General features: G+C 47.6%; 3 protein-coding genes across 9 annotated transcripts; all 3 read left to right on the forward strand.

Moving 5' to 3' along the window:
• Positions 1–4,630: 4,630 nt before the first annotated feature.
• Positions 4,631–27,872, forward strand: UBA1 (ubiquitin like modifier activating enzyme 1). 2 transcript variants are annotated; one of them, XM_030305239.2, is made up of 26 exons: positions 4,631–4,728; positions 12,959–13,075; positions 13,207–13,265; positions 13,366–13,534; positions 13,623–13,757; positions 14,775–14,881; positions 15,144–15,234; positions 15,342–15,474; positions 15,964–16,061; positions 16,143–16,289; positions 16,447–16,623; positions 16,748–16,852; positions 16,959–17,039; positions 17,397–17,552; positions 19,205–19,370; positions 19,503–19,699; positions 21,804–21,868; positions 22,092–22,287; positions 22,995–23,069; positions 23,195–23,384; positions 25,266–25,354; positions 25,636–25,728; positions 25,869–26,060; positions 27,200–27,301; positions 27,407–27,507; positions 27,635–27,872. In XM_030305239.2, exons 2-26 carry the CDS (start codon positions 12,959–12,961, stop codon positions 27,768–27,770), a joined length of 3,177 nt encoding a protein of 1,058 aa, XP_030161099.1. In that variant the 5' UTR covers positions 4,631–4,728; the 3' UTR covers positions 27,771–27,872. The 2 variants fall into 2 exon arrangements, with proteins under 2 accessions (XP_030161099.1, XP_030161098.1); XM_030305238.1 differs by lacking the exon at positions 4,631–4,728 and adding an exon at positions 8,275–8,412.
• A 3,811-nt stretch (positions 27,873–31,683) lies between these two features.
• CDK16 (cyclin dependent kinase 16) lies at positions 31,684–42,988 on the forward strand. Of its 3 annotated transcripts, none has more exons than XM_030305254.1 (16): positions 31,684–32,042; positions 36,466–36,673; positions 37,274–37,407; positions 37,509–37,634; positions 37,732–37,788; positions 37,880–37,994; positions 38,682–38,776; positions 38,873–38,935; positions 39,189–39,312; positions 39,510–39,630; positions 39,739–39,836; positions 39,920–40,025; positions 40,115–40,157; positions 40,325–40,415; positions 41,855–41,932; positions 42,018–42,988. In XM_030305254.1, the coding sequence occupies exons 2-16, from the start codon at positions 36,472–36,474 to the stop codon at positions 42,053–42,055; spliced, it is 1,491 nt and encodes a 496-aa protein (XP_030161114.1). In that variant the 5' UTR covers positions 31,684–32,042; positions 36,466–36,471; the 3' UTR covers positions 42,056–42,988. The 3 variants fall into 3 exon arrangements, with proteins under 3 accessions (XP_030161114.1, XP_030161111.1, XP_030161115.1); XM_030305251.2 differs by lacking the exon at positions 31,684–32,042 and adding an exon at positions 32,336–35,287; XM_030305255.1 differs by lacking the exon at positions 31,684–32,042 and adding an exon at positions 35,994–36,224.
• A 3,342-nt stretch (positions 42,989–46,330) lies between these two features.
• On the forward strand, positions 46,331–62,199 carry USP11 (ubiquitin specific peptidase 11). Of its 4 annotated transcripts, none has more exons than XM_030305248.1 (21): positions 46,331–46,531; positions 53,764–53,873; positions 54,077–54,207; positions 54,527–54,644; positions 55,033–55,178; positions 55,300–55,361; positions 55,487–55,586; positions 55,963–56,136; positions 56,228–56,386; positions 56,719–56,943; positions 57,081–57,164; positions 57,271–57,365; positions 58,321–58,527; positions 59,052–59,104; positions 59,274–59,531; positions 59,606–59,676; positions 59,871–59,983; positions 60,977–61,126; positions 61,225–61,340; positions 61,491–61,579; positions 61,678–62,199. In XM_030305248.1, exons 1-21 carry the CDS (start codon positions 46,386–46,388, stop codon positions 61,813–61,815), a joined length of 2,745 nt encoding a protein of 914 aa, XP_030161108.1. In that variant the 5' UTR covers positions 46,331–46,385; the 3' UTR covers positions 61,816–62,199. The 4 variants fall into 4 exon arrangements, with proteins under 4 accessions (XP_030161108.1, XP_030161110.1, XP_032448164.1 ...); XM_030305250.1 differs by having other exon boundaries at positions 46,332–46,531; positions 59,274–59,516; XM_032592273.1 differs by lacking the exon at positions 46,331–46,531 and adding an exon at positions 46,956–47,181.
• The last annotated feature ends 78,836 nt before the right edge of the window (positions 62,200–141,035 follow it).

Consider the following 141,035-nt stretch of genomic DNA (forward strand, 5'->3'; position numbering starts at 1 on the left):
AACCTAGATGAAATGAATACATTCCTAGAAAAATATAATATGCCAAAACCATTCCATGAACAGATCAATTTAGTAGAGCAAAAATTAGTGGATTAAAACAGTAGTCAAAAGCTTTCCTCTCCCCACCCAAAAAAGGGCCCAAATGGGGTTTTTTTGTGTGTGTTTTTTTTTTTAAGTTTATTTATTTTGAGAGAGAAAAATGAGCAGGGAAGGGGCAGAGAGAGAGAGAGAGAGAGACAGAATCCCAAGCAGGCTTCAGGCTCTGAGCTCGTCATGGGGCTCGAACCCACAAACCGTTGGGATCATGGCCTGAGCCGAAATCAAGAGTCAGACGCCTAACTGACTGAGCTACCCAGGCATCCCCCAGAAACAGATGAGACAGTACATGAACACTTCAAGCCCATTTCACTTATATCTGTAGATGTCAAAATCCTTAACAAAATCTTAGCTAAATGAATTCATTAGTACATTTAGCAAACCTGTTTTGATCAAATAGAATTTTTTTTTAACGTTTTTTATTTATTTTTGAGACAGAGAGAGACAGAGCATGAACGGGGGAGGGGCAGAGAGAGAGGGAGACATAGAATCGGAAGCAGGCTCCAGGCTCTGAGCCATCAGCCCAGAGCCCGACGCGGGGCTCGAACCCACAGACCGCGAGATCGTGACCTGAGCCGAAGTCGGCCGCTTAACCGACTGAGCCACCCAGGCGCCCCTTGATCAAATAGAATTTATCCCAGGAATTCAAAAATTGAGTCTGTGTCAGAAAAGCTATAAATGTAGTTCTCTACATTAACGGACCCAAAGTAAACAAACATAGTAATCTGAACCACAGAAAAAGCACTTGATAAAGGTTCAAGAAACCATGAATGAATGCCTATATAAATGAATAGGTGAAAGAGTAAATAAATAGAGAAAGGAAATATTTTTACAGGAGAATGTCAACTGATAATACTAATAATTGTCAGCAATGATGGAATTAGAAAATATATACATGCTAAATTAAAACTAGCATTGACACTAGCAGTCGGTGGGTCAGGTCGGTTACACTTTGATGAGGAACAGGATATTTACATAGATTCAAAGTATCTCTCCACGAAATGCATGTGAGTTCATTCCAAAGGGAAAAGGAACAAAGCAACCATTATCAGTATTAAAATTACGAGCCAAATGATAGCATGAAGTAAGGAGTCCGGGTCGCTTCTGTGATATTTCCTCCCTGAGTGCAGAACCGGAATCCAACCATGAGGAAACATCAGACAAAACCAAACTGAGAGGCATGCAACAAAATTCCTGGCTTGTCATCTTCAAAAGCATCAAGGTCATGAAGGTCAAGGGAAGACTGAAGAACTGTTCCAGACTGCAAGAGACATGCTATTTGAAAGTTCAAATGTCACCTCCTTAATGAGGCCTGTCCTGGCTACCCTGTTTAAAATTCCAAACCCTCCCCCGCCAAACTCCCTGTGCCTCCCTCCTTGCATTACTTTTCTCCGTAACACTTCTCAGCTTCTAACATCCTCTAGATTTTCCTCCTTTTCGATATTGTTTGTCTCCTTTACTGGAACGAAATCACCACGAAGGAAGAGAATTTTGCCTTGCTCACCGCTGTGTCCCTAGTGCCTAGAACAGGGCTTGGCATGTACCAGAGCTGGGAAGCATGAGTAAATACGCACATCACAACTGTTCAAATCACTCTCACTTAAAAAGAGAAAACAAAAAACCAAAAAAAGCTAGAGGCGCCTGGGTGGCTCAGTTGGTTAAGCGTCCGACTCTTGGTTTCAGCTTAGGTTATGCATGATCTCACAGTTTGGGAGTTCAAGCCCTGTGTCAGGCTGTGCGCTGCCTGTGTGGAGCCTGCCTGGGATTCTCTGTCTCCCTGTCTGCTCAAGCTACTCCCTCCAACTGGAATGATTGCTCTTCCCTCTTGCTTGGGAAAGTGCAAATCCCGCCTCAATCACTCCCACTGATCCAGATCCGTTTGAGGGCAGTCAATTCTTCAGAGAAGAACTCGGCCACACTCATGGCTTCAGCTGTCACCTCTGATGGTCCACAAACCTGTATCTACTGTCCCAGGCCTCCCTCCAACCCCTGAATTTCGCACCTGGTCCCCGACCGTCTCACTCAACCAACACATACCACAACTCGGATGTCCACCATGCATCTCAAATGTAACATATCCAGAAACAAACTCCCGATCTTGCCCCACACCTGATTTCCCATGTCAGTTGATAACAACTCCATCCATCCTTCCAGCTCCTCAGGCTAATAACCTGGGGGTCTAGCCTGGACTCCTTTCTACTTTTCATGTCCTTTGTTTATATTTGATCTCTTGGCAAATCCTGGAGCCTTTACCTTCACAATCAATCCAAAATCAAATCCCTCCTCACCACTTCCACTTTTACCATCTCTTTTTAAAAGTTTGTTTAGTTTTGAGAGAGAGAAAACACAAGTGGGGGAGGGGCAGAGAGAGAGAGACACACAGAATCCGAAGCAGGCTCCAGGCTCTGAGCTGTCAGCACAGAGCACAACGCAGGGCTCAAACTCACTGTGAGATCATGACCTGAGCTGAAGTCAGACGCTTAGCTGACTGAGCCACCCAGGTGCCCCTTACCATCTCAGTCTGATCCTCTCTCACGACTTCCTGGACTCTTGCAGTGGTCTCTCTGCTGGTTTTTCTGCTCCCGTCTTTTCCTTCATAGTTCTCTCTCCCCACACACACAGCAGCCAGCTTGTTTATTCTAAAACATAACTTAGGTATGCCTGGGTGGCTCAGTCAGTTAAACTTTGGACTTTGGCTCAGGTCATGATCTCATGGTTTGTAAGTTCGAGCCCCGCATAGGGCTCTCTGCTGTTAGCACAGAGTCCCCTCGGGATCCTCTGTCCCCTCTCTCTCTGCCCTGCTCCTCCCCCACTTCTGCTCTCTGTCTCTCTCTCTCCCTCAAAAATAAATAATCTTTAAGATAGATAAAGACAAAAAATAAAATGTAATTTATATAATGTGACCCCTCTGCTTAAAATCCTTTTACAGCTCCCCACAAATCTTAGAACAAAAACCAAACATCTCAGCCTGGCTTATAATACCCTACTTGACATGGCCTCTGATCTCATCACCCAGTGTTCTCCCTTCCTCACCCCTCTCTGACTACACAGCCTTCTGCTCTTCCTCAAACAAGAACCTCCAACCTCAAGGCTTTGCACCTAATGTTCCCTCTGTCAGGAATGCTTTCTTTCCCCCATGTGACACATGGCCTGCTTCCTCACTTTTCACATGCCACTTCCTCAGGGAGGCAGTCCCTTAACTACTTTGCATGGGGTTATCAGGGGAGGTCTCTCTGAAGTGAGGCAAAAGATAAATAAGAAGGAAAATATCTGGGACACCCGGATGGCTCAGTCAGTCAAGCATCCAAGTGCGGCTCAAGTTATGATCTGGTGGTTTGTTAGTTCAAGCCCTGCATTGAGCTCTGTGCTGACAGCTCAGAGCCTGGACCCTGCTTCGGATTCTGTGTTTCCCTCTCTCCCTGCCCCTCCCCTGCTCGTGTTCTCTCTCCCTCAAAAATAAATAAAATTTAAAAAAAAAAAGGGAAAAGATCTGATGGGAGAGTGTTCTGGACTACTGCAAGGGCAGTCTCCTCCATATGTTCTTTGCTATGTTCTCTCAGTGCCCTGCACTTAGTAGGCACTCAAGAAGTCTTTTTCAAATGAATAAATTTGGAGGTTGTTGACAGGATATGAGATCCAGAATTGGGGATGAGGTGATAAAAGAATTTTGTGGTAAACACAAACATTCAAGCATCACCTTCTCTGCAAAGCTTTCTTTGACCACACTAAAAATGCAACCTAACCCCACAGATTTCCCCTTACCTTGTTCTATCTCTCTCCATAGCATTTGGCAGTTATCACACACATATATACAACACACGTATATATTTAATTATATATTCACATATGAATATAGAATAGACACAACGTATTCAAGACATTTATTATATGTATGTAAAGGTAAATTAGTTACATATTAACACTAGTTATCATGTTATGTACACTAAGTAGTATTTATATGTCTATTTTATTACATATAATTTGTATTATACAGTCATATATATCTGTTACAATAAATATATGCAAAACAATAATTTTTACTTATTTGTTATATGTATGGTCTATCTCTCTCGCTAGAATGTCAGCTCCGTGAGGGCAAAGGGAAGAATCCCTAGCGCCTGGCCTACAGCCTGAGCTCCATAAATGTCAAATGAATGAACTCATTTGGCCATCTGAGCCTCAGCCTTCCCATCTGTAGGATGGGTGTGCCTTTCCATCTGGAGGCACCCCATATTCCACTCCCCCTTCTCATCCCCCGGAGCCTATAGCTCCTGCAATTCCACAGCCCAGGTTTACATTTTCCCATACTCTGGGAGCTGTAGCCCACCACGTGCACCAGGCACTGGCCAGACAGGACTACCACCCCCAGCATGCCTCGCGCGTTTAGGAAGTACCACAACCCGTAGGGGTGTCTGGGTCTGACACGGGCGCCGACGGCGCGGGAGCAGGGGCCAGCTTCCCTCTTGCTAAGCATCTGTGGTACGTCCCAAACCGGGCGCCCTCCAAGGCCCCGCGCTTCCGAGCTCCGCGCAAACTCTGGCTCTTGTACGACGGAGGTGGTTTGCTCTTCCGTTGCCCCGTGGCTTCGGCTCATCTCCAGCAGGAAGGCGAGGCTTCCGCCCGGCGCAGGGGGTGAGCTGGAGCACGGTGCCCCCAAACCCTGGACAGCATTTGGGGGAGGGGGCTCTACTGGGGGGATCCCCTAATGGGCACATTGGGAGGCTCTGGGCCCGGGGTGGCGCTTAGGGGTGGCTGTTTTCGAGGGGTCCCTTAGGAAGTGGCGTTTGGGGACGCCCGGGTGGGATTTTTGAGTCTGTTTTTGGGAGTATCACCGGGCGGCAGGGTTTTTATACCCCTCGGAGACAGGGTTTAAGGGGATGTTTGAGGAGACCCTTAAGGTCCGTGTATTAGTACTCTGTCCATGGGGCAGGGTTTCGGGGTGCTCCCCAAAGAGAGAGGCGAAGTTTGAGCATCCCGAAGTCAGGGCGGAATTTGGGGAGAGCTTGTTTCAGGAAAGGTCTTGGTGACAGTGAGAACGTTCGGGACCGACGTGGCATTGTGGATGTATCTGTGGCCTTTGTGACCTCAGGCTGTATGATGAGGTCCCCCCGCACTTGGGTACTCGGGGCGAGGAGAGTGGACACGTCGCGGTCCATATGCTTTTAAGGAGAGGAGCCCCCAGCCCAGGCTGTGGAAGGGACACTGGAACCCAGTGTGCCAGGCTCTTCCCGAGGGGACAGCGTGCTGCCGGGCCTTCGTTGGCCGCGGCTTTTTTCATTATTCATGAGGAGGTGGGGCTGTTGAGGAAGCCTATTTTTACCTCCTTCGCACCTGGTCCGCGGGAAGTATCGGCTTGTGAATTATTCACGAGAGGGCGGATCAGCGTGCTGGAGGGGTGTGCTGAAGGGGCGTTCTGCCGTCTGCCGGGCAAACTAGAACTCATTGATTAATCGTAAAGGTGAGTAGCGCCCCCCCTCCCCCCGTTTTCCGTGGCTTTTCTAGGGGCGTTGCGCATAATTCATGAGGGGCGTAGCTCTTACGGTCTCATCTGCATGACCGGCTGTTAGCTTTCCCTTTACGGGTTCCAGATTTAAGCCTTAAATCTAAGCAAAGGAACGAGGCCTCCTGCATTGTTCATTCCTCATAGCTCAGTAATTCCAGATTATCAACAAAGGCTCTAGACTCCAATCTCATCCATCCTTGTCAGCTGTGTGGTCTTTGGCAAATCTTTCTGTGAGCCTGAAAATGGGTATGGGCATGATGATGGTCAGGTCATTTCACACTTTATTAGCCCATTTAATCCCCACAACAATCCTAGGAGGTAGGTTATTATTATCCCATTTTATAGATGAGGAAACTGGGACACCGGGAGGCTAATTTGCCTAAAGTTACTTACAGTCAGTGAGTGGCTGAGCCAGGATTCAAACCCAGTTAATCTAGTTCCAGAGTCTGTAGTCTTAATCAGATGCCATAATGTGTCCCCACCACCACCAGTTTAGTGGCAGGTACTAATAATGTTGGTCACACAGCACTTTGTGCCAGGCACTGTTCTAAGCCCTTTCTGCCTATTTACTCATTTAAACTCCATCTCAAGGTAGGTTACTATTGTTCTCATTTTATGGCGGGGGTGGGGGGTAGCAGGAAACAGTAGCCCAGAGAAGTGAAGTGTCTGGCCCCAGGTCACACAGCTAGTCATCGGTGGGTAGAAATGATTTTTGTGAGGGTTCAAGAGCTCTCTAAGGAGGTCACCTTCGAGCTAAGACCTGAAGGCCAGGAAGGAACCGATTTCCTGCTCTGCATTCCTGAGACCAGTGACACAATGCATGGAAAGGACCCATCACCATAATATGCCGCCTGTTAATGTGATCTGTTATTATTTGAGAGAAATGTCTCTCGGGTGCTTATTGTGTATCCGACAGTTGTATCTCTGGTGACCTGTTACTCTATCCTACCTATTCAGTGGACATTGTGGTGGCTTTAGCATTCTGTTTTCCAGTGTCCTTCTGGACGGTTGTCTCAAGGCATTGTGTTTTGTGTTTTTTTTAATTAAAAAATTTTTTTAATGTTTATTTATTTTTGAGAGAGACAGAGACAGAATGCGAGTGGGTTGGGGCAGAGAGAGAGGGAGGCACAGAATCTGAAGCAGGCTCCAGGCTCCAAGCTGTCAGCACAGAGCCTGACACGGGGCTTGAACTCACAAGCTGTCAGATCATGACCTGAGCTGAAGTCGGACGCTCAACCGACTGAGCCACCCAGGCGCCCCAATTTTTTATTATTTAAAAAAAATTTTATTTTTGTGTAATCTCTACACCCAACATGGGGCTCGAACTCACAACCCCGAGATCCAGAGTCGTGCACTCCGCCGACTGAGCCAGCTAGGGGCCCCAAGGCATTGTTTTTTAAATAATGCCCCACGTTGGAAGTTTCTCTCGCAACTGGGTATACCGTCACCCATAACTAATTTTATGTTATTTTATGTTATTTTGGGTTTTTTTTTTACTAATTTTATATTCATAGAGGTAGATATTTACATAGTTCTTTTATGTTAATATATAATACTTAAATTTAATAGTGCCCTGTGTCAGCGCTGCTCCGAGCTCACACTGTAATCCATATTCTCTCATTTTCCTAATAGCACATTTTGCCTTTATGAGGTAGATGGGTTCTGTTACTATCCCCATGTTACAGTTGTGGCAGCTGATGCACCTGCCAAAGGCATATAATGAGTCTAGATTTGGTTGGCCCAAGGCAGCCCTGGTTCCTGTTCAGTTAAGTCAGGGGTGGGGAGGAGGCAGCTGCACTTCCCCTGGGTTTCCCCTTTGGTTGTGCAGCATCACCTTTCATTATTCATGAACAGGAAGGTGTGGCTGTGTTGCCTTGGCTGGAGTACCACAATCCCTACTAGCTGGGCAGGGCTGTCTTGAGTGTTTCCGTTCATCCAGCCTCATACATAATTCATAAGTAACTAGGTGGGGCCTTTCTTGACCCCTCTGAGTTTCCAGGTTGAGCTGCTGCAGCATCATCATTCATTATTCATGAGCCGGGGCGGGGGGGCGGGGGGAGGAGTGTGTTTTCCCTTTGGTAGCCCTACTTCCTTACTTGTGCTTATGGGGTATTAGATGCAGCAATAGGCGGACCGGTACCTTTTGTTCCAGCCCACCGCGCCTCATGCATTATTCATGATAAGATGTGGCCTTGGTCTCCTTGGCTTCCGGGCTGCTGTAAGGTCGTTAATTATTCATGAGCTACGGGGGCGTGGCTTCCATGTTTAACATTGGCTTTCTGGTTGCGGGGTGTTAGTCCACCAGCCACCAGGCCTCATGCATAATTCATGATTGGGAAGTGTGGCCTTGAGGTCCTTCTTTTCCTTAGCCTCCTGGCTGCAACAATGTATTCATTATTCACAGTTCCATGGGGCGTAGCCTTTATGTTGTTTTACCTGTTTTCCCAGTTACTTCCACCTTCACCACCAGGTGGAGCTCTTCCTCTTCGAATGAGTCAGGGACCACCATACATGATTCATGAAATGGGCGCGGCCTGCCTGCATCCGGGTTCCTGGGGGGTGGGGCTCAAGGTTTTGTTCCGGCCTCAGACTCCGCAGCCGCCATCTTGTGTCGGCGGCGGAGGCGAAGGAGGTGGCCGCGGCAAGCGCAACCACTACGGCCGGGGGAGGAGAAGGCGGCCCAGGCGGAGGCGATTCTAGGCGGCCCAGGCGGCGGGGAGGAGGAGGAGGAGAAGGAGGAGGAGGGTGGCGGCCGGGCTTGGCTTCGGCTCCTAGAGGAGTTGGCGGCGGCGCGACCCGGGGAACCGGCATTGGTAACAAACGGCCTTTCTCAGCGCCTTGGCCGGGGCAGGGGTTTCGGGAGGCATTGGAGGGGCCTGGGTCGGCGCTGGGCCAGGCTGGTGTCGGGATTGGTGGTGGTGACTTGGCGGTGGTGATTCGGATGCTAGGGATCTGTGGGGAGGGGGGGTACAGATCTTGGGGCGGGGTCCACATTTCCCATCCTGGACCAGCCCAGTCCCTCGGGCTCTGAAATCTGACCTTGGGGTCAGGACCCCCCCCCCCCCCCCGCCCCCAGGATCTGCTTTTAGAGACTCAGGCTCAATATCCTTAGTCAGGGTTCGGGACCCTGTCCCGAACCTTGTATCGCAGGTCAGAACGCCCCCCAGTAACCAATAGAGACTTACGGGATTGACATTCCTGGTCGAAGCCCCCCCACACAATGCAAGCCATTAAAGACCTACCCCAGAATCTTCTTTCAGATACTTCTAGTTTCTCAGTATTTCCTCTTGCATCTTCCAAGAGGGGCTAGACCGCCGGGAATGTCCTTCATTTCTGAAAATCTTCCCTAGCATCTTCCTTCAGGCCACCCCCCCTCCCCCAACTCACACACGCATTATCTGCCCTCAGAGCTTCCAGGGAGACTAGACCCTGTGAAAGACGATTTGGGCCTGGCCTCCATGTCAGAGACCCATTCACGTCTTCAACCCCAACCTGGCCCTAACGTCTTCCATCAGAAAGCCCAGCATTTCTAATCCGAAGTTCTCAACATTTACCTTTAGAGGCTCCTCTAATTCCTGGTATCTGCCTTTAGAGACTTTCTGTACTTTAAGAGAATGCTTTCTTTTTCATGCTCAGTATTCTTTTTAGAGACTGCCTCTTGCGGGTCTCGGCATATCCCTGATCATAGGTTCCTAACTCCCAGGATGTTCCCTCAGAGTCTCCCAGAGGACCAGAAGCCAGGGCAGAACTGTTTGGACACACAATTTGTCCATCACAGATCCACCTGCCTTGGCAGACCCTATTGCCTCCTGGCCGGTCCATCAGACTCCTCTCAAACCCCACCCTTCACTCAACCTCTGCCTTCAAAAGCCAACCAGGGTTCCAGCTTCTCTCACAGCTCCCTTAACCTCACATCAAGCCTCAGGATCTAACCTCAAGTCTTTGAAGGTTCCCAGCATCAGTCAGAGGCCCCCGGCTTCTGTTTTCAGGTTCATAGGACCCCAACATCGTTGTCAGATGTCCCTTTCCCCAACAGGCCCAGTTGTCTGTCCTCAGTCAGAGTAGAAAACCCCCTTCTCAGCATCTATTCGCAGAGCCTCCATGGGATTCCACATAATTGGTCAGAGAAACCCAACCCTGCTTGGAGACCTAGTCAGTATCTGCTTACTGAACTTTTTAGGGCCAGACCTGTCTGGGCTCAGCTTCCCCTCTCCTCGCTGTCAGAGCAGTTGCTGTACTTAGCATGTATCAATCAGAGATAAGACCAAGCCTTTGTGCTCCATTAGAAATCCCTCCCCAACCCTACCTGAGGACTTACATTCACCTCCGTAGCCTCCTGGGACTCTGATGTTGATGTCAGAGATCTCTCTTCCTACAAGTCCCTGTTATTTTTGGTCAAAGATTTTTCTGTGCCACCAGCATCTGCCCGATGAGACCCCTAGGTCCCCAGCATCCTCCTGATGGAGAGCACACCTCCCCCCAGACCCCAGCATCTTCCTACAGCCTCCTTGGGCCGCAGAATCCCCCACCCATTCCCTGTGCCACTTCCAGGGGACCTGGCTACTGCCCTCCTCCTTGCAGCCTCTGGGACCTCTAGTGTAATTTCCTGGTCCTTCTCTGAAAGATCCTTTCCAAAGACCCGGATATGAGTCTTAACAGCCTGGCCTGGCTCTGCTCTGCCTGCCCCCTAGGGCTTCTAATCCCCTATCCCATTTCCCTCTGAGCCTCTATGGGCTCAGACAGCCACCTCTTGACTCCTCTCTTTTATGTTCCCAGGGACTTCTCAGTTAATCCCTCCCAGGAGGTTTGACAGGCCCCAGCATCCTGTGCCCTAGCTTCCCCATCCTGATAACCTGACCCTGTGCCTGCCCCCTCTCAAACCTGCTCCAGGACTCCTACCTCAAACCTTCTTCTCTGGTTTGGGTGGTAGAGAATGCTCAGGCTTCACAATCACCAGTTTGGAGACCTCAGGCAAGTTCTGAAACTCTCTAAGCCCCAGTTCAGCTTTGCTGAACAATGGATAGTACATGCGTCCTAATTGGGGCCTGAGCATATGTTGAGGGAGAAAAGGTATCAATTTTGTACTGGGGGTGGGGAATCTTTATCTCCTCTCTGGGGTTTCTGCCCCAGAATCCCTCTGCTTGCCTTGACACTGGTCTGTTCCAAGTCTTAGCACTGGGCTGTTCCAAGTCTTAGCAATGGACATCCTCTCTGGAACAATCACCCAAAGCCTGATTAGACCCTTGCTGGCGGCAACAGGAATCCAGAGGTAAAAAGTGCACATATTAAAGATCTCTCTGGTTCTGGATCTTCTCTCAGATTTAGGAAGCAAGGGAGATGGTGTGTCCCAGACAAGGAAATGGGTGACAAGGCAAGGAGATAACTAAGTAATGGAGGCCACTGCAGGTGCCCAGGGAGGAGCTTAGTTATGTCTTCAAGTTGCTGAGTTCTGACCACAGGAGTAGACATTTTTAACCTCAGCAGCCCCTTGAGGACAGTCCCATTTGTCCCTACTTTTGGAGAAAATGGGGCTCAGAGTAAATGAGATCCCTTCCCCAGGTCAGAGGGTCTGTAAATGGAAAAATATGGTTTACTTTGCATACTAATTCACTAACTTTTTCTTGTCTAGGTTGGTGCTTTGCATTCCAAGTAATTAGGTTGGTTGGCTCCAGGGCCCTAGCCAGCCTCCTGCCTTCTGGGTCCTCCTCCCTCACGGCTCATCCCTTAGCCCTGTGGGCTGGGCCCTGAGCTTGGTCCTGACTCTCTTCTTCCAGGGGGCGTTTGGCAAACAGGCCTGCACCAGTTGCCTGACTGTGGGCTAGTGATTGGAGTTCTCTGAGCCTTTGTTTTCTTCTGTGTGATGTGGGAATGAGGTTATCTGGTTCGTGGGCATTGTTAGGATTAGACAAAGCCCTGTGATTGACAGGCGGTAAGCTTCTGGTAGATGGTAGGGAGCTCCTGTCCACTTGCTTAGTGTCAGAGTATGACAGGTGCCAAGATGAAATCTTAGGTACAGTGGGGGTGCTCGGTATGATGGTGGGGGGAGGCAGAAATGGCTCATTGGAGGAGAACAGGGGCTTAGAAGAGCACTGTGGGGTGAGGGGAAATGATTCAGGGTCCTGTTGTCTCCAGCATCTGGATCCAGCCACACGCAGCGTTCACTCCCACAGCAGGCTGTATTGTTCTGTCTCTGAGACCTGGTGTGTGATGCTTGGCAAGTTAATTTGACCTCGTGAGCTCAGGTTTTCTCATTTGTCTGGCAAGGACACTCAACCCTGCCTTGCAGGGTCAGGACCATTGAGGGGATGAAATGTGAGAACACCGGGCGGCCGCCTGGACTTCAGGGTCAGCAGATCTGTTCTGGGCCCCGCTTGGCCACTGTGTTTGTGGGAACCTCAGTCAGGTCGCCAGATGTCCCCGAGTGAGTTTTTTTTGCCTCCTCTGTTAGTTGAGAGATGTCGCCAATAGTAGCCCAAACCCTATGGGGGTGCCCTAAGGACAAAGTGAGGCAAGGCTGATGAAGTGCTCAGTGTGACATCTGGCGCAAAGAAGATCTCTAATAAATATTCATTCACTGTAATTGTCCACCTGTGTGAGGGGCTCCGTATGCAGACAGGGCTTGGGAAGCATGTGTTTTATCTCTCACCGTGACCTCTTTTGTTGGCCTGGGCCTTTCCCCTCCCGGAGCTGGGGGGAGGGGTGGAGTGGGCTTTGTAAAACTCTGCCTCCCAAGCCCTTCTGGGGGGACTGGGTTTTCGGCAAGGTGTCTCCTGCCATCACGTTCCCCTGATGGAAGTCTAAGCCATGTTTCCCTCCTGCGCCCCTGTCGCCGGGGTTAAGGGTGAGAACAGCTGCTTGTTGTTGTGTGCCCGCTCTATGCCAGGCTCTGTGGTCTGGGCTCTATTTCATCACTTCAGCAACTCCGTGGGGTAGGTAAGTTGCATTGTCAGCCCTGTCGCACAGGTGAGGGACCTGAGCCTACAGGGGTTAAATGATGCCTGTCAAGGAGCGGCAGGGTCTCTGAGCCTACACCCTCCTCTGACTTTCCCACAAGGACATTCTTCTTGTCACTCCTCTCACCCTGCAGGACTGGAGTCTCTCCCTCATGCTGGGCTGGGGAGAAAGGCGAATGGCCTAGTGGTCAGCAACATGGATTGCAAGCCAGACCACCTGGGTTCAGATCTTAGCTCTGACAGCTGTGTGACCCTGGGCAAGTCACCTCACCTCTCTGTACCCGCCTCCTCTTCTGTAAAATGGAGACACTAGCCCTTAAGTCTTCCCTTCCCCCGCAGTCACCGCTAACCAACTGAAACGCCCATGTGCCCCAGGCTCACCTCTGACCCTCCTTTTCCCTTCCAGATGTCCAGCTCGCCGCTGTCCAAGAAACGTCGCGTGTCCGGGCCTGATCCAAAGCCGGGTTCTAACTGTTCCCCTGCCCACTCCGTATTATCCGAAGTGCCCTCGGTGCCAACCAACGTAAGTGTCTTCTCCTTGGACCCTGGCAGGCAGGGTGGTGGCGGTGGTGGGTGGGAGAGCCTTCTGTATCACTGTGCATCTGTCCACGCCCTCCTCCATTTCTCCCCCAACCTGTTCTTCTCTGTCCCTAGGGAATGGCAAAGAACGGCAGTGAAGCAGATATAGATGAGGGCCTTTACTCCCGGCAGCTGTAAGTGGGGCCTAAGTTGGGCCGAGTGGTGGGAGGGGCGCCAGGAGGATAGGGTCAGGAGGGCCAGGCCTTGACCTGGAATTACCCCCTGACCTGGCAGGTATGTGTTGGGCCATGAGGCAATGAAGCGGCTCCAGACATCAAGCGTCCTGGTGTCAGGCCTGCGGGGCCTAGGTGTGGAGATCGCCAAGAACATCATCCTTGGTGGGGTTAAGGCTGTCACCCTACATGACCAGGGCACCGCCCAGTGGGCTGACCTCTCCTCCCAGGTATCTCTCCCTGGCCCTTCTTCCCTGCTGACGTGCCGGTCCCCCGGGCTCCGCCGCCACTCCCTCCTTCCCTGGCTCCCTTTTGCAGTTCTACCTGCGGGAAGAGGACATCGGGAAAAACCGGGCTGAAGTCTCACAGCCCCGCCTCGCTGAGCTCAACAGCTATGTGCCTGTCAGTGCCTACACTGGGCCCCTGGTCGAGGACTTCCTTAGTGGCTTTCAGGTACCTGGGGTTGGGGGTGCAGGGGGTGCTACCCAGCCTCCTTCCCAGTTTTCTCAGAGTACATCTCTGCTTTGTTCGTTAGTTCTCTATTAAGTGGGCTGGGCTGTGTGCCAGGTTTCATGCTAGGGATGCAGGTGGGATTTGGACCCTGGGCCTGCCTTTTTGGGGAGCGGGGCGTGTGAATGGGCAAGACCTGTGGAGTAATGGTTGTGAGCACGGGCTGGCACCATGCTGCTGTGGTATGCGCCTCTAGTCTACTAGTGTGGCCTCAAGCAGGTCACTTCATCTCGGCTTTACTTTTTTTCATTTGTGGACCTGGGACCGATAGTAGTACCTACTTCGTAGAGTTTTTGTGAGGGCTAAGGGCTTAGAATAGCAGCTGGCACATGATAAAGGCCATCTGGTTATTCGTTAAATAAAAACTCTGAGCCGGAAAGAGGAGCTATGGGAGCGGAGATTTGTGCCCTGGGTGTCCCCGTGGGCCAGGGCACTGCCGCTGAGCCTGAGGCGGTCGTAGGAGCTCGCCCTGGCGGGGAAGGGCGGGCGGGCTTTTGGGCAGAAAGCAAAGTCCCAAGGAACACGGCTGAGCGGGCATTGTCTCGAAAACTGGGAGCACGTGGGTGTGGTAGGAGTGAGCTCAGACTTTGGCTGCGGAGGGCGTTTTACTGCTGTGTCTCCCGGGCCAAGGCAGGGTTGTGGGCAGGCAGCAGTGGGCGTTGGTGTGTAAATGAGTCAGCTGTTCTCCGCACTCCATCCTCCTGGCCGCCTCATCACCTTGCCTGCTACCTTGCCCGCCCTGCCGTAAGGATTGGCATTTCTCTTCGCTGGGTTTCACCCTGGCTGCATCTGCTACATCGTAGATACTTTGAAAGGGAGTTGAACAGGCAGAGCTTTAAGGATCCTTCTCTCTGAGCCGCCACCACCACCCCCCCCACCCCTGGCACCAGCCTTCCTCCATTATTCTCTCTTCTCTGCCCCAGTCCTGGGCCCTTTCCCTGAGCTTCCACCTCTCCACAGGTGGTGGTCCTCACCAACACCCCCCTGGAGGACCAGCTGCGGGTGGGTGAGTTCTGTCACAGCCGTGGCATCAAGCTGGTGGTGGCAGACACGCGGGGCCTATTCGGGTGAGTGCCCCCGGCCTTGTCCCCCGACCTCTGCCAGGTCCAGGTCAAGACCCCCAAGCTCTCACTGCCCTCAGCACCCCGCTCAGCCGCCCAGGTTTTGGATTCTGTGTGTCCAACTCCCCCCACGTGGCATGGGCACTGTGCAATTCCCAGCAGCTATGGGCTGAATTTGCTCAGCAAGTATTCGCTGCACCTTGAGGGACGCACAGGTCCCCGTGAACGTGGGACTCTCGAGCATTAGCCCTGTTGCCTCCCTCTACAGGCAGCTCTTCTGTGACTTTGGAGAGGAAATGATCCTCACAGATTCCAACGGGGAGCAGCCACTCAGCGCTATGGTTTCTATGGTCACCAAGGTGAGATCAGCCTCGGGGGCCCTGGCAGGCAGGTGGGCAGCAGCAGGCCTTCCGTCTGCTCCTGGTACCCTGAGCCTGCCTCTGAGGCTCACTCTGCCTTTAACCAGGACAGCCCCGGTGTGGTCACCTGCCTGGATGAGGCCCGCCATGGATTTGAGAGTGGCGACTTTGTCTCCTTTTCAGAAGTACAGGGCATGGTTGAACTCAACGGAAGTCAGCCCATGGAGATCAAAGTCTTGGGTGAGCTAGGGCCTTGGAGGAATCAGGGAAGATAGGAGATATGTCCCTGGGCTCTGAGTGAGGGGAGACCCATCCTGGGTGTCAGAGGTAAACCGGAGATAGAGTCCCCTGCTGGTGGGCATGGGGTAGAGGCGCTATCTCATGTTTGAGCTGTTCCTAGAATAGGTCCCTAGTATCTGTGTGGAGGGGGAGAAGTTCTCTGGTGTTTGAACAGAGCAGATCAGAGGATCCACTTGTGTCTGAGCCGATTTGGACAAGGAGCAGAAAATGTCTTCTAGTATGGACTTGGGTCCAAGGACACAGGCTCTCGTGGGCTCTGAGCCTGGGTCTTGGGGAGAGGAGAGATAATTTCTAACGTCCAAGTAGAATCCGGGGTGGAGAGATGGCTCCTGATGACTGAGCTGGATCGGGGATGGATTTTCCCTTATCTTGGGGGTGTTGTGGGTTTTAGGGAGGGCGGGTAGCCTGACAGTTTCCCCGTCTACCTAGGTCCTTACACCTTTAGCATCTGTGACACCTCCAACTTCTCCGATTATATCCGTGGAGGCATTGTCAGTCAGGTCAAAGTACCTAAGAAGATCAGCTTTGTGAGTGTGGGGGGTAGTGAGTGGGCTGTGGGGGGTGGTTCTGGGTATTTCTAGGCTCTGATGATGCCCTGCCCCCCACAGAAATCCTTGCTGGCCTCACTGGCAGAGCCTGACTTTGTGATGACGGACTTCGCCAAGTATTCCCGCCCTGCCCAGCTGCACATTGGCTTCCAGGCCCTACACCAGTTCTGTGCTCAGCATGGCCGGCCCCCTCGGCCCCGTAATGAGGTGGGTGACTCAGTGGGCCAACCAGGGCAGATGACCTCGGCACTGAGGGCGCACCGTGCCTCTACCGGTCTACTCTTCCCCGTCCCCTTCCTCCCTCCCCATCCCTCTTCCACCAGTGGCCTGACAGGTGCCTTTTTGGTTCCTTCTGCCTCACCAGGAAGATGCAACAGAGCTGGTGACCCTAGCGCAGGCCGTGAATGCTCGAGCCCTGCGAGCAGTGCAGCAGGACAGCCTGGATGAGGACCTCATCCGGAAGCTGGCATATGTGGCTGCTGGGGATCTGGCGCCTATAAACGCTTTCATTGGGGGCCTGGCTGCCCAGGAGGTCATGAAGGTCAGGATGGGTAGAGAGGGGCAGGGGCAGGCCAGGCACCTCCCTGAGTCCCATCATTTATTGTCCATCTGTGTCAGTCCCCAAGTAACCACTGACCACTTTCCCTCCCCTCCCCAATCCCCAGGCCTGCTCTGGGAAGTTTATGCCCATCATGCAGTGGTTGTACTTTGATGCCCTGGAGTGTCTCCCTGAGGACAAAGAGGCCCTCACGGAGGACAAGTGCCACCCGGTATGTGTGTGTGGCCCATGGTGGGGGGCCCATGGGGAAGACATCATTGGGGGCATTTCTGGCGAGGCTCCCTCTGACCTGGCCCTCGTCCCTTCGTGTTCCTCAGCGCCAGAACCGTTACGATGGGCAGGTGGCCGTGTTTGGCTCAGACCTGCAAGAGAAGTTGGGCAAGCAGAAGTACTTTCTAGTGAGTAATCCCCTTAGACGCCTGGAACCTTCACCTCCCTGGGCCTTCGGCTATCTCTTCTAGAGTCTCCCACCTCTCAAGGGAGAGTCTTGCGGTTCTTGTACCTCTGTCGCGTGCCTTTTGCCATGTTCTTTATCTCGAGGGAAAGCCTGGCGTGTCCTTCTGTTTCCCCCCACCCTGGCTCTGCCTTTCCTCAGACGGCTATGGGTTTTTTTTTCTGGCCCTGAGACTTGAGGATGTGGCCCCTAGACCCGCTTCACCTCTCCTGCTGTCTTTGGGGAGAGTGAGGAGTAATATGTGGTGTCACGCTCACCTGTGCCACCCTAACCAGCCTGTCTCTCCTCAACTGCCTCCTAGGTGGGTGCAGGAGCCATCGGCTGTGAGCTGCTCAAAAACTTCGCCATGATTGGGCTGGGCTGTGGAGAAGGTGGAGAGATTGTGGTCACAGACATGGACACTATCGAGAAGTCAAATCTGAACCGACAGTTTCTGTTCCGGCCCTGGGACGTCACGGTGAGTGGGCTGGGGAGAGGGGGTGAGATTTTGTCATCTCCCTTTTCCTCCTGTCTTTCGCTTCCATTCTTTCTGGAAAGGAGGCCTTTCCACCTTTTTCATTCAGTTCTTTCCCTCAGCTTCTCTGTGTCTCTCGTTCAGCATTTATCGAGTACCCTTCCATCGGATCTGCCGTGTTTCATCTTTTTTTATTTTTTATGTTTTCTTTTTCCTTGATCTCTTATCAGTGCTGGTTGGGATAGTGTGTAGGGGTCCCCCAAACCACACCCGGGTCCGATGCTGGACTAGAAGGACTCAGGACAGCTTGTGGCCATTTTCACGGCTATGATTTCTTCCAGCAAAAGGATGCAGAGCAAAATCAGCAAAGGGAAAAGGCACCCGGGGCGAAGTCTAGGGGAGACCAGACACAAGCTTCCGAGACTCCTCTCCCAGTGGAGTCGCACGGGACACCCTTACTTCCCCCACTAGCAAGTTGTGACCACACGTGAAATGTTGCCAACCAGGGAAGCTCACTAGAGCCCCAGCACCTAGGGTTTGTACTATGGGCTGGTCACATAGGCACCGTCTGCTGGGCACATACCCAAATTCCAGCCTCCTAGAAGGAAAGCAGGAGTTCGGCACACATCACACTGTTTGCATAAGCAGTCTAGGCACAGTGAGCCACCCTAATCAGATAAGGAATGGTGAGAACCGTCCTGAAATCCAGGTTCCTAGACCGGCCAACCAAGGGCCGACCTTGCCAGCAAGCCTTCCCTTAGGAGAACATCTGTGCTACATTCACACTTTTCTGCCAGATGGAGCCCGGGCTGTTCAGGGATCGAGCTGGGAAGCCTTCTGTAAGGGACAGTGCCATGTTTGCCTGCCCAGGATCTGTTCCCCTTCCATTTATTGACTTCGTCACTAGGTAGTCGTGGGCGTAGGTGCTGCTCTTGCACTTGGGATACGCCAAGGAGACAAAGGCTCTGGAGAGGGAGGACAGGCCATAAGCAATCAACACAGCAAAACGGTGCAGTTTGTAGTTAATGTTGGTAAGTGCTGTGCAAAGGAAACAACGAAAGCAAGCTAAGGGAAGTCAGGCGTGCCCAGGAGATGGGTTGGCAGTTTTGCATTACAACGGCTGAGGAAGGATTTGTTTCTGCAGACCTGGAGGGTAGAAGGGAGTAGGGCCCCTTTTTCTGGGTAAGAGCATTCCAGGCCAGGATCTTGATGGTGTGGCGGTGGGTAGGAGATGAGCTAGAGGAAGTGGGGGCCAATTCATTTTCCCCTCAGTGGAGGAGGGACATGACCTGACCCGGGCTTTGAAAGGATCCTGTTTCGTTGGAGAGAATGTGCCCCAGCCCTGGGTGCCGTTCCCTGAAAGAGCGGTAGGTATTGGGTAGGCATAAACACAGATGCCTGGCCTCTTGTCTCCAGTCTGCATTTATCCAACTGCTTCTCTTTCCACTGAGCCCCTGCCATCTCTGTTCCAGCCCTAGCCGTGTGGCACTATCACAGACTGCCTCCTTCTAAATCGGGGAGCTTTCTGAACTCGGGGCCTGGTTCTTCCCAGGCATTAAATAAATCTACTTTTAGGAAGACAGCCCTATCGAGGTTTGTTGGATGAGTGCGTGAATAACTGAGCTCGTTTTCCCGTCCCACCCTCGGCCCCCTAGAAGTTAAAGTCTGACACGGCCGCTGCGGCTGTACGCCAGATGAATCCGCACATCCGGGTGACGAGCCATCAGAACCGTGTGGGCCCTGACACGGAGCGCATCTATGACGACGATTTTTTCCAAAACCTGGATGGTGTGGCCAATGCCCTGGACAACGTGGATGCCCGTGAGTTTGGAGGCGGGTGAGGTGGTCAGGGCAAAGGCGTGCGCGCGTGCGTGTCAGGGGGGCCTGTCTTCCCGTTCTCTGTTGACATTCCTTTCCTGGCACTCCTGTTGTCTCCCCGCCTCCCCCCCATAGGCATGTACATGGACCGCCGTTGCGTGTACTACCGTAAGCCGCTGCTGGAGTCTGGCACGCTGGGCACCAAAGGCAACGTGCAGGTGGTGATCCCCTTCCTGACAGAGTCCTACAGCTCTAGCCAGGATCCGCCTGAAAAGTCCATCCCCATCTGCACGCTGAAGAACTTCCCCAACGCCATTGAGCACACCCTGCAGGTGATCAGCTTTGTGGGGAGAGGGGAGGGAGCAGCCACTGGGCCCCCTCAGGGGTCCCAAGCCTCCTAAGCTCAAGATGTGCTTTTTCTCTACACTGGCCTCCCTCACTTCCCATCCAGCAACCTGGGTTTTTAGAGCGATTCATTCGTTCTTTTTCTTTTATTTTGAAAAGTTTTCAACGCGTAGAGAACCGCAGAGAGTGGCATGACGAATACTCAAATATTGTTCCTCGCCTAGATGTAATAGTAACTGTTAAAGTTAGGACCCTTTTTTTAAGTGCATTTTCTTCTTCGTTTCCTGTATTTTTCCTTGTTTGGGCTGGACTGTTATCACGGACCGCACAGCACTTCACTCCTTCATACCTCTAGTATGTTCTGCATAACACGGTCTCTCAGCCTTGGCATTGCTGACACGTGGGGCCACATATTTCTTTGTCAGGGTTGCGGGGACATCCTCTGCACTGTCCAGCGCTTGGCAGCATCCCTGGCTTCTGCCCACTAGATGCCACTAGCATCCTTTTGCAGTTGCGACAACTCAGGATGTCTGCACACATTGCCACACGCCCCCCCCCCCCCCCCGCCAACTTCGGGGGACAAAAGCGCTCCCAAGTGACAACTCCTATCCAGCCAAAACCCCACTTTCACGCAGAACAATTAACAGTATTTTCTTACTGCCTCCTCCAGTTATTTGTCTCTAATGCTTAGTCCCTATTCAGGTGTCCCCAGCTGTAGCTCAGAGTGGCTTTAACAGCAAGTTTCTCAGGATGATTCTGTTTGTGTGATGCATGTGCGAATAGAATACGGCACAGTGAGCCTATCACCAGGCTGAGTTATGACAAAGTGAACACACCTGGGTGACCGGCCCTGGGGCCACAAACCAGAGCCGAACGGCAACCCGAGGATAACCGTTGTGCAATCAGAATGGCCCTGTGGTCTTTGAGAGCAAACCATTCAGGATGTTTAGTTAGGGGTGTGGGGCGAGACCGGGAATAGGGAAATAGAGAAAAACTGGTTTCCTCGGCCACCTTCCCTTCTGACCTGTAGTTCAAGTGGGGGTGTTCATATTTGAGCACCCACCTCGGGCTCACTAAGCCACGTGTGACTTTGGACTCCGCCTCTCTGTGCCGGATTCCTCTTCTGTGAAATGGGGCTGACTGTGTGTCTGCTTCACAGTTGTAAAGCCCTTAGTGTTTACTGTGTATCTGGTGCTGTTTTAGGAAACTCGGTATATACACACTTGCTCGTTTTTTCTTTGCAACCTCACCACACAGGTATTATTGTTACAGCATCTGTTCTAGAAAGGAGGGTGTAAAGGTAAGTGTTACTATATGCTCCTGAAGTCACAAAACCATATACTAGGTAGCGGAGCTGGGGTTTGAACCTAGATGTCTTACCCTCCAAACCCCCTCGCCAGTGAGTGCGTTTATTGTCCTAGGAATTTTCACCGTGCTGAGTGGCTGTCTTGTTTGCTGCCAAGCCCCTGGGTCCTGTATAGCGACCGTTTAGGTTTGGGTCTGAAGTTTTGGTTTTTTCTTTCTTTTTTTAAATTGTGGTAAAGAATACATGACTGAATTGTTTTGTTTTTTTAATCAAGATGTAACGTATCTCTAATAAGGTACACAGATCCTTAAGAATGACTTTGTTTTCACACGAACACTAGCATAGCCGCTGGTCAGTTCAAGTTCATTGGTTTTTAAATTGAGGGGCCGTGGGGGGGGGTGGAAGGTTGGGGACCCGTGGTGGGGGGCTTCTCTTTTCCCAGAGCAGCTGTGTTTCTTCCAATTGGATTTGTTCACTTTCTTTTTTAAACTTGTTTCTTTCTTAATGTTTATCTTAGAGAGGGAGAGAGGGAGAGACAGTGTGAGTGGGGGAGGGGCAGAGAGAGAGAGGGAGACAGAGAATCCAGAGCAGGCTCCAGGCTCCAACTGTCAGCACAGAGCCCAACGTGGGGCTCGAACCCACAGACCACGAGATCATGACTTGAGCCGAAGTCGGATGCTTAACCGACTGAGCCGCCCAGGAGCCCCTCAACTGATGGTCTTTCTAATGACGTACACCCATTTGTCAACCATCACTCCATGTAGTCCATTTGGTCTGTCTTGCAGTGGGCTCGGGACGAGTTTGAAGGCCTCTTCAAGCAGCCGGCAGAAAATGTCAACCAGTACCTCACGTAAGTACCCAAACGCCGCCCCCGTGCCACCCCTGCCTGCCAGCCAAGGCGTCCCGTCTGCTTTCCTCACCAGTAACACCCAGCACCAGGCACACTTGTCAAATGAATCCATGAATCCTGGGGGTCAGGACTAGCTTCCCGTGGAGAAAGTGGGGTTGCCCTGGAGCCCACTCCTGGGGCCGCTGTGTAATCCTGCCCCTTTGACCCCTCCAATTCCTGATAGAGACCCCAAGTTTGTGGAGCGGACCCTGCGGCTGGCGGGCACCCAACCCCTGGAGGTGCTGGAGGCCGTGCAGCGCAGCCTGGTGCTGCAGCGGCCACAGACCTGGGCCGACTGTGTGACCTGGGCCTGCCACCACTGGCACACCCAGTACTCTAACAACATCCGGCAGCTGCTGCATAACTTCCCTCCCGACCAGGTAATGCCCGCTTGCCAGGTCCGTTTGGCGCAGTGCGTTTTCCCGAGATAGGAACCTGCTGTGGGCTCTCCACGTGCTCTTCCCAGTCACCAGTCCAGCTGTGGCAGGCGCCCCGAGGCACGGGGATCTCAGAAGAATGATTAAGTCTGACCTGTTTGTCCCGTCGTATTGCCTTTGAGCCAGAGACTTCGTTTCTGTCTCCTTTACCTGTGGCATTCTGAGTCACACTCGATTCCCAAGGCTATACGATTATGGGGGAGAAGTTTTGTAGTTGAGAGCATGGGAATCCATATGGGTTCGAATCCCAGCTCCATTTGCACTTGGGGGAGTCACATAAGTTCTCCCTGCACCTCAGTTTCCTCTTGTGTGAAGTAGACCTGGTAGTAATTTACCTCGTGGGGGTTTTTGTGACGATTCGTTGGTACTTACTAATAGTAAGTTAGTACGGTGCCTGGCCGTCTGTAAGAGTTGGTGAAATGGCTGTGTATCTTGCACAAAGTGAGCGCCCGCCTCAGTGAGGTCCCTGGTTCAACCTGGCATCAGAGCTTCCACCTCCAGGACCCTGCAGTCGGGGTCTTGCGTGACTGACTCCAGCGCCCTATGTGTGCCCAGCGAGTCAGGGCACGTCTGGGGCCAGTGCGAGGAGGCAGGCCTGTTAGGCCTCTCCTCTCAGGTCCTGCCCCTCAAAAATCTCTTTACTCCTCTAGCTCACAAGCTCGGGAGCTCCATTCTGGTCTGGGCCCAAGCGCTGTCCACACCCGCTTACCTTTGATGTCAGCAATGTAAGTCTCCTCCCTGGGGTCTCCTCAGGTCGGGTGGGGGGGTGGGGGGGGTGGGAGGGAAGGAGGCTGAGGCACATCAGGTGAGAGCTGATGGGTTCACCCTTCCGGGCCCTGCCTTCTCACAGCCCCTGCATCTGGACTATGTGGTGGCTGCCGCCAACCTGTTTGCCCAGACCTACGGGCTGACAGGCTCTCAGGACCGAGCTGCCGTCGCCACACTCCTACGGTCTGTGCAAGTCCCCGAGTTTACCCCCAAGTCTGGCGTCAAGATCCACGTCTCTGACCAGGAGCTGCAGAGCGCCAATGCCTCAGTTGGTAAGGGTGTTTGGCCAGTCGGCCCGGAGTCCCCACCTACCTTGTGCCTGGCCTGGGCCAGCCTCCCCACCGGTCCTCGGCCCCTGGCTCTGCTCTGCGACCCCAGGCCTGAGGCTTCCCCACACCTTCCTTTGATCCTTCCTCTGAAATGATGAAGTTCATTTGGGCAAATTCTCTCTCTCTCTCTCTCTCTCTCTCTCTCTCACTCTCTCTCACTCTCTCTCCCTCCTTCCTTCTCCTCCCCGATGTTTTGCCTTTAAGAGAACTAGCTGTTTGTTTCTCGTGCTCCGTGTGTATTTGCCTTGGAAAGAAAAACTTTTCTGTTTCTTTTTTATGTTTCTCTGGGGGGTATGAACTCCACCAATGGTCTCTTTCCCTGATATCTGCCCCCCGTGTTCCTCTGTGTCTTCATCTTAGTATTGCCCTCCATATATCTTTCCTCGTCCCCCTCAGCACTCCCCCCCCCTCCACCGTCTCCCTCTCCATATCTCTTCCCCTCAACTCCCCGTCTCTCTCCATCTCTTTTCCTCCAGCTCATGCCGAATATCAGGTGAAGGGCCAGATAAGAACTCTTAGGCTTTACAGGCCACATAGTGTCTGTGGCTAATCACCTGTCACAGTTGAAGCACGAAAGCAGCCATACACAACATGTAAATGAATGAGTGTGGATGTTTTCCAGGAAAATTTTACACATACAACAGGTGGCAGGCTGAATTTGGTTCAGGGGCTATAGTTTGCTGACCCCTGGTTTCTATGTATTTTATCTCTTTCCTTCTGTACCTGTCCCCGTCCATAGAATAGATACTGCGTCTATAGCTTTGTGACCCGCCCCCCCGCATTTACCATCACCACCCCCCCATCTTCTTCTCCACAGATCTCCCTTCTCCTGTCATCTCCCCATCTCCTTTCCCACATATCTACCCCCTTATATTCCTCTCTGTATGTTTATTCTCATCTTTTCTTCCATATCTCCTTTCGTCTTATCCCTGTATTTGCTCCATTTTTCTCCTCATACACATATGTAGGTATGTACGTATAGTTGTGTAAGTGGACACAAGATGTAATAGTGCATGTTACACCTGTATAATGTACATATGGTATACGTAAAGTGTATATAAGCAATATGTAAGGCGTGTATGAAATATACAACATACAGGGGCACCTGGGTGGCTCAGTCGGTTGAGCGACCGACTTCGGCTCAGGTCATGATCTCACAGTCTGTGAGTTCGAGCCCCGCGTCAGGCTCTGTGCTGACAGCTCAGAGCCTGGAGCCTGCTTTGGATTCTGTGTCTCCCTCTCTCTCTCTGCCCCTCCCCCACTCATGCTCTTTCTCTCTCCGTCTCAGAAATAAACATTAAAAAAAATAAAGAAATATACAACATACATAAAATTTCCTACTTGTCAAATGCCCCCAATTTTCCCCTTTTTATATCTTCTGCTCCTCTGCCATATCTTTTTTCTATCTCCATGTCTGCATGTGCCCCCCAGTATTCCCTCTGTATATCTTTGTCGCCCCCCTGTCCCCTCCCCATAGTCTTATCCATGTCTCCCCACTTCTTTTGTAACATTCTCCCCAAGACGTATAGCTCTCCCATCTGGCTCTGTCCACGTCCACTTCCTCCTGATGTCTTGCTTAGTGTCTCTGGAGATCTCCCTCTTGATATACCCATTCCCCTTTCTGTCTCCTTCAGGTTTATGCTCTCTTGCCCTGCCCTACCTCTTCCGCTTGCACCTCCTCTCTCCCAGGATAGTTTTCCTTTTCACATCTTTTCTCTACCTGAACATATTTTGCCACCCCTGCCCCCCACCCTGGGCTCCTGTTTCCCCCTCAGACGCTGGCCTGGGATCTAAATGGCTGATGGTATCCCTTTCTTCCTGCAGATGACAGCCGTCTAGAGGAGCTCAAGGCCACACTGCCCAGCCCAGAAAAGCTCCCTGGATTCAAGATGTACCCCATCGACTTTGAGAAGGTGCTGGGTGGGGGCCCTGGGCAGGCAGGGGGATGGGCTAGACAGAACAGGTCTGTGGGGATCTGGAGGCAGCCCCAGGCCTTTATGGGGATTGGATCATGGGCCTGCCACAGGCCCTGAAAGAAAAGACGTTCCTAGCCATGCGTTTGTGATCTGAGAGAGCCCAGCAGGTAATTGCAGTGGAGGATACTTGTGTCCCTAAAGTCCAGGAATCCTCTTTCTCCTCTGATCCTGTCATCATCTCCCCACCCTTCCCCTTCTCCGTCCCCCCATCGTAAAAGGATGATGACAGCAATTTCCATATGGATTTCATTGTGGCTGCATCCAACCTCCGGGCAGAGAACTATGACATTCCCCCTGCGGACCGGCACAAGGTGAGGGGAGTCTGGACCTGATTTCCTGCCTCCCCCGCTAAACCTCCCAGACTTGAGTTCTCCACATCCCATTCACTGTGTGTGGGCTCTGAGCTTCTTCTACCTTGACTGCCACCTTTCTTGATCCTTCTGCCTCACAGAGCAAGCTGATTGCAGGGAAGATCATCCCAGCCATCGCCACGACCACGGCGGCTGTGGTTGGCCTTGTGTGTCTGGAGTTGTATAAGGTGGTGCAGGGGCACCAACAACTTGACTCCTACAAGAATGGTTTCCTCAACTTGGCCCTGCCCTTCTTTGGCTTCTCTGAACCCCTTGCCGCACCCCGTCACCAGGTGAGGGCCTACATCAGGGCAGGTGGGTTTGTGAGTGGGGTATTTCTCTGTAGAGCTTGCTTTAGTTTGCTTCATAGCTTGTCACCAGGTGAGAGTTTCTGTCAGTGTGTACCTTCTTTTGTGCACCCGTATTCATTTATTCACTTACCATATTTTGTGCTAAGTATTGGTCTGAATCTGCCAATGGAAGCCCTTAGAAAAGATGGGATTTTTTTTTAAATTTTTTTTAATGTTTTTATTTATTTTTGAAGGAGAGAGAGAGCTTGAGTGGGGGAGGAGCAGAGAGAGGGAGACATGGAATTTGAAGCAGGCTCCAGGCTCTAAGCTGTCAGCATAGAGCCTGATGCAGGGCTCGAACTCACGAGCTGTGAGATCGTGACCTGAGCCGAAATCGGACGCTTAACGGACTGAGCCACCCAGGTGCCCCAATGGGATATTTTAATTGTACCCAAGGAGGTTATTAATGACACAAAAAGAGCAACCAACGTCCATTGGGTGCTTATTCTAATTACTTTTACATGTTTCATTCATTAATTCACTTCAAAGTTTAATTGAGCACCTGTGTGCCAGGTACTCTTAATAGGTGTCAAGAAACTCTATTGTGAAATAGAGTGTATAAATGACATGATAAGTGGTTTTAGAACCCCCAAAAAAGGGCAGGGTAAGGAGGACTTGAGTACCAGGTGACAAGGGGATGGGTCGGGGATTTTAAATGTGAGATGGTCAGGAAAGGCCTTGCTGGACAGATGACATTTGAGCCCAGACTTGGAGGAGAGGAGACCAGGCAGGCTCCTGGGGGGAGGGCATTCCAGGCAGTGGGATCAGTCTCCAAGGGTTCTGAGGTAGGAGCATGCCTGGCACGGTTGAGGAAGACTAAGTCGTTAGAGCAGGAGTGAGAGGTTGAGGGGGTAGAAGATGAGAACAGAACAGGATCCCAGTGATTAGGCCATGTGGGTCATAGGTCATCGGAGGGTTTCCGTGCTTAACTCGGGGTTTGACGGAAGCCACTCGTTTTTGACAAAAGAAGCTTGCAGTCTGACTTAGCGTGTTAGCATGAGCGGTGGTGAGTGGGGCAGAGGCCGAAGATAGGACTGACCCTTTGGTGGCCCCATCCCATGGGACCGCTCCTTGTCCCACAGTACTATAACCAGGAGTGGACGTTGTGGGATCGCTTTGAGGTACAAGGACTGCAGCCTAACGGGGAGGAGATGACGCTCAAACAGTTCCTCGACTACTTTAAGGTGAGGTCCCTCCTGCACTCTCCCCCGACCTGCTGGCAGCGCGTGCAGGTGACTCACTGGTCTGTCAATCCCCATGAAACTGCTGTCCCCTTCTCCCTCCTCCAGACAGAGCATAAGTTGGAGATCACCATGCTGTCTCAGGGCGTGTCCATGCTCTACTCCTTCTTCATGCCAGCCGCCAAGCTCAAGGAACGGTTGGATCAGCCGTGAGTTGGATGGCGGGGGGCCTCCACTTGCAGCTACTCCACCCCTGTTCACCACCCTCCGCTTCTGCCTCCCTGCCCCCCCTCCTTGCCTTTTGCCTCTCTGACCTGCCCCTCCCCCCGCGCCCAGGATGACTGAGATCGTGAGCCGCGTGTCGAAGCGAAAGCTGGGCCGCCACGTGCGGGCGCTGGTGCTTGAGCTGTGCTGCAACGACGAGAGCGGCGAGGACGTCGAGGTCCCCTACGTCCGATACGCCATCCGCTGACCCTGTCCATGCCCGTAGACTGGCCCCAGCCCCACCCCCTCCAGCCCAGGGGCTCCCATTTGGCCTCTGGCAGTGGCCCAGCTAGCCACACTTGGTGTTCCCTCTTCATCCCCCTACCTGCACCCCTCTTGCCGCTGCTTTCTACCTTGTTTGGAACCTGAATCCTAATAAAGAATTAACCCAGATGTGGCATGCCCTGCTGGTTCCAGGGAAGGAAGAGACTTCCTGGAGCTGTCTGGTTCAGGTGGTAGCCCAAAGGGCTCAGCGCCCGCCCCCCGCCCCCCCCCCCCCCAGCTGCCAGTTGCCTGGGCAGAGAAAACGTGGCAATTGCCACCTCTTCCTCCTGCCCTCCCTGCTTAGGAAGAAATTAGAATGCGGGTACCTAGGCCCATGTGACTATATTTGAGCGGGGGTTCAGATTTCATCTGCTCCAGCTCCTAACTCCCTGCCATGTTGATTTTGAGAGGTAGTATAGAGTAGTGTTTGAGCAAGTCCTGTGACTTCTCTAACCTTGTTCCCCCTCTGTGAAGAGGAAAGTTACTGCGACTGGTCGGCCAGGGCTTGGTCAACGTGGCTAATGTCCTTGGGGCTGATCCCTTCCCACCTGGTTCAAAGCCCCAAGACCCTGGACAAGTCTTTACCGTCATGGTTCCCAGTGCCAGGAATGCCTGTGGTGCCCTGGTTGAACTTCCCAGCTGCACGAGGGCCTAAACAACTCTGTTGGACTGAGGAATGCCCATGACTGTGGAGACTTTGCAGTTTTCATGCAAATAGTTGGCTTAGAACATCTGTGGAGGAAAAGCCCCTTTCCCATTCCACCCTGCTCTCCCTTGGGCCTGGTCTGCTTGTCAGGAGGCCTCCTACCTTACAGAAGAGAGCCAGCTGTGGGTTGTTGGTTACAGCAGGCTCACCACAGGCCCTACCAGGACCACAAAGCTCCCCACACTCATCCGTGGCTCATGGCTGAGCGCTGTAGACAATTGAAAGCACTGATCGGACAGGCAGACTGGCCACCTGGTGTGTGAGGATGCCACTCCCGCCTCTCCGTCACCCAACCAGAAGGCCAGCTTCTCTCTCCCTCTTAGAAACAGACCCCTCATTCCTTCACTCAACCCTGGGTATTGGGAATAGCGCAACCTATCCCTGAACCGGACCTGACACTCCTCACAGCGTGTCCTGACATCTGCTGCCCTTCCTGGGCCAGCTCCAGACCCCAGGCACAGTGTATGCCCTTGTCCACCCCGTCTCGTGACTCTTTCTTGGCCTGCTCTTCTTGGGTGACCTCATCCTTCCATGCTTCCTTTTTATCTCCCTCCAGGACATTAGGGACTGAGTGTTTTACCTGTGGCATCTATTTAATGGTGATGCTACCTGTTTTAGGTCAAGCAGAGAGGTTTTCTCACCAGGGATACTTTTTCCATTATTGCTGCTCAAGAGTACATTCAACACCATACCTCCTGTCCACTGTTGCTATGATGTTACAGCATCTGAGACTTAAACACAAACTTCCTCTGCCCCCTTTCTCCACTGTCCCAGCTCTTTGTTTGCTATCTCCCCCATTATAGCTCCTGAGTCTGGACACTTCTGTCTCTTTCTTCCCCACCCATCCCAGATCCCTTACTACCTTAATTTGCCCCTGCAACACTTCATCAAGAACCCATGAGTCTTGGTTGCATCCTCGTTTCCCCAAATGCTATTTTACTTTTGTCATGTTTGTCTACCTTTATAATACCAAGACAGAAGACCAGGGTTCAGTGGGCAGGGTTTGGGTCACTTCATCGAGTCCCCTGCACCCAGCAGGCACCATGTAGTGGTACATGGTTGTCCCTTGTCTCAGCCTAGAGCTTTGCCATCAAACATTTGCCACATTTGTTGAGTGCTTACTGTGTGCCAGGCACTATTGTAGGCATTGGAGACAGCAATGGATCAAAAAGTCCCTGTCTTGGGGCACCTGGGTGGCTTAGTTAAGCGACCAACTCTTGGTATGGCTCAGGTCATGATCTCATCGGGCTCTGTGTTGACAGTGTGGAGCCTGCTTGGGATTCTCTCAACTCCCTACCCCTCCCCTGCTCGCTCGCTCTCTCTGTCAAACTAAATAAAGTTTAAGAAATTAAAAATTCCTGTCTTGAGGGGTGTGGGTATGTGCGTGGGGGGGAGGGGTTCTGTTCTGCTCGGGTGAGACACAGAATAGACCAACAAGTAGATTGTAAGAGGTTGACCGGTGCCATTAAAAAGGTCCGTACAGCCAGGTCTGGGGATCTAGAAAGATGGGGGTGCAGGTAGGCATTTGTAAATAGGGTAGTCAGGGAAGGCTTCATGAAGGTGACATTGAAGCAAGGACTTGGAAGGAATTAAGGGATGAAACGTGGATATCTAGAAGAATATTCCAGGCAAAGGAAACAAGTGCAAAGTCCCTGAGGCTGGATTATGCCTGCTTTATTCAGAAACAGAAGGAAAGAAATACATCTGGAGTGGAGTGCGAGGAAGAAGGGTAGATGAGGATGAGGTCAGAGAAGTGAGGGACCTGATCCTATAGCCCGAGGTGCACTTTTGCCTCTCTCAAGTATTTCTACTCCCATCATGCTCTTGTAAATTCTCGCTAGTATGAAACTTACTGAAAACTCTAACCAGTGTGACCAAGGCTGCTATAAAAGGAAGCCCAGAAGAGGCGGGGAAGCTGGCTTTGGGCTGGGGTGCAGTGTAAAGATATCCCAGAAAGGCCTGCCAAAAGCTGCCGCCATTTGAGCTGGGCTAGGTGATAGTGTAGGAGTTTTTCAGGCATAGAGGAATTGAGGGATTAGTTTTGTTGGCAGTGCTTGACACACAACAGACGCCCAATAAATAAAACAAAACCGCAGACCTGGGGAGAGCCACGGGCGGGGCTCTGGCAGGCAAGAGGTAGTTGAGAGGTGGCAAGAAAGAAAACCCAATCCAGGGTGCATACGCAAATGCTCGCGTGAGGCGGCAAAGAGATCTTCTTCGACCCAAAGTCCCAAGCATGCGCAGTAATGCACCCTTCCCTCTAAAGGTCCGCCTTTCTTTTCTCAGCCTAGGCTCCACCTCCGTGAGTCTTGCTGAGGGAGATGGGAGGGGCTAGAGGCGGGACGAGGGCGATTGAACATTCCTTTGACCAATCACCTTGCGGAATATTCGGCCTATAGTGAGAGAGGAACTCAGAACAAAAAGAAGTGCCCGCCCCCCCGAGGTGAAAACCAATGAACACCGGGCAGAGGCGTGGTAGGATAACAGTGAAATCACGCCTCTTCAGTTCGGCCACGCCCTTCATTCTTGCTCAGCCTCACCCCAGGGGGCAAATCTGATTGGCTGGGCGACAACCTCAAAGGGCGGGGCCGCACACGTTCACACTGAGAATGAGCTAGCGGAGGGAGCGGGGAGGTGGGGGAGCACATCTGGGCGGGGCTAGACTGTGTCCTATCTAAGGTGGTAAAAGGCCAATGATTCTCCAGGCCGCCTCTCCTAGAAAAGTCATCTTCTCGCGAGCATTTAAAATTCCTGCCTGCGGAGGCACCTCAAGGGACTCAGACTGCCTCATCTGTCTTTTTCTTCCTTGCAAAAGTCCCGTTTGCCACCATGGGGATGTACCAAATGAGACCAAGTAGGGGGACCAAGTGGTGATCGGCACGCTGGTTACTGAATGCTGCCCACTTCGGCGCTAGCAAACTTCTAGCAAGATCGGAACTGAGTACTAAACAACCTCTACACGTCCCCCTGGCGCCGTTCCAGGGCTGGCGCCACATTCCCCGGTGGGCGCGCAATGGCTGCGCCCCCTCCCGCTGCGGACGGGTCTTTTGGTACAGGCAGTCCGAGGTGAGTCCCCTCCTTCCCACTTCAGCCTTTGCTGCGCGTGCGTGCGCATGCGCGGAGCGCGGCGCGCGCGGCGGTTGGGCCATTGGGCGTTCGGCCCTGGGATCCGCCGCGTCTCCGCAAGCGGTCGGCTCTGAGCCGCGAGCCGCCGTGAGCTCTCGGATTCGAGCCGGCACCAGCGAGCCCGGGGGCATCGCCCGCAGCGGCCAAGCTCATGGCCGGCTGAGCGGGACGCCGCCTCCGCCTCAGCCACCGCCGCCGCCGCCGCCGCCTCCTCCTCCTCAGCCGGCGGCGGCCCGGGCCCAGCAGCCATGGCCGAAGACTACTGGGACGGGCGCCTGCGGCGAACAGGAGGAGAAGGAGGTCGCGCGGCCTCAGCCCGGGCCGCCGCCCCAGGCGCCGCCGCGCCGGCCCCGCGGCGCTGAGGTTGCTCGCGCGCCCCCGCCGGTGAGCGCGTTTCCGAGACACGGGGTGGGGGCTGCCCTTTTCCTGCAGAACCAACTCAGACCCCGGGCGGTGCCTAGGGGTCTGGTCTGCACCGCTGGCATGTGCCCCCTCCCCCAGCGAATTTCCCAGAGTGCACCGGGGCGGGGGGTCATTCTGGGCCTCCCTGACCTTGGCCCCGCCCTGGGCCCGGTCTGGGAGCTGGGGATGGGCAGTCCTGTGGGTGCTAATTGGGAGCAGGGTGATCAAGGGACCAGAGAGTGTGGAAATGGGTGGTGAAAGGCTCGAGGTTTGCTAGTGGCCTGAGCTGTGGAGGGGTCGGAGCATGTGATAATAAGTCTTAACCGCTGTGTAGGGCTTGAGGCCCAGCGTGTGCTAATGGGGTGTGTGTGTGTGTGTGTGTGTAGGACCCCAAGGGTGTGTGATAGGGGAGAGCATGCCAGAGGAATGCTGAGGTGTGCAAACGGGGTTATAGGTGTGGAGAGACCCCGTGTGTGTTAATGGGGGATAGGGTGGTAGAGATAGCAGGAGGTGTGCCCATAGGACCAGGGCTCTGAAGTCCTGTGTGTGGTAATGAGCGTCAGGGTGGTGGTAATTCTGTGTATTTGTCCATGAGGGACTGCGGTGTGTGAGGGTCCAGAGAGCGCTCGTGGAGGTCAGGATAGTGGAAGAAGTCCAGTGTTGAGAACGTGCTAATGGGAATCATAGCCGTAGAGGGTACATGCATGTGGTAATAAAGGTCTGGGTAGGATGAGGCCCAGTATATGCTAATGGGGACAGAGTGGTGGAAGACCCGAATCTGTGCTACTGGGTATCAGAAGTTGTGGATATATGTGGGGTGGGAGGGCACGGTGGTGAGGGAAGTGCCTTAGCACTGTGAGAGGTCCAGTATATTAAGGATCAAGATGGTGTGAGATCAGTGTGTGTGGGTGTGTGTGTGTGTCCATGTCCGTGAGGACAGGGGATGTAAGACTACTGGATGCGCTCAGGGACAGGTATATATGAAATTCTAGTGACCGTTAAAATGGGCTTAGAGCCTTGGAGGCGCTTAAACGTGTGCCACTGGGGGGAAGAGCCGGGGCAGTACGGGGTCCGGAAAATGCTGGTGAGCATCAGAACCTTGTGAAGACAGTGTGTGCTTGTGTCCACAGGGGACTGGGGTGTGTTGAGGGTCCGTGGGGTGCAATGAGGAGGATCAGGGAAGGTTGTGAAGGGATTCAAGTGTGAACCAACAGGCATTATAGCTGTGCGGGAGTTCAAGCAAAGAGAAATAAATGAGTAGGGATATGTGATGGTCTAGGTGTGCTGAAGTGGATTAGAACCATGTAGGGCTGCTGTGTCCTAATGAGGCTCCAGGCTGAATGAAGACCTGTGTGCACTAATGAGGGTCAGGCCATTATAGAGCAGTGTGTTTGTGTATCCCTGGAGAATGGGGCTGAGTGAGGGTTTAGGGTGTGCTAATGGGGACACACAGTGTGTGAGGCTCAGTGCGTGCTAATAGAGGTCAGGGTGAAGTGAACGTCCAGCTTGTGCTGATGGGAGGTGGTGGGCACAGGGTAGTGGGAGGACAAGAATGTGTGTTTAATGATGGTTCTAGCTGTGGAGGGGTCTGAGTGTGGGCAAAAACAGGTCAGGGATTGGCAAGTTTCACTTTGTGTTAATGAGATTCAGGGCAGTGTGAAAGTCCAGTGAGTGCTAATGTGGGTCAGCCACAGAGGGTCCCAAGTGCATGTTAATAGGGGTCAGAATCATGCACGGGGAATGGTGTGTTAATGGGGGTGAGTGCTTTGGAGAAGCTAACAGGCAGCTGGACCTGGGAGGCGCCCAAGAATGTGGCAGTAAGAGTTAACTTAGAGGGGTCCGAGCGTATGCTAAGAGTTTTGTTCTCTGTTGGGGCTTCGTATGCTGATGGGGGTTAGAAATAAGTGGGGAAATTGCAGGTGCTGATAGTTAAAATGCTGAGAGGCCTACTTGAGGGTCCAGTGTGTGCTTATGGGGGTCTGAACCAGATGAGGATGGTGTGTTTCCGTGGGAGTTAGAGTGTAATGACTGTGTCCTCAGTGGTCAGTGTGGTGTGCGCTGATGAGTGTCCTTGGGTGTGAAAGTATTCCGAGGATGGGTGTGTGACCTCGGAGGTCAGGAAGGACAAAATGCCCTTTTTTGAGTGGACTTGTGTGTCTAGTTTCTCGCTCCATCCCTCACTCTTCTGGGATCTGAAAAGCTCAGAAAATGGAAATAATAATCTTTAAAAGTTTTACTGTATATTAACGTTCAAGTGTCTCTGTTCACAAAGGTCTGCCCAGGGCACCCCTGATGGGAATATTGCATGATACACAGATTTTGTGTTCCGTCTTCCTCAAATCCTCAAAACAACTGAACTCTGGAACATGTCCAGCCCTTGGAGTTTCCAGTTAGAGGTCATGGACCCATGGCTCCTTGTGGCTCCCTCTTCATCTTCCGTCCAGTCCTGCTTACCCCTGCCCCTAGATCCCCCATTTCCTGCCACAACAGGCAAAGCAACTGGGTATTTGTACCATGGAGGCGAGACTGCCTTTGGGGGCTGGCCATGCTTCTTCTTCAGCTTCAGGTCCAGTGTTTGGCCTACTGGTTCAGGATTTTTGTTGTTATCTTGGGTTCTCTGAACGGACCTCATCCTCTTTACTGGGGTCTTTCTGCTACACTGGTTCCTCTTCCCCTCCTGGGGGTGGTGGTGAGGTCAGGCAGGTGGAAGTAAGGTATAGGGACCACTGGGGTAAGCACCTGATTTCAAGGTAACAGATGACCCACTTCTCTCCTCGAATCCAGCCCCAGCCTCATCCTCCCACCTCCTATCTAGCTCCACTTCCCTTGGGCCCAGGGCCATCTTAGGCCCTGCTGCGAGTCCAGATGGTTCCTAGGCCAGGTCTTTCCCCCACCTTGCTGGCCTAGAGCCCAGGAGGAAGCAGAAGAAGGCCAGCTTAAGCGTTTTGGTGGCCCTGTTCCCTCCAGCAGCCCCATCTAGGTCATCTTGCCGATGCCAGCGTCCCTGGGCCACCTTTTCTGGAGTTATTCACGAATAGCAGAGACTTACCCTGCCCATCCTGGTAGAGATTGGTCTTAGGCCCTCAGCCCCCCATTCATTAATATCTGCCATAAGCACTTTTTGAGCATCTACTCTGTGTCAGTCACTGTTCCAGGTCCTCAGGATCTAGCCGTGACCTAAACAGACAGAAATCTACCCTGGCGGAGCTGATCTTCTAGTTATGGCGGTGAGGAGACAGACAGTTAAGAATAAAGAAACCAATAAGTAGATGGTGTCATTTCTGAGGAGGTGATAGTGCTGGGGGGATGATTTGACAAAGTGAGGGAGCTCGCTATGGTTGAGATTTTAAATAGGGTTATTTGTGGAGGGTTATCCATGAAAAAGGTGATATTGGAGCAATGGTCTGAAGAGGGTGAGGGAATGACCTATTTTGAAGGGTTTTCCAGGTACCAGGAAAAACAGCCTGTGCAATGGCCCTGAGGTGGGACTGCTGGGTGTGGTTGCAGAACAGCAACTAGCAATGATTGAAGGGGAGATGAGGCCAGAGAGATAATAGGGATGAATAGGGTAAGACTTTATGGGCCACCCTTGAGGACTGGGACATTTATTCAGGGTGATAAGGGAGATGAACACTCTCAACTAGAGGAGAAATGAGACCTGGCTTGTAAAAATGTGGGTGGGACCCATAGGGTCCCAACCTGATCGAACCTTGCGAGCAGTCCTCAGGACAGCTGGTGTGCATTGAGCCCCCCCCCCCCCAAACCCTAGCCAGTGGTTGGGTCTGGGTAGGACTCCCTTCTCCTGCACCCCTCACTTGGGGAGACCAGTGGGGTGGTCCACCAATCACCGTGACGATGGTTGCTGGGCACGCCGCGAAGGTCCTTGTGGCTGTGGGGAGCATTCTGCCTAGGCAGTTGGGGGTTATGTGGGGCTGGTGCCGGCGGAATATGCCATTCTATGGGCGTGCCCGGGGCCGTATCAGTAGCCCCGCGGTCCTGGGCGAGCCCCGAGCCCCATCTACAGATGGGTACATCTCTGTCGCCGCACCTGAAAATGCCTGCTGTGGAGGCCTCTGCTCCCACAGTGAGGCTGCCCCCATATGGGCCAGCACTTCACCAGTTGGTCCCTTACCCTCAGCCAGCCACCCAGGCCTCAATACCCAGGTGTGCTACTTAGGAAGAGGGTACCCAGGGGCTGGCTGTAGGTGGGCAAGCACTGACAAAGGTCCGTATCTATGCCAGGTTTACAGGAATCCTGAGTGGTTCCAGGGCTCCACAGTGGTTGGGTGGATACTGACACAAGTTCATGTCAGTATACCTCAGTAAACCTTGGGTTTTAGGGAGCCTGTGGTGGTCAGGCCAAGTGCTAATGTGGGATCCATTGCCATCTATACCCCGTGCTCAGGTCGCCATGGATCGGATGAAGAAGATCAAGCGGCAGCTGTCAATGACACTCCGAGGGGGCCGAGGTGTGGACAAGACCAATGGTGCCCCTGAACAGATAGGCCTGGATGAGAGTGGGGGTGGTGGCGGCAATGACCTCGGAGAGGTACCCACTCGTGCCGCTCCTGGGGAACCTCGCTCTGGACGGGGCCCTCTCAGTTCTGCACCAGGTGGGTCCACTGACCACTTCTGCCCCCAGACTGGTCCCCAGGTGCCACCTCCCAGCCGAGTTCCCCTTAGATTTGTGTTATTTCCATTTTCCTTTCTCCCGTTTTCTCCCCCTTCCCTGCTATCCTCTCCGCACATGCTCTCTCTATCTGTGCCCCTTTCCTTGGCTTTGTGCCCAGGCCTCGGGGAGGAAGAGTGCCCTGCCTGCTGCAGCTGCCCCCAACCTTCCCTTTGCCCTTCTCCTGCGCTCTGCTATGGCCCCCCTCAGGCCTACTGGTGCCTGCCTACCCTGGGCCTGCCTTCTCAGGGCCTTTGGCTACTGTGCCGCTGCCTGCCTCCTGGTCCTGGGCCATCCCCAGTCTCAGCTCACCCCTGAAACAGGGTGCTCCACTGGGTGACTATTGCCCCCCCCATCCCCCGTTCAACCTGTCCTGACCTGTCTGAACCTCCCTGGGCCTTGCCACCCTCTCCCTGAGGGACTCTAGGCTGTTCTGGGGGTTTGTGCGTACGTGTGTGATCAGGGGATTGTGTTACGTTGAGGAGGGGGTGTCCTGGGGCTTCAGCCCTCAACTGGTCTGCCCTCCCCCTGTCCTCACTACCAGAAATTGTACACGAGGACTTGAAGATGGGGTCTGATGGGGAAAGTGACCAGGCTTCAGCCACGTCCTCCGATGAGGTGCAGTCGCCAGTGAGGGTGCGCATGCGCAACCATCCCCCACGCAAGATCTCCACTGAGGTGCTTAACTCCCTATCTGGCTGGTGGTGGGGCTAGAAAAGAGGGTTAAATGTGGGGAAGTGGAGCTCATGGTCCCGTTTCTCACTCATCTTGCCTGTTAGGACATCAACAAGCGCCTATCACTACCAGCCGACATCCGGCTGCCTGAGGGCTACCTTGAGAAGCTGACCCTCAATAGCCCCATCTTTGACAAGCCCCTCAGCCGCCGCCTCCGCCGTGTCAGCCTGGTGAGTGTCTTCTGTGCCTGTCCTGTCCTCCTTTCACTGCCCACCCGCCTCTGTCCCCTCCTATGAGCCTTCTTCAACCTGCCCCTTTACCCCACAGTCTGAGATTGGCTTTGGGAAACTGGAGACCTACATCAAGCTAGACAAGCTGGGAGAGGTGAGAGACCATCGTCAGGCACATGGTGGGGATGGGGGTCAGTGAGAACTTCCTGCAGCTTCCTCTCCTGTCACTCGTCCTCACACACCAGGGTACCTATGCCACCGTCTACAAAGGCAAAAGCAAGCTCACGGACAACCTTGTGGCACTCAAGGAGATCAGACTGGAACACGAAGAAGGGGCACCCTGCACCGCCATCCGGGAAGGTACAGACACACAGGAAGGCTGTCCCAGGCTTCCCAGGCTCACCTCTTGACACATACACACACACCCTGTAGTAGGAACAGGGACTGGGGGTTGGGGCATTCCCTCCTGACACTCTGGGCTTCACGCGAAAGTGCCCATCATGCACATATCTAGATGATAATCAAGGTAACCAGGAATCTGTTCCCGTTTGGAGAAAAGACCAAGAATTATACAGCAGGGTGTTCGCTTTGGGTCTGAGAGCACCCGTGAAAGTGCTCACCGGTTTACTTGACAACAATTTCTAGTCAGAATATCACGCGGGATGAATTTGAATTGTGTAGAAGTTATGTGTGCAAAGTGAATTTCGCACCAAGTTGCAGGCCTCTGTACTGAGGGTTGACGCAAAACCCCTTTCCAGAAAGCAAAAACAGGTTGTGAAGATCTAGTGTCCTGTAAGCCTGGGGTGGCAATCCCAGGTCCTTGCTCCATACTCTTCTCTGAGCCTTAGTGTCCACATCCGGAACATAGAGCCACCCCTTCCTGGCATTGGGTGGGATAGAGCCAGTGGCTATGAGCCACCACCTCAGGCTGCACAGGGAAAGAAGGAAACCCTGGGCTTGTCCCTGTCTGGTCCTCCTCGCCTCTACCCTGAGGGTGGGTGGGGCCCTGACTCTTCCCCCATCCCCTCCTCCCCATGCTCCTTGCAGTGTCCCTGCTCAAGGACCTCAAACATGCCAACATCGTCACGCTACATGACATTATCCACACGGAGAAGTCCCTCACCCTTGTCTTTGAGTACCTGGTAAGGTTGGGGGGCAGTGGGGGTGGGGAGTGGGGAGATGGCCAGGAGCCACGGGATGTGGCCCTCTTTTCCTCCCGTCTCCTCTTCTGTCCTCAGGACAAGGACCTGAAGCAGTACCTGGATGACTGTGGGAACGTCATCAACATGCACAACGTGAAAGTGGGTGTGGGGCAGGAAGCAGGGGCACAAGGGGGCCCCCACTCACCCACTCCACCCCACAAATCTCCCTGAAACAGACTTTTCCCGTTTGGCTTTTTTGCTGGGAGCCCTTGGAGGGCATTGGGACCTTGTCCTCTTTTGTGAGATAAAGCTCTGGGCTCAGTGTCTGTGTTTGGGAGGGGGAACAGTGTCTGCTGGGGGGTCAGGCTGCTGGATGCTCTCTGACATCTGCCTGCCTTTCCTGGGTCCCCAGCTGTTCCTGTTCCAGCTGCTTCGTGGCCTGGCCTACTGCCACCGGCAGAAGGTGCTACACCGAGACCTCAAGCCCCAAAACCTGCTCATCAACGAGAGAGGAGAGCTCAAGCTGGCCGACTTTGGTACCCTGGCCTCCCCCTTCTTCCCAGTGATCGCCCCGCCTTACCCTCTCAGACTCCCCCTTCCTCATGACTGCCTTATCTCAGTCCCCTTCAGCTTCTCCAGGCTTTGCTTAGGACACCCTCAGTCCCAGCTGTGCTCTCCCCGAGGCTGCCCGGGACCTCCTCAATTCCAGCTGCCCCTTCTCTCAACCTACCAGGCCTGGCCCGGGCCAAGTCAATTCCAACGAAGACCTACTCCAATGAGGTGGTGACACTGTGGTACCGGCCCCCCGACATCCTGCTTGGGTCCACGGACTACTCTACCCAGATTGACATGTGGTGAGGACAGGTGGAAGTGTGGCAGGAGCCATGTGGTGAAGCGGGTGGCTTGGTCACAATGGCCAACCAGCCAACTGCCTCTCTGTTCACTGTGCCCTCCCTGCCTAGGGGTGTGGGCTGCATCTTCTATGAGATGGCCACAGGCCGGCCCCTCTTCCCAGGCTCCACGGTGGAGGAACAGCTGCATTTCATCTTCCGTATCTTAGGTGAGGAGGAACGAGCCCTAGGAACTGTGGGGACATTTAGGGATGCCCTGTGGATGCTTAGGGTAATTCTCCTTCCCTGCCAGGAACCCCAACTGAGGAGACGTGGCCAGGCATTCTGTCCAACGAAGAATTTAAGACATACAACTACCCCAAGTATCGAGCCGAGGCCCTTTTGAGCCATGCACCCCGGTGAGGCTGGTGGGTGGGAGGGTAGGTGGGTGTTAGGGGCTGGAGTGCCCAAACTCAACTTAAAGCAGATCCTCTTGTCCTTGCGGTAGACTTGACAGCGATGGGGCTGACCTCCTCACTAAGCTGCTGCAGGTGAGACCACCCTCCCGGACCAGCCTTGGGGGCTAGGGGATTCTAGGTGTAGGGGGACAGGGAGCTCCCGGGGTACGGTCTGGGATGGGGCAAAAGAGAGGTCTACTTGTTGAAGGGGTCAATACACCCCCCCCACCCCCCCGACCCCTGCCTGTCCTCCCACTCAGTTTGAAGGTCGCAATCGGATCTCCGCAGAGGATGCCATGAAACATCCATTCTTCCTCAGTCTGGGGGAGCGGATCCACAAACTTCCTGACAGTGAGTGCAGCTGGCGGGACCTGTGGGGAACAGGATGCTGGGTGGGCTGTGCGGGGCACACCCTTGATCACACATATGACATGTTATGTGTATTACAAGTTATTTAGTTTTCAGTTCCTTTTTACCTTTCACGGGAATTTTCTAACATACGTGAAAATAGACATAACATCATTTTCCTCTTTTTTTTTTTTTTTTAAAGCAAACGTTTCCTTGTAAAATATATACCGAGAAACGCACAGGTCATGAGTATACGGCACAGTGAATTTTTAGAAACTAACCACACCCATGTAACTGGCATACAGGTCAAGAAATAGGATGAGAGAAGCTCCCCCGAAGTGCCCTCTTATTTCCTTTAGTTATTCCCAGCCCCTTGCCAAGGGTTACTACTAGTTTGACTTCTCACAGCATAGGTAAGTCTTCCCCATCCTTGTACTGTACAGAAACAGAGTCACACGTGGTGTTCTCCTTTTATACCTGATTAAAAAACTTTTTCATATGGACACTTTAAAATTATATATGTTTAGGGGCGCCTGGCTGGCTCAGTCGGTGGAGCATGGGACTCTTGATCTTGGCGTTTGTGAGTTTGAGTCCCATGTTGGGTGTAGAGGTTACTTTAAAAAATAAATACATAGGGGCACCTCAGTGGCCCAGGGATTGTCTCCCTCCTTCTCTCTCTGCCCCTTCCTCCACTTGGTCATGCGCGCTGTCAATAATAAGTAATTATTAAATAAATAAAATTAGACCCAATAACAAGTCCCCAAGCACTCTAGCAGGTCACCAACTCGTGGCCAATCTGGTTTTGTTTTGTTTTTTAATGCTTATTTATTTTTGAGAGAGAGCGCGCAAGCAGGGCAGGGGCACAGAGAGAGGGACAGAGGATCCGAAGTGGGCTCTGTGCTGACAGCAGCGAGCCTGATGGGGGGCTCGAACTCACGAACCGTGCAATCATGACCTGAACCAAAGTCGGACACTCGACTGAGTGAGTCACCTGGGCCAATCTGATTTTATCTGTATTCCCTCTGATTATTTTGAATCAAATCCTGGATATATCATTCACCTATAAATTTCAGCATGTATCTTTAAGAGGTTTTTTAATAACTATCATTATCCTACCTTCAAAATGTTGGCCCACTTCCTGAATCTCCCCACTGGATTAATCTAAATCAAATCCCAAACACCATCCATCATCTAGACTCAACAGATGGTAATTGCAATACCATTATCACACTTGACAGAATTACTGACTTCTTCGTGTAATAGCCCATATTCCATTTTCTCTAGTTGTAGCTGGTTTGTGTATAAGGATTATATGACAGATGAAAAAGTCAAACTTCTCAAAGACAAGACAGCTTTTTGTAATTCCCCCAATGGGGCCATGTGGGAGGTGGTCCTTGGCTGGCCCCATGGGTCATTTCCCACTGTCTGTCCTCCACCCACAGCTACTTCCATATTTGCACTAAAGGAGATCCAGCTACAAAAGGAGGCCAGCCTTCGGTCTTCGTCAATGCCTGACTCAGGTAGGTGTGGCCCTTGCCCTCTTCCCCGCCCTGGCCACCTACCTGCTTACCCACCAACAGCCATCCGCTCTGCTTTCCCCTGCAGGCAGGCCAGCTTTCCGCGTGGTGGACACCGAGTTCTAAGCCAGAGACCGAGGCCCCAGCAGGCAGCAGCTGGAGGGATGCCACTCCCCCTCACAGGGCAGCCCCCAACTGTATCCTCCTTGCTTGCTGCCTGCCTACCTGCCTGACTCATGCTCGCCTGCCCACATGTCCCCTGCTGCCTGTCCAAACACCCGACCATTGGCCTGTCAACCCACCCATTGGCCTGTCTGCTGGGTGCTAACAAAGCTCTCATCGCTCCTTCGCCTGGTTTGTCTGTCTGTCTGTATGTCTGTCTCTCTCTGTCTCGGTAGTTGCCGGCGGACAGCATGGCCGTGTCAGCCTCCCACACTGAGGCCAGGCCTATCCCCCTTCCCATCATCCCCTCCCCCAGGACCACTACCCCATGGCCAGCCAGGGGTCCGGAGCTAGCCCAGGCTGGGGATCTCGACTCAGACAAGACGTGACAATGCCTTGGGTCTGAGGCTTCCCCTGCCTGCTTTCCTGCCTGCCCCACCTGCCTCATGTTGTGTGGGCCTTTTTTTGTTTGTTTCATTCATTGTTGTTTTTTAATTATTTTAAATGAGGTTTTCATTTTTTAAATGCAATATCTCTGTATACAGAATGGCTGGGCCCCACCCCCTGCGTGTGGCCCTCCCACAGTATTTTGTGCAATGAAGCCCCGCTCCCAGCCTTTCCAAGGCAGGGACACAGCCCCTATTTGGAACCCTGACCATCACCAGACCCTGGGGTCGGCTAAGGGAAAGCATGCCTCGACCATTCGCCTTCCTACCCCCCGCCTGCCATCCTCAGCTGCAGGGGGACCTGGGGACTACTGGAGACTCTCTGGGAGGTGGACGAGGTGGGGGGGCCCCCACTCTTTCCTCCTACAGTCCCATAGCTGGGGCCTCCTTCCTTCTCAGGGTCTCCCTAGCCCAACCTTCCTGCCCCCATCCCACTCGGTGCTGTTGAGTAGGGGCCCTGCCAGGAACTGACCAACTCTTCAAGGAGCCATAGTGTATATATGTGCACAAGCAGGGGCAGAGGGGCGCATGGGGGTCTGTGCCCAAGCATTAGCCCCTAACCCCTGGGGAGGGTGAGGCAGGGCAGGGGCAGTCTCTGGGGTCAGTCTCAGATGGGTGGTTACCTCCCCGTCCTCCACTCTAAACCCTGGGGCCCTCAAATGGGGTGGGAGGGCTGGGGTGGGGGCCCTCCTAGTGGGGTTTGGAGGGTTGGGTTCCTGAATGCACCATAATCGCTGTATGAAATATTAAAAAGTCTAAAGTGAAAAACCTGATTGCAAGTCCCTGCAAGGGTGGGGGTGGGCTCAGTCCAAGGTGAGTCCTGGGACTTTGGAGAATTCATACCTGGCCAGGGACATGTCACGACTATGGAAGGCATTGGAGGGGCTGCACATGCAATAGTAGAACGTCAAGTTGAAACAGGGCCGGCTGAATAGAGGGTGAACTAAGAAGCAGAGGGAAGAGTGAGATTTACTCAAGAATATGAGGAAGCCAGATAGATGGGAGACAGGTGTATGTAGAGAGGCTGTTTGAAAGACACTTGCAAGGCCCCATACAACCAGGAGGTGGGGAGGTGAGACAGGCCCAGTATGACCACCATGCGTCAGACCTGGACACCATGAGGCAGGCCAATTGGAGAGGGAATATGAGAGGAGGGTAGATTTTGGATTGCTGAGTAGGTCGGGGGATCTTAATACATGGATCAAAGTCAGGATTGGGGCCATCGGTGGATGGATGGAGCTGGAAGTTTGGATTGTTGGTGTCCAGGAAGTAACAAACCATGGGCATGGGTGAGAGAACCCCGAGAAGGATGCAATGGCTTGTGAGATACCAGAGGTCAAATGGCACCGTGGGACTTGGCCTCAAGTGTGAGGATAGTTGTGGCTTTGATTTTCTCCATCCTTGGAGCTCCAGCCTCTGTCCCAACCTTTGGGCACAGCCAAGGATAGATTGCAAGCAGAAGAGAGGAGCATGGGCAGGGCCAGGCAAATACTGCAGAGAATAAGCCTAACTAAGGCTGGTTACTGAGGTTCAGCAGTGGTGGCCCAAGGATCATTCCACTGTGTCCCTGTAAGCACTTTGGTGAGCTCTCCGCTTGCAGCCTTACAACTGTAAGGGTTCTCCATGTTCCCAGAGATGGGGAAGCAAGCAAGGAAAACAGGACACCCTCCCTGTTTCCTTGTAACAGAGCTGAACCTTCCACAAGCCCCTCAGCAGGCTTCCTGTGCCATTCTGTGGCTAGAATAAGATGATATGGTCACCTCTGGCAACAAGGGAGGCTGGGAATATGAGGGCCTTGCAAAAGGAGACAGGATTGCCAGGCCAGACTTAGAAGGACTAGAATTCACCCAACTGCTCTGGGAAGTGGTAGGGGCATTGGTGTGTGCAGAGGTGGTTGGCCTTTGGAAACCAAACGGTCTAGGCCTGGGGAGGGAGGCCTCTTGTTGGATTGTAGGAAGGGCAGGCTACCTGGTAAGTGGGGTGGGGTGGTCTGTAGAGGGGCAACGAGGAGAGGAGAGGCAGTTCAGAGAATCTGACAAGATTCAGCTAGGCTTGAAGAGCAGCTACTTGCCAAGTGCCAGACCCAACTCCATGCCACTTTAGAGACACCCCCCACCCCCAGGTGAAAGGGTTGCTCCCTTTTCTCCCTCAGTTTGCACAACTGAGTTGCAAACCCTCATCTGTGCCAGGTCTGGGCTAGGGGCTGGAATCACAGTAATAAAGACACATCCCTGCCCTGTAGAGGTTAACCGACAATAGAGGTGAATTATGTGTATGGGTGGGTGGGGGTTGCAATTGTGCAGGAAGAGGGTGTTCTGGACATGCCAGACCCAGTGAGCTATGTGCAGCAACCTAGAGGTGGGGGGAGGCGAGCTGTGGTCTTGGTTGTGGGAATGAATGATAATAAGGAAGTCGCTGAACCAGAGCCAGAATCATGAGCCTGTCTTGGGGAGTTTGTGGGATGGCCAGGTGGAGACAGCCAACAGGCAGGCAGATGCAGGGAGCCAGAGAGTGAAATATTAAAGTTATCTAGTGGTAGGGCTGGGAGCCCTAGCAGATGCCAGAGCCTAGTGCAGTGGTTCTCAACCAGAGATCATCTCCACCCCCCAGGGAACACTGGCAATCTCTGGAGACACTTTTGGCGATGAGACAAATTAGGGGAATATACTGCTATCCAGTGGGTAGAGGGCAAGGATGCAACTAATGCTTCCTTGTACAATGCTTCCTACAACAGAGAAATGTCAATAGTGCCTAGATCGAGAAGTCCCTGGCCTGGTGCAAAGGTTCTAAACTTTGCGGTCACGATTCCTTTATAGCCTTAAAAACTGAAGACCTCTAAAGAGCTTTTGCTTATGTAGCCTCTCAGGATATTCCACCGCACACGCAAGAGAGAACAACAATGAAGTACTGTGAAAATAGTTTTGACTTTGTGAACCCCCTGAGAAGGTCTCCGGAACCAGCAGGAAGCCTAGAACCACAGGTTGAGAATCTCTGGCCTGGTGCTTAAGATCATAGCTGAGTTTGAACTACAGCTCAGCAGTTTACTACCTGGGGCAAAATGAATTAACGTTTCCAGTCCTCAGCTTGACCCATTGATGCCCGTAGGGGACAGTGATATTTATCTGTTGCCTAACGCTACTATTTACCGTGCAATAAAGCACTTAAACAGGGCCAACTATCATTAGTTATCATTGCCATAACGCCAACAAATACACTGAGCCTGAGGCTGACTTGCCTTCAACACGTTTGTCTAGAGAATAAATCTAGTTCAGGCAGGGAAGCGGCCCTCAGGCCTGGGTGGTGACCTTTTTTTTGCATTAGGTGGCCCGCAGGCCTGGGTGGTGACCTTTTTTTGCATTAGGTTTTGATGGACGGGAAGAGTAGTGCAATGAAAGAAGGGCATTCTGGTCAGGATAAAAAAACTCTCAGGGTAGGGGCCGCGGTCCCCAGCAGAGCACGGGACCGAGAAAGCCTGGAACCTTTGCGCCCCTAAGTACTCCCCAAAATGTCCTCGTTCATATCGGGGACCTCTGCCTCCACCTTTCCACACAACCTTTTGCCCCGACTCAACATGGCGTTAGAGTCCTACAAGACACCTTTGTCTTTATCAGTTCCCAACTGGAGGTTTTACCCCGCCTATTGGCCGCAGAGGTCACCGCCCACTCAGTCCCGATGCCCGCCTAGCCACTCCACGCGTCCGAGCGCGGGGTCCCTTTCCAAGATGGCAGTAGACCCCCGGCTATTTGGGGGGCTCTGTTTCCGTTTCCGGGACCAGAATCCGGAAGTGGCAGTTGAGGGGCCTCTTCCTATCTCCAGCTGCGGTGGTTGGGAGAGGAGGGCGAGCGGTGATGGCGGCGGTCGCAGCGAACGTAGCGGCTGCGGCCGAGGACCAAGAGCCACAACACGAAGCGGTGCCGGGCCTGGAGAGCCAGTGGCTCCAGATCGAGAATAAGGAGAGTGGGCGAGATCGTCCACTGCGGGCCGGGGAAAGCTGGTGAGGCAGGGCTGCAAGCAGAGCCTCCGCAGAAGGGACGGTGGGGGGCGTTGGTGGCGGTGGGGGACGTGGCGAATAATTGCCATGGGGGCGGGGAAGTGCCTGAGAGTGGATCGCCTTGTCTGGGAAAGAGGCGGGGCCTGCACGGTGGCGCCTGAGGCCTGAGAACAGGAGAGGGTTTGTTGTGGGGAGGCAGGGGAGGGGCCTGAGAGGAAACGGCCATGGGGGTGGAGCCGGGCCTGCGAGGTGGAACTCGGAACCTGGGAAGGGGGCGGTGTTGGCGGCGGGGGCTTGGGGGGTGTGGTCTCCGTTGCTTAAAGTAGCTTCTGGCGGCTGGGGCGGCCTGCGGTTTTTTGGCGGCGTCTGAGAGCTAGGCAGAGCGGGTGACGTCAGGCAGGAGAGCGGAATCCAAACCTTAGGGCTGTGGGCGGGGGGAAGAAAGTCGGAGCCTGCGCGGTGAGGGAGCTGGCGCCTGGGAACGAGGCTTGTGACGTGGGCCGAGGGGCGTGTCCTGAGGCCGAGGAAAGACTGCAGAGGGGAGGTGGTGCCTGTGAAGCAGAAAATGGCGCCTGCGAATGAGCAAAGTTTGTGACGCGGCGAGGTTTTTGCCTCTGGCCGAGGCCCTCTTCCCAGGACGGGAGAAAGTGCAGGTGATTGGCACGGGAGGGGCCTTCGATGTTACATTTGTTTTCTGTCTTAGTACTGTCTTGTTTTTGTAATCCGGAGAAATAGCTATTTAGAAAAATGTCTATGCGTATCTTGATAAATCGGTTTGTTTTATTGATTTCTTGGCTAACCAGTGCATGTAATGTACTGTTTCTGGGTTTAATTTCTTGCTCGCCGAGTTGCATCTCATTTGTTAAATTGTGAAATACGTAAGACCTAAAACAGTTGCAGAAAGCGTTTACGTAGCCCAGATTGATGGACATTCTGTAAAAGTAAACGGCCTGTGGTCCTAAAAAATTTCAAGGTCGTGAAAGACAAAGGATGAAGAACTGTTCCAGACTGAAGGAATTAATGGGATTTAAAGAGTCATGATAACTAAATGAAAGTGTGATCCTGGATTGGATCCCGGAGCAGAAAAAATAAATTACTCAGAAATCAGGGGGTTTTTTCCCCATAAAATTAATTTTCTCTTTTTTACTGTAAAAGATGTTAATGGGAAAATTGGCGAAATTTGACTGAGGTTTGCAGATTAGCTATTAGTACTGATCATTTCTTGCTTTGGATGACTGTATTGTGGTTATGAAAGGGAGTATCTTTTTTTTTTTTTTAAGGGCATACGTATCGAAATATTTACGGATAATGAACCATCGTGTAAGCCGTTTACTCGCAGAGGCTGGGAAAAAACTAGTGTATGTAAAGATGTATTTAAAGAAACAATGATTGGGCAAATGGTGAAAATGTTACATTTGGGGAATCTGGATGAAGGGCATATGGGAATTCTCTATAAAAACTGTTTTTGCATTTTTTTTCCTCAAGTCTGTTTCAAAGTAAAAAAAAAATAGAGAATAATAAAACAAAAATTTGTGAATTCACTATTCAGATTAAGATTCAGACCGTTACCTTAAGAAATCCTGTGCCCTTCCCAGATGAAAATCCCCCTTCCTGTGTGCCACGGGAAACTATTACCGTGAATTTTTAAATTTGTCAACGTTTTCCACTTCTGTATGCACTCCTAAATCGTATTTGTGGTCTGAGCTTTTATTTTAGGAGGATATATATGAAATCGTACTGGATGCGTACCTTGTGCCCTTCGCATCATATCAGGTGGTATATGGTATCCACATGACGTCATTGGTGACGTTAGCCTTGATCATTCGGTGAAGGTGGTATCTGCCTTGTTTGTTCGCTGTGAAGGAACTATTTTTCTCTTCCCGTACACAGTAATTCTTTTAAAAACCTATTTATGCCCATCTATTCCTCAAAAACGTTTCAGTAGCTTCCCCTCTCCTGCAGTGTAAATGCAGAAATTCTTACAGTGACTTGCAGCGAGGCTGGTCCCCAGCTCTGATTGCTTTTCTGATTTCGCTTCTGATTCCTGCCCCCCACCCCCTCACTCTCTCCATCCGGCCATATTGGATATTCCTCAAACATCGCAAGCATGGTCACACCTGAGGGTTTTTCTAAGTGAGGTTTGCTCATTTTGCAGAGTTCTTTAATCACAGTGCTAGTGAATGTATATCCCTGTTGCTGGAGAGTACAGAGACAAGTTGAGATTCCCCAAATAGAGAATACGAAATCTTTTTTTTCTTAACCCTTACGCTATAGCTCTCCAGCAAGGAAAAGCCTCATTTCATCCTGAGAATAAACAATAACTGGAATGTTTTTTATAGTTCATTTGGATGTGTTCAGAAAGGCGTGGGGACTTTGGTTCCTGCTGCATCCTGCCTTTACAGCCTCCTTCTGACAGTACCCTTTAAATTCCACACCCCCCCCATGTGTGGGTTTCCTTTTGGGGTGTTGAAAATGTTTTGGAACTAGGTAGAGGTGTGGCTGGACAATAGTGTGTATGTACTAAATGCCACTAAACTGATCACTTGAAAATGGTTAATTTTATGTGGATTTTAAAAATTACATCCTGTCCATAAAAAAAAAAAATTACCCCCCACCAAGTGGTGGTTCAGTATTGAAGCCAGTTTATCTCTGCTATTGTGGCTGATATCATGAAGGATTTTTCCTTAACTCCATTTTTTAAATGTTTATCTACTTAGGTAAGAGCAAAGCATCTCAAAGTTCTTTAATGTGCCGTTCATTTTACAGAGATTTGCTGTAGTGGTCAGGAAATTTATGTGTAAAGCATTTCAGAGTCATGGAATAATCCCCAAATCATATATCTAATACCATTATTAATATTTTGTGCCTTTTTGTCAGCTGGCAGATCTGGGCAAGGGCAATTAATTAATTTGGCTATCTGAACCGATTTGATTTCTCCATAGAAACTTATATTCTAAGAGTAAATTCAAATTTATGATAGTATAGCTTCCTTGGCAAATTCCAACTTTTCTTTTTGAAGACGAACCATCTGCAAACATAATTAAATCAGGGAGAGCTGAGAGAGTCTCTAGAAGGTCTGCAGGGTGTGGGTAGTCTAACAGTTAAGCAGGCAAGGAATGGGCTCTTTGTTCAGGTAAAGGAAGGAGTGTGGCTGGGTTGAGTGTTGCGGAATGGATAGTGATGTGTGAAGGGCAAGTAATAGTGTTCTGTTAGAGGTTAAGGACTTAGCCTAGAAATGTTGAGGGTTTTCTGTCAATGGACAAGTCTGCACGGCCCAAGGGACCATTAAGTTTAATGAAGACCCTCGAACTCTAGATCAGTGCTTCTTCACACGTTTGGTTGGTGATTGCTGCTGTAGCTCTTAAACAATGTGGCTGTGCCTTGACTTCTGGAGCTAATGAAAGACTGAAATAAACAATAGACCTCTGGTAATTCCCTTTTCATTGAGTCCGTGCCTCTAGTACTTGTTCAGACTTTTCATGAACCAGGGGGAAAGGGTTTGTGCATTTACAATCCTGGAGTGACGAATCTTTTGGTAGACACTTACTGTACCAGTCTTTGTTGCTTGAACAGGAGGAGTATGCTTTTTAGCTTGAAAAGTATGCAGTTATCAAAAGATATGTATATTAGCGTGCCTAACTATAATTAACATAATTATAAGCTAGGAAGATATATTTTTCGATTTGTCGTTTTTAAAAATACTCTTTGCTGAAGAGTGCACTTATCATGAGCACTGAGTCGTATAGAATTGTTGAATCACCGTATTGTACACCTGAAACTTATATAATGCTGTATGTTAACGACACTAGAATTAAAATAACAAACTTAATAAAATTTAAAAAATACTAAGTTTGGAAAATGAAAGAACTTTTATAAAAATGTTAGGGTCATTGAAACTTGGAGAATTTTAATTAAACCTAATTATACCTGTTGTCATTCCTTTCATAGGGCAAAGGAGCAAATCTTTGTGTGTTATGTCCCAGAGACAGTTTAGCCATAAAAGAACATTTTAACAACATTATTATTCTGAATTTGGCAAAGACAAATCAAGAATAGTTGTTAGAAAAGAAAAGATATAAATTGAAGTAAGGACAAAAAAAATACTTAGAGTCAACTTTGTAAAAACTGCAGTGATAAGTAACAAAGATTATTAGAAGCTTAACGTTTTTTTAAGTAAGGGATCTCTTCTAAAAATGAGCTAAAGTATTTTTTAAATGAGTTAAGACAATGTCAGAATACACCAAGAGTTAATAATTTGGTGATACAAAAGGAACTTCTAATCTGGGCATAAAATAATGTCATTTTACAGGGGTGCCTGGGTGGCTCAGTCAGTTAAGCACCTGACTCTTGGTTTCGGCTCAGGTCATGATCTCACGGTTCATAAGTTTGAGCCCCACATCGGACTCTGCGTTGCCATTGCAGAGCCTGCGTGGGAGTCTCTGCCCCTCCCCCCCAGGATAGATAAAATAAAAGTTTTAATTTAAAAAAATGTCATTTTACAGAAAAGGCCCAAATTCTAATTTTTCTCCTTTGGTATGTCATTCATGTAACAGCGTGTGGTTAAAGGATTAATTTATATGCCTTTATGTACATCTATTTAGGCTTGCACAGATACATAAATAATAAACTTAGAACAACATAGTATTACATTTCCCATCTGCATAAGAAAGCTTTTAATAAACAAGTAGGAAATCCTCTCTTAATTTATATCCATATTTTTTTGAGAGAGAGCACAAGCAGGGGAGAGGGAGGGGGAGAGAGAGAATCTTAAGCAGGCTCCATGCTCAGGGCAAAGCCCGACTTTGGGTTCCATCTCACAACCCAGAGATTGCCACCTGAGCCGAAATCAAGAGTCTGACGCTTAACCGACAGAGCCACCCAGGCGTCCCTCTCTGTGTAATTATTGTATCTAGTGTAATTAACCTGTTAGGTAAATTGCTATCTTAACCAAAATGACTAATTTCCTTTTCTCCAGACACGAGAAAACCAGAGGACAGAAAATATTGTTTCGTAACTAAATTTTTTCCCATAAGCATCTATTTCATAATCACTTCAAAAAATTTGAGGAAACACAAATAAATGTGACTTTAGCAAGATGGGTTGTATTTCTAGATACTAGCAGCAAGAAATTAGAGAATTGAAATTTCCAACACGTATAGCATCCTCCTGAATCCACTACCTAGGGGTGAATATAACATTGTGGGTGCCTTCCCATCAGACAGTGGCAGCTCTGTCATGACTGCCATCTGGGCTGACAGATTATGAGGCATCCCAGTTTCAGAGATGTTAAACATTTGTAAAGTGTCCTTGAATTGAAGAAGCGAGATAGTCTTATTTTGTTAAAATTGGCATAAAGCTTCGGTCTTCTGTGAAACCTTTAGAAATCTAGGATGTTGTCAGGTATGGGGGTTTTGCTTACCACTGCAGAGTGATTTTTTTTAATAGAAGTATAGTTGATACACAGTGTTATGTTAGTTTCAGGTGTATGCACAGAGCGATTTTAATGTTAATTCTCCTTAAAGAGCTCTTAAAGAACAGTCAAGATCCCTTTGCATGGATCTTTTCCAAAGAAATTAACCTCATAGACCGTCTGTGGAGGCAGTGAAAGCCACGGGGGTTGGGGGGCGGCGGGTTTACAGGTGTGAGTGGTGGAGGGGTAGGGCCAGTGATGGGGTTTCCAGAATAGCAGTGGGAGGTTTGTGGCATGAGCCACTGGGGCGGGGGTGGGGGGTGCGCGTTCCTGGCATGAGTGAGATGTGCAGGTCTGTGGGGGTCGGTGTAGCAAAAACAATGAAATCGCACAGAAACGTGTGCCTATTCAGGTGACTTGTGACTATTGCAAGGTTTTGCTAGCCCTCCATTTTCCCACCTCCCTCATCCTTTCATAAGCGCAGGAAAGTTGCCATTTTAAAGAATCCCGTGTATAGGGTTAAACTGGTGGAAAACGAATCAATACAGTGTTAGATGTTTTTCATCAATTTTGTAATATTTTAAAAAGTGCCTATTTGAGACAGCCTTTTTATGTGTCAAAAATCCCATAGCAGCGTGGGTTTGTGGGTGAGTGTGGGACCAGGGTTGTGTGTCCATGCATGTAAGCTTTGAGGTCCAAGCCCTGGGGTCGGAACAGTTAACTGCTAAACATTCAGTTAGCATTTACTCTAGGTTGTCTTTTCCAGACTTGAGAATCGCTCATGACATTTTACACAGGCAGGCTTCAGCAGTCCTAAATGTTTATCATAGGTGTAGTGATAGAACAGTTTCTCTTTTAAAAAGAGAGCTGGCCCAGCTGTACACTTACCACAATTTTTAAAAAAGGACGAGCTAGTCACTATAAGCTTAGAAATCTATTACAGGGGTGCCTGGGTGGCTCGGTCAGTTAAGTACCTGACTTTGGCTCAGGTCATGATCTTGCAGTTTGTGAGTTCAAGCCCCACTTTGGACTCTACTGTCAGTGCTGCGCCCGCTTTGGATCCTCTGTTCCCCCCCCCCGCCCCTCCCCTGCTTGTGCACTCGCTCTCGCTCTCTCTCTCAAAAATAAATAAACGTTAAAACAAAGAAATCTATTATAAAGCCAAAATAAATCCTAAACACAAAAATGATGAAAAATGGTGATATGTAGTTTTTGAAGGAAAACCTGATTCTTTTAGCATTTTAGATTCTTCTTAATTTCTGAGCAGGTTTCCAGAATTTAGTGATTATTTCTTATCCTCTATTTATCTGTCCTTTACAAACATTCCACACTTAATGAATGGTTAAAGCCTTATAAAATTAGCTGTAAATAACATAATTTTCAGCCTAATTATTCTATAATAAAACCTCATATTTCCTGGCACTGAGTATGGATTTGTGGTTTGTTTTGGGTTTTGCCCTTTTCTGTTTTTTTTTTAATTAATTAATTAATTTATTTATTTATTTTTGCCCTTTTCTGTTTTTAATGGAATCTTTTAGTATCCTAAGCAGGTAGGTAATCTATCCAAATCTGGGTTTCACTGAATAAATTTTGCTTCTAATTATTTTTATATGATGGTGAAACTTTTATCTTTCATGTTGAATTCTGGGAGGAATTTCCTTTTTCTGTTGAGATAGAATCAACACACGACGTATCAGTTGTAGGTGTACGTGAAACTTGGCATCTTGACTTCCGATGTGTTGATCTTTCTGGTCTAATATCCATGGGACCTGGTACCGCTAAGCCCGGGTAAACGTGCATCACTCGTGTTCCGTGTCTTGTGCAGGTTCCTCGTGGAGCAGCACTGGTACAAGCAGTGGGAAGTGTATGTGCAGGGAGGAGACAAGGACTCCACCACCTTCCCTGGCTGCATCAATAATGCTGACCTCTTTGAAGGTACCAGGCCCCTCCCTCCTCCCTCCCCCCTGCAGCCCAGCCCTGGGCTGGGAAACAAGAGTTTCTTGTCCCCTCTGTCCCTGCCAATAATCAGAAAACTCTCCGTCCGAGGGACGTCATTGGTGAGATGGCCAGAGTGACTTACCACTTTCCTTCCCTGATTCTTCCTTTGCCGCCTCCCCCTGACACCCCGCCCCCTGCAGACCAGGTAAACTGGCGCCTCAAGAGGGGACTAGTGGAAAGTGAGGACTATGTGCTGCTCCCAGCGGCTGCTTGGCATTGCCTGGTCAACTGGTATGGTCTAGAGCATGGCCAGCCCCCCATTGAACGCAAGGTATGGCGGATGGGGAGGTGCTCAGGGGAGATTCTTGGGGGTCAGGGTAGGAGAAAGTCCTTGTAGACCCAAGAGGGGTCTAGACCCGTGTGTGTGTGTGTGTGTGTGTGTGTGTGTGTGTGCGCGCGTGTGCATGTGCGCGTGCACGCGCTGTGTGGATGCACCTTGTCTGCACTCCTCTGCCCTCAGGTATCTCGGTGTGTCCCGAGTGTGCACTCGTCTGTTGGGCGCGCTCCTCCCATCTCCGAGGTCACCGTGCCTGTGTCTGTGTGTGTGTGCTGTGTGGGGACACCTGTGTCTGCACCTTTCCACCTTCCAGGTCGTGGAGCTGCTCGGCGTCCAGAAGATCGAGGTGTATCCAGTAGAACTGCTGCTTGTCCGGCACAGTGATATGGACACACCTTACACGGCTCAATTCAGCCATACAGATTCCGTTGGTGAGTCTGAGGGCTGCGGCGTGAGTGGGCGTGCCCACAGGTCAGGGATCTAAGAATGCATGGGGTTTGGCTGTGACAGACTGAGAAGGCATTGGTCAGACTTCGGAGGACCAAGAAGGTATCCGTCAAGTTGGGCACAGGCCCTGAGCGAGTGCCCTGGAGTCCTCAGGATATGCGAGCCGCGTCCCAGTGACTTAGATGGTACGCCAGACGATACTGGCTGGGGGTCTCAAGTCCTGAGTGTGGATCGGTCATTTGGAGACCCCCTCGAGGACACAAGGTATTGACCGAGTGTGCAGGGTCTGTGAGGAGGAGTCAGGGTGTGATGCTGAGATGGGTTATTCGGGGTTCCAGGAAGACCTCGAACGTGCTCCATTACCCTCCACAGACCTAGTTTTGCGCACCGCCCGAGAGCAATTTCTGGTGAATCCCCAGGAAGAGACAAGGCTGTGGATCAAGAACGCGGAGGGCTCTTTTGAGAGGTTGTGCAACACCCGCGTCACACTGCTCGAGGCTGCCCTCCAGACTGGGCAGGTAAGGGTGGGGAGGGCCTTTCTGCTCACGGGCAGTGCTCGGGTTGGGTCAAGTGAGGGCTCGGTACCCACAGGCCCTCCGTGAAGGCCTGTCCTGCTTTTCTTTCTCTTTCTCAACCCAGTTGATCATCATGGAGACCCGAAACAAGGACGGCACTTGGCCCAGTGCCCAGCAACAGGCCGTGTAAGCCCAGCGGGGGGTCTGGCCCGGGGTGGGGTCCCACGGCAGGTAGAATGGCTGAGCTCATGAGCCCGTTTCACCTGCACGTCATTGGCCCTCGGCTGATAAGAGATTCTCACCCACCCCAGGAGCACTGCATCGGAGGAGGATGAAGAATTCCAGGGCCAGCCAGGCATCTGTGGTCTCACCAACCTGGGCAACACATGCTTCATGAACTCGGCCCTGCAGGTTGGGCGATTAGGCCTGTGTCTGGCAGAGCCACAGGGGTGGGCTGCAAGTGACCAGGATTTGGCGGGCGGGGGGGTGGGGGGCAGGCTGCAGGGCAACAGGACAGGTTGCAAGCTGGGGCCCCACAAGTCTGACTTGACGTGCCCACAGTCCTCCCCCAAGCATTAGTACCCTCTCCCTCCGCTGGCCCCTACTTTGCTGGATCTTCCCTCCTTTGTCGCCATATTCTTCCCTCTCTTGAAATGCTGCTACCTTCTCTTCCCCACCTCCCTGGCCCTTCTCTCTCCTTCCTCCTCTCTTCCTTCTCTCTGTCTCCACCGTGGTCACTCCTCCCTCCTTTCCTCTGCCTCCTTCTCCCGGGCCCTGTGTCCTACAGTGCCTCAGCAACGTGCCGCAGCTCACCGACTACTTCCTCAAAAACCGCTACCTGGAGGAACTCAACTTCTGCAACCCACTGGGCATGAAGGGGGAGATCGCAGAGGCCTACGCAGACCTGGTGAAGCAGGCCTGGTCCGGCCACCACCGGTCCATCGTGCCCCATGTGTTCAAGGTGTGACTCGGCCCCAGGCTGCCCCTGCCCGCCCCCCCAACCCCCGCTCCTGACTCCCTCTCGCTCTGACGGCCCTGCCCCATCTTCTCAGACCAAGGTCGGCCACTTCGCATCCCAGTTTCTGGGCTACCAGCAGCATGACTCACAGGAGCTGCTGTCATTCCTCCTGGATGGGCTGCATGAGGACCTCAATCGTGTCAAGAAGAAGGAATATGTGGAGCTGTGCGACGCGGCTGGCCGGCCAGATCAGGTAGGCAGTCGTCAGAGACCCCCATCCTGAGAGCCCCGTTAAAACCTCCAGGGCCTCTGCTTCAGGGATTCTCTGGCCTCCCTGGGGTATCCCACCCCCCGCCTGACCACCTCTCCAAGCCCAGTCCCAGCCTTGGCTCCGGCCCAGAGTTAAATAAGCCTATATAAGCCGCAGCCTTACTGGGCACAGCCTCCAGATAGCTCTAGCTGTAACTCTGTCTCTGGACTTCGCCATGGCGCTAACCTTGACCTCACCCGCATGCACATCCACCCCAAACTATGGTTTCCCCTGCCCCGGGCAAGCCTTGCCACCCTCCATGACACTGTCAACAGGAGGTGGCTCAGGAGGCCTGGCAGAACCACAAACGGCGGAACGATTCTGTGATTGTGGACACCTTCCACGGTCTCTTCAAGTCCACGCTGGTGTGCCCCGATTGTGGCAATGTGTCTGTGACCTTCGACCCCTTCTGCTACCTCAGTGTCCCTCTGCCTGTCAGCCACAAGAGGGTCATGGAGGTCTTCTTTGTCTCCATGGACCCTCGCCGCAAGCCAGAGCAGGTACGGGGTAATGGTGACGCGGGGACATAACGGGCCGAGTAGCCAGTTTGTTTGATGACCCCGCCACACCTTGACGCTGCCCTCACTAACTCCCCACACGCCCTTCTGCTCTTTTGTGGGTACCGTTTCTCCCTCAGCACCGGCTCGTGGTCCCCAAGAAAGGCAAGATCTCAGATCTGTGTGTGGCTCTGGCGAAACACACCGGCGTGTCGCCAGAAAGGGTGAGGCTCTGCAGGCGCAGGGAGGGTGGGATTTAGGGGCAGGGAGGTGAGGGCCTGGGATGACCTTGTCGGCTGCCCGGCCTCCTGTCTGCATTTCCATTCCCAGATGATGGTGGCCGATGTCTTCAGTCACCGTTTCTATAAGATCTACCAGCTGGAGGAGTCTCTGAGCAGCATCTTGGACCGAGATGATATCTTCATGTGAGTGAGGGCACCAGGGGAGCTAGGGTTTCCCCAGGAATCTCCTCTTTAACCAACTTCCCTGTCCCCCATTGGCCTGACTTGCAGGGCACCTGCCTTGTGCAGGGCTTTGGCCACGTGCCTTAGCAGGCCGGGAGGCTTGGGCCGTCAGCAGGGTGAACGACAGGTCCTTATCCGGGTTGTTCTTGGGTATTTTCTTCCTTGTGATGTGATGGAGGTTCCTGTTTCTTCTTTATTCTGTGTTCTGTTCAGCAGTCACTGAGTAGTACCTCACGCTTGATCTGCGTTTGTTACACTGCAGTCACATTGCGGTCCTCGGAAGCCACAAGCGATGCTTGAAACAGGGAGCACCTAAGACACTTTCTGAGCATAAGAGCACTCAGAGCAAATCTGAAATCTCTGGGTCACTGAAATAGAAAGGGGGTCATGAGTAGAAAAGGTCTTTTTTAACCAAGGAGTGTTTGCCAACAAAAGAAAACGGTTTTAGATCCCTTCGTTACTAAAATTTTGTTAGCCTCCTCAGCACTTTCATAACACCAGAGTGCTTTATAAACCGTCTCACCAACAAAGTGCTGTGTCATCTAACAGTTTGTAAAGCACAAAACACTGAGTGGCTCTTTAAAAAATATTTTCAGGCTATTAGGGGTGAGTGGTGGGAGCACCTGGGGCAGAGTCCCCAGGCCCCTCTTTTTTTTTTTTAATGTTTATTTTTGAGAGAGAGTGAGCACACATGAATGCAGGGGAGGGGCAGAGAGAGAGGGAGACACAGAAGCTGAAACAGGCTCCAGGCTCCAAGCTGTCAGCCCAGAGCCCACCGCAGGGCTTGAACCCACGAACCATGAGGTCATGACCTGGGCTGAAGTCAGACGCTCAACCACCTGAGCCACCCAGGCACCCCCACGGGCCCCTCTTGAGTGTCCTGATCAGATGTGGCCTCATGTTCACCCCCCGACAGATACGAGGTGTCGGGCAGGTCTGCTATTGGTGACAACTCGAGAGAGGACGTGGTACTCCCCATCTACCTGCGGGAGCGCACGCCAGCCCGGGATTACAACAACTCCTACTACGGCCTGATGCTCTTCGGGCACCCGCTCCTGGTGTCGGTGCCCCGTGACCGGCTCTCCTGGGATGCCCTGTATCACATCCTACTGTACCGCCTCTCGTGAGTCTGCCTTTTGGGGGGCAGGGGGAAGGTGGGGTCTGAACTCAGAACCGGGTGTCGAGCTGTTCAGAGTTGCCAGCCCCTTGCCACTTGCAGGAGACAGCTAAGTTTAACATGGCCAGAGAGCAACTCTTAGGTTTTTTTCTTTTCCTCTTCGTCTAAACCTCTGGCTCTGCCACAGTCTCTCCTGGGTGTTGGAGATAACGGGGGTCAACAAAACGGACAAAATACACACAATTTTGGTACTTCATTACTCTCTCCTTGGAGAGGCATGGTGATTTGTGTCCTCACTGGTAGATTTCCATAGTGCCTAAAATCTAGAGTCCTTAGGCAGGCAACCACCTTGTCGAGCCGCCTCTTCGGGCGTTTCTGTATCCTCTCCTGAGCCCATCTGGGCTCGCCACGAACAACTGCTTGTGTGTGGGCCTGCCGGTGGTTTCCCATCATAAGCGAAGTGGAATCCTGGGCCCTGGCCGGCCTGCCTTCGTGCCCTTCCTCCAGAGTCTCCTCTGCTCTCTTGGCAGGCGCTACGTGACCAGACCCAGCTCGGATGACGAAGACGACGGGGACGAGAAAGGTGAGGAAGAGGCAGGAGAGAGGATCGACAAGGGTGAGGGTCTGTACAAGCCGGGCACGAGGGAGGGTCAGCGGCTCGGGGGTCTGGGGTATTTCCGTCTGGATGCGCCTTACCGCTCTGGCACCCGGGCTCACACGGACCCGTCTGCTGCCCTACCCCGTCCTGGCAGATGTGGAGGACAAGGACAGCATCCCCAAGCCCGGACGTGTGGCTGGGGGCAGCTCCCAGGATTCCGGGCCGGAGCAGGCAGGGCCTAGCTCTGGAGTGGCAGGCGGGAGCCGCGCCCCTGTGGACAACTCCCCTGGACCATCTCACTGGCCCCAGAGGGCACGGCGCAAGCACCTGTTCACCCTGCAGACGGTGAACTCCAACGGGACCAGCGACCGCTCAACCTTCAACGAGGATACCCATGGTGTCTCCTTCAGCTGTGAGCCAGGGTGGGGGATGCGGGAGGGGGTTTCCTTGGCAGCAGGGCCCATGACCACCTCCCCTCGCCCCCAGCCCAGCCGTACATCGCCATCGACTGGGAGCCAGAGATGAAGAAGCGTTACTATGACGAGGTGGAAGCCGAGGTAAACGAGATCCCGGGGGTGGGAGGGGCCACTTTCCGCTTGCGCCCCCGCAACCCTTCACACCCACGCCTCCCCCCCACCAAATTCCTCCAAGTCGTGACCACAGAGCTCCCAGGGCCTCAGAGTCCATGCCCTTAGCCACGGGCACGTGTCTTCCACCTCCCCTTCACCCGTCGCCCACTCCCCTGGCCCAGGGCTACGTGAAGCACGACTGCGTGGGGTACGTGCTGAAGAAGGCACCGGTGCGGCTGCAGGAGTGCATTGAGCTGTTCACCACCGTGGAGACTCTGGAGAAGGAAAACCCCTGGTGAGCGGCCAGAACGGGGCCTCTGGGGACGTAGTGGGGAGGTGTGACCTGCCCAGATGCCTCCTACCTGTAAATGTTCATCCTTCGCCCCTCACTCCGGCCCTCCTGCCACTCTGACCCCCAATACCCAGGCTTAGTCGCACGTCAGAGCCTTTGCCTGGCTGTTCCTTCTCCCGGGAGGGAGTGCTCTCCCCCCAGTTATAGCTGTGGGACCCGACCCCTTCACTTTGCTCAGGTCTCCGACCGAACGTCAGTTCATCAGAGATCTCTTACTACCCTGTTAGGAGCCAGGCCCCCCAGCCCGTGCCTCTGCCCCCCACCCCGCTCCCTCCCCACTCTGTTGCTGCCTAGGCCAGCATCACTTTCTTTGCGGTTCCATAACACCGCCTGACGTCATATCCTAGATCCCCTTTTGTGTCATGATTTGTCTTCTCCGTTGGAGTAGACCCTCGAGAATGAAGACTTCTGATCTTAAGTTTGTGCTGTGTGTCTGTTCTCACGATCATAATGGTGTGGGGGGTGCAGGAGGCACTCAGTAGATCCTTGGAGAATAAGCAAACAAAACAAAGGGACAACCAAAAAGATGAAGCCAGTCTCAAACATTAGAGCGGCATCTCCGTGGAGCAGGAAGGGAACAGAAATACAAAGTTGCGGCCAAAGGACTCAGCAGCAGGCTGTCAGCAGTGAGCGAATGGTGTGACTCGGAGAAGTTAGAGGGACACAGGCTCTAGAATGAGACGAACGTCCCATGGACCAGAAACCAAACAAAAGCGCACACTAGCGTAAGAGCCCGACGAATGACAGGATTGTAAGATGTGAAGAGGGCAGGCTAGAGTGACGGGCGGGCCGGAAGGAAGGGCCAGGCAGCATCTCTGTGAACCAGACGTGGCCCGTGGGGGCCACGTGGTACAAAAAGTATGCAGTAGGTGCTCATTTAGCGTGTGTGTGCACGCATGTGTGCGCATGTGCCTACTCATGCTCTTGTGTTTGTAGGTACTGTCCCACCTGCAAGCAGCACCAGCTGGCCACCAAGAAGCTGGACCTGTGGATGCTGCCGGAGACCCTCATTATCCACCTGAAGCGCTTCTCTTACACCAAGTTCTCCCGCGAGAAGCTGGATACCCTTGTGGAGTTTCCCATCCGGTCTGGGCTGGGGCCTTGGCCTGGGCAGGAAGGCTTAGGGGGGAGGCACAGGGAGAGGGGAAGAGGCGTTCTGGGAGTGACCCTGTCCTCCCCCACAGGGACCTGGACTTCTCCGAGTTTGTCATCAAGCCGCAGAACGAGTCGGCTCCGGAGCTGTACAAATACGATCTCATCGCGGTTTCCAACCATTACGGGGGCCTGCGTGACGGACACTGTATGTGCGGGGCTGTGGCAGGGCTTGCCCGGGGTCGGGGGGCAGGATGTCCTCAGCGTGCGACTAAGATAAGTGAGCAGGGGTGGGCGGTGGACCCGGGAAGCTCTTCGGGGAGGCAGGGCAGGTGCGGACGGCACCCCTCTCTTACAGACACGACGTTTGCCTGCAACAAGGACAGCGGCCAGTGGCACTACTTTGACGACAACAGCGTGTCGCCCGTAACCGAGAATCAGATCGAGGTATGCCCTCCCTCCCCCCCCCCCCCCCCCCCCCCCCCCCCCCCCCCCCCCCCCCCCCACGCCCCGGGTCCGTGCCGACGCCTGTCCTCTCCCCGCAGTCCAAGGCAGCCTATGTCCTCTTCTACCAACGCCAGGATGTGGCACGTCGCCAGCAGCCCCAGCCCGGCTTACGTGACCCCCCAGCGTCCCCTGCCTGCGGTTCCCCACCCAACTCTGAGTTCATGGATGTAAACTGAGGGGCCCCCGGCCCCGCCACGGGGAAGGAAGCCATCTCTGCTCTCTTCCTTCCCGCCCCCGCCCCCCAGCCCCGTGTTAGGTGCCCCGTGCCAGGTGTCGCAGGCTTTAGTCGTGGCTGCTGTTCTCCTGTGCCGCTATATTGCTCTCTCCCGGGGAAGAAGAGGTGGTGTCTCGCCCCGGCCGTGTGTCCCCCGCCTGTGTTTGCCCCTTAGAGCAGTAACCTTCCCTTCTATTCTCTATTTATGGTTGTCCCCTTCCCTCCGTCCTCCACCTGGGGTGTTTCGAGGGGGTGGTGGTGGGGTGCACCTGAACACAGAGTGTATTTTCTTATTGAGACCCTGTACCTTCCGCCGTGTATATATAAAGTGCCAGTGTGTTCCGTGGCAGTGTGCTTTTCTTGCTGCGTACCAAGTGCCAGCCGGGTGTCTGTGTGCTGACGCGTGCTCGCTGGGTGCGGGGGGTGTGACGAGTGATGCTCTGACTGCGTGTCGCGCACGACTTTGGGGGAGTTTTCGGCACCATCTGGACGCCACGCGCGATTCCCAGCACCAGCCGCACGCCCAGTGTTTCCCAGGGTGTTTCACACACTGACTCACAGTCCTCACACCGGATTCGGGGCGGGCGGGGCTTGTCGTCTCCGGTTTCAGGTGGGGAAACTGAGGCACAGCTCGAGTCATCGTTCAGGCTGTCAGGAATTGGCACACGTGGTTAGTCACGCTGGTGTTGGTCCCTGGAGGGGGGCGTTTGACCTCTCTGGATGCGAGACCGAAATCTCTGGACGCGGCCTGTGGGAAAGGCGCGCCTAGAACACACGGGCATCCGTTTGGGCCAGTGTGTGCTTTTGGACACAAAGATACTGACCAGACCACAGACCCCCCCAGCAGTGTCTTCCGAGAACCACAGAGGTGGCACACCTGACCCAGATCAGCTAACCCAGCAGGACAAACGTGCCTTGTCTCTGTTGTCCCTCCACTCAGCCTCCCCGCTCCCCGCGCCCCACCATGACCGCAGCTCCCCCACCAGGCAGGGGCCCTCCGGCCGCACCCAAAGAGGGACGTGGAACACCGTGCCCCAGAATGGGAGCAGCATGGCGTGTCTGGGGGACAGATAACACTTAAACACGGGACGCCCCCCACCTGGCCCCTCCCCCCTCAGGCGCCCGCCATCTCCTCTAAGAACCGGCTCCTCTAAGGAGCAGCTGTGGACTGGGCTGTGGGGTGGGGCGGTGCGGACGGATGTGTGGTATGTGGACTTAAACAAAAACCCCAAGCCCTTCACACCAAGGGAGGGACCTGCACGGGTGCCGCTCAATGGACCATTCCCACAGTAACCGCCTCAACACCCGCCCTGGCAAGGGTCGCTCGGCATTACCACCCGCAGACCTCCCAGTCGCGCTGTCGACACCGGCGAGAATCAAGGTAGTGAGAATCAAGGTAGTCGCTGTGAGAAACCCGACTCGACCTGGCTTAGGCAAAAACAAATAACTAGTTCTGGGTATGACCGGATCCGGGAACTCAAAAATGTTGTCATTTAATCCTCACGGACACCATGTGATTTGAACACGATGACCCCGTTTTGCAGATGAGGGAGCAGGCATAAAGACCTGGCTCAGAATGGGCTTTCTGTACTGGAAGACGTCCTTACCTATGCATAATCAGTCCTGGACAAAGCCCTCCTAAAGTGAATCCGTTTCAAATAATTTCCCAGATTTAACCAAAAATGTCTTGAAATGACACCATGCATAAGAATCAGGAAGAAGTGAGGGGCGCCTGGGCGGTTGGGCATCCAACAGTCGATTCTGGCTCCGGTTCTTATCTCATGGTTTTGTGGGTTCAAGCCCCATGTTGGGCTCTGCGCTGACCCTGCAGAGTCTGCTTGGGATTCTCTGTCTCTCTCTGTCTGCCCCACCCCTGCTCATGCTCTCTCTCTCTCAAAATAAAATTTAAAAAATTATTTTAAAGAAAAGGAATCAGGAGAAGTGAGAGACAACAGACAGTTCCACAGAGATACCTCGAATCAAGAATTCTCAGGGGTCAGGGGCGCCTGGGTGGCTCGGTCGGTTGAGCGTCCGACTTCGTCTCAGGTCATGATCTCACGGTCCATGAGTTCGAGCCCCACGTCGGGCTCTGTTCTGACAGCTCGGAGCCTGGAGCCTGTTTCGGATTCTGTGTCTCCCTCTCTCTCTGCCCCTCCCCTGTTCATGCTCTGTCTCTCTCTGTCTCAAAAATAAATAAATGTTAAAAAAAAAATTAAAAGAAAGAATTCTCAGGGGTCAGGGGCGCCTGGGTGGCTCAGTCGGTTGAGCGGCCGACTTCAGCTCAGGTCATGATCTCATGGTCTGTGAGTTCGAGCCCCGAGTCGGGCTCTGTGCTGACAGCTCGGAGCCTGGAGCCTGCTTCCGATTCTGTGTCTCCCTCTTTCTCTGCCCCTCCCCTGATCATGCTCTGTCTCTCTGTCTCAAAAATAAACATTAAAAAAAATTTTTTTTAATAAAAAAAAAGAATTCTCAAGGGTCAATGTAAAACTGTTGTGCTTACTCTGGTCATGGAAATAAAGATGATTACAAGTGAACAAGAAATGTGAACATTTTAAAAATGAAAACGAGTTGAAAAAGAACCAGGTAGAAGTGATAGGCCTGAAATAGAGAACTAAATTTAAGAAACGAGTGGATGAGTTGAACAACACATTACATGTAGCCGAGGAGGGAATTGGTGAATTGGATAGAGTTTAAAACAGGGGCTCCTGGCTGGCTCAGTTGGTAGAGCATGTGACTCTTGATGCTGGGGTTGTGAGTTCAAGCCCCACGATGGGCATAGAGCTTAAATAAATAGAACATATAACGGATAGAAGTTAAAGTGTCCCTGGAATCCTCTGTTTTCCAGAGCTCTGACATGGTTTGTTCTGTCAATTCTGCTTGGGGTATGTGTGTGTGTGTGTGTGTGTGTGTGTGTTGATGTATATGGTTTATAGTATACATGTTTAACATAGCAAAGTCTACCCTCAAGTGATGGATCCCACTTCGCATTTAATATAAGAACTTTTCCATAGTGTGTCCGTTTCTCCCTGCTCAGCCTTTATGTTGTTACCGTGCATTTTACTTTTGCATATGTTATACACCCCAAGATGCGTTGTGTTTTTTTTTTTCTTTAAGCAGTCAGTTGCCTTCAAGAGATTTAAATAGAGGTGCCTGGCTGGCTCAGCCGGTAGAACATGCGACTCTTAATCTCAGGGTTGTGAGTTCAAGTCCCACATTGGGCATGGAGCCTACTTAAAATTGAAAACAAAAAAGAGATTTAAATAATAAGAAAAGGAGTTGAATATATTTACCATGCCACACTTACCGTAGTTCGTTTAGTTTAAGAGAGAGAGAGAGAGAGAGCAGGGGAGGGGCAGAAAGAGACAGGGAGAGAGAGAGAATCCCAAGTAGGTTCCACACTGTCAGCGCAGAGCCTGATGCAGGGCTTGATGTCACAAACCGTGACATCATGACCTGAGCCGAAATCAAGAGTGGGACACTCACTTAACTGACTGAGCCACCCAGGCGCCCCTCACCTTATTTTTTGAAACAGGTTTTCGTGGGTATAGAATTCTAGGTACAGTTTCTAGTTCTTTCAGTACTTTAAAGACCTTACTCCGCTGTCTGCCGTTACTCGGCTGCTGCCGTCCTTTTCCTTGTGCCTGTGTACCTAGCGAGTCCTTTTTGCCCCTGGCTGCTTTGAAGATTTTCTCTTTAGCCCTGGTTTGGAGCAGTTTGATTATGATGGACCTTGGCATAGTTTCTTCATGTTTCTTGGGTTTCTTTGAGATCCTTGGATCTCTGGATTTCTAGTGCCTGTCAAATCTGGAAACATTTTGGCCAGTATTTCTTCAAATGTTTTTTTCTGAAGTTCCCTTCTCTCTTCTCTTTCACTGATGCAATTTTCATTAAAAAATTTTTTTAATGTTTGTTTATTTTTGAGAGAGAGACAGAGCATAAGTGGGGGAAGGGCAGAGAGGGAGGGAGACACAGAATCCGAAGCAGGCTCCAGGCTCTGAGCTGTCAACACAGAGCCCGACACAGGGCTCGAACTCATGAACCCTGAGATCATGACCTGAGCCGAAGTTGGATGCTTTTTTCTTTCCCTTTTTCATATAGAAAATCTTATGTATGTATGTATGTAACCTCTCTGCCTGATGTGGGGCTTGAACTCATGACCCTAAGATCAAGAGTTGCGTGCTCTACCCACTGAGCCAGCCAGGCACACCCATGTGTCTCATTTTCAGTGGTTTCTATTGCTGTGCCTTCGAGGTGATTAATATTTTCTTCTGCAATGCCTAATGTGCTGTTAATCCCATCTAGTGTATTTTTCTTTTTTTTAATTGTTAACATTTATTTTATTTTTGAGAGAGAGAGAGAGAGAGGAGAGAGAGAGAGAGAGAGAACACAAGCAGGGAAGGGGCAGAGAGAGAGGGAGACACAGAATCTGAAACGGGCTCCAGGCTCTGAGCTATCAGCACAGAGCCCGATGCGGGGCTCGAACTCACAACCGGTGAGCTCATGACCTGAGCCAAAGTCGGACACTTAACCGACTGAGCCACCCAGGCGCCCCGATTTTTCAACCAGGGCATTGTACTTGCTCAGTTTGGGTCTTTTTTATATCCTCAGTGTATCTGTTTAACTTTTTGAACATATGACTACAGTCATACTAATAACCATTAATGACTTTCTCTGCTGATTTATCAGGGCCAGTTCTAAGTCGGTTTTGATTAGTTGAGGATTGTCCTTACAATGGGTCTTTCCCTGCAAAGACATTTCTGGTAATCTTTGGTTGGATCGTAGGCATTGTGAATTTTATCTCACTAGTTGCTGGATATTTTCATCTTCCTTTAAATCTCCTGCAGCTTTGTTCTGGAATGCATCTGATTTTCTTAGTCTCACGTCTTGCTTTTATGGCCTCTTATGCAGTTCCCAAGACGTGTTTGTTCTAGATGTGTTTGTTCCATTCCCCGCCACTGAGTCCTCTAGCCCATGACCTGTGCGTTATGAGTGTTTCCAGCCTTGCTGGTTGGATTAGCCACTGTTCCCCACCCTGGGAATGCCAGGCACTGTTCCCTTTTGGATGGCCCCTTCCCCCATCTCGGGCAGTTTCCACATGCACACGTGCTCTGACTGATACTTCGCTGACTGTTCGAAGAGAACCCTCCTCTCTGCTACTCTGGCCTATGGACTCTAGCCATCCTGGTCTCCACAGACTCTGTGCTCTGGCTCCTCAAGTCGGGTCTGCTGGGCTCTGTCTGGGTTCCCCTCCCTAAGCTGAGGACAATCCCTCCAGGCAGTAAGCTGAGAAATTCATAGGGCACAGCTCATTCGTTTCCTGCTTCTTAGGGATCACTGTCCTTCATTTCCTGAGGTCCAGTATTTTGAAAACTATTTCTGATTCTATTGTCGTTTGGGACAGGAAAGTAAGTCTTGTCCCTGTGGCTCCATCATGGCTGGAAGCAGAAGTACTTTTCCTCGACTTTGTTAAATCGACTTAGCTCTTTTTTTTTTTTTTCTCGCTTCTTGAGATGAGGTTTAGCCCATTAATTATTCCAACTTTGCGTCTTGATATATTTGTAATCTTAGGTACTAAAAGATGGAAACACGGATTGTAAAAACCTCATATACACTGAATTATTATTTTTAACACTGTTGGATTCTTCAAATTCTTTAAATCCAAAAGAAAAAGTGATACATTCATGAAATGCTTATATATATATAGTATGTATATATATATTATATATATATTTATTATATATATTTATATATACATATATATACACACACATATGTGTATATATATATTTATGTATATATATATGTGTGTGTGTATATGTACATATATATATATATATAATTGTGTGATTATAATACATCGTAGTCTTTGTATTGAAAAAAGTTTCCTTGGGGTGCTTGGGTGGCTCAGTTGGTTAAGGGTCCAACTCTTGATTTTGGCTCAGGTCATGATCTCACGGTCATGAGTTCGAGCCCTGTGTTGGGCTTTGCACTGACATTGTGGAGCCTGCTTGGAATTCTGTCTCCCTCTCTCTGCCCCTTCCTCACTGGTACACTCCCTCTTTCTCTCAAAACAAATAAATAAACATAAAGAAAAAAAAGTTTCTTTAACAACTGGACAAAAATGGATATAAACATGAGTTTATCTATATCTATATAGATCTATATCTATCATCTATCTATCTATGTTTATTTATTTTGAGAGAGAGAGAAAGAGCGTGAGCGAGAGAGGGGCAGAGAGAGACAGGGAGAGTGAGAATTCCAAGCAGACTCCCTGCTGTCCGTGCAGAGCCCGATTCGGGGCTCGATCTCACAAACCATGAGATCATGACCTGAGCTGAAACCAAGAGTCAGGTGCTTGATCGACTGAGCCACCCAGGTGCCCTGGAAACCAGGGTTTTAAGGGACCATCCTCCCCCCCTCCCCCATAGAAGATCCACGTCCTAATCTCTGAGCAGCTCTAGAATCCTGATTCCTTCCATTCTAGATGCTAACAAAAGTTTGGTTTGGGTTTGCTCTAGCAGATGCTCACTAAGGGACTGCTCTCCTTCCCTCCCTCCATCAGCCAGTAGGCTTTTCTGTGACCGGTTGGAAGTGGGGAAGAGGTAGAGAGGATCTATCCGCCTTCCAAAAGGAGACCATGCTGAAAGCAGCAGGTTTTGGATCCATTTGGAAACACTGCTGCCTTTTCCCAAGCTCCTGCCCTTGGCTTTCAGTCAACCTTTCTTTTTGCAACATGTGAATAGGGCTGTGAGTTTCAGTGAAGTTAGCATGTGTTTCAAAATAAAATACGCTTTTGGATCTATCCTGGAAACAAAAAAAAACCCTTTAATAATTATTAAAAACTGTACTGTTCTGTCATGAAAACAATAATGTAGATGGGAATTCAGAAATTCCAAATACATTCTCACTTGCCGTCGTGGTAACGCTATGGAATGTGGTGTTATTGTTGCCATATGAACAGATGCCCTTGCCCGAGGTCATGTAACAAATAAGCAGTATCTTTTAGCCAGGTCTTCTCTTGGAAGCCCCAACTCTTTCTACTACTCTATTCCTTCTAACGTGCTAAAACGCAATTTTATTTGTTTAAAGAGAAAGAAAGCATTTTCAGTTCTCCTACTGATTTTGTTCACGCGTAAGCTCAAAAAACAGGAAAATGTAGTCCTATGACATTTTTTTAGCGTTTATTTATGTATTTTTGAGAGAGAGCACAAGCAGAGGAGGCGCAGAAAGGGAGGGAGACCAGAATCCAAAGCAGGCCCCAGGCTCTGAGCCGTCAGCACAGAGCCCAACGCAGGGCTTGAACTCATGAACTGTGAGATCATGACCTGAACTGAAGTCGGACACTTAACCGACTGAGCCCCTAGTTCATTATGATAGATCATCTCATTTCCTAGCTTTCCCTCTTTGCACCCTGCCATGGTGGGATTAATGCCATTTTAGTCTGTGACAGGCTCTTCATCACAGGATGGTTGAGGGAGGGATGTCTCTGGGATGGCTACGCGCTCAGCGGTTCTGGCATGAGGTTTGAAAACAAGCAGCTTAGGGGTGCCTGTGTGGCTCAGTCGGTTAAGCGTCCGACTTCAGCTCAGGTCATGATTTCACGGCTCGTGAGTTCGAGCCCCACGTCGGGCTCTGTGCTGACAGCTCAGAGCCTGGAGCCTGCTTCGGACCCTGTGTCTCCCTCTCTCTCTGCCCCTCCCCCACTTGCATTCTGTCTCTGTCCCTCAAAAATGAATAAACGTTAAAAAAAATAAAAAAAGAAAAGCAGTTTAACAAAGCTGGCCTTCTCTAAGAATTTGCCCGCCCCCCCCCCCCGCCCAAATTTCAGCAATTCGTGTAGCTCTTTGTTTTACCCCAGGGTCAAAAAAGCGGAGGTGGTTATTTTCCAAGCAGAGAGAACATCACCTGCTTTGACTGCTACCGTGAAATTCCTCCATGGTTCCATGCCTATCTCCGCCATGTTCTCAGAACTCCCATAATGGAAGAGCACAGAGTTCCTTCTCTATCTTTGCAAGACACAGAAATACCGGAAGCTTCAGGTGGTGCTCTTGTATTCAGTTGAATTTTAAAAATCTTTTTTTAGAAAAATTATTTATTAAACATTAAAATATATATATACATATAAAAGGGGCACCTGGGTGGCTCAGTCGGTTGAGTGTCTGACTCTTGATATCAGCTCAGGTCATGATCTTGCAGTCTGTGAGTTTGAACCCCACACCGGGCGGGCTCTGTGCTGACAGCGGGGAGGCTGCTTGAGGTTGTCTCTCTCCTTCTCTCTCTGCACCTTCCCTGCTTGTGCTCTTTCTCTCTTTCTCAAAATAAATAAACATTAAAAACATCTATTAAAATTCATTTAAGTAATCTCTACACCCAACTTGGGGCTCGAACTCATGACCCTGAGATCAAGAGTCACATGCTCTTCAGACCGAGCCAGCCAGCCAGGGGCCCCTCAGCTGAGATAATCTTATTTACAAGAAAACAAGTTAAAGATAATAAAGAAGATTATTTTGTGGTTTTGGAAAATGAAGAGTTTAGAATATAATCATAGCCGAAAGCTTACATCTTTTCTGATGTTAAAACTCAGCAGAGGGGTGCCTGGGTAGCTCAGTCAGTGAAGCATCCGACCTCGGCTCAGGTCACGATCTCACGGTTCGTGGGTTCAAGCCCTGCGTTGGGCTCTGTGCTGACAGCTCAGAGCTTGGGACCTCCTTCGGATTCTGTGTCTCCCCCTCTCTGCCCTTCCCCTTCTCTGTCTCTCTCTCAAACATTAAAAAAAAAAAACTCAGAAAACTTACAGAAATTGTTTTGTTGGCAATAGGTCAGGGAACCACCCTATAGGGTTAGATACATCAAGCAGCTTTTATTGGGTTTACTGAATTAAGTTGATGACAAGGAAATATATTAGGTGCCTGTAGTATTTGTTGACTACATCTGAAGCCCTAAATCTCTTAGCAAAAAGGTGTGAGCCAGCGGGAAAGTGAATGTCGATTCTACAGGGGTGTGTGTGCTCCTGAAATCTTTATTTAAAAAAATTTTTTTTTAATATTTATTTATTTTGGAGACAGAGAGAGGGGCAGGGTGCAAGTGAGAAAGGGGCAGAGAGAGAGGGAGACACAGAATCCAAAGCAGGCTCCAGGCTCTGAGCTGTCAGCACAGAGTCTGACTCGGGGCTCGAACCCATGAACCACGAGATCATGACCTAAGCTGAACTCGGACCCTTAACCAACTGAGCCACCCGGGTGCCCCCTCCTGAAATCTTTATTTTTAAAGTTATTTAAATTTTTTTTTTCCAGTTTTTAGAGATATAATTGACATTATATTCGTTTTCAGTGTCTGACAGGATAATATGGTATGCGTATACTGAAATGATCACCACAATAAATTTAGTAAACTCCCATCACATCACATACCAAGGTCTTTTGGGAGGAAGAACAGACATCTTTAATTTTAATTGGAACGCTGTGATGTTTCTTTGTTTCTTATTTTTCCCCGTGTGTCCTCCTTCTTCCTTCACCCACGTTTCTTCCAACAGTTTTCTAAAGTTGAATTTGTGGGAAACCTGTGTTTGTTTTAAAGTTGGAATTTTATGAGCCAGTCCTTTATGTGATAGTATTCCCAAGAAATCAAGAGTTATGTCTCTATTTTGGAAATACAATTTTATTTTATTTTATTTTGAGAGAGTGAGTGAGTGTGTGTGTGTGCACGCACTCGTGCACAAGCAGGGAAAGAGGGAGAGACAATCTCAACCCTCACCCAGTGTGAAGTCCAACACGACACTTGATCCCGTGACCCTGGGATCTTGACCTGAGCTGGAACCGAGAGTCGAACGCTCAACCGACTGAGCCACCCAGGAGCTCCTAGGAAGTACAATTTTTAAAACTGCAGTAGTCACTTATTAATTTCACTGAAAGTATACCATCAAAAAGTGATAGTTGCTGGGTGCCTAGGAGGTTTGGTGAGTGAAGCGTCCGACTTCAGCTCAGGTCATGATCTCACAGTTCGTGAGTTCAAGCCCCGCGTCAGGCTCTCTGCTGTCGGCACAAAGTCCGCTTCAGATCCTCTGTCTCTGTCTCTGTCTCTGTCTCTCTCTCTGCCCCTTCTCTCCTCTCTCTCTCTCAAAAATAAACATTTTTTAAAAAGTTGATATTTGCACTTTTAAAGCATTTTAGATGATACAATGTGAGATAAAGGAATAATTCACATTTCCAGAGCTCCGCAATGTCCTCAAAACAGCTTTAGGTATGATAGACCTCATTCAATAATGCCAAAGGGTGCCTCCTTTGTTAGCATTTTCCAAGGGTTTCTTACTCTAGGTCTGGTCAGAAGCCTGCTCCTAGCTCCCATCCCTGGCTTTGACCTCATTCTCTACATCTGTACATGTAATAGGTTGGATGACGCTCTAGGAAGGATATAGTTATGGTGGATGCATTCGTGAGCAACGATAAACAACAAAATCGGGAATAATATAGCTGACTGTCTCTATGGTAACCTCCATTAACTGTGCGTATGCATATTTGACTCATTGCGGTAATTCGCATTTTAAAATAGAAATGATTTTTTTTTTGCTCATAATCACGCATTTGTGATCATCATTTACTTGTGAGTGCAGTGATTATTTCTGCTCCGGAATCATAAAAGCTGTGGAGGAGGTGGGTAGAAGAGACACAGGGAGAGAGATGATTCATTTTAACCTTTTCTGAAACAAACAGGTAATTACTTCAGGGGGAAAAAAAAATGGCTTTATCTATTTCCTGCCACCATCCACCCCCTGAAACCTTTCCCAGTGATGTAACGTCTTTCTGCATTGACTTTGTCCTTCAGCTGTGGCGGTCAGGCTGGGGCTTCTTTTCAAGTGCTGCCTAGACTTGAGAACACTTTGCATTTAAGTTGTCTTATGCCTGGTGGGGACAATCCTCTGAGGTCCTCATTTGGTAAAGTCTCCCCGTGAGAATTTAAGAAGTGCTTCAGAGCAGGGGTGCCTGGGTGGCTCAGCCGGTTAAGCGTCCGACTCTTGGTTTCGGCTCAGGTCATGATCACCGAGGTTCATGGGTTCGAGCCCCGAGTCGGGCTCTGTACGGACAGTGTGGAGCCTGCTTGGAAGTCTCTGTCCCTCCCCCGCCCGTGCTCTATCTCTCTCCCTCTCAAAGTAAATAAATAAACATTAAAAAAACAAATTAACGGAAGTGATTCCTCACCCTCGTTAAACCGGATGGCTGAACAAAGTGTAACATTGTGACCCTGAGGCTAGGGATTTGAGTGTCCCACCACGGATTTCTTCCCATCGAGAAACCCTAGGCTTTTCCGTTTTTAAACCTCCTGTATTTCCCAGGCAGTCTTCATCAGTCTCAAAAGTTAGCAGAGCTTTTTCTCACACAGGGTTATGGCTGCTAACACATTCAAAAGCAATTACATTCAGAACTCTTGCTTATGGCTTGAAGCTTCCAGCAAATCTCTGCCTGCCTGCTTTTCCTGTCCCTCCTGAAATTCTGACCCCATCCATGCCCACGGTCAAAGCCGCTCCTGTGGCTATTTGAATTTGCTTCCTGTCTTTCTCATCCCCTGTCTGGTTTTCTGGCTGCTGTCAAAGCCAGCTTCTTGTTTACCGTGATTCTCTCTTTTAAAAAAAATTTTTTTTCACGTTCATTTATTTTTGAGGGACAGAGGGACAGAACACAAGTGGGGGAGGGGCAGAGAGAGAGGGAAACACAGAATCAGAAGCAGGCTCCAGGCTCTGAGCTGTCAGCACAGAGCCCGACATGGGGCTCGAACCCATGAACTGGGAGGCCATGACATGAGCCAACATCGGACGCTTAACCGACTGAGTCACCCAGGCGCCCCTTGTTTACGGTGATTCTCTTGGTGAGAATCCTAAGGGGTTTCAATTCTCAAGACATAGAACCCGATTTTCCTGCTTGTTTGGACATTTCTTTCCTTGTCTTTGTTATTCTACTTAGACCCAGACAAGTAACATTTTCTTCTGCATTGGTAAAACTGTCTAGTTTTCTTCCCAAAGATATTTCACCACGGTTGGTGATTTGAGCCGATAACATGCTGCATGTACCATGCATTCCTTTCTTTAGTCCTTGAAAATAATCTTCAGCTTTTGTTCTGCTATATGGTTATTCCCAGCGACTTTCTTTTTTTTTTTTTTTTTTTGGAAGCACGGTACCTTCAAGTTGCTACTTTTGTAAAGACCACAGTGATTAAAAAGCAAACAAAAAAAACCCTCTCATTTTATCACCCCCAAAGTCCTAATGCTTCCAAGGAAGATTGTGGAATGGCCAGGGGACAGTCCGTGCCACAGAAAGTGTATCTTTGTTTCTTAGCCGAGTGATAAAACACGGGCCCCTGCAGCTCAATGGGTGAAGTTTAACTTATATTCAGATTTAGTGGCAAAGGGTTTGCATTCCAGTTCCTTGGAAAAGTAATAATCCGGGTGTGGTATGGAGGGTAGCGTTTCGCTAATCAGATTAGTGGACTCCCGGATCCCAACATTCTCCTGTTTACTAAATATAAGAGCTTTCTGTAGAATGCTGCGAGGCCAAAACAGCCTCTCTTTCTCTGAGTACTATTTTGCCTTCTAGATTGAGTGATTCAGCTGCTTGAGAGGTGGCCAGAGAAAGGAGGCAGAATTGGGTTACAGCCCTCATTTGCTAGGCTTTGAGCAAAGAGTGTATATTATTTATGGAATGGGTGTTAAAGTATAGTTGCAACATTCTTATAAATTTTAAGGTTGGCCTTTGAGAACATTTGGATTTCAGAGGATACATTACAATTACAGGATTGATCTCTTTTAAACTCTATAGAGGAAATAGCCACCCCCCCACCCAATTTTTGACACTACAAGGCAATATTTTGAATCGAAATGTCCCATAATGCCCGCCCCCTTTATTAAAAACTCACCCATGGGCGCCAGGGTGGCTCAGTTAAGCGTCTGACTCTTGATCTGGGCTCAGATCGTGATCTCATGGCTGTGAGACGGACACATGTATTGGCTCCTCGCTGAGTGTGGAGCCTGCTTGGGATTCTCTCTCTCCCCTGCTCTCTCTCCCCTCCTCTCTTTGCCCCTCCCCTGCTCACGCGCGCCCTCTCTCACTCAAAATAAATAAATATATATTTTTAAATTTTTTAACAATTAAAAATTCTCCTGTAACAGGGTACCAGTATGTAATAATGGAACTGTGTTCAGAATAAGTCCTTCCTTTGACACGTTTATATTGCGTGAACACTGTGGGATGTGTCAATTTCCACTGCCATTACCATGTGTTTTTCTTATTGTTTATATGATTTTTCCAGTTGCTACACACATAGCATAGTAGAAACCAGTCGCGCATTGGAGTCAGGAGAACTGGTTTGAGGTCCAGCTTACTAATCAAGTGGTGCTCAAATCACCATGGCAAAGGGTCAAAGAAGTCCATTCTCTGCAGTCGGTGTATATGTTCATTTATAGCCTAATATTCTTCTTGACTTCTCAATTCACTCTGTCATAAAGATTCTGGCTGTAACTGGAATCTTTGGAAGAAAAAAAGAAATCCAGAGACTGATACTTTCTTCATAATTTCCAGAGTTTTAACATGTAGGGTGTATATAGGGGCGCCTGGGTGGCTCAGTCGGTTAAGCATCTGACTTCGGCTCAGGTGATGATCTCATGGCTCATGAGTTCGAGCCCTGCATCGGGCTCTGTGCTGACAGCTCGGAGCCTGGAGCCTGCTTTGGATCCTGTGTCTCCCTCTCTCTCTGCCTCTCCTCGGCTTGCACTCTGCCTGTCTCTCTCAAAAGTAAATAAACATTTAAAAAAAAATGTAGGATGTAGGTTTATATATATATATATATAAACTAGATATTTGAGGGGCTCCTGGGTGGCTCAGTCGATTGAACGTCCAACTCTTGATTTCAGCTCAGGTCATGATCTCACAGTTCATGGGATTGAGCCCTGAATCGGGCTCTATGCTGACAGTGTGGAGCTGCTCGGGATTCTCTCTCTCTCTCTCTCTCTCTCTCTCTCTCTCCCTCTCTCTCTGCCCCTCCCCTGCTCATGCTGTCTCTCAAAAATAAATACATTTAAAAAACAATAAAATGGTGCAGTACCGACTTCAGTAATTCATGTACAACCTTCACTACCAAATGAGCGGTATTTACTTCCTATGTTTCCCTTAACTAATGCACATTTTGAAAATGCTTTATTATTATTTTTCTTTAGGTTAGCTCTGTGCCCAACGTGGGGCTTGAACTCACAACCCTGAGATCAAGAGTCACACGCTCTACTGACTGAGCCAGCCAGGTGCCCCTAAACTGATGCACGTTTTGAAGGTTAAATGAAACGATGTTCAGTCCTAAGTGCAGGGTGCATTTATCACTGGTGGTAAGTGTGGACACAGCGTTAAGTATCAGCGAATCACAGGTGAAAGAGACAGCGCCTTTCCCGGGCTCCTTCAGCTTCTGTGTCTCGGTCTGGAACGTGTGATGACAGAAGAACAGCCCTTGGGCTGAAAGCCTTCACCAAACAGTAGGATTTAGCTAAAATTCAATAAGACTAGTTTTCGTTGTACTGACACCCAGTATATAAAGGGGGAAAAACCAAATAACTTAGAATGTGATCACATTAACATTCTCCTTTAAGAACGTAAATTGTTGGGGGGCGCCTGGGTGGCTCAGTCGGTTGAGCATCCGACTCGCTCAGGTCACGATCTCGCAGTTCGTGAGTTCGAGCCCCGCATCAGGCTCTGTGCTGACGGCTCAGAGCCTGGAGCCTGCTTCGGATTCCGTGTCTCCTCTCTCTGCCCCTTCCCTGGTCATGCTCTGTCTCTGTCTCTCAAAAATGAATAAATGTAAAAAAAAATTTCTTAAAAGAACATAAATTGTTGGGACACCTGGCTGGCTTAGTTAAATGTCCAACTCTTGACCTCAGCTCAGGTCTTGATCTCAGGGTCATGAGTTTGAGCCCTGCATTGGGCTCGTGGAGTCTACTTAAAAAAAAAAAAAAAGGCGGGCGACTGTGTGGCTCAGTCGGTTGAGTGTCCGACTTCAGCTCAGGTCATGATCTTGTGGTTCGTGAGTTCAAGCCCCACATCGGATTCTGTGCTGACAGCTCAGAGCCTGGAACCTGCTTCAGATTCTGTGTCTCCCTCTCTCCCTGCCCCTTCCCTGCTCATGCTCAGTTTCTCTCTCTCAAAAATAAAAATAAACATTACAAAATTAAAAAAAACCATAAATTGTTAAATACAGTTAATCTTATTTAGGAAGATGTAAGCGAATTTGTTAGAATTGACATGTCACTACTCTTTTATTGGTATTCTTTTTTAAATGTTTATTTATTTTTGAGAGACAGAGAGTGTGAGTGGGGAAGGGTCAGAGACAGGGAGACACAAAATCCAAAGCAGGCTCCAGGCTCTGAGCTGTCAGCACAGAGTCCAACCTGGGGCTTGAACCCACGTACCATGAGATCATGACCTGTGTTAAAGTCGGACACTTAACTGACTGAGCCACCCGGGTGCCTCTTTAATTATTCAAAGCAATTCACAATTATTGTTGGGATTTTTCAAAGAGCCACACAGAAACTCAGAAAAGCAATAAAATGCCAGATAAAGAAGCCAGATCTTTTTAGTATTTTGCTTCTTTCTAAAATATCTGAGACCCTGTTATATAACTAACTTGAGTTGTTATACAGGTAACCCTTGAACAACACAAGTATGAACTATATACACGGATTTGTTTTTATAAACGTGGCACAGTGTGGTACACATATCTTCTCTTTCTTTTTTTTTTTTATTTTTTATTTTTTTTTTTATTTAAAATTTTTTTTTTCAACGTTTATTTATTTTTGGGACAGAGAGAGACAGAGCATGAACGGGGGAGGGTCAGAGAGAGAGGGAGACACAGAATCGGAAACAGGCTCCAGGCTCCGAGCCATCAGCCCAGAGCCCAACGCGGGGCTCGAACTCACGGACCGCGAGATCGTGACCTGGCTGAAGTCGGACGCTCAACCGACTGCGCCACCCAGGCGCCCCTATCTTCTCTTTCTTATAGCTTTCCGAATACCTTTTCCTTTTTCTCTAGCTTACTTGATTGTATGAATACAGTATATAGTAGATGGAACATGAAAGAAATATGCGTCCATCGATTATCAGTAGGCTATGAGTAGTTAGGCGTTTAGGGAGTCAGAAGTTACATGCAGATGTTTGACTGTATGGGGTGGAGGTCAGCACTTCTAACCTTTGCTTTGTTTAAATTTTTTTTTAACATTTATTTATTTTTGAGACAGAGAGAGACAGAGCATGAATGGGGGAGGGGCAGAGAGAGAGGGAGACACAGAATCTGAAACAGGCTCCCGGCTCTGAGCTGTCAGCACAGAGCCCGAAGCGGGGCTCGAACTCACGGCGAGATTATGACCTGAGCCGAAGTCGGACGCTTAACCGACTGAGCCACCCCAGGCGCCCCCCTTTGCTTTGTTTAAAGGGCAGCTGTATAACTACGGCGCAAGTATAAGTTGGATTCATGCATTTGACCAAACGCTGCAAGTGAAACAAACAAGCTTTTGGTTCACTTGCTAATCACCCTCCTCCAAGCCCAAAGGTATATGTCACAAGGCAACAGGCGGGGGTGGGACGACAGCCTCAGAACAGAGATTGGGATCAAGAGGGCAGCCAGGTGCCAAGTAGAAATCGTTCGCAACGCAGGAACGCCAGTGTGCAGGCCAAAGGCTGGTGCTGTGGATTAGCGTTGCTGACGTTACCTGAGCACGTCACGTAGTACCCTTTGTTGGGTGGGCATTTTCCCCAAGAGTGAAAATTGTCCTCTATGTGTCTGTGTATTTTTTAAATGTTTTATTTAAAAAAAAATTTAATGTTTTTTTTTTTTGAGAGAGAGAGACAGAACACAAGCAGAGGAGGGGCAGAGAGAGGAGACACAGAATCTGACGCTTAACTGACTGAGCCACCCAGGCACCCCTAAGCTTTGACTTAAAAAAATTTTTTTTTAAAGTTTACTTATTTTTGAGAGTGGTAGGAGGGGCGGAGAGAGAGAGAAGGAGACAGAATCTGAGGCAGGCTCCAGGCTCTGAGCTGTCAGCACAGAGCCCGACGCCGGGCTCGAACCCATGAACCACAAGATCATGACCTGAGCCGAAGTTGGACACTTAACTGATTGAGCCACCCAGGTGCCCCAGCTTTCACTTAAAAAATTTTTTTTAATGTTTATTTTTGAGACAGAGAGAGACAGAGTGGGAGCAGGGGAGGGGCAGAGAGAGAGGGAGACACTGAATCCGAAGCAGGCTCCAGGCTCCGAGCTGTCAGCACAGAGCCCGACACGGGGCTTGAACCCATGAACTGTGAGATCATGACCTGAGCTGAATTGAAGTTGGACACTTACAGACTGAGACACCCAGGTGCCCTCTTTTTTTTTTTTTTTTTTTTTTTTTTAGTTTATTGTTATTTATTTTGAGTGAGAGAGCGAGTGAGCAGGGGAAGGGCAGAGAGAGAGGGAAAGAGAAAGAATCCCAAGGAGGATCCTGGCTGTCAGCATAGAATCTGATGTGGGGTTCGATCCCATGAACCATGAGACCATGACCTGAGCCGACATCAAGAGTTGGACGCTTAACCAACCAGCCACACCCAGGCACCCTGAGGTGTCTCCATTTCTGACCTGTACGACAGGTTCAAAACTCTGTGCCCGTTTGATTTTGGCCGTTGTTGGTCTAACTAATCTCCGAATACCCTTTTCGCTGCAAAATGTCTGTGATCTTGGGGCGCCTGGGTTTGGCTCAGGTCATGATGTCACGGTTTGTGAGTTCGAGCCCCACGTCGGGCTCTGCACTGGCAGTGCGGAGCCTGCTTGGGATTCTCTCTCTCTCTCTCTCTCTCTCTCTCTCTCTCTGCCCCTCCTGTGTGTGTGCTCTCTCCCTCTCAAAATAAATAAATAAACTTAAAAAAAAATGTCTGTGATCTGTGTTCCAAGATTACACCGATGAACTGATTTCTTTCCATTGGGGTTTTCTTGTAGAAAAATGGCAGTTATGGTTTCCTGCCTTGCTTTTTAGAATAGCTTAAGCGACGCCCAAGCCCCCAGGGGGTTCACAAAGGCTAACGTGCCACAGAGTTCTGCCTTCCTCACGGGTGGCGATGCACCTGGGTCATTGTGACTCAGGGAGCTGACGCGGGCAATTGTAAGATAAGGTGACACCGGGAAGGTGTTTCATCAAAATGCCACAGTGTGAGAAAGCCTACCCTCCCTCGCATTTCCGCACATTCCTGTCGCTCGGGCGAGCAGTTCTTCAGCGGCCCTGTGGTGGCCGTTGCTAGGCTGGCTCGTCACATGTCCACAGATTCAGCCAGGAAAGAGACAGGAAGCCCAAATGCTTCTTACAGAGCGGGCAAAAGTAAGCCCAGCGTGCTGCCAGCTGCCGCGTCCCTAGTGCCACAGGCTGACAGTCAACCAGAGAAGCCAGATGGCACAGGTAGTGAGTCGCTCTGTCATTGAGCAGCCAACTCAAAAGGGCAGCCAAGCAGTTTTGTAGACTTACACGGAAGCCTGCAGCCGGACCCTCCGTGTGGTCATGGTGGGGAGTCCCATCTGCCCCAGAGCCAGGGGGGGTGAGGGAAAGTCCTCGCCAGACTCCCCACCGGGCTGCTTGTCTTGCCACGCCCCGGGGAAGATCGAAGGACCTTCTGCCAAGACCGCTGTCACACTTGAGTCAAGCCTTCGCCTGGTGGCCTATGTGAGGCTGTGCAAAGTCACCACCATGATGGACACAGCTGTTTCCCTACAACTGCACTGCCCGATGCCTCATGTATTCAGCTCAGAATTCTTTTTTTTTTTTTTTAATGTTTCTTTATTTATTTTGAGCAGGGTGTGTGAAGCAGGGAAGGGCAGAGAGAGAGAGAGGAAGACAGAAGACCTGATTCTGGTTCTGTGCTGACAGCAGAGAGCCCGACGTGGGGCTCGAACCCACGAACGGAGACCGTCACCTGAGCCGAAGTTGGACGCTTAACCGACTGAGCCACCCAGGCGCCCCCAGCTAAGAACTCTTTTTTAGAAGCGCAGGCCACCCCATCGGATGCCCCAAGTAATTGTACTGATAGGGGCTTGGACGAAATCCTTTCTATTTGTCTTGAGTCAAATCAGATGGCGGTAACCATGGCTTTGACTCCCGGTAGAATGATCAGACCTGGTGTGACGATCCCAGACAGACCACAGCCAGGCTCCTGGTCCAGAGCCGAGCCAGCTGAATATGTCATTAATCCTGGTTCGGCAAGAGGTTTTCCCAACGGCACACCCTCTGCCTTACGGTGGCCGGCCAGAAGTCCAGGGCAACGGGATCGTGTATCTCCAGTCAGACCAACGAGCTTAGACTGGTCTGTGTGTGGCAGGCAAGTAGAGGCCTGATGTCCGTGTTAGAAGTGGTACCCTTGGGGCACCCGGGTGAGTCAGTCGGTTAAGCATCTGATTCCATTTCAGCTCAGGTCATGATCTCACGGTTTGTGAGTTCCAGCTCCGCATCAGGCTCCGGGCTGACGGTTCAGAGCCTGCTTGGGATTCTCTCTCTCCCTCTCTCTGCCCGTCCTTCGGCTCGTGCTCTATCTCAAAATAAAAAAAATACATGGAAAAAAAAAAAAAAAAGAAGGCGTACGCTACCGGGGCAGAAACTGTAGCAGGATAGAATCATTTATCACATTCATTATAACTGGAAAACGCCAACTTTGCCTCTGTTATGCAGACGAACCCTTTGAGTGGAGCTCAGCATGTCCCGCAAAGCAGGCCGGCGTGTTTCTACAGAGAACAATTAGGCTACCCCAGCCGGCCCAGCCCCTGCCCACGGCCTGCTCACAGGGGACTGTTTTTGTTTTTGTTTTTGTTTTAATGTTTATTTTTGAGAGAGACAGATGGAGACAGAGAGAGAGAGCACAAGCAAGGGAAGGGCAGAGAGAGAAGGGGGGTGCAGACAGAGGATCTGAAACAGGCTCTGTGCTGACAGCAGACAGCCCGATGTGGGGCTCAAACTCGCAAAGTGTGAGATCATGACCTGAGCCGAAGTCTGACGCTTAACCGACTGGGCCACCCAGGCACCCGTTGGTTCTGCTGGTATGTTTCTAACCACGTCAGCAGCGGCATTTTGTTGACCTGGGGTCCAGGACAAGGTGTCCACAGCATTCTGAGACGACAGGACAAGGGTCCTGCAGGCAAGAGCCAAGAAAGCTTAATGGTCCCGCCCGCTCCCCTCTACACCCAAACCCCTGGGTCTGAGGTGTTCCTTCCCCACCAGCCCAAGATATCACCGTCCTATTGTGGCCACGTGATGGGTATGCCCGGTGTCTGAAGCACCCACGCCTACTCATCTCCCCCCGTATCTGCCCCATTGGTGCGTCTAGACTCATCTTGAGATGTCTTTGTGTAGCTTGTGTCTTCCTAGGGACATGTGCACCCCTCCAGGGCCGAGTTGGGATCATCCCCTCATACCTATTGTCAGTGCCATCAGTCTATAACCACTCTGACCCGCTGGCCAACAGGATGGGAAGAGAAACACTAGGTTAGTGTCTCCTACCCCCCATCTCTTCTCAGCCACTCAGTCCAGTTGCATGGCTGCCTTCCTGCTGGTAGGTGTGGGAGGGGAAGAGGTAACATGAAAAGGACCAGAGTCTCTTGGTTTTTTTAAGTGTTTACTTATTTTTGAGGGAGATGGCGAGTGGGGGAGGGGCAGAGAGGCAGGGGGACAGAGGATCCGAAGCGGGCTCTATGCCGACAGTAGAGAGCCCGACGTGGGGCTTGAACTCACGAACTCTGAGATCATGACCTGAGTCTAAGTTGGATGCTCAAAACCGACTGAGCCAACCAGGTGACCTGTGGTCAGAATCTCTTAGGGCCAGTCTGGGCCGCTGCCTCTTACCCCCAACTTTGGGGTTAAACATTTTCTTCAAACGGGAGGTTCTCCTGTGGAGAATTGCCATGTCTCGAGTCCATACTGCCTGTTTAAAATGTGTGCTCCTTTGGGGCACCTGGATGGCTCAGGCCATGGAACATGCGACTCTTGATCTCAGGGTCATGAGTTGAGCCTCACATGTGGTGTAGAGTTTACTTAAAATTAAAAAAAAATTAATGTGTGCCCTCCTAGGAGGAGTGCCTTGGTGACCTATTATCTTCAATTTTTTCTTTCAGGAATCTATCTTATTTTTTATTTATTATTTTTAAAATTTATTTATTTATGGGGAGAGAGAGAGCACAAGCGGGGGAGGGACAGGGAGAGAGGGAGAGAGAGAATCTCCGTGCTGTCAGCACAGAGCCCGACGTGGGGCTTGAAGTCATGAACCGTGAGCTCATGAGTTGGACGTTCAACCAACTGAGCCACCTAGGTGCCCCTGTTTTATTTATTTACTTATTAAATTTTTTTTTTTAAGTTTATGTATTTTTGAGAGAGAGAGAGAGCACAAGCAGGGGAGGGGCAGAGAGAGAGGGGCACCCAGAATCTGAAGCAGGCTCCAGGCTCTGAGCTGTCAGCACAGAGCCCCATGTGGGGCTCAAACCCATGAGCCATGAGATCATGACCTAAGCTGAAGTCAGATGCTTAACCGACTGAGCCACCCAGGCAGCCCTCCCATTTTATTTACTTTTTAATGCCATTCATACCCAGAGGTGATACAGGGCACGGAAGGTTCAGCGAATGGCCCTCTGCCGGGTAATTTTGCTGAGAGGTGGCCCCGTTTGGTGTGATCAGATGTGTCTGGATAATCCAAAATGTGGCCCAGCCCAGCTAGGAGTCCTTGGCTGGTATGTTCCCACCTGCCATGCCCTGAAGAGGCGCCCACTGCGGTCAGTGCCCCCCCACCCTCTAGAGGCAGGGAGGGAAGGACCCTAGAGGGTCTATTGTCAGGACCTGCCAGGTGCCATGCTCTGGGCTACGTGCCCTGAGGCTCTCTTTGTCACCGGCGGTATGACTGGCAGTCTCAGCACATTTGCCTGGTTTCCTCGGTTTCTTGTGCTGGAATCACCAGCGTCTGCTCTGGGGGGCCCGGTCCAGAATTGCGGCCGGGTTACCACGCTCTGTGCCGTGTCCAGGCCTCCGTGGTCCTGACCCAGGCAGTGCAGTGCTAGCTAGCTTGTTGGTCCCCTGACACATCCTGAAAGGGTCCTGTTCCGCGGCATCAGTTCACATGGGTCACAAACGGGGCCGTGGGTCTTGTGCAATCCCCCACAGAGGCCGACACTCCATCAGCCAGTGGCCTCGCCACCAGGCTGCTGTCCGTGAGTTCAGGGCCGCAGACTCTGCCCGCGGAACACAGTCCTCTTCTCCATGCCCATTGTTTTTTTTTTTCATTTTTCATTTTGAAATAATAAATCCACACGAGGTTGCCCCCCAAAAGGGATACAAAGAGATTCCCCGGGCCCTTTATTCAGCCTTTGCATGACTATAGTCCAGTATCGAAAAGGGGAAATTGACATTGGTACCATCCACCAACTTTGTTCAGATTTCGCCAGTTTGCGCGCACTCATCTGTGTATGTGCGTGTGTGCGTGTGTGTGTGTGTGTGTCTGTGTATGTCGTGCTGTGCAATTCTGTCACATGTGTGGATTCATGGAACAGCCACTGCAGTCAAGACACAATTGTTCCATCAGCACAGAGAGCCCTGCACTATGCCTGTACAGTCCCCCTCCCCCCTCCCCGTCCCCTTGGCAACCACTAATCCATTCTCCATCTCTATAATTGTGTTATTTCAAGAATGTTACATAAATGGAATCGTACAATATGAAACCTTTTGAGATTGGCTTTTTCCACTCAGCGTGATTCCTTTGAGATCCGACTAAGGTCTTGGATTTCATCCCCGGGCGCAGCCCATCCTATGGATGTGCCTGCTGTTTGTTTTAACCAGTCACCCACTGAAGGACGTCTGGGTTAATTCCACTGTTGGCCCCTTATGAACAAAGCTGCTAAGACCACTCATGTACAGGTCTCTGTGTGAATATGAGTTTTCATTTCTCTCGGATACATGCCCAGGAAGGCAATGCAGGACCGTATGGTGGTTGCGTGTTTACTTTTATAAGGAACTGCTGAACTGTTTTCCAGACTAGCTGGATCATTTTGCAATCTCCCTAGCAACGCAGAGTTAACCCTTGAACAACACAGAACACAGGTTGGAACTGCGTGGGTCCACTTACCGGTGGATTCCCCCCCCCTCCATAAATACAGTAGGGTACTATGAAAGTATTTTCTCTGCTTTATGATTCTCTTAATAACATTTCCTTTTCTCTCGCTTACTTGATCGCAAGAGTACAGTATACGATACATAGACAAAATATGTGTTCATCGACGGTTTAGGTTACCAGTAAGACTTTTGGTCAACAGTAGGCTATTAGTAGTTAAGTTTTGGGGGAGTCACGAGTTATACGTGGATTTTTGACTGTGTAGGGGGGTGGTCAGTGCCCCTAAGCTCTGCGTTGTTCAAGGGTCAACTGTAGAGGTGGTCCAGTTTCTCTGCATCCTCTCCAGCATTTAGTATTGTCACTACTTTTTATTTTAGCCATTTTGATAGTCGGGTAGGGATATCTCATTGTGGTTTTCAAATACATTTCCCTGGTGGCTAATGATGTCGACGTCATTATTTGCCACCTACGTATCTTTTGGGTGAAATGTTTCGTCATGTCTTTGCGCCCCATTTGCTAATGATGATTGTTTGGTTTTCTAATTGGCTTGTGTGGTTGAGTTCTAAGAGTTTAAAATTGTATTTTAGATATGGGGTGCCGGGGTGGCTCGGTAGGTCGGGTGGCCGGCTCTTGGTGTAGGCTCAGATCATGATCCCGCGGTTTGTGGGAGCGAGCCCCGTGTGGGGCTCTGTGCTGACAGTATGGAGCCTGCTTGGGATCCTCTCTCTCTCCCCCCTCTCTCTCCTCCCCTGCACTCTCTCTCGCTCTCTCTCTCAAAATAAATAAATAAAACTCTAAAAAATTAAAACAATATATCTTAGATGCAAGTTCTGTGTTGGATATATGTTTTGCAATTTTTTTCCCAGTCTGTAGCTCATCTTTTCATCTCTTTAAAGGCAAAATTTTTTAGTTTTGATGATGCCCAATGTGTCACATCCCCCTTCTATAGATTGTGCTTTCAGTGTCATGTATAAGAACTCTTTGTCTAGCCTGGTGTCTTGAAGATTTTCTCCTGTTTCCTTTTTCTTTTTAATTTTCTTAAAATTTTTTTTGTTTTATTTATTTGTGAGAGACAGAGAGAGAGAGAGAGAGAGAGACAGCGCGAGCGGATGACAGAGAGAGGGAGACACAGAATCCGAAGCAGGATTCAGGTTCTGAGCTGTCAGCACAGAGCCCGATGAAGGCCTCGAACTCATGAACCGTGAGATCATGACCTGAACTGAAGTCGGATGCTTAACGGACTGAGCCACCCATGCGCCCCATTTTTTTTATATTTTAAAGAGTGCAAGTGGGGGAGAGGGGCAGAACAAGAGAGAGATAATCTTAGGCAGGCTCCACGCTCAGCACAGAGCCCAATGTGAGGCTCCATCCCAAGACCCTGGGATCATGACCTGAGCTGAAATCACGAGTCCAACACTCAACCGAGTGAGCCGTCCAGGTGCCCCTGTATATCTAAGTATTTTATTCTTTTGGAGCAATTATATATGGTATTTTGTTTTGTTTTGTTTTTTTTAATGCTTATTTATTTATTTTGAGAAAGGTAGGGAGAAGCAGAGAGAGGGAGAGAGAGAGAATCCTAAGCAGGCTCGGAGATGTCAGCACAGATACTGATGCGGGACTTGAACCCACAACCGAGATCATGGCCTGAGCCGAAGTCAAGAGTTGGATACTTGACCGACTGAGCCACCCAGGCGCCCTTATATGGCATTGTGTTTTTACATTTGATTGTTAGTATACAGAAATGCTATTGGTTTTGTGTGTGTGTTGTAATAAAACTTTACTTACAAAAATAGACAGTGGTCCACAGTTGGTCATGGGCCATAGTTTTCTGGTCCTTATTCTAAGAGAACACAAAAATAACTTACAACAGATAATATTCCGAGTTCCCTCTCAAAGGCAAATATCCATTATTACCAAATAAACAACAAAAAAGGCAATCAGTTGCCTTTTCCATTTTGAAAATGTCTAACGTACAATTCCCAAGTGTAATATTATAGTTACTCATAGGCCACAGGCGCATAAGCTAATGCATATCCCCATGGCTAAGTTGCCTGACTCCTGAATGTCTTTTGTAGTTTTCCTAATCAAATGAAAATAATCTCACTGATGTTTTTATCCTCTGGATGACATATTTAGACAGAAGATCACACATGGCCAAGAATTAAGTAGCTTTTCTGTCTGTTACTATGATATTGATATTGTGATTTATAATAAGAAATACTATTTATTTGATCTTTGCCCTGGATTCCCTAATTAGTGGTAGAAATAGGGAGAGGGGTGTCCACTGCGTCTCCAGGAACCAGAAGTCTGGCTGTTGGAGTTTGTCAAATGTTGGGTTTGTTTTTTTTTTTTTTTTTGCATCAATTGATATGATCGTATGATTTGTCTTCTGTTGATAATGGCAGATTACATTGAGTTTTGAATATCGAACCGGTCTTTCATACTTAGAATAAATCCCACTTGGTTATGGTACACTTCTTTTTAAGTATTATGGTATAATTCTTTTTAAACATTGCTGGGGGGCGGGGCGCCTGGATGGCTCAGTTGGTTACATGTCAGACTCTGGACTTCGGCTTGGGTCATGATCTCTCGGTCCGTGAGATTGAGCCCTACATCGGACTCTGCACTCACAGTGAGGAACCTGCTTGGGATTCGCGCTCTCTCCATCTCTCAGTGCCTCCCCTGCTCGCTCGTTCTCTCTCAAAAATAAGTTCAATAAACAAAATTAAAAAAAACAAACATTGCTGGATTTGATTTGCCAATACTGTGTTGAATTTTTCTGTGGCTGAGGTCATGAGATCTTTCAGTCTGCAGTTTTCTTTTTTTCTTTTTGTGCCTTTTCCCCTGGTTTTGGTAGCAAAGCAAAACAGGCCTCACAAAATGAGGTGGGAAATGTTTTCTTATCTGGAAGAGATTCTGTAACATTGGTGCTAATTTCTCTTTAAATGTTTGGTAGAGGGGTGCCTGGGTGGCTCAGTCGGTTGAGCGTCCGACTTTGGCTCAGGTCATGATCTCACAGTTCGTGGGTTCGAGCCCCGCGTCGGGCTCTGTGCTGACAGCTCGGAGCCTGGAGCCTGCTTCGGATTCTGTCTCCCTCTCTCTGGCCCTCCCCCACTCCCACTTTGTCTCATTCTGTTTCTCAAAAACAAATAAGTGTAAAATAGATAAATAAATAAATGCTTGGTAGAATTCTCCAGTGAAAACATCTGGATCTGGAGATTCCTTTTTTTTTTTTTTTTTTTTGGTCTCTTTCAACGTTTATTTATTTTTGGGACAGAGAGAGACAGAGCATGAACGGGGGAGGGGCAGAGAGAGAGGGAGACACAGAATCGGAAACAGGCTCCAGGCTCTGAGCCATCAACCCAGAACCCGACGCGGGGCTCGAACTCACGGACCGCGAGATCGTGACCTGGCTGAAGTCGGACGCTTAACCGACTGCGCCACCCAGGCGCCCCTGGAGATTCCTTTTTTGAGGGCAAAATAACATATCTAATCTCTGTAATCGTTACAGGGCTATTTGGATGAGTTTGATAGTTTGTACTTTTAGAGCACTTGGTTGATTTCTTCTAAGTTGTTGGGTTTATGAGCATAAAGTTGTTCATAGTATTATCCTCTTTTTTTTAACTTTATTTATTTATTTTGAGAGAGAGAGAGAGACAGAGAGACAGCAGGACAGAAGCAGAGAGAGGGGGAGAGAAAGAATCCCAAGCAGGCTCCACACTGCCAGCACAGAGCCCGATGCCGGGCTTGAACTCATGAACCTCGAAATCATGACCTGAGCTGAAGTCGGACGCTTAACCGACTGAGCCACCCGGGCACCCCTAAAAAAATTTTTTTTAACATTTCTTTATTTTTGAGAGGCGGAGAGAGACAGAGCACAGCACAAGTGGGGGAGGGTCAGAGAGAGAGGCTGACGCAGGAGCCGAAGCAGGCTCCAGGCTCCGAGCTGTCAGCACAGAGCCCGACGCGGGGCTGGAACCCACAGACCCTGAGATCATGACCTGAGCCGAAGTCGGACGCCTAACCGACTGAGCCACCCAGGCTCCCCCTTACTATCTTTTTAATAGCTGCAGGATTTGCAGAGGTATCCCATGTTTCATTACTGATGTTCGTGATTTGTATTTTCTCTCTTTTTATCTTTCTCTGTCTTGCCAGAGGTTTTCAGTTTTATTGGTCTTTTCAAAGATTTAGCCTTTAGCTTCATTGATTTTACCTATTGTTTTTCCATTTTCCATTTTATTGGTTTTTGCTCTTACCTTTATTGTTTCCCTCCTTCTGCTTGCTTTGGGTCTATTTCACTCTATTTTTTCTTAGTTTCTTGGGAGTAGGAACCAGATTATTGATTTGAGAACTTTCTTTCTTTCTTTTCTTTTTTCTTATTTATTTTTTAAATTGGAGTAGAGTTGGCACACAATGTTACATGAATTTAAAAGAACTTTCTTCTTTTCTTTTTCTTTTATTTATTTATTTTGAGAGACAGAGAGAGCACGAGTGGGGGAGGGGCAGAGAAAGAGGGAGAATCCCAAGCAGGCTCTGTGTCACCAGCACAGAGCACATGGGCTTGAATCCTCAAAAATTTGAGATTGTGACCTGAGTCAAAATCAAGAGTGAGGTGCTTAATTGATGGACCACCAAGGAGTCCCAAGCTTTCCTCTTTTCTTTAAAAAAATTTTTTTTAAATGTTTTATTTTTGAGAGAGAGAGAGAGTACGAGTAAGGTAGGGGCAAGGAGAGAGGGAGACACAGAATCTGAAGCAGGCTCCAGGCTCCGAGTTGTCAGCACAGAGCCCGACGCAGGGCTCGAACCTGTAAACCATGAAATCATGACCTGAGCCAAAGTCAGATGCTTAACCGACTGAGCCACTGTGCCCCTCCTCTTTTTTAATGTAAGCATTTAGTGCTACAAATTTCCCTCTAGGTACTGCCCTAGTGCATTGCACACATTATGTTATTCTCTCTTTTCTTTCAGTTGTATGTATTTGCTTTTTAAAATATTTTTATTAAAAACCGTTTTTCTGTAGTTTCAAATTTTTAGTTAAATTCCAGTTAACATACAGTGTAACATTCAGGTGTAGAATTTAGCCACTCATTTCTTGCATACAGCACCCAGTGCCCATCCCAACAAGTGCCCTCCTTAATCCCCATCCACCGTTTAGCCCTTCCCCCTCCCACCTCCCCTCCAGCAACCCGCAGTTTGTTCTCCATAATTAAGAGTGTCTTATGGTTTGCTTTCCTCTCTCTCTTTCTTCCCCTATGTTCATCTGTTTTATTTTATTTTATTTTATTTTATTTTTATTTATTTATTTATTTATTTATTTATTTATTTATTTTTTAACATTTATTTATTTTTGAGACAGAGAGAGAGCATGAACAGGGGAGGGTCAGAGAAAGAGGGAGACACAGAATCTGAAACAGCCTCCAGGCTCTGAGCTGTCAGCACAGAGCCGACGCGGGGCACGAACCCACGGACCGCGAGATCATGACCTGAGCCAAAGTCGGACACCCAACCGACTGAGCCACCCAGGCGCCCCTATGTTCATCTGTTTTGTCTCATAAATTCCACATATGACTGAAATCACATATTTGTCTTTCTCTGACTTATTTCACTTAGCATAATATTCTCTACCTCCATCCACATTGTTGCAAATGGTAAGATTTCATTCATTTTTATAGCTGAGTAATATTCCATTATATATATGTGTGTGTGTGTGTGTGTATACATATATATATATATATATACCACATCTTCTTTTTTTAAAAACTTTTAATGTTTATTTATTTTTGACAGAGGGGAGCGAGGTTCAGAGACAGAGGAGACAGAATCCAAAGCAGGCTCCAGGCTCTGAGCTGTCAGCACAGAGCTCAACACAGGGCTCCAACTCACGAGCCGTGAGATCATGACCTGAGCCAAAGTTGGACCCTCAACCGACTGAGCCACCCCGGGGCCCCCACATCTTCTCTATCCATTCATCAGTCAATGGACATGTGGGCTCTTTCCATAATTTGGCTATTGTGGATAATGCTGCTATAAACATTGGGGTACATGTATCCCTTCATGTTAGTATTTTAGTATTTTTTGGGTAAATGCCTAGTAGTGCAAATGCTGGGTGGTAGGGTATTTCTATTTTCAACTTTTTGAGGAACCTCCATACTGTTTTCCAGAGCGGCTGCACAGTTTACATTCCCCCCAACAGTGCATGAGCATTCCTTTTTTTCTACATCCTTGCCAACATCTGTTGTTTCCTGTGTTGTAAATTTAGGCATTCTGACAGGTGTGAGGTGGTAACTCATTTTAGTTTTGATTTGCATTTCCCTGATGATGAATGATGTTGAGCATCTTTTCATGTGTCTGTTAGCCATCTGGATGTCTTCTTTGGAGAAGTATCTATTCATGTCTTTTGCCCATTTCTTCACTGGATCATTTGTTCTTTGGGTGTTGAGTTTGATAAGTTCTTTATAGATTTTGGATACTAGCCCTTTATCAGATATGTCGTTTGTAAATATCTTCTCCCATTCTGAAGGTTGCCTTTTAGTTTTGTTGATTGTTACCTTCACTGCTCAGAAGCTTTTTATCTTGATGAAGTCCCAATAGCTCATTACTGCTTTTGTTTCCCTTGCCTCCAGAGATGTATCCAGTAAGAAGTTGCTATTGCCAATGTCAAAGAGGTTACTGCCTGTGTTTTCCTCTAGGATTTTGATGGTTTCCTGTCTCACATTTAGGTCTTTCATCCATTTTGATTTTATTTTTGTGTATGGTGGAAGAAAGTGGTCCAGTTTCATTCTTTTGCATGTTGCTGTCCAGTTTTTCCAAGTCCATTTCTTGAAGAGACTGTCTTTTTCCCATTGTATATTCTTTCTTGCTTTGTTGAAAATTAGTTGACCATATAGTTGTGGGTCCCCTTCTAGGATCTCTATTCTGTTCCACTGATCTATGTGTCTGTTTTTGTGCCAGTACCATACTGTCTTGATCACTACAGCCTTGTAATATAATTTGAAGTCTGGAATTGTAATACCCCCAACTTTGGTTTTCTTTTTCAAGATTGCTTTGGCTATTAGGGTCTTTTGTGGTTCCATACAAATTTTGATTGTTTGTTCTAGCTCTATGAAAAATGCTGGTGGTATTTTGAGAGGGATTGCATTAAATATGTAGATAGCTTCAGGTAGTATAGACATTTTAACAAATTTTTCTTCCAATCCATGAGCAGGGAATGTTTTCCCATTTCTTTGTGTTGTCTTCAGTTTCTTTCATAAGCTTTCTATAGTTTTCAGAGTACAGAAATTTTACCTCTTTGGTTAGATTTATTCCTAGGTATCTTATACCTAGATTTCTATACATTGATTTTGCATCCTGCAACTTTACTGAATTCATGTATCAGTTCAGGTCTTCTGCCCATTTTTTAACTGGGTTATTTGGTGAAGGCCTTTGGGTTTTTTACATAGAGTATCAGGTTGTCTGCAAACAGTGAAAGTTTGACTCCTTCCTTGTCCATTTGGATGCCTTTTATTTCTTTTTTGTTGTCTGATTGCTGAGGCTAAGACTTCCAGTACTATGTTAAATAACAGTGGTGAGAGCGGACATCCCTGTCTTGTTCCTGGCTGTAGAGGAAAAGTTCTCAGTTTTTCCCCACTGAGGATGATATTAGGTGTGGGTCTTTCATATATGTTGAGATACGTTCCCACTATCCCTACTTTGTTGAGGGTTTTTATCAAGAATGGATACTGTACTTTGTCAAATGCTTTTTTTTTTTCAACGTTTTTTTTTTTTTTTTATTTATTTTTGGGACAGAGAGAGACAGAGCATGAACGGGGGAGGGGCAGAGAGAGAGGGAGACACAGAATCGGAAACAGGCTCCAGGCTCCGAGCCATCAGCCCAGAACCTGACGCGGGGCTCGAACTCACGGACCGCGAGATCGTGACCTGGCTGAAGTCGGACGCTTAACCGACTGCGCCACCCAGGCGCCCCTGTCAAATGCTTTTTTCTGCATCTATTAAGAGGATCCTGTGGTTCTTATCCATTCTTTTATTAATGTGGTGTGCCATGTAGATTGATTTGTGAATATTAAACCACCTTTGCAACCCAGGAATAAATCTCGATTGTGGTAAGTGATTCTTCTAATATACTGCTGGATTGGATTTGCTAGTATTTTGTTGAGAATTTTTGCATCCATGTTCATCAGGGACATTGGCCTGTAGTTCTCTTTTTCAGTGAGGTCTTTGGTTTTGGAATCAAGGCAATGCTGGTGTCGTAGAATGAGTTTGAAAGTTTTCCTTCCATTTCTATTTGTTGAGATAGCTTGAGAAGAATGGGTTATTAACTCTTCTTTAAATGTTTGGTAGAATTCGCCTGGGAAGTCACTTGGTCCTGGACTTTTGTTTTTTACGAGATTTTTGATTTTTGATTTGATTCCATTTCTTTGCTGGTTATGGGTCTGTTCCAATTTTCTATTTCTTCCTGCTTCAGTTTTGGTAGTTTATGTGTTTCCAGGAATTTATCCACTTCTTCCAGATTGCCCAATTTGTTGACATTTAATTTTTCATAATATTCTCTTATTACTGTTTGCATTTCCAGGGTGTTGGTTGTGATCTCTCCTCTTTCAACGTTATTTTGTTTATTTGGGTCCTTCCCCTGTTGTTTTTTTTTTTAAATAAGTCTGGCTAGGGGTTTATCAATTTTATTAATTTTTTCAAAGAACCAGCTCCTGGTTTTATGGATCTGTTCTATTGGGTTTTTTTTGGGGGGGTTTGTTCGTTTTTCTATCATTTATTTGTGCTCTAATATTTTTATTATTTTTATTTCCCTTCTGCTAGTTTTAGGCTTCATTTGTTGTTCTTTATATAGCTCTTTTAGGTGTAAGGTTAGGCTGTGTGTTTCAGATTTTTTTTGCTTTTTGAGGTAGAGCTGTATTGCTGTATACTTCCTTCTTATGACTATTTTTGCAGCAACCCAAAGGTTTTGGACCATTGTGTTTTCATTATCATTTGTTTCAATGTATTTTTTAATTTCTTCTTTAATTTCCTGGTTGACCCATTCATTCTTTAGTAGGATGTTCTTTAACCTCCATGCATTTGTGATCTTTCTAAATTTTTTTCTTGTGATTGACTTCAAGTTTCATAGCATCATGGTCAGAAAATACACATGGTATGATCCCAAACTTTTTGTACTTGTTGAGGCCTGATTTGTGACCTTGTATGTAATCTATTCTGGAGAATGTCCCACGTGCAATTGAAAACAATGTGTATTCTGCTGCTTGAGCATGAAATGTTCTGAATATATGTTAAGTCCATCTGGTCCAGTGTGTCATTCAAAGCCATTATTTCCTTGTTGGTTTTCTGCTTAGATGATCTGTCCATTGCTATAAGTGGAGTGTTATCGTCCCCTACTATTATTGTATTATTATCAATGAGTTTCTTTATGCTTGTTATTCATTGTTTTATATATTTGGGTGCTCCTAAGTTGGAAGCATAGATATAATTGTTAGATCTTCTTGTTGGATAGACCCCTTTGTTATGATGTAGTGCTCTTCTTCATCTCTTGTTACAGTCTTTGGTTTAAAATCTAATTTGTCTGATAGAAGTATTGCTAGTCCTGTTTTCTTTTGACATCCATTTGCATGATAAATATTTCTCCATTCCCTCACTTTCATTCTACTGTCTTTAGGTCACAGGAGTTTCTTGTAGGAAGCATCTTGATAGGTCTTTTTTTTTTTTTTAATCTATTCTGACACCCTATGTCTTTTGATTGAAGCTTGTAGGCCATTTACATTCAGAGCAATTGTTTTAAAGATTTTATTTTATTTTTTAATGTTTATTTTTGAGAGAGAGAGAGAGAGAGAGCATGAGCAGGAGTAGGGGCAGAGAGAAAGGAGGACAGAGGATCTGAAGCAGGCTCTGCATTGACAGAAGAGAGCCCTGATGCAGGGCTCGAACTCACGAACCATGAGATCATGATCTGAGCCAACGTCAGACGCTCAAATGACAGAGCCACCCAGGTGCCCCTAAGATTTTATTTTTAAGTAATCTCTATACCAAATGTGGGGCTCAAATTTACAATCCTGCGATCAAGAGTCATATGCTCCATCAACTGAGACAGCCAGGTGCTAATTATTGATAGATATTAATTTAGTGCCATTTTATTCCTTGTTTTGTCATATTTTTCTGGAGATTTTCTTTGTTCCTTTTTAGTCTTTGTTGCGTTTGGTCTTTCCCACTCCCTGTAACATTTCTTGCAGGGATGGTTTAGTGGTCCTGAAGTCCTTTAGATTTTCTGTGAAGCTCTTTATCTCTCTTTGTATTTTGAATGATAGCTTTGCTGGATAGAGTATTCTTGGCTGCAAGTTTTTCCCATTCAGCACATTGAAAGTATCATGCCATTCCCTTCCGGCCTGCCAAGTTTCTGCTGCTAACCTTATTTGTCTTCTCTTGTAAGTTAGGGACTTCTTTTTTCTTGCTGCTTTTAGAATTTTTTGTTCTTATCTCTGTATTTTGCAAATTTAACTACAATATGTCTTGGTGTTGGCCTGCTTTTGCTGTTTTTCATGGGAAGTCTCTGTGCCTCCTGGATTTGAATATCTGTTTCCTCCCCCATATTATGGAACTTTTTAGTTATAATTTCCTCAAATAAACCTTCTGCTCCCTTTTCCCTCTCTTTTTCTTCTGGGACTCCTATGATACATATGTTATTATGCTGTATGAATCCTTTAGTACCCTAAGGCTCGGCTCATGATCCCATATTTTCCTTTTCATCTTCTCTTTGGCTTCATTTTTTCCTGTACTTTTATCTTCTATATAACTTATTCATTCCTCTGTTTCTTCCATCCTTGTGGTCATTACATGCAGTTGGTTTCACATCTCCGTTATAGCATTTTTCATTTAAGGGATTCCCTGGCGTCTCCTATACTTTTCTCTAGCCCATTGAGTATCCTTACGATTGCTGCTTTAAATTCTGAATCGGGCATGTAACTAATGTCTGTTTCGATTGGATCCCTGGCTGTGACCTTTTCTTGTTCTTTCTTCTGGGATGAATTCCTTCGTCTTGGCGTTTGTCTAGGTCTCTGTCTTCTGTGTGTTAGGAAAGCCTGTTATGTTTCCTGCTCCCGAGAGTACTGGCTTTATTAAGAAGAGGTCATATACTTTCCAGGGCCTGAAGCTTTAGGAAGTGTTTCTGGTGTATGGTGTGTGCACCCTGCTGCTGTGTTTGGGCTACTCTTTCCCTCAGGTCAGTCCTCTGCAGGATTTCTCCTTGCCTGCAGTGTGGAGTGTTTGGGCCTTGGCCAGAGTGTGGTTTCAACTAGGTGTGCTCTGGTCTGCTTGTTAAAAGAGACTTGATAGCATTTCCGCTGGTGCTGAAGCTTTGCGGCATCCCACGGTCAGTGGGTGTGGAAGGGGGCAGTGGTGGGTGGGGTGGGGATTGTGCTAGTCTTCGGGGGGCAGTGGCCCAGTGCACTGATTCCCAGTCACACTTGCCCCAGAAAAGCAGCACCTGCAGATCGCAAGGTGGTGGGGCTTGGTGCAAACGGCTTAGGCCACAAGTGTCGGTGCTAGGCTGCCTACTGAAGTCAGTTTATGCTGAGGAGTGGGGAAGGGAAATGGATCCAGCGAGGTCTTTCATCCTTGGAGAGGGGATTTTGCATCTGCCGCTGTCTGGGAAGCCCCCCCCCCCCCAGAAGAGCAAACGATCTCCCCTCATGTGTCTCAGGTGTCCCTGTCTGTGTCCCCACTGTCTCCCCACCCAGCAGCGCAGTGCACCTTGGCCTCTACCCCAGGCAGGCTGGCTGAGTTTTAAATCTCCTAGCTTTAGGAACCCGGCATGGCGGGGACCTGTTCTGGTCCTCTGGGTGAGGGCCTCACCGCACTGGGAGTGATGCAGTTTTGTGCAGAAGAGCAGTCGTGAGTAAGAAGTGGAGGAGTAAACAGCAGCAAAGAGCTGGCACCCAGGTTAGCTACCGTCAGCAGGTGTCTCTGTGTCTACGTTGAGGGGTAGGGGAAGGTAACGGCGCCCGCTGACTCTTTTGTCCCCAGAGAGGCAACGCCGCTTCTCCCAGATGCACTCCAAGAAGGGGGAACCATCTCTCTCAGGGGACTCTCAGATTGTACTGTCTGCCCCCAGGCTTCTGCCCTCCTTCTCCACACTCAGCCCTGCACACCCGCCACTCCGTTCACCTCTAAAACTCCAGTCTTCGGGTTCTGCTGGTTGTAAAACCTCACGAAAATCAGCCCCCCTCATTTTCCCAGTCAGTGGCTTTGGGGAAGTGTTTTCCTTGTGTGATTCCCCTGTGCACTCACTCCTCTCTCTGTCACCAGGTCTTCCTCCCCTCCACAGTACCCATGATCTGTTTCTCTCCCAAGCTACGTCTCTGCACCTCCTACCTTTTATGATGTGGCCTCTCCTCTCCCTCTTAGTTGTGCAGTTTGTTCTGTCAGTCCTCAGATTGGTTTCTTTGGTTTTCAGAATGATTTGATATTCATCTAGCTGTGTTCGGGGAATGAGGCAAGTCTAGGGCCCTCCTACTATTCTGTCATCTTAGCTTGTCTCCCCTTTAAAAATTTCTCTTTGACTAATCTCTACACCCAAGGTGAGGTTCCAACCTATGGCCCCAAGATCAAGAGTCACGTGTTCTACCGACTGAGCCAGCCAGGCGCTCCCAGTTCTATGTATTTGTAAAATTTCTTTTTGACTTCCATCTCGACCCATGGATTATTGAGAAGCATGTTTTGAAATAAGTGCCTTAGGGATCTTACTATTGTCTTTCTGTTATTGATGTCTAGTTTGATTCCATATGGTCAGAGAATATACACTGTATGATTCCGATTCTTCTTTGTTGAGTTTTTTTTCCTCAAGTTTTTATTTATTTAGTTAGTTAGAGAGAGAGATAGCACAAGCAGGAGAGGGGCAGAGAGAGAGGAGAGCGTGACAAACCCAAGCAGGCTCCGCACCACCAGTGAGGAGCCTGACATGGGGCCCAAACTCACGAACCCCCAAATCATGAACTGAGTCATGCTAAGCCAAGTTGGACGCTTAACTGAGCCACACAGGTGCCCCTGTTGAGGTATTTTTTATGGCCGAGATAGTTGTCTACCTTGTGAATGTTCCATGGGCACTTGAACATAATGTGTTGTTGGGGCACCTGATTGGCTCAGTCGGTTGAGCGTCTGACTTTGGCTCAGGTCACGATCTCACGGTTCGTGAGTTCAAGCCCCGTATCGGGCTCTGTGCTGACAGCTCAGAGCCTGGAGCCTGCTTCGGATTCTGTCTCCCTCTCGCTCTGCCCGTCCCCTGCTTGTGCTCTATCTCCGTCTCTCAAAAATGAATAAATGTTAAAAATTTTTTTATTTCATGTTTTCATTGCATATCTTTTTTCCTTTCCTTTCCTTTCAACCTACCTATGTCATCATATTTGAAGTGAATTTCTTGTAGACAATATATAGTTGGATTGTGTTTTGTATCTACTCTGCTAATCTCCATCTTTAAATTGGCATGTTTGGACCATTTACACTAAAAATAATTACTAAGATATGTTTGGACTTATGTCTGCCATTTTATTATTTGTTTTCTATTTATTCCCTCTAATTCTCATTCTTCTGCTCCTCTCCTTTTCCCTTCCTTTGGATCCATAAACAAATTTTAGAATGCCATTTTTGTATATTTATGTAATTTTGAGTATATCTTTTTCTATAGTTTTTTTAAATCTTTATTGAATTTTGAGAGAGAGACAGAGTGTGAGCAGGGGAGGAGCAGAGAGGGAGACACAGAATCCGAAGCAGGCTCCAGGCCCTGAGCTGTCAGCACAGAACCCGACGTGGGCTCAAACTCATGAACTGCGAGATCATGACCTGAGCCGAAGTCGGACACTTAACTGACCGAGCCACCCGGGCACCCCAATCTTTTTGTATAGTTTTCTTAGTGGTTGCTGTAGTATTACAACGTGCAGATGTAACTTATTACAGTCTACTTATAGCAGGGTTTTGCCACTTTGAAATGGAGAAAACTTAATTATTATTTTTTTAAATTTTTAATGTTTATTCTTGAGAGAGAGACACACACACAGAGTGCAAGTGGAAGAGCGGCAGAGAGAGAGGGAGACACAGAATCTGAAGCAGGTTCCAGGCTCTGAGCTGTCAGCACAGGGCCCGATGCGGGGCTTGAACTCACCAACCGTGAGATCACGACCTGAGCCGAAGTCGGAAGCCCAACCGACTGAGCCAACCAGGTGCCCCACCACTTCCTTTTAGTCTGCATGTTTTCATACTTCCTAGGGGCACCTGGGTGGCTCAGTCGGTTGAGCATTCGACTCTTGGTTTCAGTCCAAGTCATGATCCCAGGGTTGTGGGATCAAGCCCTGCGTTGGATTCCATGTTGGGTGTGGAGTCTGCTTAAGATTCTCTCCCTCTCTCCCTCTCCTTCTGTCCTTCCCCCCCCCAACTTATGAGCACGTGTGTGCACGCACACACACACACACACACACTCTCTCTCAAAATAAAATAAAATAAGATAAAATAAAATAAAATAAAAATCAGTGATCCCTTATACATAAGGTGTCATTTTTCAGTGTTTCCTTATACATAATATGTCATCTTTCTCTAACTGCTTTCAAGGCTTTTCGTTTGTTTTTAGTTTTTAGAAATTTACTTTATTTTAGTGATGTCTATACCCAACGTGGGGCTTGAACTCATGACCTTGAGACCAAGAGTCACATGCTCTTCCAACTGAGCCAGCCAGGCACCCCTAGTTTTCAGAAATTTAATTATGATGTATTGGCATGGATTTCTTTTGGTTAATTCTACTAGGGTTTCCTCAGCTTCTTCAATCTGCAGGTTTAGGTCTTTTCCAAACTTGAGGAGGTTTCAACAACTATTTCTTTTAATACTTTTTCAGTGTCACTCTCTTGCCCTTCTACTTCTGGTAGTCCGATGATATGAATCTTAGATCTTCGTTATTGTCCTATATGTCCCTGAGTCTCTGTTAATCTTTTTTTTTCCAGTGTATTTTCTTTCTGTTATTCAGATTGGGTAAGTTTTATTGTTCTATTTTGTTTAAGTTTATTTATTTATTTATTTATTTTGAGAGAGAGAGAGAGAGCAGGGGAGGAGCAGAGAGAGAGGGAGACAGAGAACCCCCAGTGGGCTCTGTGCTGTCAGCACAGAGCTCGATGAGGGGCTTGAACTCATGAACCATGAAGTCATGACCTGAGCCGAAACCAAGAGTTAGAGGTTTAACTGACATAACCACCCAGGCACCCTATTGTTTCATCTTTAAGATCATTTATTCTCTGTCAAATTTATCTGCCATTGATCCTTTTGCATGAGTTTTTAAAAAATTTTAAATGTTTATTTATTTGTGAGAGAGAGAGGGGGCAGAAAGACATGGAGACAGTATCTGATGCAGACTCCAGGCTCTGAGCTGTCACTACAGAGCCCGACAAGGGACTCCAACCCACGAACCGTGAAACCACGAGCTGAGCCGAAGTCAGACACTTAAGCGACTGAGCCACCCAAGTGCCCCATCTTTTCCCTGAGTTTTAAATTTCGCTTATATTTTTCAATCCTGTCATTTCCATTTGGTTCTTTTTTTATATCTTATATTTGGTGATAATGTCTCTCTCTTCATTTGTTTTGAGTTCATTTGTAATTCCATGTTGAATCATTTTTATGATAATTACTTTAAAATCCTTGTCAGGCAGTTCCAACATCCAATTAATCTTGGTATTGGCTTCTGTTGATATCTTTTCATTCATATGATTTTTTAAATAGATTTTGCTATGAAATCTAATTTTTATTGTATCCCAGACATTCTGTCTATTATGTTACAAGAGTCTGAATGCTAGTTGAGTCTTCTCTTTTAGCAGTCAATCATCCTGTTTAGGTTTAGCATGGAGGTCTAGGCTGTTTTGGGGATGTGGTTCCAATGACAATTTAGTTTTCAGAGACCTTGCAACGTCATTCGGGTCTGCTTTATTTGCCTGGTGCCACTGGAGCACCATCGCAGTCTTTGTTGGTGCCAGGGGTGGATCTTGGGTTCCTGGTCCCGTAGATGTGGGATGGAAGACGTGGGATTGGGAGGTGGGAGCACTTTTTTCAGTTTTCCAGTGCTTCCTGTTCCATCTGTGCTGGTCCTGCCTTCAGGAGTGTAGCCCTCTCCTGGGTCTGCATGCTCCATGCAACGCTTTAATTTTTTGAAAAAAACATTTTTTTAATATGGAATTTATTGTCAAATTGGTTGAAATTATTTTTAAATGTTTACTTATTTGAGAGAGACAGAGAGACAGACTGAGAGACAGAGCGTGAGCAGGGGAGGGGCAGAGAGAGAGGGAGACACAGAATCTGAAGCAGGCTCCAGACTCTGAGCCATCAGCACAGACCCTGATGCGAGGCTCGAAATCATGAACTGTGATATCATGACCCGAGCTGAAGTCGGATGCTTAACCGACTGAGCCACCCAGGCACCCCAAGCCTTATTTTTTAAAGTTTATTTATTTATTTTGAGAGAATTCGAGTGGGAGAGAGGCAAAAAGAGGGGGAGAGAGAGAATTTCAAGCAGACTCCACACTGTCAGCACAGGTGCCCCACTCAGGCAAAGCTTTAAATAGTTTGCTTTTGTTTTTTGGTGGTTGGACTGCTGCAAGTGGGCCAGAGTGCCCCATCAGGCTTTAGCTTTGTTGATCTGTCCATGAATCAGGTCCAGTTCTCCTCAGGGATCTTGATGTGCCAAGGCAAATGCCACGTGCAAAACCACAGCAGAGATTATGGCCTTAGTGGCAACTCATTTTTGCTACAGGCTCCAGTCTGCATAATCATCAGCTATTGACACTTGTAGTTCACAAGGTTTATTAGGCCTGACTGGCCTAAGCAGGATATTTTTTCTATTTTTAAATTTTATTTTATTTTACTTTATTATTATTATTACTACTACTATTACTATTATTTTAAAGAAAGCCAGAGTGCCACATGCAGCACCTCATTTGGATGGGTCTGGAGTCCTTGACTGCCCTATGTTCTCCTACAAATGAACCTTGAGAGCTTATTTGGAGGTTTTAGCAGCAGAGCGCAGCTACTCGTATACCCTTGACCAAAGAACAGTCCTCCTCTATCTGGGAAGGTCGTCCTCTTTGACCAAGTATGGAGCTTTGGGAGGGACACACATGGAGTGATGATGGGGGAAGGGGGCACCTGCCTAGCCAACCAGATTGGCCAAATCAACCCTGGAGACCAATGGAGACCAATGTGGTGACAGATGTCAGAGCCAGAGTGTCCTCACATCCTGGATATTTAAAAAAAATTTTTTTAACGTTTATTTATTTTTGAGACAGAGACAGAGCATGAACGGGGGAGGGTCAGAGAGAGAGGGAGACACAGAATCCAAAACAGGCTCCAGGCTCTGAGCGGTCAGCACAGAGCCCGACACGGGGGTCGAACTCACGGACTGTGAGATCGTGACCTGAGCCGAAATCGGCCGCTTAACCGACTGAGCCACCCAGGCGCCCCGGACATCCTGGATATTTTTTAAAGCCCTTCCGTCTCTGTTAGGTTATTGTTTAATACAATGCTCAGCCACCCCTCCCCCATCTTGTGTTATTCTAGTTAGCCCATATGATTGGCCTGGGGAAGCCATATGGGGTCCCGGCTGTTATCTTATCCTACTGCTACTGTTTTAATTGTTGGTGTTTCTCCACTGGAAACATCCTTCACAATCAGAAGAAGTATTACTCCTACTGAAACCCTCTGTTATTCCAGTACTTTCAGCAGCATCTGTTACAACCACAACAACCTGTGGTGAGTTCCCGGTGATAACCTGAAAGGGTGTCACAGATCTGATATTGATCTATGAGGAGAGAGTGGGGTTAGTGCCCAGTGTAATGGGGACTTTTTGGTAACAAGACTTGGCCAGAAGTCAAGTCTGGCATGCTGTAGTGGTTTCTTATTAGAAACATAGAGTCCTCTATTCTGTAAGAGACTGGACCTTGTGTTATTTGGCTGCCATAAGGATTTACTGTTTAGATAGCCAATAAAAACAAGGTCAGTGTTGTGCCACTCCCCACGTGCCTAGTCCCACAGGATGACACTGGACCAGAGGAACCAGATGGCAGGAAGCATGCATGTCATTGAGAGCCCTCCTATAAACTGTGACCAAGCAGTTTTACAGACTTCCACAGAGGTCTGCAACTGTACCCTAAAGGGGGCATCAAAGCAGAAAGTCCCGTGCCTTACTTGAACCAGAGATGCAGGTGGAAAAAAAAAAAATGCTTCTCGAGAGCCTCTGGCAATGTAGCACGGTTTCTGGGAGACGGGGGTGGGCAGATGAGAAACGGCCACGTGACAGCTTCAAGCAAGACCATAATGTCCCAGGGGAGGATCACAGGGTGTTCTGCCAGGACTTGGGTGACTGTGGTCAAAACTCGACTACGTGACCTACGTGGAGAAAAGCAAGATGGCCAGAAAAGCAAGATGGGTTTTGAAGCTGTTCACTTACAATTTATAAATGATCACGCAGGCCCAGTAGCTTCTAATCTTATTAGCATTTCATAGGAAATGACAGTCTCGGTGCGAATAATCAGTGAATAGATTTTTAAGTTGTACCATGAGTTGCAATTTTGTCTTATTACATATTGGCTCATATGGTTCAAATAGAAAATATTTTGTTAAAAATATTAGAACGCAAAGATAAATATTTTCTTATTATTTATGTGCCATTATTATAACTTTGTAATTCACCTAATAAAAATGTAGAAGCAAATATGTAAATTTTTTTAATGTTTATTTTTGAGAGAGAGCGTGAGACAGAGTGTGGAGCAGGGGAGGGCCAGAGAGAGCGAGACACAGAATCCGAAGCAGGCTCCAGGCTCTGCGCTGTCAGCACAGATCCCGATGCGGGGCTCAAACTCACAAACAGTGAGATCATGACCTGAGCTGAAGTCGGATGTTCAACCGACTGAGCCACCCAGGCGCCCCGATGAAATGTTTTTTTTTTAAAGGTAAGCCCTACACCCAATGTGGGGCTTGAACTCATGACCCTGGGACCAAGAGTCACATGCTACCAACTGAGCCAACCAGGCACCCCTTGATAAAATGTGTATTGAGAGCAATTGTAATGATGTCTAACTGGTGAGGTGGGGGGCCTGTGGGTGGGAGCATCACATTGTACAGACTCTGTGGTGGGACCAGTTCCTGTTAGCTTTCCACACCCTTTTACCTAGCTACCTGCTGCTTAGACCACTGTATGAGGAGGTTTCATCTGCAGGGACTGATGGCAGAGGATGCTCAGGAAAGAGTGGGAGTCTGAGTTCTTCAGCGCAGAAAAGCTGGTCTCACATAGCTTATGGATGTGCACTATGAACTCTGAAACAGTTTTGAGGGGCTGTATCACTGCCTTAGGGACATTTCTGGAGCTGGCAATCACTGTACCCCAATACCCACCAACCCAAAGGATTCTCCCTAAACACAGGGGTGTGTGTGTACAAGGTGGTGGGGAATGGGGCTTCTAAGATGGAAGAGGCTAGGTTGGGATGGGATGGGACCTACAGGTCCAACCCTTCCAACTTCCCACCTTCTAATGCATTTAGAGAGCTGACATGTTTGTACCTGATAAGTGCTGATCCTTCAGGGAGCAAGAGATAGGAGTTACTCCTCTGTTTTTTCTCTTTGTCTGCTAGGGAGCTCCATCTATATTTCCTTTTTTTTTAGTGCTTATTTATTTATTTTGAGATGGAGGGAGGAGCAGAGAGGGAGAGAATCTCAAGCAGGCTCTGTGCTGTCAGTGCAGAGCCCGACTGGGGGCTCCATCTCACGAACTGAGAGATCATGACCTGAGCTGAAATCAAGAGTCAGATGCTCAACTGACTGAGCCACCCAGGCACCCTCCCCCCCTACATTTTTTTAAGTTTATTTTGAGAGAGAGAGAGAGAGAGAGAGAGAGAGAGAATCCCAAGCAGGCTCCGAACCATCAGCACAGAGCCTGATGCAGGGTTCAAACTCACAAACCCGTGAGATCATGACTTGAGCCAAAATCAAGAGTCAGATACTTAACTTACTGAACCACCCAAGCACTCTGCTCCACCTATATTTCTGGTAAAAATGTTCCTTGGTTAGTTTTAATGGTTCTGGGATGAGGACCCTCAGATACTTTCCAAAAGTTCTGGGGGATATTGAATAAACAAAAGAAAAAATATTATTGGGTAGAAGTTAAGAATCCAACCCTGGGAAACTCTGTGACCTTGGGCAAGTTACTGAGTCTCTCTGGGACTCAGTTTCCTCATCTGATAAGTGGGGGCCATGGGACTGTTCACAGATGGTGGGGACTGTCTGAGGCAGGTCATGTCATATGCTTCACACGGTGTGTGGCACTCAGGAGATACTGAGCTAGGTCTGAGTCCCATTATCACTTGCTGGGCTTGTTGGCAGGAGCCACAGTATTTTTCCTGCTTTTGCCCTTGCCCTCTGTGGCCTGTTCTCCAAAGTAGCCTGTAGATTATCTTTTAATTTTTTCCTTCTTATTTTTTTTATGTTTTTATTTATTTTTGAGACAGAGACAGGGCATGAGCAGGGGAGGGGCCGAGAGGGAGACACAGAATCCGAAGCAGGCTCCAGGCTCCGAGCTGTCAGCACAGAGCCTGACGCGGGACTCGAACTCATGGACCGCGAGATCATGACCTGAGCTGAAGTCGGACGCCCAACCGACTGAGCCACCCAGGCACCCCTGTAGAAGCAAATATATAAAATCAGAATAAGAAGCTAAATAACATCTCCAAATTTAGCTCCAGAGTTCTGATAAGAGGATAAGGCTAAGACAAAGTCTTTATGCTTATGGGCAGAATAATCGTATGCATTTAAATTTAAAAGTCCTTTGGGGCACCTGGGTGGTTCAGTCAGTTAAGGATCTGACTCTTGATCTCAGCTCAGGCCTTTTTTAAAAATTTTTTTTTATGTTTTTATTTAATTTTTGAGAGAGAGAGAGAGAGAGAGACACAGAGTGTGAGTGGGGGAGGGGCAGAGAGAGAGAGAGAGACAGAATCCGAAGCAGGCTCCAGGCTCTGAGCTGTCAGCACAGAGCCTGATGCGGGGCTCGAACTCACTGACCATGAGATCATGACCTGAGCTGAAGTCGGGCGCTTAACAGACTGAGCCACCCAGGTGCCCCTTTGAAGTGAAATTTCTTATAAGGATACATCAGAAAGCAGAAGGAAGGTAAATGTTATGGGAGTAAATGGGAAAAATGAGAGAAGAAGGTAAAGGTAAAAAGAAAAAAGGAAGAAGAAATGTGTTTTATTTTTTTTATATTTTGAGAAGGAATATGCCAATTTTTTAGACTTTACTATTTCTTTTTTTTTTTTAAGATTTTATTTTTAAGTAATCTCTACATCCAACGTGAGGCTCAAGCTTACAACCCTGAGATCAAGAGTCATATGCTCCACTGACTGGGTCAGCCAAGTGGCCCTACACTTTACTATTTCCAAAAAACGTTAGGACAATTTATTTGAATCTTAACCTTTGTAATTTCCAATAGTGAAATGACCATTGGAAAAATTACAAGATTCAGGAAGGAAAAAAATCAGACTTTTAATTGAAATTTTTATTCCTAAGTAATACAGTTTCCTGTAAAAAGTATTGTCAAATGCTGGAGACCTTTCTAGAGATATTATGCGTGGTGTGCATTCATTATAGACATCTTTCTTTTGGCTATGAGATGCTATAAATCCTTCTAAGCCATTTTTTTTTTTTTGAGAGAGAGAGACAACCAGGGACAGAGGCAGAGGGAAAGAGAGTCCCAAGCAGGTTCCATGCCTCGTGTGGAGGCCAACTCAGGGCTTAATCCCACAACCTTGGGATCATGACCTGAGCCGAAATCAAGAGTTGGATGCTCAACCAACCAAGCCACCCAGGCGACCCTAAACCACTTTTTATTTAATTAAAAAAAAATTTTTTTTACTTTTAAATTCTTTATTCATTTTTTAGCACAGAATGTAACTTTCTCTGAGTCTGGAGTAGCCTAAGAGCAAAAGGTTGGTTTTTTTTTTTAAGTTTTTATTTATTTATTTTTAACTTGTATATTTTATTTTTTAAATTTACATCCAAATTAGTTAGTATCTAGCGCAACCATGATTTCAGGAGTAGATTCCTTAGTGCCCCTTACCCATTTAGCCCATCCCCCCTCCCACAACCCCTCCCGTAACCCTCAGTTTGTTCTCCATATTTATGAGTCTCTTCTGTTTTGTCCCCCTCCCTGTTTTTATATTTTTGTTTCCCTTCCCTTATGTTCATCTGTTTTGTCTCTTAAAGTCCTCATATGAGTGAAGTCATATGATTTTTGTCTTTCTCTGACTAATTTCACTCAGCATAATACCCTCCAGTTCCATCCACATAGTTGCAAATGGCAAGATTTCATTCTTTTTGATTGCTGAGTAATACTCCATTGTGTATAAATACCACATCTTCTTTATCCATTCATCCATCGATGGACATTGGGCTCTTTCCGTACTTTGGTTATTGTTGATCATGCTGTTATAAACATGGGGGTGCATGTGTCCCTCTGAAACAGCATCCCTGTATCCCTTGGATAAATGCCTAGTAGTGCAATTGCTGGGTCGTAGGCTCTTTCTATTTTTAGTTTTTTTGAGTGAAAAAAATACTGTTTTCCAGAGTGGCTGCAGCAGCTTGCATTCCCACCTAAACCACTTTTTAAAAAAAAGTTTTTTTATTTTGAGAGAGAGAGAGAGAAAGAGAATGAGTGGGGGAGGAGCAGAGAGAGAGAGAAAGAGAGAGAATCCAAAGCAGATTCTACACCGTCAACGCAGAGCCTGATTCAAGGCTGGAACTCATGAACTGTGAGGTCATGACCTGAGCCAAAATCAAGAGTCGGACACTTAACCGACTGAGTCACCCAGGCACCCCTATAAACCACTTTTTAAAATAACACCTTGTGAGGCGCCTGGGTGGCTCAGTCGGTTAAGCATCTGACTCTTGATATCAGCTCCAGTCGTGATCTCATGGTCGTGAGATTGAACCCCACATAGGGCTGCACACTGAGTCTGGAGCCTGCTTGGTATTTCTCTCCCTCTCTCTCTGCCCCTCTCCGGCTCCTTCTCTCTCTCTCTCTCTTAAATAAATAAACTTGAAAATACACCACCTGTCCACACAATGAAGTTATGAGAATTACATTAATAAGCAGTAACAATACTTTGTTCAACTTAAGTTTATTTTCAAAAATGTTTTGACATTTATTTATTTCTGAGAGACAGAGTGTGAGCAGAAAGGGGAAGAGAGAGAGGGAGACACAGAATCTGAAGCAGGCTCCAAGCTGTGGACACAGAGCTTGACGCGGGGCTCGAACTCAGGAACCATGAGATCATGACCTGAGCAGAAGTCTGATGCTTAACCGACTGAGCCACCCAGGTGCCCCTGTTCAACTTAAGTTTAAACTTGATGTATAAAACTATAGGGGACACAAACTGTTACATGTCAAATATATTTCAACTTGAAAATTGAAAAATTAAAAAGAAACTCCCCTGCTGTAGGGGAAATAGTGAGAGGTGGATAGGGGTGGGCACTTGTTTGGGGTCTGGCCCAACTTGAAACAAGAGGTACACTGCACTTCACCAGCCTCAGCTCTCACTGAGGCTCCTAGAGAAGCTGGAGTCCTGTCAGCATTGAGCCCTTGACCTCCTCCTCCTACTGCCCCAGGAAGAAGATTGTTCAAAGCTTTTCCTATCGGAGTCAGGCAGGACGCTGCTTGTGTTTGAAGGGTCATCAGATATGCAGACTCTATAATGTTTGGGATCAAAGTAGAAATCTGTTAATAAACAAAATTCAACAGAGTAAACCTGAAAGATTTTATTGGCTTTATTCAGCAATCCATGAATCAGGCAGCATTCCACCTGGGAGGGGAAAAAAAAGGAGCTCTGAAGAGACAAGGAAAGAGTGCATTGACCTCATGTTTCTTTGGGGGACAGAGGCCGTCCATAAGGCAGACTGCCTCACTAATACTGACCAGGAAATTCCAGATTTATTGGTTTAAGATTACATTCCCAGGAAAGATCGAAACTGCAATTAGGTTACATAATAACACTTGGTTTGGTGATGGGGGCTTAGCACAAGTGACTCCATTTGGGGCCTGTTGTCTCTTTTTTAACAGTAGTCAAATATTCAAAAGTAAGATATGATTTCAGCCCAATCGTGTTTTGGAAAACCATGTATACAAAAGTTTCAATTAATGGGGGTAGGTAAGTAGATGGGGATCATACCCTTTCCACGCAGGTTAAAACATGTGAATCTCCCATACCGTGATATAAAGCCCCAAATAGAAGCAGTGGCCTTATTCCTGAGACTTGCCTTAGGGACAGGAGTCTATGATAGTTATAGGGGTAATGAACACTATTATTAAGAAAATCCAGTAATGATGGGAATGCAAGCTGGTGCAGCCACTCTGGAAAACAGTATGGAGGTTCCTCAGAAAACTGAAAATAGAACGACCCTATGACCCAGCAGTTGCACTACTAGGCATTTATCCATGGGATACAGGGGTGCTGTTTCGAAGGGACACATGCACCCCCATGTTTATAGCAGCACGATCAACAATAGGCAAAGTATGGCAAGAGCCCAAATGTCCATCGATGGATGAATGGATAAAGATGTGGTGTGTGTATATATATATGTACATATACATATATATGTATACACACATACATACAATGGAGTATTACTTGGCAATCAAAAAGAATGAAATCTTGCCATTTGCAACTACGTGGATGGAACTGGAGGGTATTATGCTGAGTGAAATTAGTCAGAGAAAGACAAAAATCATATGACTTCACTCATATGAGGACTTTAAGAGACAAAACAGATGAACATAAGGGAAGGGAAACAAAAATAATATAAAAACAGGGAGGGGGACAAAACAGAAGAGACTCATAAATATGGAGAACAAACTGAGGGTTACGGGAGGGGTTGTGGGAGGGGGGATGGGCTAAATGGGTAAGGGGCACTAAGGAATCTACTCCTGAAATCATGGTTGCACTAGATGCTAACTAATTTGGATGTAAATTAAAAAAAAAAAAAAGCCAGTCATGAAAAACTTAGTCCATATAAACCTGCAGAATCACAGTGATCTGGGTGGGGGTCACCTTTTTACCTCCAGCTTTTTTCTTTTAAAAAAAATTTTTTTAATGTTTATTTTATTTTTGAAAGAGAGACAGAACATGAGCAGGGGAGGGGCAGAGAGAGAAGGAGACACAGAATCTGAAGCAGGCTTGAACTCACGAACCATGAGATCATGCCCTGAGCCGAAGTCAGACGCTTCACCGACTGAGCCACCCAGGCGCCCCTTTACCTCCAGCTTTTACAGCAACATAATGTCATTCAAGTGTCATCTCTAGCCATGACTTCCCCTGATGTTTCAGAAAGGGTCGTTTATTGCCAATACTTAGAGAAATGTAAAAGACGCTTTTACAAATTTACAAATATACTTAACGATGCCAACGTTTGTATCAATGTTCCTTATTAAGGTAAGAACTCGGAAACAACACCACCAGTGTCTACCAATAACAGAATGGATAGATCGTGGTATATTCACACTAAAGGAACAAGCTGAGCCTGGCTGGCTCAGTCGATAGAGCCCGGGACTCTTGATCTCGGGGTCAGGAGTTCGAGCCCCACACTGGGCAAAGGGATTTCTTAAAAAAAGCAAAAATAAAATAACAAATTGCAAGTCTATGCAACAACATAGGTGACTTTCCTAACATGACGTTGAGTGAAAAAAGCCAGACACCAGACAGTACATCCTGTAATGATTCCAACTTGGAAAGTTCAAACACGGATAAAACTAAGGTGTGGTATAGGGGCGCCTGGGTGGCTCAGTTGGTTGGGCGTCCGACTTCGGCTCAGGTCATGATCTCATGGTCCGTGAGTTCGAGCCCCGCGTCGGGCTCTGTGCTGACAGCTCGGAGCCTGCTTTGGATTCTGTGTCTCCCTCTCTCTCTCCCCTCCTCTGCTCATGCTCTGTCTCAAAAATAAACATTAAAAAAAAAACTAAGGTGTGGTATAACAAGTCAGCATAATGGTTACTTACTTTGAGGAGATGCTTGGGAGGGGCCCAAAGGAAGTTTCTGGGAGGCTGGCAAGGTTCTGTTTTCTGACCTAGGGGTCATTACCGGAGTGGTGTATTCACTTTGGAATAATCCAGTTTGCTGTGTACTTAGGATTCATGCATTTTTCTTTTTTTAAGTTTATTTATTTATTTTGAGAGAGAGAGAGAGAGAGCGACAGGGGCAGAGAGAGAGGGAGAGAAAGAATCCCAAGCAGGCTCCACACTGTCAGTGCAGAGCCTGATGCAGGGCTCGAACTCACGTACCACGAGATCGTGACCTGGGCGCAAGTTGGATGCTTAACCTACTGAGCCACCCAGGCATCCCATGATTTGTGTGTTTCTCTAATAAAAGCATCAATGAAAGGTTTAAAAATCAACTGAAAGAATAAAATATTAAGAGGGAAATACCGTGGAAAACTATGCATTATTGGAGATAAGCCTGACCAGCCACAAGCCCTGACTAGTTCTTGGTGTCCTTTCAAAGGTTCTTTCTTTTGCCTTCAAGGTTTGTCCTCAGCCAACATTTCTTTTCATTCCACATGCCCTGTAGTGATCTCATCGTTTCCATGCCTTCAGTTGCCATGTTAACACAGAGTGCTCCCGTGGTGCTATTCCGTACTTGTCTCCCTGGAACTTGAAACAAGCATTTTGGAAGAGTTTTTTGTTTGTTTTATAATTTATTTATTTTTGAGAGAGAGAGAGAGAGAGAGCAAGAGAGAGTAAGAGAGAAAGCAGGGGAGGGGCGGAGACAGAGGGAGACACAGAATCGGAAGCAGGCTCCAGGCTCCGAGCTGTCAGCACAGAGCCCCATGCGGGGCTGGGACTCACAAACCTCGAGATCGTGACCCGAGTCGAGGTCAAGAGTAGGACGCTTAACCGACTGCGCCGCCCAGACACCCCAAGACCTAATGTTTTATACACAGCCTTTATTCCAACTTTGAATCCTGCCTTCAGGCTTTACAAGGAGGCCCAGGCCTCACAGGGGCCTCTGAGTGTGATAATGCCTACAGAGAAGATGTGCCGCGTGTGTGTCCCTGCCCCTGAGGTCTGACTCCCTGTCACCTTATTGACATCTCTCCTTCCAATCCCCGCCCCCCTCCCCGCTGCCACTCACTCTCCTTAAGCCATGCTGGCCTTTTTGCCATGGATGGGCCCCTACTACCCGGTGATTTCCCTCTTCAAACCTCGTGTTTCCTTTTCCTTCTGCTTGGTACACTCTTCCTCCAGGTGCCCACGCGGCTTGCTGCTTCCCCCTGCTCTGCTCAAAGGTCACCTTTGCGGAGAGACCTTCCTTGGCCTTCTTTTCCCAAGTCAGGAAACTGGCATCCGGAATTTAAAAAAATATGTAAGAAATAGAAAAAATAAATATAAAAAATATGTAAGTAAATATAAATTTTTAAAAATAAATACTATATATATATCGTATTATATATGTATATATATGTCATATTATGTGTATATATATGTATATATGTGTATATATATGTATATATGTGTATATATGTATATATATGTGTGTGTATATATATATATATACACATATGTATATATCCTTCAATTACTTCCTGTCCACCACTTATTTGTTTATCTGTTTGCTTGTCTTCCCTATTAAAATATAATGTTGATGGGGCACCTGGGTTTTTCAGTCAGTTAAGCATCCCGCTCCTGATTTTGGCTCAGGTCACAGATCTCACAGTTCATGAGTTCGTGCACTCAGCTCAGAGCCTGCTTGGGATTGTCTCTCCCTCTCTGTCCACCCCTCCCCCGCTCGCGCTCAGTCTGTCTCTCTCAAAATAAATAAGTAGACTTTAAAAAATAAGGGGCGTCTAGGTGGCTCAGTCGGTTGAGCGTCCGGCTTTGGCTCAGGTCGTGGTCTCGCGGTTTGTGAGTTCGAGCCCTGCATCGGGCTCTGTGCTGACAGCTCGGAGCCTGGAGCCTGCTTTGGATTCTGTGTCTCCCTCTCTCTCTCTCTCTCTCTCTCTCTGCCCCTCCCCCGCTCGCCCTCTCACTGTCTCTCTCTCAAAAATAAATAAACATTAAGTAAATAAATAAATAAAATAAAATATAATGTTTACTTGCGCAAGGATTTTTGTGTGTTCTTTTTCGCTATTGTATCATCAGCGCCTAGCAATTACAATTAACCCCAAAATATTATATTCATTTATCTAGCAAATGAAAGCAAATATTACAAATACTGTAAGGATTTGGGGAAGGCATGGAGTTTGTCTCCTTTGGGCATTAGCAGAATTTCCGGGGTTCAAGATGGGCCACTAGCCCGGAATTAACTTCTCGCTGCGGAAGACGATCTGAAGTCCTCCCTCCCTGTGTCCGCGGTGGGTGTGCACAGTCTCATAAATGACAAATATCAATGGACGGGTGTCAAGGACTCCAGGGTCATGACCCCCACCTCCTGAAACTCTGGTTCCTGCCTCAAGGTCTTTGTGAAGGTCCTGGGTGATGGTGACGAATGCTGGCCATTCAGGCAGACACCTACTCGTTCATTTCTGGACCAGCCATGAGAGGTGTTTGCTCATGTCTAAGAGCTAAAACTCACATCCCTCTAGGGCCCGCCATGTGAACCACAGTCAGAACAGGTTGGTGAGGTCGTGCCCTGAGGATCTTGCAGGAGCAAGAAGGGATACCTGGGAGGCTGTGGAGGGAGAGGAAGGGTAGGACAGGGTCTAAAGGTGAAGGGAACAGTCTGAGGGAAAGGGCCTAAAGGCATTTCTGTCCAGATCCTTCTGTCCCTCATATTGTTTTCCCTTCCCCCTCAGCCAGCCCCCAGCTACCTTCCTCACAACCGACTCTCTGTCCCCAAGGTACTGCGTCTTTCCCCTCAGTGTGCACAATCTGCCTGGGCAGGCTAGAGGAGGAGACCAGTACCTACCTCTCCTACAACAACACTGCCCACCACAGGGTCTTCCTGGGCCTGACTTGACATGCAGGGACAGGGACAAGGGACATAGCTCGGAGTCCTGGGAAGCTTCAAGACAAAGCTACTGAGCAGGGGGCAAGGGGCCAGAATAAACTCTTCTGTGTCATGTCGCCTTGCTATTCACTTCAGAATGGGACCAGATGGCCAATGGAGAGTCGGACTTAGTGGAGAGTATCACACTGAGACTAACCTTGACCTCTGAGAGTGGAGTCAAGTGAGAGATTCCCATTGGTGTGTGGACTCCTGGTGGGTTGAGGTGCACAAGTTCGGGCTTGGTGATCAGTTTGGGAACTGACATTGCATCTAGGCCTGGGATGTACGGCCTTGTTTGGCCTAAGGCAACTCGAGTCCCCAGGCTGGAATTTAGCTGTAGCAAAAGTCCTAGTGACAAGCTAGCCCCTTAGCTAGAGGGAGGGCACTAGTAATTCTGGCCTGGGACCTCCCCTTGGAATTTTTGGCAAGTATCACTGAGGCCTGGACATCATGCCCGGAGATGGGAATGCTTGGAAGAGAAGGGGTGTCCTGGAGACTAGGGCTGGTACCAAGGCCTGGCAGGGTGATGTGAGGAAGACCGGATTCAGACACAGAAGGGGAGGAGGAGTTTGCTTTAGTTGAAGTGGGCATGGCTAAATGCAACCACCTCTCTGGAGGGCTGACACATAATCCAAGATGGCTGCACCCAAGTTGAAGCCGCAGAGTGGGGGCAGCCTGCTTCGTTGGAGTTTAGGGATAAAGGATGCTCAACGGTGCACAGCAGAGCTATGGGGCCTGCTCTGTAGGTTTAAAGCACCCCTCTACAACCTTAAATCCTCAGTGAGGACTCTAGAAGACTGTCAGCTTCCCAGATGGAGCCTAAAGGGATTAAGATTGCTGTGTTAGGTTGGGGCACTTGGGTGGCTCAGTTGGTCGATCGTCCAACTTCGGCTCAGGTCATGATCTTGTGATTCATGAGTTCGAGTCCCACGATGGGCTCTGTGCTGACAGCTCAGAGGCTGGAGCCTGCTTCATATCTGTCTCCCTCTCTCTCTGCCCCTCTTTGCTCACACTCTTATCTCTCTCTCTTTCAAAACTAAATAAACGTTAAAAAAATTTTAAAAATATGGTTGTGTTAGTTTTAAGAACATGGTTAAATTGGGGCACCTGGGTGGCTGAGTCGGTTGAGTGTCCAACTCTTGATTCTGGCTCAGGTCACGATCCCAGGGTTGTGGGATCCAGCCTCGCATTGGTATCTAAATAATAACACACTGCCTTCTCAGCCCTTGACACGTGTCCATTTAATCTTTAAAAGAATAGTATCAGATAGTTGCTATTATTATCCCCACTTTACAAGAGAGGAAACTGAGGCCCACTTACTATGCCACACACTTCTCTATGAACATGAGGGCAAAATAATGTAACATTAATATATCACCTCAGCAAAAATTGGGAAGAATGATAATATCCTCTGGTAGATGCATGGGGGTGGGGAGCTCAGACATCTGCTGGCAGAGATAGGAATTTTAACCCCGATTTGCAAAGGCAAAAACACAACTTTCAATTTAAAAACTCCTGGAAGGGCACCTGGGTGACTCAGTCGGTTGAGCATCCGACTTCGGCTCAGGTCATGATCTCAGGGTTCGTGGGTTCGAGCCCCGCGTCAGGTTCTGTGCTGACAGCTCGGAGTCTGGAGCCTGCTTCGGATTTTGTGTCTCCCTCTCTGCCCCTCCCCTGCTTGTGCTCTCTCTCTCTCTTTCTCAAAAATAAACATTAAAAAAAAATCCTGGAATATACACAAGGATGTTTATTGCAGGATGAGTAAGTTTTGGAAGATCGACACCACAGAATGGTATGCAGCTTTTAAAACGAATGACTTAGAGGGGCGCCTGGGTGGCTCAGTCGGTTAAGCATCCAACACGATCTCACGGTTCATGGGTTCAAGCCTTGCACCGGATTCTGTGCCAACAGCATAGAGCCTGCTTGCGATTCTCTCCCCCTCTTTGCACCTCCCCTGCTCATGCTCTCACTCTCTCTCTCTCTCTCCCAAAACAAATAAACATTAAAAAAAAAAAGAATGAGTTAGAGCTATACCAGGTGACTTGAAGAAAATTTCAAGAGGTGTGAAAAGCAATGTGCAGAGAAGGATGTACAACGTGATATCATCTTTGTAAAACAAGCAAAAACAAATAACCAAAACCAGTTCTGATATTTAGTGGCTGTGTGTCCTTGAGAAATGTACTTGGCTTCCCTGTTTATTAGGGTTTTGTGAGGTCTGATGCTTGCACTGCAGTGTTCAATAAATGTCAGCAATATTTAGAGACAGGGATGGAAAACACACACACCGGGATGCAGAAACTGGTTACCAAGGGAAAGGAGGAAAGGTTTTTTTTTTTTTAAAGCTAAAGTAGATATGAAAAAAATCAGTATAATAGCATAACTATTATGATCTGATTTGGTAGAACTGAGTGTGTGTGTGTGTGTGTGTGGTTATATATAGTGTTTATTGTATAGTGGTGGGATTTCAGGTAATTACTAATTTTCCCTTATGTATTTGAATTTCTTTTTTTTAATTTTTTTAATGTTTATTAATTTTAGAGGGACAGAGCACTAGCGGGGGAGGAGCAGAGAGAGACGGACACAGAATCCGAAGCAGGCTCCAGGCTCCGAGCTGTCAGCACAGAGTGCGACGCTGGGCTCGAACCCACGAACTGTGAGATTGTGACCTGAGCCAAAGTGGGACGCTTAACCGACTGAGTCACCCAGGTGCCCCTGTATTTCAATTTCTTAACCTGAGCACTAATCATTTCATTTGTTTTATTGTAAAATGTACTGTACACACAGAAGACCATCTATGACATTTATGAACGATTTAAAGAAGTCTAATAAAGTGAACGATCATGGGGGCGCCTGGGTGGCTCAGTCATTTAAGCTTCTGACTCTTGGTTTCAGCTCAGGTCATCATCTCACGGTTCATGGGTTCGAGCCCTGCATTGGGCTCTGTGCTGACAGTGCAGAGCCTGCTTGGAATTCTCTCTCTCTCTCTCTCTCTCTCAAAATAAATAAATAAACTTTAAAAAAACGTAAACGACTCCCTCGCTCTCTGCCCCTCCCCCGTTCATGCTCTGTCTCTCTCTGTCTCAAAAATAAATAAACGTTAAAAAAAAATTAAAATAAAGGAAAAAAAACGTAAATGACCATGGACTCGCCATCCAGGCTAAAATATGAAGGTCTTAGAAGCCCCGCTCCCGGAGCACCTGAGTGGCTCAGTGGGTGAAGCGTCTGACTTCGGCTCAGGTCGTGATCTCACGGTTCATGGGTTCGAACCCCACGTCGGGCTCTGTGCTGACAGCTCAGAGCCTGGAGCCTGCTTCGGACTCTGTGTCTCCCTCTCTCTCTGCCCTTCCCCTGCTCGTGTTCTGTCTCTCAAAAATAAATAAACATTGAAAAACATTTAAAAAAAAAAAAAAGAGGAAGCCCTGCTCTCATGTGTCTCAGAGCTCGTCATTCTCCTGGTGCCCTAAAGGTCACGCAACGAAGGTGGATTTCAGACTTAGTAGCTATCCCCAAACTGCTTTCCAAAGTTGCTGTACCCTTTTGCATTTTCTCCAGCAAGTTTGAGAGACCCAGTTAGTTGTTCCACATCCTCACCACGACTTGGCATTGTCTGGCTTTTTAATTTTGAGCTATGCTAGTGAGTATGTTGGTAACTCACTGTGGTTTAATTCTGTACTTTTCTCATGACTAATGATGTTGAACACCTTTTCATAGGTTTATGGACGGTTGGAAATCCTCTTTTGTGAAGTAACCGCTGAGGACTTTTTGCCAATTTTTTTTCTATTGGGTTGTCTTTTTCTTACTGATTTTTAGTTCTTTACATATTCTTGTTATGAGCCCTGTGTCTGTCATCTATCAATTGATCAACCTATCTATTGATCAATCTATCATCTATCTATCATCTATCTATGGTTTAATATAGTCTCCCAGTCTGTGACTTGCCTTTGCACTTTTTTTTTAATTTTTTTTTTCAACGTTTATTTATTTTGGGGACAGAGAGAGACAGAGCATGAACGGGGGAGGGGCAGAGAGAGAGGGAGACACAGAATCGGAAACAGGCTCCAGGCTCCGAGCCATCAGCCCGGAGCCTGACGCGGGGCTCGAACTCGCGGACCGCGAGATCGTGACCTGGCTGAAGTCGGACGTTTAACCCACTGCGCCACCCAGGCGCCCCGCCTTTGCACTCTTTAAATGGTGTCCTTTGGGGCGCCTGGGTGGCGCAGTCGGTTAAGCGTCCGACTTCAGCCAGGTCACGATCTCGCGGTCCGCGAGTTCGAGCCCCGCGTCAGGCTCCGGGCTGATGGCTCGGAGCCTGGAGCCTGTTTCCGATTCTGTGTCTCCCTCTCACTCTGCCCCTCCCCCGTTCATGCTCTGTCTCTCTCTGTCCCAAAAATAAATAAACATTAAATGGTGTCCTTTGAGGGGCGCTCAGTCGGTTAAGCGTCCAACTTCGGCTCAGGTCATGATCTCACAGTTCACGGGTTCGAGCCCTGCATGGACTCCGTGCTGGCAGCTCCCTCCCTCTCTGCCCCTCCCCCACTTGCATTCTGTCTCTCTCTCAAAAATAAATAAACATTTAAAAAAATTTTAAGGGGCGCCTGGGTGGCGCAGTCGGTTAAGCGTCCGACTTCAGCCAGGTCACGATCTCGCGGTCCGTGAGTTCGAGCCCCGCGTCAGGCTCTGGGCTGATGGCTCAGAGCCTGGAGCCTGTTTCCGATTCTGTGTCTCCCTCTCTCTCTGCCCCTCCCCCGTTCATGCTCTGTCTCTCTCTGTCCCAAAAATAAATAAAAAACGTTGAAAAAAAAATTTTTTTTAAATAGTGTCGTTTGATGCAAGAAAGTTCTTTTTTTTTTAAATTTTTTTTAACGTTTATTTATTTCTGAGACAGAGAGACAGAGCATGAATGGGGGCAGGGTCAGAGAGAGAGGGAGACACAGAATCGGAAGCAGGCTCCAGGCTCCGAGCTGTTAGCACAGAGCCCGACTTGGGGCTCGAACTCGTGAACCACAAGATCATGACCTGAGCGAAGTCAGACACTTCACCGACTGAGCCACCCAGGCGCCCCATGCAAGAAAGTTCTTAATTTAATTTAGTCAAACTTATCAATATTTCCTTTATGGTTAATTTGTGTATGTTTGTGTGTGTACATTCTTGTTTAAGAAACCCTCACCTGGCATGCCTGGGTGGCTCAGTCAGTTAAGCGCCCGACTTGGGCTCAGATCATGATCTCACGGTTTGCAAGTTCGAGCCCCACGTCGGGCTCTGTCAGCACAGGGCCTGCTTCGGATCCTCTGTCCCCTCTCTCCCTGCCCTTGCCCCACTCATGGGCGCTCCCTCTCTCTCTTTCTCTTGTTCAAAAATAAATAAACATGAAAAAAATGTCTTAAAAAGAAACCACCTCTCCCAAAGTCATTAAAATATTCTCTTGGGTTATCTTCTAAAAATGTTAATTTTATTTGCCTTTCACATTTACGTATGTAAGAACCTGAAATTGATTGTTGCATTTGATGAGAAATGAGGGTCCAGTTGAATACTTTTCCGTGTAGATATTTCAGTGGAGTTTGTTTTCGCTGCTGCATAAAGCTTTTGGTGTTGCTCGGGCAGCCTTGGGTATGCACAGAGTCACGTTGCATGGCAATGGTTTTACCAGGGCGCTCTTAGACTCTTTCCCTGATCCCTGGGTTGAACTGTCTTCCTCATCTGCTGTTACTCCTAGACCAATAGGTTCCACTAATTACCCATCGATTGCTCTATTGTTTTTGACAATGCCCTGGGGCATAAATTGCTCAGCAGCTTGATCGAATTAAGCTTAGGCAGGAATGGTTTTTGAAGCCTGTCTTATGGGGTTGTTACAATTTTTTTAATGTTTATTTATTTTTCAGAGAGAGACAGAATGTGAATAGGGGAGGGAGAGAGAGAGAGAGAGAGAGGGAATCTGAAGCAGTCTCCAGGCTCCAAGCTGTCAGCACAGAGCTTGACGCGGGGCTCGAACTCACGAACCGTGAGATCATGACCTGAGCTGAAGTCGGACATTTGACTGAGCCACCCAGGTGGCTTGAAGAGAGGTTTGGCCTTTGCTCTTGGTTTCTGGGAAGTAATCGTTAAGCCCTTGAATCGTCATGCCTCATAAGAGTCTCTTTGGGTACCTGGTGTGATTTAGGATGGGACATTCGGATCATGTGGTGCCTGCTCAACCTTTGGAAGGCCTAGAGACTGAGGGCAGCCAGGTATGCGGCCAACCATGACCAACCCCCTTTAGAAACTCTGGGCATCAAGGCCCAGCTCAACTTTCTGGGGTGGCAACACAGTGCGTATTGTCACACATTGTTGCTGGGAAAAGTAGCCCTGTCCGTGACTCCATTGAGGGCACCTGGGTGGCTCATCGGTTAAGCATCCGACTCTTGATTTTGGCTCAGGTCATGATCTCGTGGTGCGTGAGATCGAGTCCCGCATCGGGCTCTGTGCTGACAGCATGGAGCCTGCTTGGGGTTCTCTATTTCCCTCTCTCTCCACCCCTCCCCTGCTTGCTCTCTCTCTCTCTCTCTCAAAATAAATAAATAAACTTACAAAAGGAAAAGAAAGAGGACAACTGAAACTCTGTAGTTGGCACCCTCCTAGTCGCTGCCCTGTGTTTCTCTTCCCTTGGCTGATTTTAATTTGTATCCTTTCTTTGTAATAAGCCTTCATCCTGAGCGTAACAGCTTGCAGTGTGTTCTGTGAGTCCTTCTGGTGAATTATAGAGCCTGAGGTTGGTCTTGGGGACCCATGAACTCTGCAGTTGATGTTAGAAGTGAAGGCAGTCTTGTGGACCTTTTCCTAACTTCACGGGAGCTGTGGTTTTTGAAAGCATCCTGAAGCCTGACTTTCTCCACCCTTTATTGCAAATAAAGTCAGTTTGTTTGGGGAGAGCTTAGGGGCTCTTTTTTTCCCTTTTCTTTTGTATTTATTCATTTATTTATTTGTGAGAGAGAGAGAGAGCACGTTGTGCCAAGGGTGCTCGAGGGAGGGGCAGAGACAGAGGGAGTGGGAGAACCTTAAGCAGGGGTTCCCAAGGTTCCCAAGAGAACCTTCACGCTCACAGCATGTAGCCCAACCCGGGGCTCGATCTCACGAACCGCGAGATCATGACCTGAGATCGAGAGTTGGATGCTCAACTGATGAGCCACCCAGGCGCCCCTGGAGCATTTTTTTTTTTTTTTTTTGTCTTATGGACTGTCTTCCCCTGGATGGGGTGGTAGCCTCTGGTCTTCTGAGCTTGCCTCTCCTGGCTTGAAACTTCAGAGCTACGAACAGGAACAAGCCACTTGGGCACCGGTATCCTTGGCCTGCCACACCTGGGGTAGAGCCTCTGTCCTACAGGTAGGGCGTGGGCAAAGGAAGGGTGCCCCTGACCTCTTGGCTGCACTCACCAGGAATTCAGCCTCTTCAGCTTGAGAGTTGCAGGAAATGGGAAATGCTGGCGGCCTGCCTTTCCTAGTGAGGGGGAAGGACCCCCATTTTCTTGGCCACACTTGCCCAGAGTAGAGCTTTCATCTCTCTGAGCTGGAAAGGGGCAGAGGAAGGGGATAGATCTTAGCTTGAATATCACAGACTCTCACTGTTCTTACTCAGTTTTACTAGATTTTCTTGAATGAATATTTCTACATTTGCTGTATGGAAAGTTTGCCTGGACAATCTCCAAGGACTTCAACTGGTTGCTTTAAAAAAAAAAATAGTTTTTTCCAGGTTTGTTAGTTTTGTTGGGTTGTGGTTCCATGGAACAGCTCACCCTACCATCCCAGAAGTGGAACTCTCCATATTGGCTATTCAATTGAGGCACATACACTGATTGAAACACTAACCTTTCCCACCATACTGTACTGTGACCTTTGACATTGATCAGGTGTGTGTGTGTGTGTGTGTGTGTGTGTGTGTGTTTCTGGACTCTCCATTCTGTTCTTTTTTTTTTTTTTAATTTTTTTTAACGTTTACTTATTTTTGAGACAGAGCATGAATGGGGGAGGGTCAGAGAGAGGGAGACACAGAATCTGAAACAGGCTCCAGGCTCTGAGCTGTCAGCACAGAGCCCGACTCGGGGCTCAAACTCACGGACCGTGAGATCATGACCTGAGCTGAAGTCGGCCGCTCAACCGACTGAGCCACCCAGGCGCCCCTCTCCATTCTGTTCTTTAGTCTACTTGTTTATCCTTACACCTATGCCACGTTGCATTAGTTATGGTGGCTGTATAACAAGTCTTGAAATCCAGTAATGTAAGTCCTCCAACTTTGCTTTTCTTCCTCTTTTTTCTCTTCTCCTCATCCTTGAGGACTGTGTCTTTGCTATGGTGTTTCTACCATATACCATTAAATTCTTTTATGTAGTGGGGAGCCTGGATGGCTCAGTCAGTTAAATGGGCGACTCTTGGTTTTGGCTCGGGTCATGATCTCACAGTTTGTGAGTTCAAGCCCCACATCACGCTCTGTGCTCACAGCGCAGGGCTTGCTTTGTATCCACCATTTCCCTCTTTCTCTCTCTGTCTCTCAAAAATAAGCAAACGTTAAAAAAGTTAAAAAAAATAAATTCTTATATGTAGCTGAACATATGTCTTTCTCTATACTGTTTCTAGATTTTGAGTCACTGTTAAGAAAGTTTTCCCGGGGCGCCTGGGTGGCTCAGTTGGTTAAGCGTCCGACTTCGGCTCAGGTCACGATCTCGCGGTCCGTGAGTTCAAGCCCCGCGTCGGGCTCTGGGCTGATGGCTCAGAGCCTGGAGCCTGTTTCCGATTCTGTGTCTCCCTCTCTCTCTGCCCCTCCCCCGTTCATGCTCTGTCTCTCTCTGTCTCAAAAATAATAAAATAAACATTTAAAAAAATATTTAAAAAAAGAAAGTTTTCCCAACTCCCAGGTTATAAAGGAATTCACCGCCTTCTGCATGTGTGCGTGTGTATGATTTTATTTTATACATTTAAATCTTTGATCCTTATAGGATCTATATTAATATACAATATGAATAATAGGTCTGGTTTAATTTTCTTTTCCATTTTGCTATCTTTTGCCTAATATCATTTTTCAACAGTGTTCATCTTTTTCACCACTAATTTAAGGTAATAGTTCTACTGTACTAAATTTCTCTAGTGCGCTTGGGTCTATTTCTAGATTTTCTTTTTCCTTTTTTAAAATGTTTATTTTTGAGAGAGAGAGAGAGAGAGCATGAGCAGGAGAGGGGCAGAGAGAGAAGGAGACACAGAATCTGAAACAGGCTCCAGGCTCTGAGCAGTCAGCACAGAGCCCGACGCGGGGCTCAGACACACGAACTGTGAAATCATGACCTGAGCTGAAGTTGGACGCTTAACCGACAGAGCCACCCAGGCGCCCCATTTATATATTCTTTTTTTTTTTTTTTTTTAATTTTTTTTCAACGTTTATTTATTTTTGGGACAGAGAGAGACAGAGCATGAACAGGGGAGGGGCAGAGAGAGAGGGAGACACAGAATCGGAAACAGGCTCCCGGCTCCGAGCCATCAGCCCAGAGCCTGACGCGGGGCTCGAACTCACGGACCGCGAGATCGTGACCTGGCTGAAGTCGGACGCTTAACCGACTGCGCCACCCAGGCACCCTATATATTCTTTTATATTAACTTTATAATCAACTTATCTAGCTCCAGAAAAACATACGATAATACTTTAATTGGGATCACCTTATGGAACGCCTGGATGTCTGGCTCGGTTGAGCATCCAACTTTGGCCCAGGTCATGATCTTGAGGTTGGTGAGTTCGAGACCCACATTGGGCTCGTTGCTGTCAGCCCAGAGCCCGTTTCAGATCCTTTGTCCCTGTCTCTCTGCCCCTCCCACCCTGCGCTCTCTTTCTCTCTCAAAAATAAGTAAACATTTTACAAATAAAGAAATATATAAAGAAATATTTAATTGGGATCATCTTAAATTTAAAATGAACCCAAAGAAGAGTGCCCGGCTGGCTCAGTTGGTACAGCATGTGACTCTATTTTTTTTTTCTTGGGGACAGAGAGAAAGTCGGGGAGAGAGGCAGAGGAAGAGAGAGAGAATCTCAAGCAGGCTCCACGCTCAGCACAGAGCCCAATGTGGGGCTCGATCCCATGACCCTGGGATCATGACCTGAGCCAAAATCAAGAGTCAGAAGCTCAACCAACGGAGCCACCCAGGAGGCGTAGAAAGTGCAACTCTTGATGTCAGAGTTGTGAGTTCAAGCCCCACATTGGGTGTAGAGATTACGTAAAGATAAAATCTTCAAAAATTAAATAAAATGATGTCAAAGACAATGAAATCCTTATGATGTTACTCATTCTTTTCATTTGTATTTTCATTTGTTCAAGTCTGTGTTGTGTGTTTTTCAGGAGTGTTTTGTAGTTTTCTTATTAAATATATGCCTAGTATTTTATTTTCATGTTAGTTTTGTTTTATTGTTGTATATAGAGGTTTTGCTTCCATTATATCTTCTAACTGGTTTTGTCTCTATGAAAGTTAGTGGGTTTTGCATGTTAATTTTTTATTCTGCTGCTTCACCAAGTTCTCTTTTGTTTTAAAAGTTTATTTATTTATTTTGAGAGAGAGCAAAAGAGAGAGAGAGAGCAGAAGAGGGGCAGAGAGAGGGAGAGAGAATCCTAAGCAGGCTCTACACTATCAGCATGGAGCCTGACGTGGGGCTTGAACTCACAAACCATGAGATCAGGACCTGAGCTGAAACCAAGAGTCAGACGCTTAACCGACTAAACCACCCAGGTACCCCTACCAAGTTTTCTTTGTATAGTAGTAATATTTTTCCATTGATTCTTTCTTTTTTAAAGCTACGCTTGTAGGGGCGCCTGGGTGGCTCAGTCAGTTAAGCGTCCAACTTCGGCTCAGGTCATGATCTCGTGGTGCGTGAGTTCAAGCCCCACGTCGGGCTCTGTGCTGACAGCTCAGAGCCTGGAGCCTGTTTCAGATTCTGTGTCTCTCTCTCTCTCTGACCCTCTCCCATTCATGCTCTGTCTCTCTCTGTCTCAAAAATAAATAAACGTTAAAAAAATTTAATAAAAAAAGATATGATTGTATAATTATGTCATCAGCACATAGATTTAGTTTCATCCCTTCATTTTCAATTTTTATGTCTCTGATGGCTTTTTCTTATCTAATTGTATTGGCTAACTCCTTACCCAAACTGTTAAATAGGGGCACCTAGCTGGCTCAATTGGTTGAGCATGCAACTCTTCATCTCGGGGTCATGTTAAATAGAGGGGATAGTGGTCCTTAATAGACTGAGCCACCCAGGTGCCCCTGATTCTGTACGTTATACAGTGCTCACCATGATAAATATACTGGGTAATCCACATAATCTATTTCAGCCATTCCCACCCCCCCCCCCCCCACCTACCTCCCTTCTGGTAACTATCAGTTTGTTCTCTATAGTTAAGAGTCTGGGGGTTTTTTTGTTTGTCTCTGTTTTTCTTTGTTCATTTGTTTTGTTTCTTAAATTCCACATATGAGTGGAATCGTATGGGATTTATCTTTCTCTGACTGGCTTATTTCATTTAGCATTATATTCTCTAGAACCATCCACGTTATTGCAAATGGCAAGATTTCACTCTTTATGGCTGAATAATATTCCATTGTGTATATGCACATATACATCTTCTTTATCCATTCATCTATGGATGGATACTTGGGTTGCTCCTGTATATTGGCTATTGTAAATAATGTTTCAATAAACTTAGGGGGACATATGTCTTTTAGAATTAGTGTTTTCATATTCTTTGGGTAAATACTCAGTAGTGGAATTACTGGATGTTTTATAAGAGTATTTTTGTTGCTGTTGTCATATGATCACTACTTGGAGAAAGACAGCCCATATCTTCATTCTTTTGCCCACTCTTGCCTTGTTAATAGAAGTTTCCACTTTTGCATATTTTAGGTAAACAACACTCTTATAAAATCTGTCTCTGGGGGCGCCTGGGAGGCTCAGTCGGTTAAGTGTCTGACTTCGGCTCAGGTCATGATCTCGCGGTTCGTGGGTTCAACCCCTGCATCGAGCTCTGTGCTGACAGCTTAGAGCCCGGAGCCTGCTTCAGATTCTGTGTCTCCCTCTCTCTCTGTCCCTCCCCTCCTCTCAAAATAAATAAATAAACTTAAAAAAAATTTCATTATGTCGTCTCTACACCCAACGCGAGCCTCAAACTCACAACCCCAAGACCAAGAGTTGCATGTTCCACTGACTGAGCCAGCCAGGTGGCCCCTTATATTATATTTTAAAAATACAAATGCTTTCCTAAACTAAAATTGATGATTTCTCCTGTGAGGGAATTCTCTGATGCTTCAGAAGTCTGGAGTCAGGACTTAAGTAATTCCCACATTCAGGACATACACAGGGCTTCTCCCCAGTATGAGTTCTGTGATATATGATGAGATGTGACTTTGTGCCAAAAACGTCCCCACATTCTGTACATTTATAAGATTTCTTCCTTGTGTGAGTTCTGGAGTGTACAATTAGTTCTGACTTCCAGAAGAAGGCTTGGCCACATTCAGTACATTCATAGCGTTTCTGCCCAGCACGAATTCTTTGATGTCTCATAAAGGATGTGTTACAGGAGAAGGCTTCCTTGCATTCATTACATTCATAGAGCTTCTCACAAGTATGAATCCTCTGAGGAATGGTGAGTTCTGATTTCTTGCGAGGGCTTTCTTGCATTCATAGGGGCATGAGGGAGCTTTCCGGGGTGGCTAAAAATGTCTGTGTCTTGTCGGTGCTTGTTACATAAGTGAATACATTTGTCAAGTCTCACTGGGATTAGGATTTGTGCACTTTACTGTGTGTTTTCTTAATATAAAGTTTACCTTGGGGCGCCTGGGTGGCTCAGTCGGTTAAGCGTCCAACTTCAGCTCAAGTCATGATCTCACAGCTTGTGGGTTCGAGCCCCGCATAAGGCTCTGTGCTGACGGCTCAGAACCTGGAGCCTGCTTTGGATTCTGTGTCTCCCTCTCTCCCTCCCCCTCCCCCGCTCATGCTCTATCTCTGTCTCTCTCAAAAATAAATAAACATTAAAAAAATTTTTTTTAAATATATAAAGTTTACTTTGAAAATGTCACTGAAATGTGTCCTGCTACTTGCTATACATCATTCTTCATCTTTTACAAAACTTGGGGTCTGGGGGAGGGACCCATTTTAGGGACTCCACCCCACATGATCAGAGTAAGTTGATGGTTTGGGAGGGCAATAAGATAAATCCCTTGTCCTGGGTAGTTTGAGGACTTGGAGAAATGGGCCCCCAAATTAGGAATTCGCCTAGGGGTTGGAACATCGAGTGTGTGGGAGGTGCAAAGAGGGGGAGAGAATCACAAGCAGGCTCTATGCAGTGGGAGAGGCATGGGCCAGGCTGAGCGGGCACAGTAAGTGGTCATAGGACATGCGAGGGATGGTGTTCACAGGGGAGAAGCTGGGTCCTGGGGGCACAAAAAGACTCCATGGGCTCAGGGGCTGCAGCCAGTTCTGTAGGAATAATGACAGGAGCTGTGTGTGTGTGTGTGTGTGTGTGTGTGTGTGTGTGCTGGAAGATATTTAACAACCAGCTCTCCAGGGAAAAGTATATTATAGATCTGAGCTTATTATACATTTTGCCAATATAAAGGATTGTAGCACTCATATTATGGTGGATTATTAAATATACAATACTCTTCATTGTAAATATTGTATAGCCAATTCATTATCTGAAAGAATGACATTCTTTCATTCACCTTTGCCAAATTCTTGTATCTGTAGCCAACCTGTTGCAACTGCATCCCAATCGGATAACTCATTTGCAAATAAATTCATTGTCATTAAATCTGATAGTTGATCTACTATTAAACTATTTCTCATGGTCGTACACATTATTTTCACTGCACAAAAATTTCTTTTTTAGTTTCAGGAGTAGAATTTAGTGATTCATCACTTACATAACCCCCAGGGGGGTGCTTGGATAGCTCAGTCAGTTGAGTGTCTGTCACTTGATTTTGGCTCAGGTCATGATCTCATGGTTTGTGGGATTAAGCCCCACACCAGGTTCCATGCTGACAGCGTGGAGCTTGCTTGGAATTCTCTCTCCCTCTTTGCCCCTCCCCTGTTTGTATTCTCTCTCTCAAAAAATAGAAAAAAAATAGAGGATGATATTAGTTGTGGGTCTTTCATACATGGCCTTTATGATTTTGAGGTATGTTCCCTCAATCCCTACTTTGTTGAGGATTTTTATTGAGAATGGATGCTGTATTTTGTCAAATGCTTTTTCTGATCTATTGAGAGGATCGTGTGGCACTTATTCTTTCTTTTATTGATGTGGTACATCACGTTGATTAATTTGTGAATATGGAACCACTCTTGCAGCCCAGGAATAAATCCCATTTGATCATGCTGAATGATTCTTTTAAGGTACCGTTGGATTGGATTTGCTAGTATTTTGTTGAGAATTTTTGCATCCATGTTCATCAGGGACATTGGCCTGTAGTTCTCCTTTTTGGTGAAGTCTTTGTCTGGTTTTGGAATCAAGGTAATGCTAGCCATGTAGAATGAATTTGAAAGTTTCCCTTCCATTTCTATTTTTTTGGAATAGTTTGAGAAGAATAGGTATTAACTCTTCTGTAATGTTTGGTAGAGGGGCGTCTGGGTTTTGACTCAGTTCATGATCCCATAGTTCATAGGATCAAGCCCTGCATCAGGCTAACAACACAGAGCCTGCTTGGGATTCTCTCTCTCCCTCTTTCTCTGCTCATGCTCTCTCACTCAAAAAAAAATTAATAAGCTTTAAAAAGATAAATGATTGGCAGAATCCCCCTGGGAATCCATCTGGTCCTGGACTTTTGTTTATTGGGACATTTTTCATTAGCGATTCAATTTCTTATCTGGCTATAGGTCTGTTCAAGTTTTCTATGTCTTCCTGTTTCAGTATTGGTAGTTTTTATGTGTCTAGGAATTTATCCATTTCTTCTAGATTGCCCAATTTGTTGACATATAATTTTTTATAATATTCTCTTGTAATTGTTTGTATTTTTGTGGTGTTGGTTGTGATCTGTCCTCTCTCATTAGTAGTTTTATTTATTGGGGTCCTTTTCCTTTTTTTTTTTTTTGGTCAGTCTGGCTAGGGGTTTATCAATTTTATGAATTCTTTCAAAGAAACAACTCCTAGTTTCATGGACCTGTTCTATTGGGGGTTTTCTTTGTTTCTATATCGTTTACTTCTGCTCTAATCTTTATCATTTCCCTTCTTCTGGTAGCTTTCGGCTTCATTTGCTGTTCTTTTTCTAGCTCCTTTAGGTGTAAGGTTAAGTGTGTATTTGAGACTTTTCTTGCTTCTTGAGGTAGACCTGCATTGCTATATACTTCCTTCTTATGACTGCTTTTGCTGCATCCCAAAGGTTTGGACTGTCATGTTTTCATTATCATTTGCTTCCATGTCTTTTTAAATTTCATCTCTAATTTCCTGGTTAACCTATTCATTCTTTAGTAGGATGTTCTTTAATCTCCATGTATTAGTGATCTTTCCAAATTTTTTCTTGTGGTTGACTTCAAGTTTCATAGCGTTGTAATCTGAAAATATGTATGTTATGATCTCATCTTTCTGTGCTTGCTGAGGCCGGATCTTTGACCCAGTATGTGATGTATTCTGGAGAATATTCCATGTGCAATTGAAAGGAATGTGTATTCTGCTGCTTTAGGATGAAATGTTCTGAATATATCTGTTAAGTCCATCTGGTCCAGTGTGTCATTTAAAGCCTTTGTCTCCTTGTTGATTTTCTGCTTAGATGATCTGTCCATTGCTATAAGTGTGTTGTTAAAGTCCCCTACTATTATTGTGTTATTATCAATGAGTTTCTTTATGTTTGTTACTAATTGATTTATATATTTGGGTGCTTTCAAGTTGGGGGAATAAATATTTACAATCACTGGATCTTCTTGTTGGATAGACCCCTTTGTTCTGATGTAGTACCCTTATTCATCTCTTGTTACAGACTTTGGCTTAAAATCTAGTTTGTTCGTGGGGTGCCTGGCTGACTCAGTTGGAGGAGCATGTGGCTCTTGATTCCAGTGTTGTTAGTTCAAGTCCCACATGACGTGTAGAGATGACTTAAATAAATAAAACTTAAAAAAAATCTAGTTTGTCTGATATAAGTATGGCTACTCTGGCTTTCCTTTGATGCCCATTGGCATGATAAATGGTTCTCCAACCCCTCACTTTCAATCTGCAGGTGTCTTTAGGCCTAAAATGAGTCTCTTGTAGGCAGCATATAGATGGGTCCTGTTTGTTTTTTTTTATCCATTCTGATATCCTATGTCTTTTGATTGGAGCATTTAGTCCATTTACATTCAGAATGATTGCTGATAGATATGAATTTAGTGCCATTGTGTTACCTGTTAAGTCGTTGTTTCCGGATACTTTCTCTGTTCCTTTCTAGTCTCTTTTGCTTTTGGTCTTTCTTTCCCACTCAAAGAGTCTCCTTTAATATGTCTTACAGGGCTTGTTTAGTGGTCAGGAACTCCTTTAGTTTTTGTCTTGGAACCTCTTTATCTCTCCTTTTATTCTGAATGATAGTCTTGCTGGATAGAGTGTTCTTGGCTGCAGATTTTTCCCAGTCAGCACACTGAATATATCATGTCACTCCCTCTGGCCTGCCACGTTTCTGTGGAAAGGTTTGCCGCTAACCTTACTTGTCTTCCCTTGTAAATTAGAGATTTCTTTTCCCTTGCTGCTTTTAGAATTTTTTCCCCTTATCTCTGTATTTTGCAAATTTTACCATGATATGTTTTGGTGTTGGCCTGCTTTTGTTGATTTTGATGGAGTTCTCTGTGCCTCCTGGATTTGAGCATCTGTTTCCATCCCCAGATTAGGAAACTTTTCAGCTATAATTTCCTCAAATAAACCTTCTGCCCCCTTTTCCCTTTCTTCTTCTTCTGGGACTCCTATGATATGAATGCTTTATGGAGTCACTGAGTTTCCTAGGTCTACCTTCATAATCCAGTATTTTTCTTGGGGCACCTGGGTGGCTCAGTCAGTTGAGCATCCGACTTCGGCTCAGATCTTGATCTCATGGTTCACGAGTTTGAGCCCTACGTCAGGCTGTCTGCTGTCAGCCTATCAGTGCAGAGCCTGCTTCGGATCCTCTGACCCTCTTTTTCTGCCCTTCCCCCACTTTTGCTCTCTCAAAACTAAACATTTAGTATAATGTACTTAATTGTAAATTTATATAATTTAATATTTAATAATGGCTGTGTTTGACAACCAGCTCACAATGTCACAATGAAACTTTAACAATCAGCTCTTGTAAACCCTACAAGCCAACTCTGGCACACCACTATCTTCTTTTGTCCACTGAGACAGCTTGGGAACAGTCACACCCCAATTGCAATGAGTATGCCTGGTGCCCAGATCTCAGTTTCCCAATAGCACTTTCCACCAACCAGAGCTCCCTGGAGAAATGGCTGATTGCAGGGCTGGAACAGAGAAAATACAATGTGAACCTGGAACATCTTGTTATGCCAGAAAGTAAGGAGATGCTAAGAAAAACGATGGGAGCTGTCACAGCCTAGAGGAGCCTAAGGGGACATGATAATTAAATGTAATGTGATATCCTGGGGCACCTGGGTGGCTCAGTCCATTAAGCATGTGACTCTTGATCTCAGCTCAGGTCTTGATCTCAAGGTCATGAGTTCAAACCCCACGTTGGGCTCCGTGCTGGGCATGAAGCCTACTTAGAAAAATGTAATGTGATATCCTGAAACGTTAAAAGGGCATTAGGTAAAAACTAAAGAAAGAAAAGGGAAAAATTTTCAAGTGTTAAAAATCGAATCTAATAGTGATATCAAATTTACCAAAAGTGGGAAAAAAATCAGATAGTAACTGTAGCCATATTTCATTTATGCCTATCAATACCTAAATCATATATGAAAAAAATGTGAAACACGCTACCCAACAAAAGAGTAATACCACATGAACACATGAGTTTTTTTTTTTTTCCCTAGGACTGCCAGGAGGGTCAGATGGAAAGAAATCTATCACTATAAATCATATTCTATTGATTAATGTTAGGAGAAAAGCAGGATTATCTCCCAGATGTCAAAAACATATATGATAAAAACCGTTAATCATTCCAAATAAAAACTCTTACTATATGAGGAATAGTTAGGCATTCCTTTAACATGATAAGATATTTTTATCTCAAACTAATAACCAGCACCCTATTAATTGTGGCACCACAGAAGCCATTCTGGTGAAGTCGGGAAAAAGATGAGATCGGTCCCTGTCAGGGACCTTTTCAAAAAGCTGCCGTAAAGACGGAAAATGTGAAAAGCAATAAACGTCAAACATTAAAAGAAAATTTAGAATGTTAATTATATAAATTTGGGGGCAGGCAGTCTCGCCACGCCGTGCTCTATAAAAGGAAAGACAGCCGTAAGTCAACTGGAAGTACTTTGTAATATAATATGGCAAAGGAAGCCAAGGAAATAATACAACTTTATAATTGATTTGACAGATGTCCAATCATTCGTTCCACAGACGTCTCATCACAGACTCTTTATTACTGACCCCACAGATCTCCATAACTCGGCTTACCACCCGCGCCCGCCCATCACTAACCACAGTCACCATTCCTGACAAAACTGTGTGCAGCTGAGTTGCTGCAACAAAGACCCCTTCTGCTTTTTGTCTGCCCCCTTCTCTCAATCCTCACCTATTTGCCGCCAATACACATCCTTTTTTTTAATGTTTATTTTTGAAAGAAAGAGAGACAGAGTCGGAGCCCAAGCTGGGGAGGGGCAGAGAGAGAGGGAGACACAGAATCCGAAGCAGGCTCCGGGCCCCGAGCTGTCAGCACAGAGCCCGATGCGGGCTTGAACCCAGGAACCGAACCCATGAACCGGAAGATCATGACCTGAGCTGAAGTTGGACGATTAACCAACTGAGCCACAAAGGCGCCCCGGCCAACATGCATCCTTGTTAGCCGCTGTGAAGTCACAGTTTTCCCAGGCCACCTGGACTCAGGGATTGTGCTCCTAGAGGTTGGTTCTTTGGGGGTTGTTGTCCTAGGGCCCTGGGATGGGGCAGCAGGAAAGGGAGCAGTTTTTAGGGGTTTTGAAACTGCACCCCAGAGTGTAAATTTGGAGAAATTTCTTTTCCTGCTTAAATAGTTAAAATCATACATATAATATATAAAGTATACGTATATATAAATTATATAATGTATACAAATAAAATATTAAAATTATATTATACAGAAATAATATATAAATACAAATTATATGTTATATATTATAAATATATACTTTATAATATATTTTATATATAAAATATACAAATAATAGAATTATATATAAAAATATATTATATATAAAAACATAAAACTACACCGATTAATCACATAGATATAAAGGTGTCACATTTTTATTTTTTAATGTTTTTAATGTTTATTTATTTTTGAGAGAGAGAGAGAGAGAAAGAGCATGAGCAGGGGAGGAGCAGAGAGGGAGGGAGACACAGAATCCGAAACAGGCTCCAGGCTCTGAGCTGTCAGCCCAGAGCCCAACACGGGGCTCAAACTCACAAACCACAAGAGCATGACCTGAGCCGAAGTCAGACGCTTAACTGACTAAGCCACCCAGGCACCCCAAGATGTCACATTTTTAAATGTAAAGATGTTGTGTGTATGTGATTTACGTAGGATTTAAAAATAATTTTCATGATGGGGCACCTGAGTGGCTCAGTCAGTTAAGCATCTGACTCTTGATCTCAGCTCAGGTCTTGATCTCAGGGTCGTGAGTTCAAGCCTCACATCGGGCTCCATACTGGGTGTGGAGCCTACTTTAAAAAAAAATTTTTTTTTCATGACAATTGTTGAAATGTGATGGTTAGGGGGGCCTGGCTGGCTCAGTTGGTAAAGCATTCAACTCATAGTCTCAGGCTTATGTGTTCAAACCCCACATTGGGTGTAGAGATTACTTAAAAATAAAATCTTAAAAAAAGAAAGAAACTTGTGATGGTTGTATACCAGGTCATTGTACGTTTTATTCCCCTTTGTCCATGTGTTTAAGTCTCCATAATAAAAACATTTTAAAAAAATCATTATTTTAGGAGGGGGTAAATCATTTTGAAAACTGTAATGATAAGAAACATGTTTCTTCTTCTTGCTTTTTAAATTTTATTATGTGTATTTTTTCCTTTTACATCTTTACTTTACTCCATCTCCGGGCACACTTCTTTTCTAAAATTTTTTTAAATGTTTACTTATTTTTGAGGGGGGGAGGGGCAGAGAGAGAGAGGAAGACACAGAATTCGAAGCAGGCTCCAGGCTCTGAGCTGTCAGCCCAGAGCCCCACGCGGGGCTCGAACTCAGGAACCGCGAGATCATGACCCAAGCAGAAGTCAGTCGCTCAACCGACTGAGCCACCCAGATGCCCCTCCAGGCACACTCCTTAAACCATTGTGTCTATTATGTCTAGAGATGTATAGAAGTGTATGTATCTCCATCAGTTAATATTTGTACATAGGGCAAATCAGCTGCTCTATTTCACCATCATGCAACTAAATTCTCTTATGACCACTAAATGCCTTCATTTGAAGATTTAGAAAGCTGTCCATATATCTAACTATAAAATACTGGTTATATATACATATATATATATATGCATACATATATGTATACATATATACATACATATATGTATGCATATATATATGTGTATATTCATATATATATATATATATATTTTTTTTTTTAGAGAGAGAGTATGTGAGTGGAGGAGAGGGGCAGAGGGAGAGAGAGAATCTTAAGCAGGTTCCACTCTCAGTGCAGAGCCCGATGCAGGGCTCAACCCCACGACCCTGGGATCGTGACCTGAGCTGAAATCAAGAGTCAGACGCTCCACCCACTGAGCCACCCAAGTGCCCCTGATTCTATATATTTTGATATGCGCGTATACATATCTATTTAATTTGTAACAAATATATTTATGTTACACATACACATATATTTATACACATCATCATGGTAGACAGCACAAGGTTTACAATGGACTATGTGGTACCCGTGATCCATGGATATGAACACCATGAAATAGCAGTGTGGAGCCCTATTCTCTGATTACTGTGAAGACTGGCCAGAGGCCCAGAGGATCGTGGCATCACTCCTGGACAAAATGACTGGACAAATCCAGAGATCAATAAAGGTGTTCTGTACCTGTGTTAGGGAGGGATTTCGCTGACTGGTCTCTGAGCATTTCTACCACGCTGAGGAAGAAAAGCTATTTTTTTTTTAAGTAGGCTCCACACCCAGCACAAAGCCCAGTGCGGGGCTGGAACTCATCACCCTGAGATCAAGAGGATCTGAGATCATGAGTCAGGCACCTAACTGACTGAACCACCCAGGTGCCGCACCGGCAGTCGTCTTTTTAATGCAAAGTCTCTGCAAGAGATACAAACTGTGTAATCTGACTCTTCTGAGGAGTCGTATCCAGTTCTGTGTTGCTATAATCCTCCAAATCAAAGCTATTTCTGCTTGTGCAAGATTGTTCCTATTAATTTTTACTAGCCTTGTATAATCTGGTGGGAACACTTTTTTAAAAAATATTTTATTTTTGAGAGAGTATGAGCTGGGGAGGGACAAATAGAGAGGGTACAGAGGATCCAAAGAAGGCTCTGCACTAACAGCAAGTGAGCCCAATGTTGGGCTGGAATCCGCGAACTGCGAGATCAAGACCTGAGCTGAAGTTGGTCGCTCAATCCTCTGGTGGGACTACTTCTTGAGGCTTAATGAATGAACTATCTTTTTTTTAAAGCCCACATCTTATTAAAAATTATATTACATATATATTCTCTGGGATAAATGCCCAAGAATGCAATTTCTGGAGTGTGTTTAGTTTCATGGAAACTGCCGAACTATTTTCCAGAATGGCTCTCCCATTCTACATTACCACCAGCAATGTATGAATGAACAATTTCTCCCTATCTTTGCTAGCATTGGTGTTATCATTATATTTTATTTCAGCCGTTCTGATATGTGTATCCTGATTTCTCACTGTGGACTAAATTTGTATTTCCCTGATGGTTAAAGATGTCGAACATCATTCCATGTACTCATTTCCATCCGTACATCCTCTTTGGTGAAATGTCTGTTCATGCCTTTTGCCTACTTTCTAACTGGATTGTTTGTTTTATACTCTTGAATTTTGAGCCTTCTTTTATATATTCTAGAAACGAGTCTTCTGTCAGACATGTACCGTGCCAGCAGTCTCTTCCAGTCTCTTACGTGTCTTTTTCTCTCCCATTTTCACAAAGTATTTTGCAGGAAAAAAAAAGGTTTTTAGTTTTGATGGGGTGCAATTGTTAAATTTTTTCTTTTTATGAATCATGCTTTTTAAAAAAATTATTTATTTATTTTGAGAGAGAGAGAAAGTGCAAGTCAGGGAGAGGCAAAGAGAGAGGGAGAGAGAGAGAGAATCCCAAGCAGGCTCTGCACTGTCAGCGCAGAGCCCTATGTGGGGCTTGAACCCAAGACCCGTGAGACCATGACCTGAGCCAAAGTCGGACACTTAACCGAACGAGCCACCCAGATGCCTCATGAATCATGCTTTTGATGTCCAGTTTTAGACCTCTTTGCCTATCCCTACATCCTAAAGATTTTCTCCTTTGCTTTTTTCTAGAAGTTTTACGTTTCACATTTTTGTGTTGATTTTCATGTGAGATTTGGGGCTTTTTTTTTTAATTTATTTATGATGTCTACTTGCTGCAGCACTATTTGTTGAAAAGCCTATCCTTCCCCATTGAATCGCATTGGCAGCTTTGTCAAAAGTGAACCGCCCATACACGTGTGGGGCTTTTTCTGGATTCTCTATTCTGTTCCACTGATTTATGTGTCCATGCTTCCTCTAATACCACAGTGTTTTATTAATGTAGTTACATGATAAACATTAATATTGAGTAGCGTGATTCCTCCTACTTCCTTATTCTTTTTTATTGAAAGTTTATTTATTTATTTTGGTGGGAGGGAGGCTCAGAGAGTGAAGGAGAGAGAGAACCCCAAGCAGGCTCCATGCTGTCAGTGCAGAGCCCAACTCAGCGCTCGATCCCACAAACTGTGAGATCATGACCTGAGCCAAGATCAAGAATCAGATGCTTAACCGACTGAGCCCCCCAGGGGCCCTCCTACTTTTTTATCCTCTCTCAAAATTGTTTTAGCTATTCTAGATCCTTTGTCTTTCCATATAAATTTCAGAAAAATTACAGCCTATGTCCACAAAAACTTTTTTGAGATTTTGAAAGGAATTACATGAAGCCTATACATCGATTTGGGGAAAATTGGCATCTTGATTGTGTTGAGCTTTCTTATTCATGAACACAGTGTGCCTCTCTGTTTATTTAAGTCTCTCTTATTTCATCAGCATTTTGGAATCTCTAGACGTACAGATCTCTTACATGTTTTATTAAGTGTATATCCAAGTATTTCATTTTCTTAGGACAGTTTGTAAATCACATTGTATTTAAAATTTCAGTTTCTGTGTGTTCATTTTAGTGTATAGCAATGTGATTGTTTCCACGTTGATCTTTAAAAAATTTTTTTTAATGTTTATTTATTTTTGAGAGAGAGAGGCAGAGCACAAGCAGGGGAGGGACAGAGAGAGAGAGGGAGACACAGAATCCGAAGCAGGCTCCAGGCTCCGAGCTGTCAGCACAGAGCCCAGTGTGGGGCTTGAACCCACGAACCGCGAGATCATGACCTGAGCCGAAGTTGGATGCTCAACCGACTGAGCCACCCAGGTGCCCCTCCATGTTGATCTTTTATCCAGCGACCTTGCTGATCTCCCTGATTAATTCTAGGAAGTTTTGGGGTAGATTTCTTGGGATATTTTACAAAGGCAATGCCACCTGCAAATAAGAACGGTTTTACTTCCCTGTTTATAATCTGGATGCTTGTATTCTTTCTTTTGTGTTATTGGAGCGATTAGAATTTATGCTATGTTGAATAAGACTGGTAAGATCAGATATTTTTGCCCTGTTCCCTATTTTAGTGGGCAATGATTCAGTCCTTTGCCAGTAATATGAGGTCAGCTGTAGGATTTTTGTGAATGCTCTTTATCAAGTTCAGGCAATTCTCTTCGATTCCTCTCTTGCTGAGAGTTGGGTTTTTTTTTTTTTTTAATCCAAAGCGGATGTTGAATTTTGTCAAATACTTTCTCTGCATCAATGGATGCGATTGCGTGATTTGCCTTCTTCAGTTTGTATGGTATAATATGTATATTTGGCCTTTCCCAGTTCCTGGCATTGAGTTCCTAAAACCCTTGGAATTTCCTGAGCTACAGGAATGTCTTTCGTTATTCATAATGAGCACCTGATGCAATCCAACCAATCCAGAACCCACGTCCTCAACTCTCCTCTGTCAGGCTGTTAACATTCCAGGCCACCATCCACCTGCTCTAATCACCCCGAGGCCAGATACCAGACAACTAGGGACAGCTCCTTATACCCAGAACCCACTGAAATTTTTTTCGCTGTTACTGTTTTATTGAAATATATTTGACATACAGCGTTGTGTAAATTTCAGGTATACAATATGTTGATTTGGTACATTTTTATATTGTAACATGATTTCCATTGTAATAATAGCATCTCTATCACATCACATAATTGTCCTTTCTTCTCTGTGGTGGAAATGCAGATCTGGGCTCTTAGCAAGTTTGATGATTATAATACAATTTTGTTGTCTGTGGTGTCTCCTTTTATAAGGTCACTAATCCCATAAGACCAGGGTTCTACCGTTATGACCTCATTTAACCTTAATTACTTCCTTATAGTCCCCATCTCCACACATAGCCGCACTGGGAGTTAGGGCTTCAACGTATGAATTCTGGGGAGACACAAACATTCAGTCCATAACATCTATGTTTTCTTCTTGTTCCTTCGTCTTCATTACTGACCCTGGTGCTTCATTATGTGGCCCCTCCGTGGTGTGGCATGCCCCTTCCTCTTGGTATCTATGAGTATAATAAACTCTCTTTTCAATGGCACCTGTCTCCTGACCTATTGGCTTCATTACACCTGAATAATAAGAAATATATATATATTTTAGTTTATTTTATTTTCTAAAGTTTATTCATTTTGAGAAGGAGAGAGCAAAAGCAGGGGAGGGGCAGAGAGAGAGAGGGAGAGAGAGAGTGAGGGTCCCAAGCAGGCCCCGCACCTTCAGCGTGGAGCCGGATGCAGGGCTCGAAACCACGGACCGCGAGATCATGACCTGAACCAAAGCCAGATGCTCAACTGACTGAGTCACCCAGAGGCCCCAGAAACTTATATTTTAAAACATACTGGTACTGTATTTTGCCACTTCTAGTGAAATAAGGAATCCTCACTTCCATTTAGATCATTTACCTTCCCCACTTTTGTTTCCATCATCAGATATGATACAGTATATAAAACTAATGAGGAAACGGATAGTCTATTGCGTGTACGCACACTGCTGCTCCTCCTTCTGAGTCTTTTCCCTTCCTAGTGCTCCAGGATTCTTTCTTTTCTCGTTTTCTGTCTTTTGAAGAATTCGCGTAGCCGATTGTTAAGGTTAGGTGCGCTAGCAACAAATTCTTTCAGCTTCCTTTGTCTGAGTAGGCCTTTATTTCCCCATCTTTTAAAAATTTAATTGATTTATTTATCTTTATTTCTTGGATCTTCAGTGCCAAAAAAGGACATAACTCAGGAACAGCCCAGTGGAGGAGATGAACAGGGCAAAGCGTGGGGGGAAGGATGCGGAGCTTCCATGCCCTCTCCAGGCCCGCCACTCTCCCTACGTCTCCCTACATGGCCCATCTGGAAGCTTTCCGAAGCCCATCCTTTTGGGGTTTTATGGAAGCTTCATTACATAGGCATGGTTGACTAAATTATGGCCATTGGTGACTGAACACCATGGCCACTGGTGACTGAACAGTCTGTAGTCCCTCTCCCCTCCCAAGAGGTCAGTGGGGTGGGACTGGAAGTTCCAGCCGGCTAATCACACGGTTGGTTTCCCTGGCAACCAGCCCCCTCTCCTTAGGTGCTTTCCAAAAGTCATCTCATTAACATAACAGAAGGCTTTACTGCTCTCATCACTTAGGAAATTCTAAGGGTTTTAGCAGCTCTGTGCCAGAAATGGGAATAAAGACAAAATGTGTAATTCTTACCATAAATCACAATATTACAGTCCACCCCCTGGTCTCTGAACAGGGACCCCTTCCTTATCGCAAAATAATCATAAATGTTAAAACATAATGCCACATTATTAGAATCTCATTCAGTCATTAGTAACTATTCAGTCCATCATCATATTATATGAAAATGTCTGCCAGGGTGAAACCACTCAGATATGCAGGTGAAGGGGAGCAGAATATGTGACCCCAAAACATGCTACTTTGGCATGTGGATTATTTTGAACTGAAGGCAATCAAGACCCAGCAGACTGGAGAAAAACTTTTACTTCTCCCTTAACTACCTAAAATAATTTAGGGACACCTGGGTGGTTCACTCAGTTAAACATCCAACTCTTGATCTCGGCTCAGGTCATGATCTTGAAGTTTGTTTGTGAGATCAAGCCCCATGTTGGGCTCCACACCACCATTATGGAGTCTGCTTGGGATTCTCTCTCTCTCTCTCTCTCTCTCTCTGCCCCTCTCTTGCTTGTGCACGCACGCTCTCTCTCAAAATAAATAAATACACTTAAAAAAAAATAATTTAGAAAGAGGGGCCTGGCTCAACGAGCTATTACCAGAGACAACTTTTATCTGAATGACCTAACTGAATGGAAGGGCGAATATACAATTAACAAACATCTGCTTTTCTTATTGTCCTGTGAATTACCATCCTCCCATTTGAAACCCCAGGTCCCGATGTTATTTCCCAGCTCAGGATAGCATATACGCCTCAACTGACCAACTTGTCCTTGAGTCTTTTATCTTTAGGCCCCCCCCCCAAATTTGTTTTTCTCCTATTAATCTGTCTTATGTCAATTTAAATGTTTATTTATTTTTGAGACAGAGAGAGACAGAGCATGAAC

Source organism: Lynx canadensis, chromosome X, assembly GCF_007474595.2.
Source record: "Lynx canadensis isolate LIC74 chromosome X, mLynCan4.pri.v2, whole genome shotgun sequence".
NCBI lineage: Eukaryota > Metazoa > Chordata > Mammalia > Carnivora > Felidae > Lynx > Lynx canadensis.

Excerpts from the sequence above, each read along its gene's own strand:
- CDK16 (XM_030305255.1), top strand. The coding sequence starts at position 36,009 with ATGCCATTCTATGGGCGTGCCCGGGGCCGTATCAGTAGCCCCGCGGTC. Across the intron at positions 36,225-36,465 it reads ACCCAGGCCTCAATACCCAG|GTCGCCATGGATCGGATGAA; the intron begins GTGTGCTACTTA and ends CCCCGTGCTCAG. Across the intron at positions 38,936-39,188 it reads TCAACATGCACAACGTGAAA|CTGTTCCTGTTCCAGCTGCT; the intron begins GTGGGTGTGGGG and ends CTGGGTCCCCAG.
- UBA1 (XM_030305239.2), top strand. The coding sequence starts at position 12,959 with ATGTCCAGCTCGCCGCTGTCCAAGAAACGTCGCGTGTCCGGGCCTGAT. Across the intron at positions 13,266-13,365 it reads GGCCTTTACTCCCGGCAGCT|GTATGTGTTGGGCCATGAGG; the intron begins GTAAGTGGGGCC and ends CTGACCTGGCAG. Across the intron at positions 16,062-16,142 it reads TACCTAAGAAGATCAGCTTT|AAATCCTTGCTGGCCTCACT; the intron begins GTGAGTGTGGGG and ends TGCCCCCCACAG.
- USP11 (XM_030305248.1), top strand. The coding sequence starts at position 46,386 with ATGGCGGCGGTCGCAGCGAACGTAGCGGCTGCGGCCGAGGACCAAGAG. Across the intron at positions 53,874-54,076 it reads TAATGCTGACCTCTTTGAAG|ACCAGGTAAACTGGCGCCTC; the intron begins GTACCAGGCCCC and ends CGCCCCCTGCAG. Across the intron at positions 58,528-59,051 it reads ATCCTACTGTACCGCCTCTC|GCGCTACGTGACCAGACCCA; the intron begins GTGAGTCTGCCT and ends CTCTCTTGGCAG.